Source organism: Carettochelys insculpta, chromosome 3 (assembly GCF_033958435.1).
Source record: "Carettochelys insculpta isolate YL-2023 chromosome 3, ASM3395843v1, whole genome shotgun sequence".
Classification (NCBI taxonomy): Eukaryota; Metazoa; Chordata; order Testudines; family Carettochelyidae; genus Carettochelys; species Carettochelys insculpta.
The window spans coordinates 78,613,201-78,757,379 of record NC_134139.1 but is presented as its reverse complement, the minus strand read 5'-3'; the positions used below and the strand labels follow the sequence as shown (position 1 = coordinate 78,757,379).

General features: G+C 42.8%; 3 protein-coding genes across 4 annotated transcripts; all 3 read left to right on the top strand.

Moving 5' to 3' along the window:
- Nucleotides 1-1,927: 1,927 nt before the first annotated feature.
- ABCB10 (ATP binding cassette subfamily B member 10) lies at nucleotides 1,928-31,378 on the top strand. Its single transcript, XM_074990188.1, has 13 exons — nucleotides 1,928-2,445; nucleotides 10,466-10,666; nucleotides 11,302-11,504; nucleotides 14,610-14,744; nucleotides 16,134-16,280; nucleotides 17,683-17,818; nucleotides 19,036-19,131; nucleotides 23,632-23,841; nucleotides 24,960-25,039; nucleotides 28,126-28,306; nucleotides 28,563-28,606; nucleotides 29,601-29,635; nucleotides 30,350-31,378. The coding sequence occupies exons 1-13, from the start codon at nucleotides 2,151-2,153 to the stop codon at nucleotides 30,603-30,605; spliced, it is 2,019 nt and encodes a 672-aa protein (XP_074846289.1). The 5' UTR covers nucleotides 1,928-2,150; the 3' UTR covers nucleotides 30,606-31,378.
- A 6,872-nt stretch (nucleotides 31,379-38,250) lies between these two features.
- On the top strand, nucleotides 38,251-98,173 carry NUP133 (nucleoporin 133). 2 transcript variants are annotated; one of them, XR_012644978.1, is made up of 27 exons: nucleotides 38,251-38,600; nucleotides 42,984-43,102; nucleotides 44,572-44,675; nucleotides 47,435-47,542; nucleotides 50,160-50,291; nucleotides 52,725-52,895; nucleotides 55,210-55,365; nucleotides 55,452-55,522; nucleotides 56,129-56,276; nucleotides 57,875-58,019; nucleotides 62,591-62,748; nucleotides 63,802-63,893; nucleotides 68,285-68,448; nucleotides 71,368-71,462; nucleotides 71,554-71,778; nucleotides 72,831-72,953; nucleotides 74,399-74,498; nucleotides 76,610-76,861; nucleotides 78,063-78,196; nucleotides 80,283-80,441; nucleotides 83,115-83,250; nucleotides 87,168-87,286; nucleotides 90,634-90,714; nucleotides 92,952-93,016; nucleotides 94,443-94,506; nucleotides 95,557-95,645; nucleotides 96,728-96,864. XR_012644978.1 is itself a non-coding variant. In XM_074990186.1 (26 exons), exons 1-26 carry the CDS (start codon nucleotides 38,425-38,427, stop codon nucleotides 96,862-96,864), a joined length of 3,459 nt encoding a protein of 1,152 aa, XP_074846287.1. In that variant the 5' UTR covers nucleotides 38,255-38,424; the 3' UTR covers nucleotides 96,865-98,173. The 2 variants fall into 2 exon arrangements, 1 of the variants encoding a protein (XP_074846287.1); XM_074990186.1 differs by lacking the exon at nucleotides 94,443-94,506 and having other exon boundaries at nucleotides 38,255-38,600; nucleotides 96,728-98,173.
- A 4,882-nt stretch (nucleotides 98,174-103,055) lies between these two features.
- On the top strand, nucleotides 103,056-107,753 carry ACTA1 (actin alpha 1, skeletal muscle). The gene is made up of 7 exons (XM_074990187.1): nucleotides 103,056-103,191; nucleotides 104,394-104,534; nucleotides 104,974-105,298; nucleotides 105,630-105,791; nucleotides 106,504-106,695; nucleotides 106,812-106,993; nucleotides 107,339-107,753. Exons 2-7 carry the CDS (start codon nucleotides 104,406-104,408, stop codon nucleotides 107,480-107,482), a joined length of 1,134 nt encoding a protein of 377 aa, XP_074846288.1. The 5' UTR covers nucleotides 103,056-103,191; nucleotides 104,394-104,405; the 3' UTR covers nucleotides 107,483-107,753.
- The last annotated feature ends 36,426 nt before the right edge of the window (nucleotides 107,754-144,179 follow it).

Below are 144,179 nucleotides of genomic sequence, written 5' to 3'. Positions count from 1 at the left end.
GAAGAAGGGGGACAGTTACATTGCATTTTTCAAGAGGTATAAATGAGATTCTCAGTTCCGTTCAACGCAACTGGATCAGAAGCACCATCTCAAGTTCTTCTCAGCTCCTGCCCAGGGATAGCTTGCTCTTCGTCTGAGGGTGATCAACAGGCTGAGTGATCACCTCTGGCAAGGAGGAAGCATGAGTAATATTTCAGTAACAGTCTCAATAAGAAAGTGAAGTGAAATTAGTCTCATATATTTCTAATGCACATGTGCCACTGAGGCCTTGTCTATACGAAGGGGGGCACGTCAACCCAAGTTATACAACTTCAGCTGCATACATTTACTGAGGTATTTTCACAGGAGTAAGTCAACAGCTGATGCTCTCCTGCTGACTCTGTTTATTCTCATTTTGATGGGGAACTGGAGTCAAGGGGAAGGAATTAGAAGTGGTCCATTTATCATCTCAATTGTAATGGGATAAATCGACCTAGCCTGGACCGAGCACTATCTGTCAATCTCACCTGTAGAGAAGACATGCCCTGAGTCATTGTCCTCTCTCACTTCCCACTCTCTGAAGGGTCACATAGCTTTTCCCATGTTCTGTCCTGGCATGAAAAGAAAACTGTCAAGTAGTTTAGACCCCAGACCTACCTTGCATGTGTTTTAAACAAACAAAATAACTTAATCCTAACATATATTTATGTATTTGGTTTTAGAGCCCATCAACCAGAAAACAAGGAAAGTGGGCTGAATCTTTCTTCCTCTCAGCCACAGGCACTACATCACCATCTGTGGTAGGAGTAAACATTTATACTATGGAAGTACCCAACAGCCTCATTTGTGATTGAGGACCCAGTGTGCTTGATGCTATACAAACACATAAGTGACAACTCCTGGATAGTTTATGGTGTAGAAGGGTATCAGAGAGAGAGAGACAGAGCCATTTTAATCAGTATCTTCAAAAACAAGAAGTCCTGTGGCAGAGAGATGACTGAGATGACTCATGCATCTGACAAAGCGGGTCTCTGCTCATGAAAGCTTATGCTCCAAAATATCTGTTAGTCTGTAGGGTGCCAGAGGACTTCTTGTTGTTTTAGTGTGGAAGAGAACCATAATGGTATGAATGTCTGAATTCAGTCATGGTCCCAGTCTAATTATTGTACTCATTTTTGTTACTTTAGCTATGTGTCACTTTGAAATAAGATGTGAAGCTTCTTCACAACAGTGAATTTGTTTTCTACTTGTTCTGTAAAATGTCTGTGACAGTTTTGGGTTCTAGGAAAATAATTGCGATCACAGGATTTTTTTTTCATCAGATGTAATATTTCCAAGCTGTTTTTGCAACCTAAACAATTCAGAATGGGTTTTACCCACCAAAGCTCATTACCTAATACATAACATTGTTAGTCTTAGAGGTGCTACAGGACTGCTTGCTTTTCTGTTTAGTTTTTGTGTAGCTCCAGACTAACACAGCTCCCCCGACACTCAAACCATGCCACTGATTTCAGTAGGGAATTTGACTTAAACACCCAAGCCTGTTTAGAGCCTTTACTGGTACCAGCAATCAGGGCTACTGGATGGAAGAATTAAGCAGCCATGTTTGGTACAATATATAACAATGGGTGTCCCCTGAGCTGCTGATTTTCTATGCAACGCCGGGGAACCTGATTTCCTTCCAAACCTGAGGGTGTGGCACCACCGCTTGGCTTCCGAGGGGGGCTGAGGGTGCCCAGGCTGGGCTCTGCCGCCCCAGGGGAAGAGGGGCGGTAACCTACGTCTCCGCCAGCAACGCCAGGACAACTCGCTCGTGCCGGCTGCTGCCGCGCGCCCCTCGCTCCCCTCCTCCCCCGGGAGCGGCTCGCTGCTACCGCCCCGTGCACGTGATGGGGGCAAAAGGCGGGGACCAGCCGCCCCAGCCCCACCTAGGGGGCTGCGCTGAGCCGCTGCACCTCCCCGCGCGGTGGCGAGCCGGGCAGGGGCAGCAGGGGGCGCTGGCGGGGGCCTCGCTCCCGGCCTGGGAGGGCGGCGAGGAGCAGGAGGCCGCAGCCCGGCCCTTATCAGCGGGCGGCAGGCTGGGGGGGGCAGTGGCTGCAGGCGCCTCCTTCTCCCGCGCCGCGCCGCTCGCCAGGGCCGGGAAGGAGCCGCCGCGCCGCCTCCCCTGCCCCATGGCGGGCTACGCTGCCCGCCTGCCCCTGCTGCTGCTGCCGCGCCGGCTGCCGCCGTCCTGGGCTCGGCCCGGCCGCCTGCCCCCGAGCGGCGCGCGGCTCCTGCTGCTCTCGGCCGCCAGGTGCGGGGCCGCAGCCCAGCCCGGCCCCCTCCGTCCCGCCGTCGCCCGGCCGGCCGGGTCGCTGGGCGCGGGCGGGGAGCCCGAGCGGCGGAGCGGGCCCCCGGGCCGCGGGGAGCAGTCGGAGGTGAAGAGGCTGGTGGCCCTGGCGCGGCCCGAGCGCTGGAGACTGACAGGTACCTGCCCCTGCCCCTGCGCCTGCCCAGCGCCCTGCTTCCCTCTGCACCCGGCACAGCGCCCCATGCGCTTCTCAGCCCCGGTCACCACGGAGCTGGCCCGGCAGGGGCCTACAGGGCTCTGATCCCCAGCCAGGAGCTGGGAGGCTGGTCACTTGCGCGCCTTATCATAACCTTCCTGCAGGGTGAGCGTTCGAGCAAGAGACCAGCAGGGCCTGGAGCACTTGAAAGACCGACAAAATAAATTTATTAGGTGATGAGCTTTCCTGGGACAGAGCCACTTCTTCAGACCTGTCCCACCAAAGCTCCTCACCTGATAAGTCATTTTGTTAGCCTTTCAAGGCTACCCCTGTTACTGTGTGAAAAAGAGGACACCCCCAAGAGGGATAGTAACAGAGAGAGAGCCCTGCTAGTCTATATACTATCAAAACAAAAAAGCAGTCCAGTAGCACTTTAAAGACAAACAAAATAATTTATTAGGTGGTGAGCTTTCGTGAGATAGACCCCACCCCCCCGTCTGTATCAGTATCTGCCAGCTCACCTTGTGTTATTGTGTATATCAGAGTTTCCCAAACTTCATATGGTTGGGCCTGGTTTTTTTCAGTTCCTTTTTTTGTGGCCCAAAAATATAAACGCATATAAAAAAAATGAAAAATGAATTACTTTTCACTGTTTAGTATCAGAGGGGTAGCCGTGTTAGTCTGGATCTGTAGCAGCAACGAAGGGTCCTGTGGCACCTTATAGACTAACAGAAAAGTTTAGATGTGTGCGGCAGACGTGTGCAACGAAGCCTCCTACTACAGGACAAGCCCAAGAGAGAAACCAACAGAACACCACTAGCCATCACCTACAGTTCTCAGCTAAAACCTCTAGAGCACATCATCAGGGATCTACAACCCATCCTGGACAATGATCCCACACTTTCACAGGCCTTGGGAGGCAGACCTATCATTGCTCACAGACAACCTGCCAACTTAAAACAAATCCTAACAAGCAACTATACACCGCACCACAGTCACTCTATCTCAGGGACCCATCCATGCAACAAACCTCGTTGCCAGCTCTGCCCACATATACACACCAGCAACATCATTACAGGACCTAACCGGATCAGCCACACCATTGTGGGCTCATTCAGCTGCACATCTACCAATGTAATTTGTGCCAGCAATGCCCCTCTGCCATATACATCGGACAAACTGGACAGTCTCTACGTAAAAGAATAAATGCACACAAATCAGACATCAGAAATGGCAATATACAAAAACCCATAGGAGAGCACTTCAATCTCCCAGGACACAGTAGCAGATTTAAAAGTAGCTATCCTGCAGCAAAGAAATTTCAAGAACAGACTCCAAAGAGAAATTGCTGAGCTACAATTCATCTGCAAATTCAATACCCTCAGCTCAGGATTAAACAGAGACTGTGAATGACTGGCTAAATACAAAAGCAGCTTCCCCTGTCTTGGAGTTCACACCTCCAGATCTACTGATGACAATACAACTCAGCCTGCCTGCCTGAGCTAACCTTGTTATCCCCAGCCTTGCTCTGGCCTATTTATACCTGGCCTTGCATATTTCCAGGACCAGCATCCGAAGAAGTGAGTTAACTCACGAAAGCTCATGCTCTAAACTTTTCTGTTAGTCTATAAGGTGCCACAGGACCCTTTGTTTTCACTGTTTGTAATTTATTCACAATAATAATAGTACATAGCCATAATTTGTATATTTTTCTAAGGACTGGTATTTTGTTTCCAAGGAGTGGCACAGGGCTGCGGACCACACTTTGGGAAACACTGGTGTATATAGTTCATTAATACTTGATAGATACTGACATGGATACACTTCTGCTCAGGGGGTGTTCTCTTTTTTGGAAGGTTAAATATGGTGATCCTACTTTTGGAGACGTGTGCCTGGGAACAGTGAAAGACTACTCTATTTACATTAAAAGTGTGCTTTTAAGGCTGTGTCTACACTGCAGGTTTTTTTTTTGCCGCAAGTAACTTATTTCTATGTTCTGACATTGAAGTGAGTTATTTTTGAAAAGAGCGTTCACACTGCAAATGCGTTTTGAAATTGAGCATTTGCACCAGAGAGCCCGGTTTGAAATATCAGCAATGATGGGATGCCTCCCCAGGGCCCAATTAAGTTGTAATTATCTCTTCTTAGTAAACTTCAAAATTTTCCAAATTGAAAGAGGGGCTTGGCGAAAGTTGTTGTTTGGAGTTACTGTTTCAAGTTAAATGCTCTGTTCCAGGATAACAGTCTTTGCAGTGAAGACACATGGTGTTTTTGGTTCCCCCCGCCCCCCCCCCCCCCCCCGGAAAAAAGTTGTTTTTTTTTTCTGGGGTTTCGGGGTGGGAGGGGCAAACAGTGTAGACAAGCCCTTAGTTAGAAGCTTGGAATAAAAATTAGTTACCAGGAGATAATATGTCTCAATGTTGATCCCTTCAGGGAAGAGGGATTTTCCAGCCTGCTTTGCCTGGCTGGTTGGTGGTGCAGTGCAAGGCACAATTGTTTAGCTTTGCACAATAGTAAGGTTTTGACTGGGAAATCATCAGAGGCAATGGCAAACAATGGGAACGCCTTAAGGGGAAAATAAAAATTGCAGTAAAATGTGGGGTTTCCCTGTCTGTAAATAGAAGCAAAAGGCTGTTTTCAGTGTAACACAGAGGAAGTGTATCCATTCACTGAGGAAACCCCTTGTGGAACAGGGCTTCCTTCATGAACTTTTGGATCATGGTGTTTGTGGCTGCATCTACACTATAAGATAAATTCAAATTTAAGGCAGTTAGCTCGATATTACCAGATGACTGTCTTCACGGAAACTACCATTAGCTCGATTTAGGGTGCACTAATCTCGAGATTACAAAATTGCAGTTACCTGATGGGTATAGTTAATTCAAGCTTGATTAAAGGCTAGGGGTAAGTGCCACGTCTTAAAGTAGAATTTATTAGCCTCCAGAGGTGTCCCCCTACCTATCTCACAAAGCTGTGTGTGCTGCACCTGGCTCCCATCTCCCTGCTACTAGTGGGAGCTGGGAAACTGACCAGGCTGCTGCACTTCTGTGGCAGGGGCCTGGCACCCCACAGCTGGGCTGCTGGAGCCACGCGTGGGGCGTGGTGCCCAGCGGCCACGGGCAGGCCCAGCACCCAGCGGCCCACAGGCAGGTGACCAGGTGCCCGCAGCTGGCAGGCTCCAGCCACTTTTCCACTGGAGCCGGTGAGTGGCAGAGGTTTGGTTTTTTAGAAGAGGGCTTTTTTGGGGGTTGGGGGGAGTTGGTTGGTTTGTGGCTTTTTTTTTTTTTTTTGTGAGGTTATTTTCTTGGGGAAAGTTGGGATGGAACTGGCGCTGGAGAGCCTGGTGGGTGCAGGGAGTAAACCCTCACATTTAAGGGACTATGGGGAAGAATGGACAGCCCTATTAGTCCATTAAATGGAGGCTTTACTGTACTAGCTGGAGCCAGGAAATTGACCAGGGCTGCTGCGCTGTCAGTTTCCTGGGTTCCCCAAACTGCTGGACCCGGGAAACTGACAGCGCTGCGTCTCCTGGCTGAGAACGTGGGGCTGAGAGAACTGTGGGATAGCAGTGCATTGTGCAAGCCTGCAACAATAGATGTTTGGTGATTGCAGTGTGGAAGCAATGTGTCAAATTTCTTGGAAGTCTGTGGGAAGTAAGGATGTTCAAAATTGAATTTAGAAAAACTGGCATTATAAAATTGATTTTAATAAACTCAAATTTATCTTGTGGTGTAGACGTAGTCTGGGAAGGAAACTAGCCAGCTCTGCAAACAGACTGAACTTTGCAGCGGGAGGGGGAATGTACGTTATGAGATAATAAAGATACCTTTTGAAAAGAGAATATCCAGGTTCAGGTTTTAAGATTTTGTTTTACATTGAACTCTTCTGTTTCCAACACTTCTTTTGTCTAGTCAAATCTTTATTCTTAAATAAACTTTCTTTCTTTTGTTTTATTATAAATTCTTACAAGTGTTGTGTGGTTTACCAGGACAACAGTTTAAGGCAAAACTTGTAAACTGGGGTATATTATACTTTTGGGTGCAGAAGACCTGGGATTTCTGCGAATGGACAGTGTGAGGCTGGATATTGCAGAGAAACAGTACAAAAGGGATTGGGGACACCTAATAGCCTTATGTTAGTTTTGCAGGTTGACAAAATCCAAAGCAGAGTGCTTGAGTGGCAAAAAGCTGGCAGTATACTGAGCTGGCACCCAGACCAGGAAGTCTTCCTCTCACTGGAGTTAGGGAATAACAATGACTTAGAGTCTTGGATACCTGTCTGACAAAGGGAAGATCTAGATGTTAGGACGATCCTAGATACACAATTACAGCTACAGCAATTGTGTAGCTGGAATCAATGTATCTACGATTGACTTACCTGGCCATCCTCGCTGAGGGAGATCAACTGGAGAAACTCTCCCATCAGCCTCTCTTATGGCTCATGATAATGAGGAGTAGAGGGGTCAACTGTTGACCCCGATAGTTCAATTTTCCTTGTCTCCAGTAGGCAGGCAAAATTGAACCCCAAGAGATTGACTCTTGAGTACAGTGTGCAGATGTGGTCTCCTCACCTCAAAAAAGATATATTGGCGTTAGAAAAGGTTCAGAAAAAGGCAACTAAAATGATTAAGGGTTTGGAACGGTCCCATATGGGGAGAGGCTAGAGAGACTGGGACTTTTCAGTCTAGAAAAGAGGAGACTGAGGGGCGATATGATAGAGGTATATAAAATCATGAAGGGTGTGGAGAAAGTGAATACAGAAAAATTATTTACTTGTTCCCATAATATAAGAACTAGAGGACACCGAATGAAATTAATGGGTAGCAAGTTCAAAACTAATAAAAGAAAGTTTTTGTTCACACAATGCACAGTCAACCTTGGAACTCCTTACCAGAGGACGCTGTGAAGGCCAGGACTCTAACAGAGTTTAAAAAAGAGCTTGATAAATATTTGGAGGTTAGGTCCATAGATGGCTATTAGCAAGGGGTAAGGTATGGTGCCTAGTCTTTTGTCAAAGGCGGGAGATGGATGGCAGGAGACAAATTGCTTGATCATTGTCTTCGGTTCACCTCCTCTGGGGCACCAGGCATTGGCTACTGTCAGCAGACAGGATACTGGGGTAGATGGACCTTTGGTCTGACCCAGTATGGCCGTTCTTGTGTTCTTATGACTCTGAAATAGTGGTGGTGTAGTGCAATGGTGAGCAAATTTGGGTGTGAAATTTTATAAGGGATTTGCAGTGCTATTGGTTGCTGAGTCTTGGGCTCATCCAGCTCATTATAAATGTGGAAATACATTGCTGTTTTTATTTGAGTGTATTCACATTTATACAACAGTGAATAAAGTTTTTACGTCTTACGTACTTGTTTTCTTATATATGCCAAAAGGGGGTGGGCTTTTTCCATATGAATGTAACTAACATTTCCATTGGTTTTGATTACATTAGATGGGTGGGAAGCCCTACTATTTGCAGGGATAAAAAGTGGGACCAGGTGTAAAAAGGTTGCTTACGCCGGTGTAGTGTATGCAGTTCTTTCCCTCCTTTCATCATCGTACATGTTGAACCTCTCTCATCCGGTACCCTTGGGCCCTGACATGCTGAACAAGAGAATTTTCTGGACCAAGGAAGGTCAATATTGTCTAGTAGACTTACCACCACTTCCACTTCTTAATGGGCTCTTAGAAGACATTTAGGGATAAAATACTGCTAAATGACAAGACAGAACACTGAGAGCATACACTACACCACCACTCTCATGTTCCCAAATTTTCCAGCATGGCTTCCTTTTACCTTTAAAGGTGGCTTGTACTAGTGGAATGACTTCATTTTATAAAGGTCAGATGAGTGCTTCAAATGTAGTTTTTATCTGGTAAATGATTTTGTAAATGGCATTGTTTGTAGTTCGTTTTTTAACATTGAGCGTGCAGTAAACCCTCGAGTTACATGGGGATTGCATTCCTGCAACCCCTGCAAAACTCTCTTTTTTTGTGCAAGTCGCCAGGGGAGACAGGAACCAGGCTGCTGCCTGGTTCCTGGCTCCCAGAGTGGTGGCATGGGGGAACCAGGGAGCAGCCTGGTTCCCATCTCCCTTCTGCTTGTGGGTCCTGGAAAACTGACCAGCTCATGGCTGGTCAGTTTCCCGGTTCCTGCCAGTCCAGGGCAGCCAGAAATCAGGCGGCCCCTTGGTTCCCAGATCCCTGCTGCTTGGGGGTGGAGGGACCCAGGAAACTGACCAGCCTTCTCCCTGTGGCATCGCTGTCAGTCTGACAGCCACAGGGCAGCTTCCATTTGTGCTTAACTTGTGTTAAAGTGAGTTATGTGCAACTTGAAGCCATGTATTTAAAGGGTTTACTGTATGTAGTTTTTAGATATGTTTTTTTTTTTGGTAGCTGTCAGCCCCACAGGCTCAGACTGGGTTCTAAAAATAAGACAATTGTTCAGCACCAGTAAGTCCAGCTCCAGTTCCTTTAGGCCAAATCCTGGCCTCAGTTACACTTGTGAAATCTTCATTGCCCTCATATACCATGCACAGTAGCACTTCCTTGTCACCAGGGTCATGCATGTGTTTTTGCAGATAGCTGTTACTTTTTCTCAATGTGTGAGTCACAAAGTCCCTAATAAATTCAGTTTGAGCTTTATTGTTTCTGTGGGTCTGGAAGCAGTAAAGGGTACTAAAATATATATTTTTGCCATCCAAGCAGATGCAACTGAATGCACACATTGCAAATTTGCTTCTTAAAAAGGATGCTACCTTTACAGTTGCTTTACACAATAGACCTGCATTTCAGTTCCTTGTCTATCCATACAGAAATGTTTGGAAAAAATAATACTGGAAGCCCTAGCGTAGATAGGCCGCTGGCTGTTTCCACCATTGTTATTTATCCTAACTTGTAGGAAGTCTAATCTGCCTTGTGCTAAAAAAGGTATCATTGGGCTGGCTAAAATAGAGTTGGCATTAGTGACTGAAACTTGTCCAGAGCTTCCTTAGTGTAGAGAGAGTGGTGAGGCAGTGAAAAACTTCACCTCACAATGAAACATTCTCCTCATAAACAGTCTAGAGCTATGACTACACTAGGCGTAGAATTCGACTGCCGATGAGTAATTTTAGCTATGCAATTTGCACAGCTAAAATCTATCTGCGGCTGACTTCCATGTCTGTCCACACAACGGAAGGTTGATGGGAGCATTTCTCCTTCCAACTTTCCTTATTCCTCACCTCTTATGAGGAGTACAGAGGTCAGTGCTGAGTGGGTCTATCTTCCACAGTAATGTGGCGGTAGCTTAGGTGTTCTTTCATACTGGGCAGTACAGATCTTTCAAGACCTAAAAAAGTTACTCCTGCACCACCTCCTCCCCTACCCTGCCCCCTCTTTATCTGGCAAAATGAGGTGCCATCCAACTGGAGCGGAAAGTTTGAGCCCAGAGACAAATTCTCTCAGGTGTTCATGAGAAAGAAGGGAGTATGTAACCACCAGACTGTTATAAAAGGCAGCTGATGTAGTAAGAGGGTGGCTGCTGATGCTGCTTTGTCAAGATCATTCTTCCACTCGTTGAGTGTTCTTTCAAGAATATGTATACTTTGTGTTCCACGTTCTGGGTTATGAATTCAGTGTGACTAAACAGCCAAGACACGAAAGCTTTGTTTGCAAGTGAGAGCCTTTTGTTATGCTTCCTGTTTGAAAATACATCTGGAGTTTTCTGTGTTAGACAAGATGCCTCTCCCTGCCACCCAGCCTCCTTTCCAAAGCTTTTTGCTTGTGAGAGAGATGTTTTTGAAATGGGCTGTGCCACACACACCTTCCTGTGTGCAATCTTGTTTAGGCTGGTGCATTCATTAAGCAGTATAAAACTGATTTTACAGCATTCTGTTCAAGACTGAGCCAAAATAGAGCCCTAACAATACAGTTCTGGAGAATTCAAATGTGAACGGAAAATAAGGACTGTTTACGTGCGCTATTAAAGTTTATACAAACTGAGTGACTGTTTTGGTTTGTTTCCAGCTGCCGTTGGCTTTCTGACAGTTTCCAGTGTCATCACCATGTCTGCCCCTTTCTTCCTGGGAAGAGTTATTGATGTAATTTATACAGATCCCACCGGAGAGGTCACGGACACCCTGACCAACCTCTGTGCCTTGCTAGGTGGAATTTTTGTGTGTGGTGCCGCTGCCAATGCTATTCGTGTCTACCTCATGCAGACTGCAGGTAACAACAAGGCGGGGGTCAGGAGGCTGTCTCCCTCTGCCGTAGAAACAGAGTATTGTATAATGATCTGAGAGAAGTTCCTGAAGCCAGTTGAGATCTTCTCTGAAAGAACTGTCAGTGTACTTTATCAGATGGAAGGGACAAAGCAATTCAAGAGAAGGCATCCTAGGAGGGTTGTTAATTCATTTTTATTTGATAAAATAAAATATCCCTATCTCATAGAGCTGGAAGGGACCTAGAGATGTCATTGAGTCCGGTCCTCTGCCTTCTCAGCAGGATCAAGCAGCTTCCCTGACTTTTTTTTTTTTTTTTTTTTTTTTTTTAAATTTTCAATCCGTTTGCCCCAGACCTCTAAATGGCTTCCTCAAGGACTGAGCTCACAACTGCGGGTTTAGCAGGCCAATGCACAAACCACTGAGCTAGCCCACCCCCAAATGTTCCAAGAGGTCTTAAAACTCCTTTTGTATGGATTCCGGGATTTTATAAAATGGCACCATGACGTCAGAGTTGCAGAACCCTGTATTATTCTTGTGTGGAACTAGTAACTGTGTGTGTTTCATGGGTATTTATTCTGTATGTAAAGTTTTGGTATGTCACAGTCTGGTTTAAATAGTCATCCTTTTTGCTCTTTATAGGACAAAGAATTGTGAAACGACTTAGAGCAACTATGTTTTCTTCTATTCTGAAGCAAGAAGTTGCATTTTTTGACAAAACCAGCACAGGGGAACTGATTAACCGCTTGTCTTCAGACACAGCCCTTTTGGGCCGTTCTGTGACTGAAAACCTTTCTGATGGACTAAGAGCAGGAGCTCAAGCATCAGTTGGGGTTGGAATGATGGTACGTCTATCATTTTCCTCCTCTCCCTCACTGCTCACAGCTTCGAGGCTGTATAACTTGCTTTCCAGTAACCGCTGTCTGTGTGAAGATTCTGTAGTCTGCTATTGAGCTGTTGTGCTTTGTAGAGGCGGATCTCTTCCCCCATTTTCTTAAAATCTACCATCCCCTTTATGAAGTCCTTTGTAAAAAATGATGCTGCAGCCAATTATGAGTGTGCCACTAAATGGACGCTCGCTTCTGTATGACAAGCCATGAAGAGACTGAGGAGGAACTCTTGTTGTGTTCTTTCCTTTTCTTTTCTGAAAGATCACAAGTGAACTGTTTGGCATATTTCTTAGGTTCCTTCATTGCTATATCACTGAGAATATAACTGTTGGGTAGCCTGTGCCTGCTGAAATCAAAAATGGAAACTTTGCTATTGAAGTAATAAGAGCAAGAAAGGGCACTCAGGGCTTGGTTACAAACTTGGTGAAGTCGTGCAGATTGGGCCAAAGCCTTGGTGAGTAAGGTTAGCCTCCAATATCAAATTACTGGTAAGAATTTCACAGTGGGAAATGGAGGCGATAGCTTGTGTGGGTAGAATATCAATACAAGTTTTCAGGATGGACAGAAAGCAGAATACTTTGCAAGTGTGGGTCAGCTTCTTAATTTTTAGCACATTAAAAAAGTAACACTTTCCTTACTGCTCCCTTTATCTTTCCTGAGTTTTGTTGCCTTAGAGAATCACAGCTTGGTAGCAATTCGTGAGTGAAAAGCATGGTGGTGTTCTGGTGTCCATTTAGGAAAATCAGACAGGCAGAAAAAGTCTCGTAAAAAAAGAGGCTTTCTAGTTTAGTAGTGCCAGTAAAAGTTGGCAACAGTTTCTACTATCTAAATATTTAAAGCACTCGTTAAGTCTTAAAATTTATCTCCGATATGATATGTGGCTTTCAGTTCTCTGTTCAAATAAATATTACGGGCTATATCCCATAATGTAAATTTCCTAGGGATAATTCCTTGTTGATTTCAGTCAGGAGTTCTGCTTAAAAACTGTTGGCATGATCTGGTCCTATTGAATTAACAAGAAAATAATACATTGAAGGAAAGGTTATTGTAAACATGTCTTCTAGCCATATTAGTAATATATCTGTAGGATCATTTTTTAAATTTATCTGGAAAATTTCTGTTCAGAACACCGAAAGGAAAACAACCAAATGAAATGACTTGCAATAATAAGTAGCACTTTTTAAAATAGCCTTCTTATGATGTTAGGCTAATTTTGCATACATGCTTTGTTGCTGCTTATTAATTGTGGATGATAATGTTATAGGACAATTAACTAAATCCATTCTTCTTACAGATAAGAAAAATAAATAGGAACTTTGTTTGCTGGTGATCTCTTCCATTCCTTAACCCCACTAAAATACCATGCAGTACTGTATATCTATTCTCTACATTCTCTTAAACCAAATTTTCCTTCAATGTTTCATTGTTGATGATGATACTTGGCCTTTTTTTAGCAGCTTCTGTTGAAATATATGAAGCTTGTTAAAAATACTAAAAAGATAAGCCCTTTAACACATTTGAGAGGGAACTAAATAGCGCTGCCATTTTATGGTCAGGTCAGAAATTGAATCCACACCTCTTGGTTTGCAGTCCCTTGTTCTAACCAGAAGATAATATTCCCTGCAATGCAGTTGAGGAATGGGCATTTTGTGGCTACATCTACACTAGACAAAAGTTGTGCAGCATCTATGCACAAAGGCTGTCTTTACACAAGAGGCTTTTCCTGGCAAAACTGGGCTTTTGTTGTAAAAAAGAGACTGAGGAGGAACCCTCATTGTGTTCTTTCCTTTTCTTTTCTGAAAGATCAAAAGTGAACTGTTTGGCATATTTCTTAGGTTCCTTCATTGGTATATCACTGAGAGTATAACTGTTGGGTAGCCTGTGCCTGCTGAAATCAAAAACGGAAACTTTGCTATTGAAGTAATAAGAGCAAGAAAGGGCACTCAGCGCTTGGATAAAAACTTGGTGAAGTCATGCAGATTGGGGCAAAGCCAAATTGGGCCAAAGTAAAATGTGCTTTGTTGACAGTTTGTCAACAACACTCGGCACATCTGCTGGCAGCATTATAACTCTCCCCGTTCAGGTATAATGCCTCTCTTGACAGTATTCTGTCAACAGAACAGCCGTGTAGATGCTGCAGACAGGGCTTCTGGTCTACCGGGCAGCCCTTTTTGCAGAGCTTCCAGTCAGCCACTCTGTCGAGAGAGGGCCAGGCAGTCTGGCTGCTCTCTGTTGACAGAGACTGCTCTTTCGATCTGCTTTTATGTGTAGATGCAGTCTGTGGACAGAAGTTTTGCTGGAAATCCCTTCTGACAGTGATTTCTGTCAACAGAGGCTTCTCATGTAGCCATAGCCCAGAAGTGTTTTGTCAACAGAAGTTCTTGACAAGCTATGTAGATGCTCCGAGGTGCTCTGTTGTCAACAGGACGGCTCAAAAGATGATCCTTTTTGATGTGTAGATGCATCTGTTGACAGAAGCTTTGTTGGAACATCTCTTCTGACAGTAACTTCTGTAGACCGATGCGTCTAGTGTAGACGTAGCTTTCTGGAGGAGAGAAAAGAAGGAGGAAATTGTAACCACAGTATCAGAGGGGTAGCTGAGTTAGTCTGTATCTTCAAAAACAACAAGAACTCCTGTGGCACCTTAGAGACTAACAGGTATTTTAGAGCATGAGATTTCATGGGCAAAGACCTGCTTCATCAGATGCATGAGTGTGGGGGTTTCAGGGGAGGGTTTAAAGAGGGAGTCTTAGTCAAAGGGAGGGCCAGAGTTGACAAGGTCTGTTCAGTCATGGAGGATATGGCACATTATCAGCAGCTAACTTGGAGCTGTGAATGTCAAGAGAGGAGAAGTCAAGTCAGTTCAGTCAGGGAAGATGTGGCCCATTATTGGTAATGTGGAGGTGTGAACATCAGGAACTTAGAAACTGCTTTTGTGACCACAGTGGTTTTACAAAAGGAGATTAAAAGCCACCACACTGCATTTAGTGTCTGTATTAGTATATTTTAGGAAGAGATTTTTGTTTGTCAAAGTATTAACCCTATGGACTCTTCTTCCAGTTTTTTGTCTCTCCAAAACTTGCTGCATTTGTTCTGAGCGTTGTGCCCCCTCTGGCTATCATAGCTGTGATTTATGGAAGATACCTGCGGAAACTTACTAGAATGACCCAGGATTCCCTTGCAGAGGCAACACAGGTAATCTTGTTAAGAATCTTGGAAGTTCATGTTAAATTAAACTAAGTAAATAAGTGTCGGGTTGCTGATATACTGAAGGTAAGAATACTTTTCATTGCCCAGAGCCAGGCTTTATCTCGGTACTAACATTAATTTTTTAAAAACTTTATCTACAACGTAGCACAAAATATCTAATATCATACAAGATTTAGGAATTCTGTTGAGAAAAAGTTAAGGGAATTGGGTGGTTTCTCAACATGCACGGGAGAATTGCTAACCTCTGAAATCTTACATGGTTTTTGGGCCTGGTTATTTGAGGGACTGCCTTGCTCCCTGGGCTAGAGCATTGCATTTAAGGTGACCTGGAATTGCTCCAGCTGAACTGCTTAGGCCATATCTACACTTCTGAGAAGATCGACGCTGCCACAGTCGACCTTCTGGAGTTTGATTTAGCATTCCTGGTAGGGACATGCTAAATCGAACTTACAGGGTGCCCGTGTTGACACTGGTACTCCTTCCCCTTTGTAGGAGTAAGGGAAGTCTACAGGAGTGAACGCTCCCATGGGCCACTGACTTCCCTGAATGGAGATGGTGCAGAAGCCAGAAATAAGATACATAGTTGGAATCGTGTGCCTTAATTCAACCTTCCCCTATAGCATTGACTTGGCCTAAGTCTCACTTGCCTATAATTACCAGGGTTTTTTCTAGAGCCTTTTTGAAAAATTGATATTGCACATGACACAGTAGTTTGGGACAATACTTCATTTATTGCCGAAAAATAATAATTCTGATGTGGGGTTTTTTTCCCCCACATCCTCTGTGGTAGACTTAGGCAAAGAATTCATTTAGCATTTCTGTTATGATTGTCTTCCTGTAGTGCTCCTTTAAAATATGTGACCTAGAGGGGCTGTACTGCCTTTGTAGTTGGTTTTCTGCTTCTGATACATTTGCAAAAACTAGTAGCTTATTTTTTATCTATGACAAGTTGCTTCTCTAATTCATTTTGATCTGCCTTTTACTTGCCAAAGTTTATGTTCCTTCTTAGAGGCTAGGATTTCACTTTCAAGTTTAAAGTATATCTTTTTACCACTAATGGCCTCCTTTATGCTGTGGTTTAGTCCATGGTGGCATTTTTTTGATCTGCCTGCTGTCTTTTTATTTGGGGGTATACATTTAATCTGAGCCTCTATGATATGTTGTTTTTAAGTAATTTCCATTCTGCCCTTAGACATTTTACATTTGTGACTGCTCTTTTTAATAGTTCATAGTATATATAATCATTTTTAATAGTGTAGTAGACCAGGATAGTTGTACTGGGTTCTTTTTTTTTTTTTTAAATTTTATTTTATTTCCAGGTATTCTAGAATGTGAGCCTACCAACAGTATGTCTTTTTTTTTGCTTTAATATAGTTAGCTGAAGAACGTATTGGAAACATAAGAACTGTTCGAGCTTTTGGGCAGGAGATGACTGAAATGGAGAAATATATAAGCAAAGTTGAACACGTGCTACAGTTAGCTAAAAGAGAGGCATTCGCTCGGGCGGTCTTCTTTGGTGCAGTAAGTATATTATGGTAGTGAAGAATTCGCACAGTATGACCAGGCCCTGGAAATCTCTGCCTCTTCTGACATGCAGGTGTTCTTTTAAACTCTTAGATAGATACACATACAGATCAGTTTACTGTAAAAGGGACTCCCATGAAGTTGTAAGAAGAATTAATTTTTCCAGTGGTTTTCCTTTTCACATCACTTGGTGAAGCAGGGAGCTGAATACCAAATTCTACTGCAGCTGCAAAGACACAAGGCATTAAATTCACGCTTGTAGCTTATACCTTCCTGCACCAGCAGAGATCTCTGTCTTACAGAAGATTTGCCTCTAGGGTTTTCCTTAGGGGTTCACAGTTCTAAATTGTGATCTGGGGCTCTATAGGTGTCCTGCCAGAGAGAATTGCCTTGGTGATGTCCTGAATTAGCTCATCCTAGAGTTGTCCCAACTATGTGCTGACCTCTAGGCTAGCAGCACCAGTTGTTGTCTACAAGCAGAGAGAAAGGTGCTTGTGTCCTATCAGACTGTGGATAAACTTCCTATTGCCATGAGCCCCATGTTTTATGTACAAAATGAAAATCCCATGATTCCCCAGGATTGAATTAGCCCATTGTATGGGGTTTTGTTGTTGTTGTTGTTGTTAACCAGAGGCGGGAGAGAGAGGAGGAGTGAGCCTTATTTTGGAGTTTCACGTGTGTTAGGCCTGTAGTGTCCAAAAGTAAGACACGCGATGACTACATGCCCACCTCCCCCCCCACCAGACACCACACCCATTCTGCAGCCAGGCACCCTACCCCCTGCTGCCATGTACCCTCCCCTGCAGCTAGGCACCCCTACCCCCTGTGACTCACTGGAGCCGTGCCACCGGAGCCACCCAGCCCCAAACCACGCAGCTCCAAGAGCCACACGGTGCAGCGCCTGAGCCAGCTGCACGGCGCCCGAGCCCCCAAGCTAGCCATGCAGGCCTGAGTGAGCAGAGAGCATGTTCGACACTGTGGCGTTAGGCCATCTTATATCTAATAATTGTTGAAGGTGGCGCACAATTCCTCTGAGAGCCAATCACGGATGTTCCTGAGTGGAGGAAGAGAGCAGCTGGTAATGATGCAAAGCTGTCCTTTGAGTGCCTACGTTCCAAACTCCTGCACATTAGCATTTTGCTTTGCTGTTGGATCACCTGACAAATCATGGGATTTTCATTTTAAGAAACCTAGAAAGGAAACTAAATTTGAGCAAAATTCTCTCCTGTAAAATCTTAAGGTTATATGGAGGTCCACTTACCATGGGGAATATTTTTTCCCCCAGCCCTTAACTTACAGCATTTTAGAAGATTAAATTGAATTTATAAAGGAAGATCCAGTTTTTCCTCACTCTCTCTCTTTTTTTGTTTTTGTTTTTGTTTTTGTTTTTGTTTCCCAGACTGGACTTTCTGGGAATATGATTGTCCTTTCTGTCCTGTACAAAGGAGGATTATTGATGGGTAGTGCCCATATGACTGTTGGTGAACTCTCTTCCTTCTTGATGTATGCATTCTGGGTTGGAATTAGCATTGGAGGTATGGAATGTGAAATATGCAATGTAAAACATAGACTAAAGGACTTACAAACAGACAAAGAATCTCTCACGTGTTCTGTAGTTCTTTAAATGCCTTTGTAGCTTACCAGTACAGAATGGTCTTTGTAAGATGATTCCTAAGTATTTTTTCAGTGAGCATGTGTCAGTCAGGCTTTGTCTAGGTTGCCGAGAACTGTCAACTGTCAGAATTGCTCGATTCATTTGTGTATCTTTTGCTGACGGTTCTGTTGGGAGAGGCTTTTCCGACATTTGGCCAGTCCACGTGGGGCCAAATGTTGGGGAAAAAAACCCTCTGTTGAGACATTCCTTCTTCCTCGTGGAGTGAAGAGCAGATGTCTTCCAAGAGATCCGCAGTCTGGATGTGCGCTCTTTTGACAAAACAGAAGTCTGCAGTCTAGACATAGCCTCAGTGTTAATGGCTTTTGACTCATTAAGACCAAATAGTTTAAAGCTTTCCCAAGAGAACATAACGGTTAAGTTTTTCAAGGTGCATTTATTCAGTGTATTGTTTATACTACTAGCTTTCCTTTATGTTGTTCTTTTGTGTAGCCTATAATGGGGTTTATCATTTTAACAAGTATATAAGGTTTTTTGTGGAATAAAATGTCATGGTCTATGTTCAGAGAAATTTTTTACAAAGGAGGACGTGTAGCAATTAGCTGTAATTCCCAACCGATAATTGTGTAAAGCTGCACTGGATTTTTAAGTGCTAGCAGAAGACTGTTGAAGAGGTCTGCCTTCTAGTGCAAAGGCAGAAAAGGCCATCTCTTCTCTTTCCTCCTTTGCTGCTCTTCCCCTATCAGTGACGATCAGAATCTGTAATCTGCTGACCCAGAGACTAACTGCTCTTCTTTAGGGAACAATCTTCCCTACAGCACAGAGGCAGAAATGAAGATAAGGTGTTTCATGTAGCCTGCCAATTACTTGGAAAAACTTTTCTTTTAAAGTGAGTCTTCTGCTCCTCATATATGAGTGTACCTTTTTAGTTTGAAAAGAGCCATTGACTCAGTGTTTCTGGAATGGCAGTGCGGTATAATTAAACACTTGTTTTTCACTGGGCATCTTTACTAAGCCTGTTTCCTCCTGTTTTCTGTGATACTCAGAATTTTGCTCACGAGTGCTAAAAAAACAGGTTATTTTTTTCTAATATGTCTTTCAGGTTCTTGGGTGATGCAAATCCTTGTTGTTTGGTTTTAGGTTTGAGCTCTTTCTATTCTGAGCTTATGAAAGGATTAGGAGCTGGAGGACGTCTGTGGGAACTTATCGAAAGGAAGCCAGAACTTCCATTTAATGGTGGGTTCTTCTTCCTTTACCATTTTTGCATTAGTGTTGTCTCTGGCTGGTTATCAGGAATTTGACAAGAAATTAGTATTACTTAAAACTAACGCTAGCTTTAAATTTCTCATGAGGAAGCTAGATTTAGTGAAAAACTTCCTTGGCTACTGTCAAATGATCTGTAGCAGCTTGGCAATATGGCAGACTGTTAAGCAGCAGGGCATGGATCTCAATTTGGTTGTGATTTCTATATTTGCATTTCATCAGCCAAGTATCTAGTGTGAACTCTGCACCACAACAGCCTTAAGATGGAGTCAGAAAGTTTACTTGGGTACTCTGATCTATCTAGCCACGAAAGTAATCTTGCCAGTGTGATAGACAGTCCCTTAACCTGAAAATCACATAATATTCAGATAACACTCTCTCTTGAAGGACCAGTGTAATTGCACTTTAGATCCTGCACCAAAGACCGTACTAAGCTAATCCTATAATAAATTACATTAAAGATTTATTAACTAAGAAAAAGAAGTGACTTCTTTACAAGATTAAAGCAAGTAAACCTATACCCACAAATTAGTCATAGTCTTAGGCTCCAAGAGGTAATAGATGCTGGGATCCCTTGTTTATGCTTTGCAATCTTGCCCTGTCCAAACAGCACAAAGACTCAAGATCTTTATTCCCTTGCCCCAGAGATAAAGATACTGTGGTGAGCCACCACTCAGGTCTCCCCTTCATGGGCATGGGGAGGGAGGGAACAATCAAAGATGTTTGTTTGTTATGTTGTTTTGTTGTCCTCTGATGTGTCACGCTTTTCATCTGTTGTCTATGGGTCTTCTTTTGTTGGGCAGAAGATAAAACCTTCCGTGGTAAACTAACATTTCATGCTTGGAAATGTTGTTTTCCTCCTGACTGTGGGGGGATTTACAGTTTCCGAGCAGATGCTTAAATCATAGAACACTAGAACTGCAAGGGACCTTGAGAGGTTATAGAGTCCAGTCCCCTGCCCTCATGGCAGGACCAAGCACCATGTAGACCATCCCTGATAGGTGTCTGTCTAACCTGCTCTTAAATATCTCCAGTGATGGAGATTCCACAACCTCCCTAGGTAATTTATTCCAGTGTTTAACCACCCTGACAGCTAGGAAGCTTTTCCTAATATCCAACCTAACTCTCTCTTGTTGCAGTTTAAGCCCATTGCTCCTTGTCCTATCCTCAGAGGCCAACCAGAACAATATTTCCCCCTCCTTCTTGTAACCCTCTAAGTCTTTTTTTTTTTCCCCTCCCTAATCTAAACTAGCCCAGTTCTTTCAGTCTTCTCTCATAGCTCATGTTTTCTGGACCTTTAATCATTCTTGTTTCTCCTCTTTGGACCTTCTCCAGTTTCTCCACATCTTTCTTGAAATGTGGTGGCCAGAATTGGACACAATACTCCAAGGTTGTGACCACACTAGCCCCTCCTTTTGGAGAGGCTATGGTAATATAGCACCTCAGAATATGCTAATGAGGTGCCACTATGAATATGCAATGCCTCGTTAGCATAATGGCAGCCACACACATTTTAAAAGCACCACTTTTGAACTGCATACCACACGTGTAGCTGAGGGTTTTTGAAATGCCCCCCCCCAGACTTCAAAAGCCCCTTTTTCATAAAACCAGACAGGAAGAAGGGGCTTTCGAAGTCTGGGGGTCCTTTCCAAAGGCCCCCGTCTACACAGGCAGCACACGATTTGAAAGTGGCGCTTTTGAATCGTGCACAGCCACCATTAAGCTAATGATGCACTGCATATTCATGGCAGTGGCTCATTAGCATCTTCCCAACTCGCTCATTACCGTGCCCCTTCCATAAGGGAAGGGGCTTGTGTAGACGTAGCCAGTGTTTATTCTGTTTCTGTTTTCTTGGCTAGAAAAGCTAGCAGTTCTAATCCTGGCTCTGATGCTAATTCACTTTGTGGCCTTCATTTAACCTCTTTGCATCTGTTTCCAAATCTATAATATGGGGATGACTCTTACGTATTTGAAAACAGTGTTATGAAAATTTGGTCTTATGATTTTGAAGATATTAATTCTCTTTTTATATAGGTGGAAATGAGTACCTGTAGTAAATCTGACAAGCTGGGGTTAAGATTTGGAGCAGTAAATGTTTGCCTCATAGGTAACCAAAAGTTGACTAATGTAACCTTTTCCCTCAGTCATGGACTTCAGCATACTATTACAAAGTAGAGGAAACTTTTCCATATTAAACTAGCTAGAGGTTTCTAATTTCCTTTAAACATGAAACAAATTCACAGAGAAGAGTATAGGTCTCTGTCTCAAGGGATAAATATGGAGGTGTGGACAGTAAAGGCCAAAAAAACTTTGTGGCCCAAATGCTCACAAAACATCTGGTCTCTCTTTTGCGTGGATCTGACCTTCACTTAATGCAAATTTTTTTTCCTGACAATACAGAGTTCCATATCCTAGTTACAGTGTTTTTCTATGTGTTTCTAGAACTCAGAGGGAGAAAATTAAATTCTGTTTATAGCTTTGATATTTTTAAATGATAGTAGTATGTGGTGAAATATAAAGGAAGTGCTTGTTGCAACAGACTTCCTGAACAATTGAAGCACTATAGTGCAGTTTATGGCAAGCATTCCTGAATAACTGTAAATCAAGGACAGAGTTTTTACTGATACAGTAACAATTGCATTAAATTTGCTGCTAAATTACTAGTGAACAAATGCATCTTTAAATGGACTCTTAATGAATTTATACATTTATCATTCAACGTAATATCAGTACCTCCCTGGTTTAATGTTGGAGAATAAGTTTGAATCCATGTGCAGCTGCTATTTACAGAGGAACTACAGTTTAACTAAATGAAGATAAGTGACTGGGACATTTGAGGAGTATAAAAAATGAAACAAAGAAGCTCTGCAAATGCAGTTAAACTTGCTAAAGATGATCACTTATTAGTATACTTACCCCGACTATTGTCTGTCTATCTGTTTATTGGGTTTATAAAGTGAATAAATTAAATTAATACCCTGATTGCACTAAATTACCTTTTTCCTGCTACAATTACCTGACAGTTTGGTGAGTTTGATTATTAGCCAATCTTGGTCAATTTCACTGTTACAGGATATTTCAAAAATTGTAAATTTCATTTCAGGTATTTAAATCTGAAATTTCATGGTGGTGTAGTTGTAGGAATCCTGAGCCAAAGAGGAGTAGGGTGTGAGAGTCCCACAGGATTATTTTAGTCTCAAATGGGTAGCAGTTGCAGTGCCATTAACCTTGCTTCTGGGCTGCTGCTGGTGGCAGAGGTGCCTTGTAAGCTGGACAGCTCGAGAATGGTAGCTGCTGGTTGGAAGCCCAACTCTGAAGGCAGAGCCATTGCCAGCAGTAGTGCAGAAGTAAGGATCACATGACTTGGTATGGTACTTCCACTCCTACTTCTGTGTTGCTGTCTTCAGAGTGTGTTCCTCTTTGGCCACTCAGCACTGAAGGCAGCACAGACGTGAGGGTGGCAATACTATAACACCCTAAAATAATCCTGCAACCCTCCCACAACTCTTTTTCGGTTTAGGATCCCAAATGAGAGAAATGTTGGTCTCCCTTAAGAAGTCCATGTAATATAGGCTAATAGAATGTAAAAGTCTGCATTTCATGGAGGGGAGAGGAGATTTCTCAGTCTGTAATGCATTTTTCATACTTGAATTTGGTAGGGTCCTAGTTATACTTATTAATATTAATGACTCTACTAAATTACTTTCACTGCATCTATTGGAGGCTCCTTCGTGATTTCCTGTCCTCAAACAGTGAACTCAAATAACAGAATGGTTTCATGGTTTTTTTTCCTAAAGTTGGTGTACTCTATACATACTTCGTAGGATTTACTGGGGCCTGAACAGCTTGTGATCCTTTAAACTGCAGATATTTACAAGCTTTCTGTGCTATTTTCTTTAAAACATTTGTTCAAGTTAAATGCTGTTTCCAGAAAAAAAGGAAAAAGTGAATTTTTTTTCTTGTTCTAGTATTTCACAAACTGAAGACTTCCAGTTTTTAGTGACCTGTTGCCAGAGGATGCTATATTGATTAGTCTGTGTTGAACAAGCTTCTGCCTTGGCATTCAGTTAATTCCATCAACCATTCTTTTTTGTTTTCAAAATCTGAAAAATGACCATAAATGATTTGTTTGAATTCAGTCTGGAAGCACATTTGTTCCAGTGACAGCTTGTTTGAGAAGCTTAGTACAGAATAGCTAATGGAGATTAAACTCTTGTTGGTAAAGGTGCAGTCTTGTACACTGGAGGATTTAGTTTCCCTGGATTACATGTTAAAAATTATGGGGGACCTTGAATTCAGTTTTGCATAACAGATACAGCACTCAAGCTTCTGGTGAATTGCTAATCTGTGGTTGGGCGAATTTTGGCTGTCCCTGTTGTTGTCAGCAGGTATTATGGGAGTGTATACTGCCATTGTAGAGGTTTTGGTATATTTTTGTCCTTCAGCTCCCTCTATTTTAATTCTTCTTCTTAGATGGAATTGTGTTAAACAAAGACCTGTTCAGAGGTGCTTTGGAATTCAAAAAAATCCACTTTGCATATCCAACACGTCCAGAAATTTCAGTTTTCCAAGACTTCAGTCTTTCCATTCCAGCTGGCTGTATTATGGCACTGGTTGGCTCAAGCGGTTCAGGCAAATCGACCATCATATCTCTTCTGTTGAGGATGTATGATCCCATCTCAGGTATGTTTGTGTTTTACTGTGACTGGCTTTGGAGATGGTAAATATTCTGCATCTAACGAAACAATTTTATGAAGAGGCAGGGGGGTTCAGAATTGAGGTCCCAGCCTGAATTCTAGGCCGAAGCAGCCCTCTGCCTTTTAAAGGAGAGAGAGCTTTGCATTTTTTAGGGCTTGTTTACACTTCCCCCCAACTTCAAACGGGGCATGGTAATCAGGGCCATGGGAGATTACTAATGAAGTGCTGCGGTGAATACTCAGCACTTCATTAGGCTAATTTTCCCCCATGGCAGCTTTGAAGCATCAAACTTAGAAATGCCAGCATGCGGGTAGCCGTGGGCACTTCAAAGTGCCTGCGCTGCTTCAAAGTCCCTTTAGTCCTCAAAATTTTGACCTCGGAGCGCCCGCAGCTACAGGCATGCCGACACTTCAAAGCCTAAAGAGGTACTGCGTATTCACTGCAGCACTTGATTAGTAATCTCCTGTGGCCCTGATTATTATGCCCCCTTCAAAGTTGGGGGCAAGTGTAGACCCAGCCTTAGCATGTCAGTTCTGTAGAGACTTGTCTGTTCTGTGTAGGCACGGTCATTGTGACATGGGGCTAAACAGATATGATACTATTAAAAACCAGTCTGTGGAATAACCTGAGCTAGTCATTGCCTCAGAGAGGGGGAAAAATGGGCCATAGCATATTTAATAAGGAAAGCTCTGTGTGTGGTATGGCCCTTCTCTCTCCCCTCCTACTTTAAGAAGCTAATATTGCCAAGAGTACTTGCCTGCATTAACCTGTGCACTTGGGAGTGCAAAGAGAACCACTGTACATGGTTCGTGTACCTCTTCTTCTCCACCCCACCGACATCCTTACTTTTTTGCACCTGGCATGGTGAGGGGCAGTTTTGCCTTGGATATTTAAAAGACTACTGTACAGTGCCTGAAAAACGACAGGATAAGTGTCCCTTGAAATGCACCACCTTTGTAGGATGGGGGAGCAGGAGTGGCGGGGAGAGAACGAGAGAGCACACCTCTTGTGAACACCTGAAAACTTGCGTATTTTCCTCCACTGCTTTTCTGCCTTTTGCCAGTATCTTATATCCTGTATAACTTAATGTTTCTCTATTTAAGGTACTATCACTGTTGATGGCTTTGATATCCGTGAACTGAATCCACTCTGGTTCAGGACTAAAATTGGAACAGTGAGTCAGGTAAGGAAGTGGGGAATTTCTACATGAAGGAAGGAATCTCTAATCAGGAACTACTGTCTTTGTAATTTTATACAGTTAAATCCTTATTTATGTGGAATTTTAGTTGTGGCAAACTGGGGTGAGAGACAGAGCACGCCATGCAATAACTAGCCACGTGGCACCTGCTACCACATTTTAAAATTTTGTACTGCACTGTAGATTCACACCCTGGCTTGCTGCACTCTACAGGCACTTAAAATGCTGTATTAGTGCAGCTGCGGTGCTTTAATGAAGACGTTCTATGCCAGTATATTTATTGTACTTCTCTGGCTGTCAGTAGCCATGTTTGATGGAAGAAGCTCTCTCATTGACACTGTGCGATGTGTAGAAGAACTCACAACACCTGGTTTACAAGGCCAGTGGTCTAAGTACTGAGCTATGCCGGGAGTTAGGTCAGGTCAGTACAACTGCATCATTCGGGGGCCTTCATTTTTTCACATCTGTCAGCAATATAGTTATACTTGTAATGAGTTGGGTCATAGAAATCCCCTTGGGGTTGTCACCCAGTGTGCTGATCAAGCCACTGAGGCCCACCTTCCTATCGCTTGGGGGTTACCACTGTGCTGTCTTGCTGGGCCAGAAGCTCTGATCTCCCCCACACAAGGCACAGAGTTGAGGTTATCACCTTCCCCTGCAGAGCAACAAAGACACTGAACCAGCTCAGCTCTGGGAGGACTCAACTATAAAGCTGCTGATAGCACCCAGGAAACCAACCACCAAAAGAGATGAAAACCCCAAATAAATCTGACTTTCTGCCAGGGTGGGAACCCTTTGTTCAGTCTCCCCATCTATGTGAAAAGTTCTAGATTCCAGATGGATTCCAGGACTAGGTGGCATGGTCACAGCCCTTTCTAGGACCAACTGCAATTTTGGCTTTCAGGGAAACTCATTCACAGGTCATTGGTTTGAGTACTGAGTCATTAAGTTCCTACAGAATCATTAGTGGTGCTCATTAGCACATGTAGAATTTAAAGCTAGATTCAAACTTCATATTTCTAACTTCACATACAATAATGATACATATACAAAAATAGGATAGGCAGATTCAACAAATTGTAACTTTAAAAATGTTATATTACCTGTTTTGTATAAAGCATCTTTGAGTTATGCATGTTCATCTTCATAAGTTAATGTTTATAAAGCATGGGAGGGTGACCCATAACACTACTGGTAAAATTTGTAATGTAGACCAGACTTACATCTCCCTGGAGACAAGTCCTTGAAATTTCTTGCCCTCATAAGCATTAGTCACTGTCAAGTTATACTGTATTTTAAAACAGTACATTTTCAGTTAGTCCCAAATTGCTTGTTCTGTGATTTGTACATGTATGATTATATAGGTTGGATAAGTAGTTCTTGAAAGATAGTGATCACTGGTAAAATACCTCTTGTGCAGAGCTGTATTTCTCAACTGTTTTTTGTTATTAAGGACTGGCTTGCTGCCTTTCTAAAGTGCATCAGGGAGATCTTGGACCACAGGTTGCAACTGAGAAACATTGGTGTAAAGGATTCAAAAGTACATGGTTAAGAAGCTTAGAACATGCGTTACTTCATTTTCTTGAGACACTGTTATGGATGGAGCGAAGGAGGACCTCCAGAGGTTAATGTTGCAGATACACATGACTACTTAGCTCCATCAGTTATAATATCCTATGCTTACAAGCTGCTTTCAAAACGTACCTTCTGTTATCTAATCCATTTTGTTGCTTACCTGGTTATTTACATTCTGAAGGCATGGTAATATGACACTGTTGGAGCTTACTTTTGTCTTGTCCCCCACTCTACAGGTGCAGAAAGCACACATTCAGTTATCCCTCAAAGAGGAGTCACCTAACCAGCTTGAAAGTAGTGCAGACTTTTTTGTTTTGTTTTTTTTTTACAGAAAGTCTTCATAATGTGACTGACCAGCAAGCTAACTAGGATATTGCACCCTGGTTATTTCTCTAATCAAAACTCACTTCACATTCCAAAACTCTATATTGCAGGACAATGCCATGGAACATTCTTGACGCAGGGAATAATCTTCCTTTTAGACATGTCAGCCACATCTACACTGCCCCTCCCTTTTGAAAGGGGAATGCAAACATGGCTAATCGAACATGCAAATGAGTCAGTGATTTGCATATTCAGTGCATTACTTGCATAATTGCAGCCACTTGCCATTCCGGAAGTGCTGTTTTTGAAAGCCAAAACAGCCATATAGATGGGGTTCCTTTGAAAGGAAGCACCCCTTTCAAAAGCACCCCCTTCCTAATTTTTTCAGGAAGGTTGCTTTTGAAAGAGGGGCTTACTTTTGAAGGAATCCCACCTACACAGCGGTTTTGCCTTTCGACAACAGCGCTTCCAGAATGGCGAGTGGCTGTCATTATGCAAATGAGGCACTGAATATGAAAATAACCATCCTTTTGGTATTTGTGATGGGATGTGTTTCCATCCCCCTTTTCAAAGGGAGGGGCATTGTAGATGCGGCCCTCAACATTTATCCTTTCTTGATTTGAAAAATCTCACTTTGTCCATTTTTTTTTGTTGCCAATAATAAAAGTTACAATACAGAACCTTTCTTTGTTCTGCAGAGAACATTCTTATCCCGAATCTCCTCTAATTATATGCCATTTGACTTTCTGGCTGTTTCCTCTGCCTTGTTAAATTTCTGTTAAACTTCCTTGCTGTTTCAGTACACAAAATACAAAATGTAGGTAGGTTTAATAAAATGACCTATAGATACAAAGCATGATATAAGTGGTATCCTAGAAAGCTGAGTTTTCTGAATGAACAGTGTGTTGAGATCCTTCTGGAACATTGGGGGTCAGTTGTCATATAAGCTGTGTCATTTGAAAAGGTTTCCTCAAATTGTATAATACAGATTTAGCTTTGTTTTCAATGCTACAATAATTGGGGCATTCATTAACCTGAAAACATTAGTACAATAAATCTTAAAACTCTGTCATCTGTCTGATTCTATAAAAAAAGACTTACTTTACTTGAGATTTACTTGGAAAACGTGTACTGTAGATAGCTCATATGAGCTGTGTTTTTGCATTTATTAGGAACCAATTCTATTCTCTTGTTCTATTGCTGAAAATATTGCCTATGGTGCCGAGAACCCTTCTATGGTAACTGCTGAAGAAATCCAGAAAGTTGCTGAAATTGCTAATGCTGCCAATTTTATCAGAGACTTTCCAGAAGGATTCCGCACATTAGTTGGAGAAAAAGGTGTTCTCCTTTCAGGTATAACTCTGACATTTTTAAAAAAAGTTGAGACACTAGAACCAAAATAAAAAACATTCAGCCTACTTTATCAGTCAAGCTTTGGTTGGAGTACTGTTGTCCTAAGCATTTAACCTCTTCTTTCTCCCAACATAAAATGTTTCAATAATTAGCAGAGATCAGTTCATGTCTAGTTAGTCAGTTTAGCTCTTCGGTTACAATCAGAACTTCTTCTATTTTACCTGTCAGCTTAATAATATAGTAACTTTTTCTTTAGGTGGGCAGAAGCAACGGATTGCAATTGCTCGAGCGCTGCTGAAGGTAAGCTTTAAAAACCAGGTAGCTAGTCTTTTTATTTAATTATGTCAAGATGGAAAAGGAGAGGATGAGTCTTTCATTAGGCTTGTGGGGGAGCGTGAATAGCTCTTGAAATATTCAGAATTCAGTATGTTGATGAGGGAGTTGGAAAGAGCTTTTGAGTAGGTTATTAAATTTGTTCTTGCGTGTGTGTGTTTGTCTGTGTTTTGGTATCATTTTTGGGCATAGGTTATGGCAATTCATTATGGTTCTTTACATTTCCTGTGTGTGTCATTGGCCTCTAAAGAGATGTCTACACTGCAAAGATAAACCAGATAAGCCATCTGACTCAGGCAGTTGAAGTGTTTCATTGCTGTGCAGACTTCCAGAGCCCAGGCTCTAGGACCCTATGTGGTGTCTGGGTTCCAGAGTTCAGGCTCCAGCATCAGCTTGGTTGCTTGCCCAGCCATGAAACAGCCCCACACAACCCAGCCTGGCCAGATACAGGTTTTTTTGTCTTGTTCTTTGCTGTGTAGACACATCCTCTGGCCTGGAGCATTCCAGTCACCTAGGAAGTTGCTATCTCCCAAGTGCAAGATGAATGTTTGTGCTCCTGTATAGCAGGAGGGAGACTGCTTATAAATAACAGCTAGATGAACCATCATGAAAGACTCTCACAATCAGGGGAAACAGTCATATTGACCCATAAGGGTTACCAAATGCAAGAAGTAACAAAAATGAGATTTTTTTTTTTGTATAATCTCTGTTATAGTCATCTTAGATGGTAAAGTAAGAGGTAAAAAAAAATTAAGAATTACTTGATTTTATTTGTATTCTGTTCTTTTACAGTCTAAACTTATTATCTACTGACTCTAATGTTATATTCAAGTCTCCTGATGAAGCAAATAAATTTACTTGTTTTAGCCCTGTTTGTGAATTTTTTGTATATAAATAGAATTTGTATTCTTCGAGTCTTGTATAACTTTGATTTTAATTATAGTTTTTATTTGTTCTTCAGAATCCTAAAATCCTTCTTCTAGATGAAGCAACAAGGTAAGGAAATGATAAAGTGAAGCTAGCAAATGTTGTCCTACAATTAGAAATGGACACTTGGAGTCCAGATATCTAAGTTCTAGTCCTCTCAGTGTGTGATCTTGGGCAAGTTGTTTTAACATTTTTTCTGTCAATTAAATAGGTATACTTCCAACTTTTCTAAAATACTGAATGCTTATGATATTTCTTTTTAAAGCTGCGTGGATAGGTACAAATACACTACATCCACTAGTTTCTGAAAATTCGTGTCAAATTTCAGGGGTTCATATGTGTGAGATAGGTGATATGTATACGCAGGAATGTCTCCATTAAACTTTTTCATTAAAAATTTCTCACCATTGCTACCACTGGCTCAGCTTCATTAATGGTAGCAAATGTAAGCACTCTAGTGTGAAATCCTTGCCCCACTGAAGACAGTGAGAGCTTTGCTGAATTCACTGGAGTCAGGATTTAACCCCTAATGCACAGGGCTCTCCAGCTAGCTGCCAATACTGAAAGCCCCTAGACAACTAGTTCTGCTCACAGTGAGTTTACTTGAGTTGGTGCTTCAAATGCTGGGAACTGCCTGCACTTTTTCACTAGGTTCGAAATCATTTTTACCTGGTTGGAAATGTAGTGATGGGAGAGTTTAAAGAAGGAAGCCTAAAGTAGACCAGGCTATATTTGTGTTAGAGAACAGTAACACTTATATAATTTTCTTTTCTTCTGAATTAGTGCTTTGGATGCAGAAAGTGAGTGTCTAGTGCAAGAAGCTCTAGATCGGCTTATGGAAGGGAGGACAGTCCTAATTATTGCTCATCGTCTGTCTACCATTCAAAATGCTGATTCCGTTGCAGTTCTTGATCAAGGCAGAATTATTGAATGTGGAAAACAAGAGGAACTTCTTGCAAATCCAAATGGACTTTTCAGGAAACTAATGAAGAAACAAGCTTTTCTTCAGAGTAGTGAAGCTTTTGCATTGAGTGCGTAAATGCAGAGGAAATAAAACCTTAAAAGAAAATATATTAAAGAAAGTATAAGGAATGGAAACTTAAACTACAAAGAGTATAACTTGTTTCTAGTTCTGTGAAGTAAATGTTATTTTTTTCCAGAGTGTACAAAGTATCATTCTGAAACTTAGATATGTTAAACTTTTTATTCAGAGATTTTAATAATTATTGTAACTTTTTAAATGTCCACAGCGGTGAAATTGTTTTTGAAGTGTATAGATTCTTATGCTTTGTGATAACTTAATTGATTCAGTCTGGCATTTTCTTTACTTTATTGCACTGGGTAGAAATGAACTCCATTCTCAAGTAAGTTTCTAGTTTTAGAGAAATTTAGAATCTGGTAGTTTCACTACCACCATCTCTTGTGTATCAGGGACCTTTTACTTTCCGGGCATGTTACTGTACTTTGGCTTTAAAAGAGTGACATTCAGAATTGTGTGACATTAGTGACACGGGAAAAACTCTTCAGTTTCCTTTTTCGTATGCTGCTTTTTTCTCTTCCCCTTCAAAATAAAACTGGAAGTTGAGGGTATAATCACCATCTGCAGTGCTGTAGATAATTATTTATAAACAGAAGTTAATTTAAATTATTTGGAAGCTTGGATGTAGAGTAGTACTCCTGAGAGCTTCATGTTTTACAGCTAGGCCAAAGGGAGCAGAATCACTGGTAAATATTATCAAAACAAAAAGCAGTCAAGTAGCACTTTAAAGACTAGCAAAATAGTTTATTAGGTGAGCTTTCGTGGGACAGACCCTCTTCTTCAGATCATATCCAGACCAGAACAGACTCAATATTTAAGAGACAGAGAACCAAAAACAGTAAGCAAGGAGGACAAATCAAAAAAAGATAATCAAGGTGAGCAAATCAGAGAGTGGAGGGTTGGGGGGGAAGATCAAGAATTAGATTGAGTTAAGTATGCAGACAAGCCCCTATAGTGACTCAGAAAGTTCACATCACGATTTAAACCATGTGTTAATGTTCCCACCAGGAGAAGTGAAAAAAACAAATCGACAGGGCCAGACGCATACCCAGAAACCAGCTACTCCAAGATCAGCCCAAAAAAGCCAAGAACAGAACACCACTGGTCATCACTTACAGCCCCCAACTCAGACCACTGCAACGAATTATTAAAGACCTACAACCTATTCTTAATCAGGATGCTACACTCCAGAAGGCCCTGGGTGACATGCCTGTTCTCTCCTACAGACAACCTCCCAACCTCATGAGGATCCTTACTAACAGCCACAGTCTATACCCCAGGAACACCAGTCCTGGAACCTTTCCCTGCAACAAAGCCCGCTGCCAGCTTTGTCCACATATCTTCTCTGGTAATACCATCACTGGACCTAACCAGGTTACTCACAGAATCACGGGCACTTTCTCATGCTCCTCTACTAACATCATATATGCCATCATGTGCCAACAATGCCCAGGTGCTTTGTATATTGAACAGACTTCTAACTCCCTTAGACAAAGGGTCAACGGGCACAAAACAGACATCAAAACACTCCAGATCCACAAACCAGTTAGTCAACATTTTAATGGAATGGGGCATTCTGTCAATGACCTCAAGGTATGTGTGTTACTGAAGAGAAATTATCGGTCCTTGGTAGAAAGGGAAGTGGACGAATTGACATTTATATTCAAATTCGGAACATTAACACATGGTTTAAATCGGGATGTGAACTTTCTGAGTCACTATAGGGGCTCATTTGCATACTTAACTCAATCTAATTCTTGATCTTCCCCCCCCCCCCCAACCCTCCACTCTCTGATTTGCTCACCTTGATTATCTTTTTCTGATTTGTCCTCCTTGCTTACTGTTTTTGGTTCTCTGTGTCTTAAATATTGAGTCTGTTCTGGTCTGGCTATGGTCTGAAGAAGTGGGTCTGTCCCACGAAAGCTCACCTAATAAACTATTTTGCTAGTCTTTAAAGTGCTACTTGACTACTTTTTGTTTTGATAGTGTATAGACTAGCACGGCTTACCCTCTGTTACTGGTAAATATTAGTTTATAGTAGAAAATTCTAATATTTGCACGTCTCTCCTCATTTCCGTATTCTTCCAGGCTTTACTTCATTATGTGCTGAAAGTGACCTTCAAAGACACAAGGGGCTTCTGTCCTTTTTGACCCCTTGTAAAGGATATAAATAATGCTAAAAGCTTTATTTCCAACTTATTTCTCGACTGTTAGAAATTCAAGTCTTGTTTAGCTATGAAAACTCTGGGGCAACCAGCCAACTAGTGAAATTACAGCATCACAAAAAGAAGACCAAATGCTGAGCACGTAAGATGGGAAGGAATATTTAGGCAGTATTTTTACTCCCATGACTAACTGAATGATTGGGTGAAAAGATATCTTATTAAATGTGCAAAACTCTTCCAGTGAGAAGAACACACAAGTGTTGGCGTATCACCAAAACCAAAGAGAGACGAAGTTTGACATTCCTAAAACTTAAGTTTAAAAAACCAAACAAAACCAAACAAAAAAAAACTGCTATTTTATTCATCACGAATAAACAAAAATCCAAAACCACTTTTGAATCAAAAAAAAGCCCCATTATTTTACAACTCACTTATAGATTGGTCTGTGCTTCTGTAAGCTTAGGCATTGTGGAAGCAGTTGTAAGTATCCGGTGAATTTCTTAGGACAGAGTAAGGTATCAGTAAAATGTTTGCTTGAGTATGGCATACTGCAGCCGCTTGCAGTTACACATTTCAGAAACAGCTTGGGGTAAATGAGAGAGAGCAGATAGGAGGGGGAAGAGGGGAATGCTCCAGACAATGAGCTTTTGAGTATTGACTATTCAGCATCCCTGTTCTTAGCAGGAAAAGCTTAGGTTTTTCCTAAATATGCAAACAGGAATGCTTCAACTTCAGTACATCCTATCCATTATTTCTCTCTATGTATCATTTCAAATGATGATGGTCTTGTTCCTAAAAAACATTACTCATGTATAATCATGCCTCAGATAAGGCGCAAAATGAGCTTATAAGCTGCGTACTAGGTGTGTGTGTGGACCCAGTTGTCACATTGTAAGAGTTCCAAAGTGCACTTAACTCTTCTATTTCAAAACAGTGAAGAATAAAGCACACCATGGATCTCTCACAATTGATTCTGTTTTGAAATAGGAGTCAACTGAAGTGCACTGTGGAATTTATCTCGTGTGTGGCAGCATAGTTCAGGTTGACACATGCTAAATGGCAAGCTCAGGTGAGTAGACTTGCACCCCAGCCTGACACAAAGGAAGTATTCCTATAAACAAGCCCTCAGTGTCATTGGGATTTGGGCTAAGTTACTTTAGGCATTATTTAAAAAAAATTAGCCAGTTTGAAAAGATACATACCATAGCCACTAAGCATGTGCTGCAGGGAGCTGTGATTTGTATTCTGGGTAGGAGTCCAAGCCCCAGATCCTGCAGTGCATGCCAGAAGTGTTATATGGGGATATGGTATGCAGTAAGTGGCCAAAACAGGCTAACCAGTGAAGTTCTGCCCAGTTACATCTTACATCACTGCAATCAGCAGTTCAGACATCAACAATGCACTTCTTTGAGGCTTTGTAGGGAAATCTTTCTGCTACGAAAACCAGTGTATTTTATAAAAGGCTCATAGTACTGCTATTTTGGGCCATGAAGGGAACCATCTGTGGTTGCTTGTATATGCTAAACCCAGCAAACTGTTAGTGTGCATCTGAGACAATATTAACAGATTTGCTTTGCCAAGGACAATTTTATTTCCTGCAGTCTGCTAAAAATGGGCCATGCTTAATTGAAGCAGCTAAATAAAATACCTTTATAAAATTATTTGTATACTCACTGATTCTATTTTCCCTCATCAGTTGTTTTTTTTGTAATTTTTTGTATAATTAGCTAAAGTGAATAAAATGTATCGTATTTGTCATCTCGTGGAAAGATTTACTGTTTCATAATGAAGTAACAAGAACATTGATCGTTTCAAAGAATGATTAAACAGTAACTCTCCCAAAGACTTAAAAGTTTAGAACACTAACAGGAATATTGTACTGAAAGAGTACATAGAACGCCCATGTAATGTAATGAAAATCTTGTTCAAAGCTTAGAAAGTGGAATGTGGTTACTCCCTCTGTTTTTTTCTGTACTTGACACATTTCTTGGATTGTACACAAAGAGCGGGCTGTCCAGGTTCTTAGAGGTGAGTGACTACTCTACACATTTTGATTTGTAAGCACTCAACAAGTGCTCAGCGTCTCTCTGGATTTGACCCAAAGAAAATAAAAAAAAAACCCTTTTCTGTAGTGTATACTATTATTGTAACTAGTATTGGGTGCTTTCTGCCATGGGGGCAAGCTGGCATTGACTTAGTTGTTCACTGGGTTTCTAATTTGTAAGCCTTCATACCAGGACCACTGAAAATAAAATCATTATCTTGCAAGAATTATTTGATTAGCTATGTTTTGTAGGTAGTCCATCGTGTCCAATGATGACGTCTTGGGCTTGCACAGGCTTATCGGTTGTGGACTCACATGTGGCTGAGGAGTCCAAGCTTCGAACGGCATGGGCGTTCAGAGTGGGGGCAAGGGAATTGTCCTGGCTCTGTTGGTGTGGCTGCTGCTGTTGCTTTCCTCTCATGAGCATCAATGAGGCGTACACATCTCACTAAATGAGGAATAAAGTAGTCATCAATTACTGGCATGTGTTTGAAACAGAGAAAATTCTTTAAGTTGCCAACTTGCTGTCAGACTATATCTTGATATTTTATTCAAAGACTGCCTATTGATTGTCTACTTCTCGTGCACTATAAGAGATTAGCAGTCTGCGGAATTATTAAACAGTACTGCCTTTCACCACTTCCACGCTGCTGAGGTTGGGGTAACCGTTGTTCACCTATCTCAAGAACATTTAGTAGCTGTATTAAATCACTTAACAAAAAATCTTCCAGTGCCTTAAAATGGAAACTGCAAATAGCTGGAAAAAGGAACCACGTCAACAGTTAACTATCCTAGACTTTTAGAATGAATCTTTTGTATTCTGTGTGATACAAAAGCAGCTTTAAAAAAAATCTGTCCATTATGAACCTTCACTTGAGCCTCTGCACTGTTTGCCAAGGCATCTGTGTATTCAAATAAATAAGCTTCATATGAACCCAGCTGCAATAATAGTTTTGGAAGTAGTGTACTAGCTCTGCAGATACACCTGTTTGTATCACTTAAAAACAAATTGATGAGCAGTTCCTTAGTTTTCTGTAATAGCCTTTTTTTTTTAAATCTATTTTCTGTTTTACTTTCCTCGCATTTCAAGATAAGCTTGATTTTTTTAAAGAGGTATCTGAGCCTTAATATCTCGGTAAACGTCAAGGTGATGGGTGTGGGCAGCTCTGCAGCAGGTACAGTAACCCCTCAAAATTCACAGCTTCAAGTTGCATATAACTCACTTTAATGCGAGTTAAGCACAACTTCAAGCTACTCTGCGGCTGTCACCCTGCCTAGCTGGCTGGTCAGTTTCCTGGGTCCCACAAGCAGTGGGAAGAAGGGAACCAGGTTGCACCCTGGCTCCTAGATGCCTGCCACTCTGGGAGCCAGGAAACTGACCAGCTCTGGTGGGCTGGTCAGTTTCCGAGCTCCTGCAAGTCCCAGGAAGTCAGGATCCAGGCTACAGCCGGATTTCCATCTCCCCCCTGACTTAAGTGAAAATGTGAGTTATGCAGGGGTTTCAGGAACACATCCCCCATGTAACTGGAGAGTTTACTGTACTATCTTTTTTGTCTGTACAGAAGCTAACTCCAGGGTTCTGGACCATGACAGACTCCTGGGTGCTATGATCATACAAATAAAAAACAAGTATCCAAGTTGCTAGTTCAAATCCAGATCCGGCTGGCATAGTCTTTTATTCAATACCATATGTGAAGGAAGATGATTGTCCAAATTCATTTCCTAGGTGCAAAGTGGCTAATAGGTACAATCACAGTAGCACTAGCTGATGTTCTCTCTACTGTACCAAGAAATTTGAATTGCCTCCTTTTACCAGAAGATGGTGCGCAAGAACAGTTAAGACATATTGACAAGGCAGCAAGGGGAAGCTTCACTGCTGCTGTAGCTGCTTTGCCAATTAATACAGACCATTTAAGAAAAAAACTGTTGTAAATGTTTATTCTTTTAAATAACACAAGTTATGTGATAAGGAGTTAAATATGACATTTTTAAATCTGTTGGACGGATGTTGAGAGCAGCAGATTGCAGTCCCAATTCCTTTTTTAATTCCCCTGCTTTTGCTTCCTTACATTGTTTGCATTGATTTTTGTAGTTTTGTTTCATAAGAACAGCCATAGCATGTTAGTTCCTTACTATTACAGTGTGGTTAAATACCATAACAAGGAAGGGCTGCAGGATAGCATAAAATGGTATAGTGAAGTCCTCTCGGACATTGATCTATACCCTTCTATAAAGCAAGAACCAGAAGACACCAGGCTATCTTTTGCCTTTTTTCTTTCCCTCAAAATGAAAAGAGATTGGTCAAACCCTGTGCTTGACACCAGGATCAGCCCTAGACCAAATGGTGCCCCAGGCAGAGAGCATCTTCAGTCCCCCTCCACCCATTTGTTAACTTTTAAAATAACTTGTTTATTACACTGGTAGTTCATTCTATGATTCTGATGCATGATTTATCTTTGTCATGTAAAATGATAAATTTGCACAGGAGATACTATAAATACAGTTTTCAGAAAGTCCACAAGCTTCTGCCAGATTCTACAAAGGTCCAAAATGTTCCAGGATGTAAGTGAGAAATGAAACCAAGTATGGAATACCTGAAACAGGTCACTTCAAACAGGCTACTTTCCCCCTTTGTTGCTAACAAGAAAAATAGCCCCCACACCACTCACCTGTTCCTAAACCCAGCCCCACCTGACACCAGGGTTGAACCCAAACCTCCACACTAGCATGCCCATGAGCTGAGCTAGCAAGAGAGAAGATCCCCCAAGGCTTGGGGACCAAGCTGCACATGCCCCAGCCCATCTACCAGAGGTGGAAAAAGTGCCCAAAAGTTACTTGAGTAAAAATACCGCTCTTGGGGGGGAGAGGAGGGAATAGCTACTAAAGTACAAACCACCAGTGGCCCCCTGGAAAACCACCTGAGTAAAAGCACACACTTTACATTGATTATACTTCAGTATTCAGAAGTGAAAGCAGCTGCACTTTTTCTCAGGTAATATCTGGGGTACTTTTTGCACCCCAGCAGCTCTTTTCTTGTTTAAGAGTCTACCAATAGAGCTGGAAAAGACCCTGAGAGGTCATGGAGTCCAGCAGGACCTAGCACGATCCTCCTTAAGGATTGTTTTTAATCTAGCCAGCCCCAGACCCTCGCAAAGCCTGAGCGCACACCGATCTCTCCCTCCCCTCAGCCACGGCCACAGCTCTCCTTTCTGCTGCCAGGTGCCCCGCTGGCCACGCCGCAGGACCAGGCGGATGGGGCCGTCCCGGCGAGATCTCGTTCCGCTCCCCGGCTCTAGAGGCACCGGCCCGGTCAGGCTGTGCCTGCACCGCTCAGAGGCCGGGGGCCGGCAGGCAGCGGAGCCCTGGCCCAGGCACCTAGCGACAGCTCGGTCGCGCGGGGCTCCTGGCACGTGGAGACCAGCCCCAGCTTCATCGCGCGGCACCTGGAGCAGCCGGGCCGCCGCAGGAGGCGTGTACCTGCGCCCCCGATGAGCGGCGCTGGGCCTGTGACGTAAGCAGCTGCGACGGCCGGAGCTCGGCGCGCGCCAGGCCCGGCGGTTAGGGGCCTTCGGGGCTGCTGAGCTCGCGCCTCCCTCTCCCCGCCCGTACCATGTTCCCGGCCGCCCCCGGCTCCCCGCGCACCCCGGGCGGATCGGCCCGCAGGACCCTGGCGGCCGCCGCCGTCTCCGTGCCCCGGCCGGGCAGCAGGAAGAGCCTGGTGCCGGCGGCTGGCTCCCCGGCGCTGTTCTCCCCGGCGGGCAGGCGGAGCGGCTCCCTGTCAGCGCGGTGAGTACGGGGCCCGGCGGGGGCGGGGGCGGGGCATTCCCCCCCCCCAGCGCAGCCGGAAGGAGCCGCGCTCGCCCCTACCGGCTGGGTTGCCGCGGCGTTAAAGCGGGGGCTGCTGCTTGTCGCCGCGGGAAGCCCCGTCCCGGCCAGCAAAGGGCTGGGAGCTTAGGCCGGGGGTGGGGGGTAATTAACGCTTCCGCAGCGCTGCCCTCCCCCGTTCGCCCCGGCGGCGAGTGTTATCCCCGTGCGGTGGCGGCGGCGGTATCTTCCCTCCCGTTTGGTTCTGTTGCGTCTTCTCGAAGTTGTTTTAAACAGGCCGTGCCCTTGCCACGCTTATGTGGGCCTACCCCGGGCGTGGGCTGGGAGGGCAAATGGTCGTGGACAGGGTGTGGGGTATGGGCAGGAGGGTGGGTGCAGAAGGGAGCTCGTGGAAGGGCTGGGGGGCAGGAGGGGGTGTGGGGACTGGGAGGCAGTTTTGATGGAGGGTACTGACCAGGGGCAGGGAGTGTGTTATGGGGTGGTGTGCTAGGTGCAGGTGTAATGCACACGCCTAGGTGGGGTTCACTGTGATTTGTACAACAAGAAGTCCTGTGGCACCTAATAGACTAACAGATATTTTGGAGCATAAGCTTTCATGGGCCGAGATCCGCTTCGATAGATGGAGCATCTGGCAAAGCGGGTCTTTGCCCAAGAAAGCTTATGCTCCAAAATATCTGTTAGTTTATGAGGTGCCAGAGGACTCTTGTTTTTGAAGATACAAACTAACTTGGCTACGCGTCTGATACTTGTGACATGTAGTGGCACCTACATCACTTACACAGAGGCTGTGTCTGTGCTGCAAGCTAAAATTGATCTTATTATCATCAACTTATTAATGCTGGGTTTTATCAACTTGATTTTCAGCATCCCCACCTTCCCACATGCACTGCACAAAATCCTCTTATTGCTGCCACATGCAAGTAGTTTAAATCAACTGCTGCAGCAGTGTATTGTGGGAACCTATTCCACAGTTCCCTGAACACTGTAGCATTCTGGCTATTTTGCACTGGTGCCGCATGGGGAAGAACCTGCCCTACAAGTGGCAGAATGAGGTTGCCTGCCACTGCAGCATGGAGGAAGTCCAAATGAAACATAGAATCATAGAACACTAGGACTGAAAGGGATCTTGAGAGGCCATCGAGTCGAGCCCCTTGCCCCAATGGCAGGACCAAATACTGTCTACACCATCCCTGATAGACATCTATCTAACCTGTTCTTAAATATCTCCAGCAATGGAGATTCCACAACCTCCCTTGACAATTTATTCCAGTGTTTGACCACCCTGACAGTTAGGAACTTTTTCCTAATGTCCAACCTAAACCTCCCCTGCTGCAGTTTAAGTCCATTGCCTCTTGTTCTACCCTCAGAGGCTAAGAAGAACAAGTTTTCTCCCTCCTCCTTATGACAACCTTTTAGATACGTGAAAACCTCTATCATGTCTCCCCTCAGTCTTCTCTTTTCCAAACTAAACAATCTCAATTCTTTCAGTCTTTCTTCATAGGTCACATTCTCTAGACCTTTAATCATTCTTGTCGCTCTTTTCTGGATCCTCTCTAATTTCTCCACATCTTTCTTGAACTGCGGTGCCCAGAACTGGACACAATACTCCAGCTGAGGTCTAACCAGCGCAGAATAGAGTGGAAGAATGACTTCTCGTGTCTTGTTTACAACACACCTGTTAATGCATCCCAGAATCATGTTTGATCTTTTTGCAACAGCATCACACTGTTGACTCATATTTAGCTTGTGGTCCACTATAACCCCTAGATCCCTTTCTGCTGTAGTCATTCCTACACAGTCTCTCCCCATTCTGTATGTGTGAAACTGATTGTTCCTTCCCAAGTGGAACACTTTGCATTTGTCCGTATTAAACTTCATCCTGTTTACCTCAGACCATTTCTCCAATTTATCCAGATAATTTTGAATTATGACCCTATCCTCCAAACTGAAGGAGGTCCAGGAATGCTACATCCATGCCCAGGATGCTGGCCAACATTCCAAGGCAGGACCCACCAACTGCCTCTGGATTTAGAACTCCTGGCAGAGAAGACCCATGTGTTTAAGTAGACACGGGTACTACACTGAAACTGCAATGACTCATTGAAACAGTTACATCTTGGGGCAGCTAAAAGACCCCCAACTATAGCCAGCCCCGAAAATCATGACCACCCAGGGAGACTCCCCCTGGGCAGCTAAAGGACCCCCAGCTACAGCTAGACCCCTGGCCTCAGGGCAGGGCCCACCATCTGCATCTGGATTTAGACCTCTTAGAACAAGAACAGGAATTCAGGTAGATGGGTGCTACGTTGAAACAGTTATGGCTTGGAGCATCTAAAAACCCCCAACTATAGCCAGCCCCAAAAATCGTGTCCACGGAGGGTGACTCACCCCGGGTGGCTAAAAAGCCCCAGACTATAGCCAGGTTTGGACCTGAGAAAGATGAGTCTAAGAACAAGAATATTCCTTACTGCAAGCCTTACTTCAAGAACCATGATTACTGTATAGCTACTACATTGCCTTTATTGAAACAGTTACAGCTCAGAAAGACCCCTGGCTACAGCCAGCACCTGAAAATCATGACCACCGAGTGAGACTTACCCCGGGTGGCTAAAAGACCCCTGACTATAGCCAACCCAGGTCACTCCTGGCCTGCAGCTCAGCAGGACCCTGAGGTGGGCTCCCTTCCTGCCATGCCCCTGCATGTTGCTCATACTGGTCCTTAAAAGAGAGACTTTGGGGGAAAAATACAGAGCAAAGGTCTAACTGAGGCAACAGGAGTGAGCTTCATCGTAACTGTCACTCCCATCTTCTCCTGTGACCACGGGCAGTAGTCCCGCTTTTCCCATCTTTGAGGAGAATGAATTTTGTTATGTGTACCAATAGGAGTGTGATATGCTACACCCACCTCTGAGAGTTTGGGAGAGGGAAGCTGCCCTGGAATCAGCATGATGTTGCTGTGGCTGGGGGACCTCCCCCAGCCCAGAGCAGCTGTGGCTGGGCACGGGAAGGTGCCCCCTTCCAGACCGAAGCACTGAGCAGCTAGGGGAGAAGGGGGAGACTCCCATCTCCTGGCCCCAGCATGAAGTAGCTGGGTAGGGGGAGCTTCAGGCCCCAGGGCAGAATGTTGGAGTGCAGGAGTGTGATGGCTCTGGCTTTGGGTGTGAGTTTTGAAGTAGGGCTGGAGATAAGAGGCTCAGGGTTGGGACAGAGGGTTGGGCTCTGGTTTGGGCTGGGTATGAGGGGTTGGGTGTGCGGGCTCCCCTGCCAAGAGAGGACTACCCCAGCATGCTCTCACTGCAGCAGCTTGGAGTCAAGTGAGAGGTACTTCTCCAAAGCTCCTGCAGCTCAAGAAGGCACAAACAAGTGAGGGATGCCTGTTCTCCAGTAAGCTAGCTGGGGACCATGGAGGGAGCACCTGTCTCCTGGCAACTGTGGATTGGGTGCCATGGGCAAGGGAGTTATGGCCCTCTCATCTGGATCCAGTATGGAACTATTATAGAAATGGTGGGTGTCCCCTCCTGAGGCCCCAGCACAGAGGGTACTTAGACCCCAAGGTTTCCTTGTCCAAATTCTGTGGGACGTCCTGAACAGATGGGGTCAGAGGGAATGATCCAGATGATAATGCTACCTTCTTCCAGCTACAACCCAGACACCACCAGAGATAAAATGAGATCTGACTTTAACAGCAGTAAGAAGAAAATCAGTTCCAGCCCATCTAACAACTAACTTGTTTTCTTTTCCCCAAAAGGAGTTTTAAACTACTAGCAGCAGCAACAGCTGCAGCTGGTACCAACCAACTTCTCTGTTACCCAAAGGAAGAGATTACTATCTTTATTACTGTCTAACAGACTAATAAACAAAGGTTTTTTGCCTTCTAAAACTCTTGCCAGCCAAAGGAAAGGGGACAAAGAATGTTGAGATGAAAGTCTTATTAAAGCATTCAAAATGTAAAATATTCAACTGTTTTTTTCCTTCTCTGTGTCTTTAGTTTAAAAAAAAAAAAAAGAAAAGTTAAAATTACTTTTCAGTGGTGAGTTTACTGTGGTCTAAGCAGCCAAAAAGCTTTGTATGCCAAACTGTAGACTTAGCTTCACATTTTATTGCTGGATTGTGACTGGCTTATGTTAACACCTTTGGCCCATTTATTTGATCTAAATTAATATCAGAAGGGAAACCCCATATACTGAGTTGCCTTGAATGTTAGCTACCAAAGATATGGGCTTTTCCCACAAACCTGGTCATTTAGTCAAATCTGTCTTCTAAATAATTAAAATGAAATAAATATATTAAAACTGCGGGAGACATAATGGAAAAACTGTCACAGCTGATGTGTATTTTTTTTAGAGCAACGCCTACTAGGGTCATACAGCATCCTTCAGCAAGTGAAACTATCAACTATGATGTTAAGACTTTTGGATCCTCTCTCCCAGTTAAGGTTATGGAGGCCCTAAGAATGGCTGAAGGTAAGGGTTGCAATTTTCTTTTCTCCATACGAGAGTTAGCTCAGATAAAGGAAATAGATCTCTTTTGAGGAAGGAAAACAAAATAGTATCTTTTTTTAATTGTAAGTCAATCACTTGTTTGAGGATTTATAAGCTTCAAAACATGTAAAGCTGTAAATGTTTATGATAAGAATAACTCAATTACTTTATTCAAATGTCAGTCATGAATATCAGTTAATTCAGTAATAGACTTCTTGTAATAAAGCAAAACTAGTTTGAGAGCACCATACAGACCATGCAAAATAGGTAGTCAAAATTAAGGTTGCTGATCCCTCTATTCAGCTGTACCTTTCATAGTCTTATGTAAGCTCAAGAAGTATGAAGACCACTGGTAATAGCCATGTACAAAGCCATAAGTTTAAAAGGACAGCCATAATTGATTTTCTTGTTTTGCACTTGTTTGATGTCATCAGTTGTGCTGAAAAGGTGCATTGCATGTGTGCGTAGTACTGTATCTTTACGCATAATTAGGAGGTATCATTTGATCTTTTACCTTCAAAACAATGAAAAATAAATGTGGCTTGTAAAATTCAAGACACGGGAGCCATAGTAGTGGAAATTACTGTAATGAGCTAAAACCAGTCTGATTTGAGAGTGAAATGCATACCTTTATGGGGAAAAAAGTTTTCTTTCTATAACAAAGCCTGAACTAATATTTAAAAAATCCCTTCCCAATATAAATAGCTGAATCTAGAAAAGATGAAGAAGCTGGATCCTTTGTAGACAAAGTTACTGAGAGTCCTATTTCTGAATTTGGAACCTAGCTAATATGGCTAGCAGAATATTACAAATGTGAAATGTTTGAAAAATGAATTGTGTGTCAAATCCAAAGGACTGAGTAAAGAAATTAAGTTGTATATACATCTGTCTTTTTATCTTTTTCATTTATTGTGTACGTCTCAAACTTTAGGAGCTCTAATAGTGCTTTAAGAACACACAATCCACATTGTTAAAACATGTATCTCTGCTGTATGCAACCCAACTCCACCTAGTGGTATATAAAACCAGCAGATAAATAGAAAAAGGTACTCATTTTCTTACCATTCTCCAAAAACCCAGGAAAATGGGCTTTGCCTTGAAACTGAGACTCTTGAGAGGTTTTTCTCTACATTTCTGTTTCTTTTTAAAAGGGTTCGCTATTTTACATTTATGTCTACAATAACTTTAATTAATTCCCTCAGTGATTGTGTTGCTCTCAGTTTTTGTGTAATGAGATGTGAATGGGTTATTTTCTTGGAGTGATTTACATTTCTGTTTCAGAAGTTGAGAGCATATTGCATTGAGATATATTTTAAATAATATTAGGTAAATATCTGTTAGAAAAAATCATTTTCCTACCAAAATGAGGATTTGATAGTTTAAAGACTATTCTACAGAGTTTTAGAAATCTTACTATTTCTTGGAATTTTATGTGGTCTTTTTGGATGTAGCTGATGACCAGTTAAGTGTGCAGGTGGATGAAAGTGGATGGGCCTGGCTTGTCTACAAAGAGAGGCTGATTATTTGGAAGATTGGTCAATCTCCAGTTGCTAAGGTACATAGACATCAAGATTATGATGGAAAAAGTGGATGGGTATGTGATTATGCTAATCAAATAAGTGTTTTAATTGTGTAGTTTGACCCAAGGGACAAACTGACACTCATAACTCACATGAAAAAGATGAATAATGGGTGATAGCGACTTCATAAGTAACGTGAAAGTTTGCTGTTGGGTTTAATTATTGTAGTTTTCTCTCAGTGCAACCTTAATATTACATTTTTAAATTTCAGAAGTATCTTTCAATGCTGATAAACTCTGATTTAAATAACATTTTTAGGAACTAGCTGATATATTAAGGCTGGTTTTGATAATTCTGTGCCTGCTCTTCAACCTGTTCCTTGAAAAATGAATTTGTAAATGCCTCTTGTATTATGGATAGATGTTTTGAATATTTTTTGTCAAGAAAATATTTTCACCTGTGCACCAAAAACATGGAAGCAGAAATAACTCCACCTCTGTACATAGCAGTTAACATCTGTAGAAGCTTGTAGTTGTTGTAACAAGGACCAGAGCAGTGGTTCCCAACCTGTTCCAGACAGGGACCCATTTTGGCAATTCAGGAAGATTTGGTGACCCAAGGCAATTCAAAAAGAGGGGGTTAGGAGGCAGTGCCATAACTAACTAATTTTGCGCCTGAGGCAAGAACGTAAAATTGTGCCCTTTTTGTTTCTATATTCATAATAGTTATTTCATAGAAAAGGGGAAATATATTAACACTACATTTGCTATAGTTAATCAGAGCTGTGGTGGTGGAAAGACACTCATACCCAAACTGCTCCCCCATAAAAACTGCTCCCAGCATAAATCCCACAATCAGGAGTTAGGGGAGTCACACTCTGGGGCTGGGGGAGTCCCACTCGGGCTGCAGGGGGCTAGGGAAGTCGCACTCAGGGGTTAGAGGGGGCTAGGAGTCACTTGGGCTGCAGGGGGCTGGAAGAGTCATGCTCGGGGCTGGAGGGGTTTAGGGGAGTCACACGCAGGCTAGGAGTTGCTCACAGGCTGGAGGGAGCATGGGGAGGTACAGGGAGCTCTGCAGCTGGAAGCCGGCTGGGGCATGGAGCTCCAGCCAGCAGCGCCAGCCTCCCGGATGCAGCGGGGAAACCCAACACCTGAGGCTTAAAGCCAGCTGAGGCACAGAACCCTAGCTGGCAGTGCCAGCTGTGGGAACCCTGGTTGGTATGTGTGAGAATGCCCATTCCCGCAGCTGGAAGCCGGCTGGGGCAGAGCCCTGGCCTGCAGAGCCAGCCGCAGGAACCTTGGCTGGTGCTGGGGGGCGGGCGGGGGATGAACTCCAACCCCCCTGGCTGGAAGCCAGCTGGGGCAGAGCCCCAACCAGCAGTGCTGTCTGGGAGGAGCCCACCTCATGGAGAGGCTGCAAGCCAGGGAGCTGATCAGCTCTGTCCTCGGACTCCAGCCCCCACCTCAGGTATGCAGTTCTCTGCCCTCTGTCTGAAATTGTTCTCAGTTTAATCGATTGGTTTAACTGCCTGGTGACTGTTAATCCAATTGAGAAGTTGAGACCCATTTCAGGAGTGTGAATGGCTTCTTAATAGCCACCTGTGGAGCCTCTCAGCTCAGTCAGTGACTCTTTTGAAATGTAATCATGACCCCATGTTTGGGTCCCAACCCATAGGTTGGGAAACCCTGGACTAGAGAGTCATTCTCCAGTGTCTCTTGCTGGTACAAAATGTCTCTCCTCCTCAGTCAACTATAGTGTATATTGTTTGTACATCTCCCACCATACAGTGTCCACAATATCAAAGTGACAGGTGCAACTGTCCTGATTGCACTGATATTCTCCCTCTCTGTTCAACCTTCATTACAATCATGGTATTCTGAATCACATTTCCTTGGATGATTTTAGCGTCTTGTTTGAAAATGTTCTGACTAAAAGGTGCTTCAAAGAAACATGCTTTGCCCATGGTAGTGTGGAAAAGCACTCTTGCGTTATACATTGCATTTGAAAGTAATGTGTAAATGTTTCTGAGCTACCAGCTAATTGTGGCAGTCTTGCTAAAAACGCCATTTGTGACAGTCTGTATTTGGGAAACTAATGTAAGCATAAGGTAGCTTAAAAATCAGAGCTTACATTTTTTAAAGAAAGTGCTCGATATGCTAACAGTATAGCTCAATTATTGACAAATATTTTTTTATTTCAGTAACACCCAATTCCCCACCTAAGCAAGATTAGGGCTCCAGACAGTGACACAAAAAGATAGTGAGGTAGTTTATGTTCTAGAGCTGGTTGGGGACATGGTAAGGACGTACATGCATGGAAACCCAGTAATTGACACAAATGGTTAGTTGTGTTTTTCTTTAATTGGGGGTAGAAGTGAGGTGAATTTATATTCTTTAACAATATGTTATCTGAGAAGCCTCACACTACTGCCAAAATGGGGCTGTTGTCTTTTCTCCAGCCTTCATCTTTTGAAGAATTTCTCCAGGTGCTGAGGGAGCATCGTCTGTAAAATGATTGGTATTATAAACCACATTTAAGACATTTGAATAAAGAAATAAGTTCAGTGTAACAATTGCCTGCCTGTTGGCAGACACAAATTATCTATTAACAAAAGAGTGAAGTCTAGAAAGGGTGTCTCAAACCTTTTGCACTAGTTTTATGTAATTTGAGTAATTATTTCCTTTTTACCTCAGTACCTAATGTCTGAACGAATATTAGTAGAATGTGTAAAATGAATATGCGAATGATTGTCTGAGGTGTGTTTATGATCATGTCTCTATGTTCCTTGTTGTAGTTATCTGTATGCAAGGAACTACAGCTACCATCCAGTGATTTCCAATGGAGTTCTAGCTTGGCAGCTGTATCCTGCTTCAATACCTCAGGTGAAGTGCCTTCTTTACAGGTGAGCAAATGAACAATTAAAAAAAATCTGTGAATATCATTTTCTTTATCATGCATTCATTTGTAAACTGTATTCTCTGTGTTATAATTAGACTTGAAAGGATACAGTTTTAATTGGTAATTGTCATTAAACATCAATTTCTGTTGACACACCAAAATTAACAAAAAAAATCAGTAGGTAACTGTTGGTGTACCTCCAGGGATTTTTGGGTGCACAAAGTTTAATTCTGGCAAGTTACATTTGAATAATGTTTCCTGAAAAAGTTGTGTAACATCCATGTTTTAATACTGTGTGGACTGACTGTAAACAAAAACTGTTTTTTGCCTAAGTTTCCTTCTGAATGCCATCCAGCAATGGAAGAAATAGGGCATTTTTCTGCCTGGGCCTCCTACATTACTATGTATCTCTTGTACTGTGTGAGGATGAGAGCCCAGGATCAGCTAGGTATACACTATATTGTACTATTGTGCACTATATTGTGTGTAACTACATTTCATAAAGAACGTGAGATAGCAGCCATTTTTCAGCTTCAGGTATCCTTTAACAATTGAAGGTCAGAACTTAGTGAGGAAAATGGAGAAGAGCAGGCAAGTTGTAGTGCAAAAGTGTAACGAGGCAGGCCAAAAAGGAATTTGAAGAGAACTAGCAAAAGACACCAAAACTAACAGCAAAAATGTTTGCAAGCATATGAGAAACAGGAAGCCTGCCAAATAATCAGTGGGGCACTGGATGATCAAGGTGGTAAAGGAATACTCAAGGAAGACAAGACTGTTGTGGAAATCAGTTGTTTGCATTCATCTTTGCTGCAGAGGGTGATTCCTATACCTGACCCCGTCTTTTAGATGACGGATCTGAGGAAATGCCCAAGATTGACATGTTAGAAAAGGAGGTTTTGGAACAAATATTCACCCAAGGGTTCTGAAGGAACTCAGATATGAAATTGCAGAACTACTAACTGTGGAATTTAGCATGTTGCTGAAATTGATCCTTGTGCCAAATGGCTGGAAGTTAGTGAATGTAACAATCATTTTTAAAAAAAGGCTCCAGAGGCAACCTGGCAATTACAGGCCAGTGAGCCTAACTTCAGTACCTGTTTTCCTCACTGTGATCTGACTTCTATTTTTCCAAAGGATACCATTTTGCCTCTAAATGCTTTTTACCTCTTGTTTAGGTATGGTTGTATTTTTCCTGTTTCTTGCATGCTTACAAACATTTTTGCTTATTGTTTTTGTTTTACTTTGTAGTATACGTTTTAAGTGCCTATTATAATGTTTTCCTGCAGCTTGAAGGTGATGGTTCCTTTTAATTTCCACTTAAGTGGCTTCCTCATTTTTGTGAAGTGTCGGAGGGGTAGCCGTGTTAGTCTGGATCTGTAACAGCAACGAAGGGTCCTGTGGCACCTTATAGACTAACAGAAAAGTTTTGAGCATGAGGTTTCGTGTGCACAGACTCACTTCATCAGATACTGGTCTTGGAAATCTGCAGGGCCAGGTATAAATAAGCCAGAGCAAGGCTGGGGATAACAAGGTTAGCTCATTCAGGAAGGGTGAGGCTTACTACCAGCAGTTGATCTGGAGGTGTGAACACCAAGGGAGGGGAAGATGCTTTTGTATTTAGCCAGCCATTCACAGTCTTTGTTTAAGCCTGAGCTGAGGGTGTCGAATTGCAGATGAATTGTAGCTCAGCAATTTCTCTTTGGAGTCTGGTCCATGCAACAAACCTCGTTGCCACCTCTGCCCACATATCTACACCAGCAACACCATTACAGGACCTAACCAGATCAGCCACACCATCGTGGGTTCATTCAGGTGCACATCTACTAATATAATTTATGCCATCATGTGCCAGCAATGCCCCTCTGCTATATACATCGGACAAACTGGACAGTCTCTACGTAAAAGAATAAATGCACACATCAGATATCAGAAATGGCAATATACAAAAACCCATAGGAGAGCACTTCAATCTCCCAGGCCACACAGCAGCAGACTTAAAAGTAGCTATCCTACAGCAAAAAAATTTCAGGACCAGACTCCAAAGAGAAATTGCTGAGCTACAATTCATCTGCAATTCGACACCCTCAGCTCAGGCTTAAACAAAGACTGTGAATGGCTGGCTAAATACATAAGCAGCTTCCCCTCCCTTGGTGTTCACACCTGCAGATCAACTGCTGGTAGTAAGCCTCACGCTTCCTGAATGAGCTAACCTGATTATCCCCAGCCTTGCTCTGGCTTATTTATACCTGGCCCTGCAGATTTCCATGACCAGCATCTGATGAAGTGAGTCTGTGCTCACGAAACCTCATGCTCAAAACTTTTCTGTTAGTCTATAAGGTGCCACAGGACCCTTCGTTGCTCATTTTTGTGGTTACCCCCTTTTTTTTTAAGATAAATGCTACTGTGCTGGGTTTCTTTGGCATTTTTCCCCTATAAAGAGGCTAAATTTAATTACATTATGGTCATTATTGCCAGGAAATTCAATTATATTTAATAATTTAACAATTTATAATTTTGTAGTTTAAGAAACTCGTAAGAGATTAATATTATTCAAGTAAAAATTTGCATCTGTATTGTAGTTCACTGACATCTTATGTTCACTATTCTTCTGCAATTCCAAGTCCCTGTCAGTAATGGTTGCCACCAGTGAAGGGACAGTACGTTATTGGCCCAGCCTTGTGCATGAAGGTTCCTATACGGAGACATATACAGACTTTGGAGGCTCTCTGTGCAGTTTTCTAACAGCTGTAAAGGTATAGTACAAATTTTGTTTGCATCAAAAATATTGATTGCTAACTTAGAAACAGGAAAGAGTTTTTGGCGTTATGGAGTCTTAAACCCTTAGGAAATTAATATACTGAATGGTTGCAGAGTAAACTATGTAACTTAATTATGGATAATTTCACAAAACTGACAGAAATGGTACCACTGTGAGTGAGAGAGAGATTCCTTTACTGCAAAAGTTTCAGAATGTGTCTGATTGGTAAGGTGATAGGGAACAGCCAGCATAGATTTGTAAAGAACAAATCATGTCAGACCAATCCAATAGCTTTCTTTGATAGGATAACGAGCCTTGTGGATAAGGGAGAAGCAGAAGATGTGGTATACCTAGATTTTAGTAAAGCATTTGATACAGTCTCGCATGATATTCTTATTAAAAAAAACTAGGCAAATACAACTTAGATGAGGCTATACTAAGGTGGGTGCATAACTGGCTGGATAACTGTACTCGGAGAGTAGTTCTTAATGGTTCTCAATCCTGCTGGAAAAGTATAACAAGTGGGGTTCTGCAGGGGTCTGTGTTAGGATCAGTTCTGTTCAATATCTTCATCAACGATTTAGATATTGTCATAGAAAGTACGCTTATTATGTTTGCAGATGATACCAAGCTAGGAGGGGTTGCAGCTGCTTTGGAGGATAGGGTCATAATTCAAAATGATCTGGATAAATTGGAGAAATGGTCTGAGGTAAACAGGATGAAGTTTACTAAGGACAAATGCAAAGTGCTCCACTTGGGAAGGAACAATCAGTTTCACACATACAGAATGGGGAGAGACTGTCTAGGAATGACTACAGCAGAAAGGGATGTAGGGGTTATAATGGACCACAAGCTAAATATGAGTCAACAGTGTGATGCTGTTGCAAATAAAGCAAACATGATTTTGGGATGCATTAACAGGTGTGTTGTGAACAAGATGCTCCAGGGCACCTTCTGCCTACAGAAGGGGCTTCTGGGAAATGGGGCAACCTTGTTTGCTGAGCTTCCGTTTGGTTGTTTTGTCACGAGAGCAGCGGTGCAGTCCGGCCACCATCTGTTGACAGAAGTTATGTCGGAAGGTATTGTCTCACAGTAACTTCTGTTGCCTGATCACACTCTAATGTAGACATAACCTTGAGAGTATGGGCTATAATCACCTCCCATGTAACACCGTTGAAGTAAATGACTTTGTACAACAGGTGTGCCAGTATCTGTCTTCTCCACTATTGTTGGGAAATATTGTCGCATTTACTTTTACCAACAATCTGGCATTTATTACAAATGTTCCATTTCTTCATCATCATCAACAACCATGCGCTCAGAGCCCATTGGTGTCTGATGCCTCTCTCACGGTTTCCTTCCATCTTTCCCTGTCCAGTGGGGAGTGGCTTAGTTTCTTTTGACTAGCTTTGCACCGATCTAATATATCATCTACCCATTCTCTGTGGGATATGCCTCTCCTATTCAAACCACCCATTCTGCCAAATACCAGGGTCTTGATTTTTCATATGTCGTTCATTCTGCCGATATGCCCAAATAGCTGTAACTTGCGTTGTATAACTTTCTGCAGTAGAACAAAGCAGCAGAAATGTAACACTTTAAAGGCTAACAAAGTGATTTTTTCAGTGATGAGCTTTCATGGGACGGACCCACTTCTTCAGATCAATTTCATTTCCAGTACAGACTGAGGTATATAATTGCAGAGGACCAGAAAGAAAAAAATTGCAATAAAAACTGACAAACAAATGGGATAGAAGGAAGGGGGTGAGAGGTGCAGGGATGTTAATTGTCCTGTCTGGGATAATTACATAGGTCTCACGACGTAGCCTGAGGGGTATTTTCTCATGCAGTTAGTTGTGATGTGTCACAGGGCACGTGTGTAAAAATAGCAAGCTACCCTTGGAAAGAGTTTTTTGTTACAGAGCGCAGCAGTTCTTAAGTAAGAAGAATATGAAAATGATCAGTAAGTTCATAAATAATAGATGGTAAAATTGTTCATTAGGGGTATATAATTCAAACAGTTTTTCAAAAGATGTGGTAAAATAATAATTTATGGATTATCCTCACATTTTGTGTGCTATATTTAATTATTCAAGTATCAGCATAACTTTAGGTAGTTGATAAAATGTGCTACATCTGATTGGATTTCAGTTTTTTCTGTAATGTCTTAAAATTTCCAAACCAAGATTCTGGCCTATTGAAAAAACTGACATTTTTAACCAAGGAAATCAGAGCTTTAAATTAATTTGCTGGAAAAGATATTTCGTGGCCTATCTCTGCTAGCCGTTGGGTTCTTTGTATGGCAGTAAGGGCGCCCGTGTTTTACTTTTGACCTGGTACAAGTAATCCTTATTTGACAGTAATTGTTGATGAAAATTGATGGTGTGACTTTCATGTGTCTAATGTACACTTTTGTACCTTTTGTCAGGGAGGAAGTTTTATTTTATCATCGTCAAGGGGCCAGCTAGTTCGATTGGTGCCAGACAGTTCTGGCAAGATCAATCAACATGCCCTGCCACAGGGACAGGGCATGTTTTCTGGAATTGGCCGAAGGGTCTCCTCTCTCTTGGGGATTTCATCTCCCAGTAATGATGCCCTGGTAAGTTTAAGCAGTAGATTATTATAAATAGAATATTTTTTTTAAATAAAATTACGTTTTCCAACTTGTCTCAGTCCTTCCTTCCCCTTTTGATCACCACTGCTTAAGGACATACTGTGTCAGGATGCAGAACATCTGAATCCTGCTCCATACCATATTCAGTAAAGTTCAAAAGAGAAATACTTTACCACAGCCGTTTTCAATGTGTTTTCATTCGTGGACCCCAAAAATTTCAGGTGGATGTGAAGACTCATTTGGAAATCTTAAACAGAGTTTGTGGATACCCGGTTGAAAACCCCTGTTCTTTAGTAACAAAGCCTTTTGCATACCTCTTTGACATAGTCTGTGGACCTGTAAAGAAAACCACTGCTTTACAGCACTGTTGCAAACAGGAAAGAATAATTATCTTGCAGCTGTTTTTCAATTTCCTTAGAAATCATAATATTTGTGTGCTCATTAAATTAATTAATCCCTGCATCCCATATGATTACTGGGACTTAAATCTGCAACCAGGTTTATGGTTCAGAACTGGTATTTCATTTGCTTCCTGGATGATTCCCTCCATTGCATTTGTCAAACTCTATGTGGCTTAAAACCTAGAAAGCGGAGAGTGTACTGTGATCCCTCTTACTCATTTGTAATAGATTATCACTGTGGTAATTGAATGTAAGAAGCAAATTATAGTAGATATCCTATCCCAATGTGGTCTTTCTCAGCAGGGGGAAGCATAGCTCATTGTTTTGAGCATTGGCCTGCTAAATCCAGGGTTGTGAGTTCGACCCATGAGGCGGGGCCATTTAGGGATCTGGGACAAACAGATTTAAAAAAAGAAAAGAAAAAAAAAAAGGGCGGGGAGGCCAGGGGGATGGTGCTTGGTCCTGCCAAGAGGGCAGGGGGCTGGACTTGATGACCTCCGGAGGTCCCTTCCAGTTCCATGAGATATGTATCTCGATATATATTGTATTGTATTACTCCCTCTTTGTCATGATGGAGTGGTGTTTGTCTTGTACAGCATGTTCTTCTTTCTGATCCATACTAGATCGAAACTATCAGCTTAATTGCTGAGTGCTTGTGTGCATTTTTGAAGGTTTTTGCCATAGGAAGACTAATTGATGTTAAAAGAAATTTTGTGCATGTTTTTCTCTGCAGTATTATCATTCAAGTCAGGAAATGCCTAAGTTAAGGCTATATACAGTATATTGGCACTTGTGTATTCTAAGACTATGGCTATACTGCTCCCTAAACTTGAAATAAGGTACGCAATTTGTGCTGTTTCAAGGCATCATTTACTCTTCCTGCAATGAGGTGTAGAGGGATGCCAACGTAGTGCACCTGTTGTTCAAAAAAATATTTTGAAATGCCATTCGCATTTCATAGATACAGAGTAGCTATTTTGGGCTACCTGTCTGCGGCCTCTCCAGCTTCTGCCGCCCCCCATTTATCGGTTAACTGGTTAAACTTAATGTTTAAGTGATTAAGTAAACAGGATTTCACGTTCCTAGTGTACACTTGAGATTTGCAGAGAGAATGACTCAGAGCAAATTGAATGACAAAGGAGAAACTATCAGTATCTCATATGTTCCCCAGAGATAAAGGCATTCCAGTGGTTGTGGATCAACACAGATTTTCTTTGTGAATTTCACAAAATCTGGAGAAGAATACAAGATGTTTTCTGTTTTCTTTTTATTCATTAAATAAGACTTCTGTTTGGAGTTATTTTGGTACTTGTATCATTGTTAAAGCAGAGATTATAAATTCTTTGAGGCATGGACTTTTTTTTTTTTTTTTTTTTTTTTTTTATATATATATTCTATGGTTACACAGCTTCTTGCACAATGGGGTTTTGGTCTATAAACAGAACTCCTAGGCACTGCAGTAATCTATACTGCTACAAAAGTAGAGGCATCCATCTGTCCCACTGTAGTCATGAACATCCCCACACTGCCCCCCAACTGTGGCCCCCAGCAGCCCCTTTCCCCTCTTCCTACTACACCTCTGCGCTCCCTCCCACTGCCCCCCTCTCCCTGCTGGCTTATGCAGCCCATCTCCATGTACACCCCCCCCCCCACCCGACTGTAGCCAGAGGCCCCCAGGGCTGCGAGGCTTCCCCCAGCCATCTCCCTGGGGCTGCAGCTGTCAGCAAGCTCCTATCTTGGTAACTGCCACAAAGGGGTGGGCCCTGCTAGTACATGAAATTGTCAAATTGAGCATCCATATGTCTTAACAGATGAACAGTGGAGTGGCAGAATATATCAGAATAATAAGAACATAATTTAGCTGATGGGGGATTTTGATGTGTTTTTGGTTAATGCAGCTTTCTAGTGTTCTTTGGGACAAAGAGAGAGCGAGCTTTTATGCCCTGACCAGTTCAAATCTAAACAAATGGGAGATAGAGGATTCTACTGAACGTCATGTTCTTAACTGGGATATCAACAGGATCCTTAAAGAACACATCACAGATGCGATTTGGGTAAGAGGCAGTAAACTTGACAAAATAAAATAAAATAGGTAGTTGGCTGCTTTATTTCTGTCACTATAAATTCGCATCTTTTGCAGGGCTCAGAAGGTAACTATGAAGATATTAAAGGAGGAGTCAATGTTCAGTATTTGGATCTGCAGCAAAACCGGTAGGCACAAGCATTCTGTCTAGCAAGAGAGGAGCCATTTGCTCATTTGAGAAGTGTTTTCTGTTTTCTTGCATTTTTTTATATATAATTATTGGGATTTTAATTACGCTGAATACGGTTGGTGACAAAACAGGCATTTCAGTGCAAAAAATTTGATTGTACTAGGTGTAATGGCATTAGTAAGTTAGTGGCTTTAAAAATTTTTCACCCAGAGTAATCCTATAAAGTTTGTCATTTCATGAGTATTTTCTTCGCAACGTTTTTTTTTTTCCAGGAGGCTAGGAAAGCCAGTATAACTTCTGTGCTAGCAAACTAAATTAACTAGTCTGTGGGCATTGGTATTAAACAGCTAGATGGGAGTTAGTTTTTCAGATTTGAAATTACTAGAAACAATTCTTATTGCATCTAAAGGATTAAACTAGAATACTACATGTAACCTCACTATTTACATCTGAGACTAAAATTCTTGTTTAATATAAAGACATGTTTCTAATATTATATATGTATGTCCCTATGTATATTCCAGTTTTCTGAACCGTGATGTATGTGGTTAGAAGAATAGTTTACCATCCTCTTGTAAATGTGTGTTGCTTTTCCAATTTCTAGTGATGGACTGGTGATTTTGGCTGCAGCCTGGCATCTTGGAGACAGTCCATGCCTCACTTACTACACTCTTATAACTGTGGAAGATAAAGGTTATCACATGTCGGATGATGTTGTTGTGGAGGTTACCCAATATAATCCACCGTTTCAGGTATGAAGTCCTTTGGCCTTTGCTCTAAAGTGAATTTGGAACTGGTCTGGGAAATAACGTATACAGACAACATTCCGTGTTATATTTTCATCAGAATTACGATATAAAAAGCTTTAGATAAGAGCAGTATCTAAAGTTGAATGTAAAATATGTAAAGTAAAAATCCTCAGAACTCTCCTTTTTCCCAAGTGTTATTTCTTACTGTTTAGCTTTTGTGTCTTGCCCTCCACCTACCTCTGGTAAGCAGCTTTATTATAATATCAGTTTTGAATTAATTATAAGTAATTCATCCGCATTGTCTTGAAACTGAGGAAGAAGGCTGAAGGAACTTGGCTGAAAATGGACAGCAAATAGAGAAAAGTTAAGAATAATACTTAAAACCCCAGTTATCGACTGCGGTCTTTGGTGCCCTGGTGTCTGAGCTATTTCAAGGAAGCTGTGCAGGGCCTGTGGCCAAAATCCCAAACACCAGCACACACAAAAAGCTCCAAGTCCACAGGCAGTTGTGTGAGTGTGGGGGTGTGGCGCCGCCCCCCCCCTCCCCCCCCGCAAACTGCAATGTCTTAACCAGAGGAGGGAGGTCCAACCCCATTTGCTTTGTTGTCTGATCCATCAGTGTGCTTTACAGGTTGTACTTCCCTGGTCCAGCACCCTTTGGACCTGAGTGGTCCCAGAGCAGGGATTTTGCTGGACCTGCTTCCTCGCTGCCCTCTGTAGCTCCCTGGCTTCTGGTGCCCAAGCTGTCTCGCTTTCTGCCCTGGCTGCTTCCCAACCACATGCTGCCGCTTCCCAGTCCAACCTGATGCTTCTTGGCCATTTGTTCCCAGCTGTGAGCTGCTGGCATCCTGGCTCTGGACCACCAGGCCTCTGGCTGCTGCTGGTCCTTCTGTCACCATCCCAGCTGTGGTTGCCACACAATAGACTCTCAGCCAATTCCTGCTCCCAACTGCTAGGGCTCTCTGGTCCAGCAAGCACCACGTATGTTGCTGGACCAGAGCATCTCAGGTTTCAGAGGTGTAATCTTTGCCAGCCTCTCTCTTACTAATTATCTTGAATATATCTGATAATTAAGGTAATCTATACGTAGTTTTCAGCAATCAAATCTTTAACTACAGATTGTACTGCAGATTTCTAACAGAAATCTATAAAGTGTGCTTAAAGTATATTTACTTACACAACTGATACTTTATGTATATTTTGTGTAGTGTCACTGATCTTTAAGCTTTTATATTCATGAATATAAACTGTGACCTAACTTTGTATGTCTGATTTTTTTTTTTTCTACAGTGTTGATTTTCAAATTGCTTCATACAGTAGAAGTGTCCAAAAGCTGTTGAATTACTGATTTGTTCACCTTTTGTCTAGCCTGGTGAAAATACACCTCCCTTTCTTTTGGAGTTATCAAGTAGATAAAATAAACCTTAAATATTCAGAGCAAATTAGAGCTAAAAATTGGATCCTCTTAAAATAAATTTGTGGTAAATTTGTCATATGAAAACTAAGAAAAGGAAATGTTCATGTTTGTACAACTTTTTGAAGATATTAAAGTCTATATTAAGCATTTATTATTTATTTGTATATTCTCTTGACACTTATAGTCTGAAGAATTGATGTGCTGTTTCATGGTCCCAGATTTCTTTAACCATGCTGCTTTCCTGTACACTGAAGATGAGGTTTTTGCTTGTTCAACTGGAACTGGAAGAATTTCTTTAGCACAAGAGAAAATTATATTTGGTGCACAAGGTAATAGCAATAGGAAGCTTAATTTGTATTAACTCACTTAGTTAATAATACAGTAAAAGCCTGGTTATCCAGCACCCAGATAACTGTCACATTCTTTTAGTGGGTATGCTGCGGGATCAGCTGGGGATGGGTTAGAGCGGGGCTGGGGGGGTGGGGCAGAGGTGGGCCAGATGCTGGCCCTAGCTCAAGTATCTGGCTTTTTTTTTTTTTTTTTTTTTTTTAAATCTGGCACAGATGATAAAGCTTGTACTGTCATAGAATCATAGAACCATAGAACACGAGAACTGGAAAGGACCTCAGGAGATCTTCAAGTCCAGTTTCCTACCCTCTTGGCTGGATCACACACTATCTAGACCATCCCCAGTAGGTGTCTGTTTAACTGGCTCTTAAATTATCTCCAGTGATGGAGATTCCACAACCTCCCTACGTAACTTATTTCAGTGTTTAACCACCCTGATAATTAGGAAGTTTTTCCTAATGTCTAATCTAAACTTCCCTTGCTGCAGTTTAAGCCCATGGCTCCTTGTCCTCTCCTCAGAGACTAGTAGGAACAATTTTTCTCCCTCCTCCTTGTAACCCTCTTGGAGGTACCTGAAAACCGCTATCGTGTGCCCTCTAAGGCTTTTTTTTTCTAAACTAAAGAAGCCCAGTTCTTTCAGTCTTCCCTCATAGCTCATGTTTTCTAGACCTTTAATCATTCTTGTTTCTCCTCCCTGGGCCTTCTCTAGTTTCTTCACATCTGTCTTGAAATGTGGTGCCCAGAACTGGACGCAATACTCCAATTGAGGCCTAATGAGCGCTAAGTAGAGCGGAAGAATGACTTCTCGTGTCTTGCTCTTAACATCACTGATAAAGAAGCCCGGAATCATGTTTGCTTTTTTTGCAATAGTATCACAGTGTTGAGTCACATTTAGCTTGTTATCCACTATGATCCCTAAATTCCTTTCCACAGTACTCCTTCCTAGACAGTCGCTTCCCATTCTAGATGTATTTGAAGCTGATTGTTCCTTCCTAAGGGGAGTACTTTGCCTTTGTCCTCATTAAACTTCATCCTGTTTACATTAGACCATTTCTCCAGTTTGTTCAGATCATTTTGAATTATGAGCCTATCCTTCAAAGCAGTTGCAACCCCTCCCAGCTGCGAATCATCTGCAAATTTAATAAGCGTACTCTCTGTCCCAATATGTTGGTGAAGATATTGAATAGAACTGGTCCCAGAACAGATCCCTGTAGAACCCCACTTGTTATGCCCTTCCAGCATGACTGCAAACCATTAATACCTACTCTCTGAGAATGGTTATCCAGCCAGTTATGCACCCAATTTACAGTGGCCCCATCTAAGTTGTATTTGCTTTGTTTGTTGATAAGAAGGTCATGCGAGACCATGTCAAATGCCTTAGTAAAGTTTCGGTATACTACATCCACTGCTTCTCCCTTATCCACAAGACTTGTTATTCTGTCAAAAAAAAGCTATCAGATTGGTCTGGCATGATTTGTTTTTTACAAAGCTATGCTGGCTGTTACCTATCACCTTCTTTTCTTCCAGATGTTTGCAGGTGAACTCTCTAATTATTTGCTCCATCATCTTTTCTGTGACCGAAGTTAAACTGACTGGTCTGTAGTTTCCTAGGTTGTTCTTTTTTCCTTCTTTATAGATGGGCACTGTGCCCTTTCCCAGTCTTCTGGAATCTCTCCCGACCTCTAGGACTTTTCAAAGATAATAGTTAAAGGCTCAGACACCTCCTTTATCAGCTCCTTAAGTATTCTAGGATGCATTTTGTCAGGCCCTGGTGACTTGCAGGCATCTAATTTTTCTAAGTAATTTTTAACTTGTCCTTTGTTTGTTTTATCCTCAAAACGTACCCCCTTCCCACTAGCATGCAGTATGTTAAGCATGTCTGCACTGGCCCTCTTGGGCCGCAGCTACACTAGCCCCCACCTTTTGAAAGGGGGGGTTCTAATGAGCCACTTTGACAGATGCTAATAAGCCGCTGCCATGAATATGTAGTGCATCATTAGCATAATGGCAGCCGTGCACATTTTGAAAGTGCTGCTATCGAAACGCATGCTGCTCATGTAGACAGGCCTTTCAAAAGGATGCTCTGGATTTTGAAAGCCCCTTCTTCCCATTTGGTTTTGGGAAGAACAGGGTTTTGAAATCCGGGGGGGGCGGGGGGGGTCCTTTCGAAAGGCCCTTGTCTACACAAGCAGCGTGCATTTCGAAAGCGGCACTTTGGAAACATGCGCGGCTGCCATTACGCTAATGAGGTGCTCCATATTCATAGCATCACCTCATTAGTATGTGTCGACATGGCTCATTAGCATCCCCCTTTCGAAAGGCAGGAGCTAGTGTAGCCACAGCTTTGGTGAAGACTGAAACAAAGACATCATTAAGCACCTCGGCCATTTCCAAGTTTCCGGATACTGTTTCTCCCTCCTCACTGAGCAGTGGGTCTACCCAGGGCTTGGTCGTCTTCTTGCTTCAAATATATTTATAGAATGACTTCTTGTTACCTTTTATGTCTCTAGCTAGTTTGAGCTTGTTTTGTGCCTTGGCCTTTCTAATCTTGCCCCTGCATACATGTATTATTTGCTTATATTCACCTTTTGTAACTTTTCCTAATTTCCACTTTTTATATGACTCCTTTTTGAGTTTGAGATCGTACAAGATCTCCTGGCTAAGCCAAGGCAGTCTTTCACCATACTTTCTATCTTTCCTATGCAGTGGTATATCAGGCCTTTAATACTGTCCCTTTAAAAAACTGTCAGCTCTCTTGAGTTGTTTGTTCTCTCACTCTTGCTTCCCATGGGACATTGCCTACAGCTCTCTAAGTTGACCAAAATTTGCTTTCCTGAAATCCATTGTCTCTATTTTGCTGTCCTCCCTTTCACTATTTCCTAGAATCATGAGAAAATAGAGAGAATTGAGAGAATTATTCTTTGTCAATTTTAATTATTTCTGCAGTGCATTTAGTTTTGAGTTTTGGCATTCTGTTGTTTCATTCAGTGGTCTCCCGTTACTGCAAAACTCAACATTGATGTAGTGTGGACTGGTGCAATGAACAAAGGTTTGGCAGTCAAAGGCCTGAGTTCTAATACCTATTGTTGCCACTAGATCTTTCTGTGACCTGTAGCCAGACAGTTTACTACTTTGCTTCAGCTTCCCTGTCAGTGAAATGTATAGGGATAAGTTATTTGTTCAGACAATTTTGAATATACACAGTAGACCCCCCCCCCCCCGAATTTACATGATTTCAACATATGCATTTCTTGCAATAACATGAATCGAAATCATGAGTGGCGGCAGCTTGGTTCCCAGCTCCACTCTGCTTGTGGTTACTGGCTCTTGAAACCTCTGGTCAGTTTTCTGCCTCCTGCAAGCGGAGGGGATCTGGGAGCCAGGTGCAGTCAGGACCAGGGGACTAGAGGTGGCAAGCCCCTCCTACATCTGATCCCAACTTGCACAAAAAATGACTTACGTGTGGATGTCCAGGAATGCAACCTACTCACAAATTGGGGATATACCCTGTGTGTGCGTGCATGCGCACGCAGAGTATTTTTTTTATTCATATATTGCTTGCAAAAAGTCTGGAATTTTACCCTAAAATGGGATTGAAATTCACTTGACAGGAGACAGAAAATGAAAATAAGATAATATTGTCTAACTGCACAAAGGAGCCTTATTTTTAAATCCTGCTTACTCCTGCTTGTTCAGATACATTTGTTGACTTTAAGTATTGAATGATCTAATAAATTGCAGGCCATAAAACCTCTATCAACTCTTGTAATAGACACCCTAACTTCTGGCTCCATTATTGAAGTCTTCCCATTATGATTTAAGGACTTGATGTTGCAGAGAATCTGCTAGATACACATGTTTAAACTTTCAAAACCAAAAAGCAGTCAATCAGCACTTTAGACAAACAAAATAATTTATTAGGTGAGCTTTTGTGGGACAGACGGGTCTGTCCCACAAAAGCTCACCTAATAAATAATTTTGTGAGTCTTTAAAGTGCTGATTGACTGCTTTTTTGTTTTCATAGTATATAGACTAGCATGTCTTTCTCTCTGTTACTGCATTTAAATTTGCAAGTGACTCATGCTGAAAACCGCTTAAGTTTCTCTCTCCTTTGTTTTGTTAGAATACAGACAAACACTGCTACTCCTCTGTTACCTCTCTCCTCCTAGAAATCTTATTCCACTTCTCCTACTCAAATATTTGAGTAGGGTACTGTATTGAGTTCTGCAATTACTGTTTTACAGTACAATTCTCTTACTTAGAATAGTGTGGTATATAACAACAAAGCTGGACTTATTTTAAAATGTTAGAATATTTTATGGCTCTTATGCTTTGAATTTTTTCTAAAATTAGGTTTGTTTGCTTAGTCATTGCCTCATAGCATTTGGTACTCTGCAGTGTTTCTTGACATTTGTTTGAATGATCAAGACTTTTGTGAAGTACTGCTGTTTCCTTGTTCGTGGAAAACCTTAGAAAATTCAACTTAAAGATCAAGCTATAAAGCAGCATTGTATGATAATTTTATTTAATAATTTTTTTCCCTTCCCCTTAGGAGATTGCATCTTGGGAGCAGGTTCTTACACTGGAGTTCCCATTTTCTTCACCAGAAAAAGTGGGCTTGTGGCTATCTTTTCTAGGGAAAATGTTTCTGTGCTTCCTGAAGATCTTGAAGATTCCCTGTCATCTTCTGTAGCTGGACCAAACAGTGAGGTAATATTTAGTATGAGAATTCAGATCCTCATAACACAAAAAGAAAGTATGCCTCAAATTTACTCACTCTTTGCATTTTCATTCACAGAATATTTCAATTTTGATATAGAGCTAACTGAACATAAAATTTCAAAACCCAAAACATGTTTACGGTATTTTGACATTCACAGTAAAATTGACATTTGTCAGACATCACTATACATTTGAATGATTTTACTATTTTAATTGTACTTTTTTGAGTCAAATAACCAATTCTTTACAGTAGGGAAAAAAGTTTCATGCCTCCATGTTTAACTGTCATACAGTATGAATTTACTAAATTTCAGAAGTTAACTTGTCAAAATATTTTTCTAAAGTGGAATCTTTTGCCCAAAGTTTGCATGGAGGGGGGTGGAAACAGGGCTTTTAGTATGGGGCTGACCAATTATTTCCTTGGCTAATAATGAAAAATGTATTGGTGGTTGTTCTGTTTATCTTACACTCTTGGATCAACTGCAGTATTACTGCATAATATCAGAGGGGTACCTGTGTTAGTCTGTATCTGCAAAAACAACAAGAAGTCTTGGGGTACCTTATAGGCTAACAGATATTTTTGAGCATAAGCTTTCATGGGTAAAGACCCGCTTCATCAGATATCTGTTAGTCTATAAGGTGCCACAGGACTGCTCCTTTTTTTGACTTCATAATGACGAGCTTCTGACTGTTAATTTGTCTAGATCAACCTATACAACTTCTGAACTGTGATCCCGTTACGTTTGCCATAACACCCTCCTTTTTTATGATGAACAAGAATTATTTCTTCTGTGCTAATCTGAAAAAATGAAAGTTGGAATAAATATTGTTGTAGAGTAATAAAAATTGCCTATAGTTTGCAAAGTGCTTTGAAGTCAAAGTAGTTTGCATCTCCTTATTTCCTTTTCAGCTTTAGGTGTTGGCATGTCTGTTGTGATCTTTATTACCATTATTATGGTGGAAAGATTAATGTCCTTGCATGATCGGATTTGTATTTGCCTATCTCTGTCCTTCGGTCTAAATTTTTACTTTACATTTCAGGGTTCTGCATTTGGTGCTACCACCAGAATGGAGATAATAGCACAAGAAGATAAAACTAAATTATTGAAAGCTGCTTTTCTACAGTACTGCAGGTAGGGGGAGTCACTCACTACATGCATATATTAGAGCAGTGGTTCCCAAAGATTTTGGCATCATGCCCCCCTTTTGATTTTTGAGAAATCCTCATGCCCCCCCCCACCTCTTCTTTACCATCATCCAGCCTCCTTTAACAAAAAATTCAATTTGTAATTTAAAATAAACACAAAAGTTTGATATAAAAATGTTATTTAAAATTTAAAATATGCACAAATAATTTTTCTTGGACCCTTCTGGTTGCCCGGTGCAGCCTGAGCTGGTCAGCTGCCTGAGCCCTGTGCCAGCTTCCAGAGCTGCCCACTCCAGATGCCTGCCCACCTGAGCCCTGTGCTGCCAGAGCCACCCGCCCAAGCCCCACGCTGCTGGGGCCAGCCATCTGCCAGCTGCCCAAGCCCCTTGCTGCCAGAGCCAGCTGTCCGCCAGCAGCCCAAGCCCTACACTGCAGGGACCAGCCGCCCGCCCGCCCAAGCCCCACGCTGTCTGGGCCAGCCACCCACCGACCATCCCGAACCACCCGAGCCCCATGCTGCTGGGGCCAGCCCCCTGCCCACCAGCCCGAGCCACCCAAGCCCCACACTGCCAGGGCCAGCCACCTGAGCCCCACAAGTCCTGCAAGCCTCCCACCCAAGCCCCTCCCCTGCCCTCCTACAAAGCCAGGCAGCACCAGACCCCCATCTAACCCCATCCTCCTCCCCAACAACCCACACTCACTCTCATTTGCCGAAGGCAGCCAGCTCCATGTGAGTCTGTGCTGGCTGCATGCTTTTTATAGTGGCTGCACCAGGTTACCCATGTAAAATGGCAGGGGCTGAGAGCCGGAAGCAAAGGCTGGCTCTTCTTCAGGTGGGGGGAATGATGGGGGAGGCTGGGTCACCTTGCCCCCCCCCCCCACCGGAATTTCTTCATGCCTCCGCAGTGGGGCATGCCCCCTAGTTTGGGAAATCATGTACTAGAGAGGGCAGGTTTGTTTTTAATTAAGCGTGCATTTTGATAAAATGAAGTTAATGCTGGTTAATATAATACTTTTCTAGAAAAGTTTGTACAGTCCTAGGACACTTTTGTTGTAGACTTTTCATTTGGCTACCTATTTTATTTTTCCTGTAATGCTTTTTATATTAGCAGAATTTTCCCTGTGGAATTGATTTGTAGCAACAAGTTGAGCAAGGGCATTAATAAGAGAAGAAGAGTCAGTGAAGCTAATCATCATGGAGGCTGAAATTGAAGGATGATGGTGTGGAATTAGGAAGAGAGTCAGGAGTTAGATGGAGAAGTAGAAGGGTGGGAGAGTAAGATGGAATACCAACTAACAATAGTGGCAAGAGGGGATTGGGTGTATAGTTAGCTTTGTACTTCAGAGAGGAAGTGGAAAGTGAGGAATTATTGCTCTTCTGACAGTTCTTACCAACACAGCTGCCATCTGTCCAGGTGGGAGGAGAGGTAACTGCCTGAAGATGGTGACAGAGAGTCAGTGGTAGAGTGAGAGATACATTGTAGACTGAGACATGTTTTTTGAGGATGATGCAGGAAAACAGAAGGTGGGGAAAGGATGTGAGGTATGGAATTGATCACTGGGTAAGTAATGTTTTTTTGGAGGAAGGAGAGTAGGAAGCAGCTGTGGAAAAACTGAAGGAAGGAGAGAAGGGGAATCAGGCAGTTAAGAGATTGAAGATGAGGAAGTAAACTTTGAGACTTGAAATGACAGGGTGAAGAAATAGGGGTGCAAACTGGAAGTGCTAAATTAAAGCTGTGATGAGGGAAATGGTCTGAAAGTGACCTGTTGTTGGATAAAATGGTACCAGATATGGGAAAGAATGGATAATCTGAGCCAGGTTAGGTGACACCTAAACAAAGACTTTGCTTCAATTTTTGGTAAAGGATCTGGGGTAGTGGCAGGATGGCTAATGGTGGTAAAGATATGAAAGCAGAAACTATGGCTAAAATGGAAATTAAATTCAAGCATCTTAATCAGGGGTCTTCCATAATCTCCATCCAAGAATAGTAAATGAACTGGCAAATGAAATTATTAGCCATTTGGCAAGGATTTTTAATGTATCCTTAAATTTTGAGATTGTACCCTATGACTGGATAATTGGCGAAACCCTAAAGTCTCCCGTGTTCGGCATTTTATCATCCAGAATGCTCAGATAACTCATATTTTAACCGTAAGTAAATTTACCTTTTCCATAAGTACAGTGTAGTGAAAGTAAATACAGCAACTGAAGTATAAGTTGACAGTGTACAATGCTACTACAGTTGGTGAATAAAGTACTCTGCACAGATTTTTGTTTCTTGTTTTTCTTTAGTGTTACTCATTGCTAGGTATACCTCGCTACTCTCCAGAATATTTGAATATCCGGCAACTTCCCGGTCCCGGGCTGCCGGATACGAAAGAGTTTACTGAATAATGCTTATTTTTAAGAAGGGAGAGAATTATTCTGGGAAGCTTCAGGTTTGTTAGTTCTACTTCAGTTGTATTTAAAATCTTTGAACAAACATTGAGAGAGAAAATAGTTCGTTCTATGGAGTTGCATGGTATTTGGGATAAAATATGGCAGTGGTGGTCATCCAGTTAGATTAAGAGCCAAAATAGCTGTGGTTAGAGTGTAAAGGGACACATATCGTATATTTATTTTTGTCTCTCTCTCTCTCTGTGTCTCTCTCTCTATGTTTCTATCTATCGAGAGAGAGAAAGAAATATATTATATGTGGCTCAATGCCCTCCCCATCCCCCAGAGCCTGACACCCCTAGCAACCTCTCCATTCTAACCTCACTGGAGCCACCGCCAATATGCGTCTCTCCCTCCAGGCACTGGGGCACATGCACAGACCAGCAATAAGCAGTCCTGGTGCACGGCTCCCAGCTGGAGCCATATTTCATTGATGAAAGAGTTGCATTTGGCCACCCCTGAAATAGAGCATGGCTTTACAAAAGGTGGATCACTCCATAACAGCCTGATTTCATTCTTTGAGATGTGGATAACAGTAAGACATTTGATACAGTTCCACATACAAAGTTATTAAAAATTGAGAAGGTGGGCTGAATGAGATATGGAAGTTGGAAGAGGAACTGGTTAAAGGGGAAACCACAGTGGGTCATATTGAAAGGTGAACTGTTAGGCTGGAGGGAGGATATTAGTGGAATTCCTCAGGGACTGGTCTTGGGATCAATCTTATTTAACAGTGCCCCAGGCACAAAAAGTGGGAGTGTGCTAATAAAATTTGTGGAAGATGCAAAGTTGTGAAGTACTGCCAACATGAAGGAGGACTGGAATATCATACAAGAAGATCCAGAGGACCTTGAAAATAGAGTAATAGAAATGGAATGACATTTAATAGTGCAAAGTACAAATTCATGCACTTAGGAGCTAACAAGAATTTGTGCTATAAAGGGGAACATGTCATTTGGAAGCAACAGAGGAGGGGAAAGACTTGGACATATTGTCTGAATACATGATGACCATGAGCTGCCGGTGTGATGCAGTCATATAAAAGGCTAATGCAGTTCCATTATATGAGGTTTCCAGTAGAAATAGAAATGGGGATATATGGGGCATTCATGAGACTTGAAATACTGTATGCAGTTCTGGTATCCCATGAATAAGAATGACAAAACTGACCTGGAACAGATACAGGGAAGGGCCTCTGGAATGATAAGAGGAATAGAAAATCTACTTTGTGTGAGGAGACTTTAGGAGCTTGGCTTGTTTAGCCAGACCAAAAGAAGGCTAAGGGGAGATATGATTGGTCCCTCTAAATACACCACAGGAGTAAATGCCAGGGAGAGAGACAAGTTATTAAAGTTGAGTGTTGCTGTTGGCACAAGAACAAATGGATATAAACAGACCCTCAATATGTTTAGGCTTGAAATTGGACAAAGGTTTCTAACCACCAGAAGTGTGGAGTTCTGGAATAGGCTTACAAGAGTGAAAAAGCAGTGAGGGAATAAAACCTGATTGATTTCAGGAGTAGACTTCATAAATGCATGGAGGAAATGCTATGATGTCACCTGGACCAGCTGCAACTTCTTGTAGCCTCCAATAGCAAGCTTAAAAGGAACATTCAGCTTTTTTAATTAAAAATTGTCAACGGGACCTGTGAGATTTATTGCTGAATGCCTTTCCAATAACGAATAGCTAAACTTCAGGATATTTTAGTCAAAAATGACTGCAAATTACTTGGTCATTAGTAAAATAGACCGGATAATGACCTATTTTATAGGGGATACTGAGATGCTTCTGAAAAAGTCATGTTAAAGGTGCTCAGTGCAAACAGTATTAGTAATTATAACCTACAAATTTCATAAAAAGGGTAGTTGAAAACTGCTGGTTGTGGGAATTTTTAACACTGATAACACTTTGTTTTATGCAGCCTTTCTCCTTTATTTCAGAAAAGATGTAATTGGTGCACAGAGTATGGTGGTTGAGCTCTTTCCACCAAATGCAGACCTGGGCTCTGATACTGAACTAAATAGAGCAGTAATTCAGATCAGTGTAGACTTAGTGGATGACTACCCGGCGTCTGACCCACGATGGGCTGAATCTGTACCAGAGGGTAAGGCTTAATGTTACTTTAGATTTATTGTGTGGGAAATTGCACAGTTTTTGGTTAAAAATTAAGTCACAAGGTAAGCTCTATGTCAAGAAGTGGAGGCATTTTTTGGGACTTATGGATTGTGATGGGGTAAGGTCACAGAAGACCCCTTGGGATGTTCCCTGGTATATTGATTATGCCACTGACACCACCTTCTTGCTCTCGGGTTCCCTGTCACTGTGTCCTGCAAAGCCAGATCCTCTGGTTTCTCCTAGCCAAGGTACAGAGTTGGCGTTACCATCCTTCCTTCCCCGCGTCCCCCGTAAAGCCCAATCCTAGGGCACAGCAGCCAGGAAACCAACCACCCAAAAGGATCAAAACCCCAAACAAATCAGATTTGCATGGAGAAGGCCCTTCAGGTAAGCCCCCTTTATCAAGGAAGGCGGCAGATGCACTATAGTTGCCTTCCCCAGGTGATAATTACTTACCCTGTGCTTGATTATAGGCAAGATATTTTATTTAAAAAGTAGAATTTAAGTGGTTAGAAGTTAAAATAGACAAATCAAAGTGGGTCGACAAATTAAAATAAAAGGAAAATGCATGTGTAGTTATAAATTCCCTAAGAGACTTACTGCATACAGATACTTACCCTGAAGAGTAGTTCTTTTGTCAGGTGAAATCTTCAAACAAGACCAGTTCTTTTTCTGATTTGGGTCAACAGCCTTTCATCATTCTTTGTTTCTTCTTAGGGTGTGTCAGGGAGATTCCAAAATAGGCAGAAGACAAGCACTGGTAATTTCCCATTGCTTAAATAGAGTCCCCAACAGGGCAGGAAGACTTTGTTCTACCTCTCCCCACCCCCAGTGGCAGAACACTGGATTAAAGTGGCTTATAGTTCCAGTTGATATGGTCGCATGTCTTTCTAACACCAATAACCTTTTAGACTTATGGGACAAACAAGGCTGTTTACGAGTTGTTAAGCTTTAGGGTTCCAGGAGCTCCAATAATGGCTGTCATTAGCACATCTAAAACTATAAGCATACATGCACAAAATAGGATATTCAGATTATCATATTAAAAATGTTATATTACATGAGACATTTAGTCCAAAGCATCTCAGAGTTATGCATATTTATATTCATAACCCAATTTTCATAAAGCATGGGGGGTTCAGCATGTGGATTTTCATAAAGTATTCAACACATTACATTGATTGTACCGTTTTACCTTTCTCTACCAGTTAATAACACTCACTCCATCTCCACTAGCTAATCACCAACAATCTCTCCAAGTTTTCCTATGCATTTGCATTTGTACTTCCATGGAGGCTCTTGCTTTTGACCACTGTGTTTCTGTTTGGCAACATCTAAATAGAACCTTTTCACTCCTTTTAGTGATTCTGTTTCTCTAGTGATGCTAAGAAGAGAGGAGGGTTAACAATTGCTGCTGGGGGAAGTTACATGCACAGGCTAAGTGTGTCTTTCTTATTTCTGTAGCCTCTGTGATAGGAATCTGTTGTAGGTGAAGCAGTAAAGCAGACCACCTTCTGATCAAACACACCTTCTTCAGCAATGACCCATGAGATGAGACCCTCCTATTTATCTCTAGGGAGCAGTTGCCCACAGCTGAGCAGGGACATGGTTGGAAGTATTGGACAAGTGATGCTTTTTTTTTTTCCTGTCATTTCTACCTAGCAATCTATAAAATATAAAAAAAGTAAAATATCAAATTGTGTGACTGCGTCTACACTAGCAAGTCCTTTTGGAAAATCAAGCCCTCTTCTGAAAGAACAAGCAGACCGTCCACACACAGAATGCTCTCTTTCGAATTCCTTTTGAAAGAAAGTGGCATTTGTTCCAGAGGCGCTCTTCCTCTCCCAAGTGAGGAAGAGCACCGTTTTCCAAAAGATTATTTCAGAAAAAAGCATGTCTAACTGCTCTGGGGGCCCTTTGTTCGGCAGAGTGCTCCTCATGGTGCTGGATTTTTTGATCCCTGTCCCGTTCTTTCAAAAGAGCAGGGGTTGTGTGGATGCTCTCTTACGAAAGAGCAGACACCTCTTTTGATCCTCTTTTTTGTGTGTGGACATGCGCTTTCAAAAGATCTTCCAGAAGATCATCTTTCGAAAGATCGCTGTAGTGTAGACACGGCCTGTATGTTTGAAGATGCACATTCTGAAAAATAGCCATTATATTATGAATACATAGCTGCATTGATTTTTCTGCTAGTACAAGACCTGGAATCGATTAATCAATAAATACATGAAAATAAAAACAAAATCCTGCTGGGCCTACACATGCTGGAGACTGCAGATTCATCTTTTCTGATAGAGTATGTAGAAGTGAGAATTCTGAAGTTGTGAAAAGGTTGCTGGGGAGCTCTACTGGGATGTCAAGCACACAGATGTATTTGAAGAAGCTTCCCATTCACTAACTGGTTCCTTAAATTCTTGTTCTCTTTGTATAGAGATAGTATCAGGATCCTCAGTGTTAAACCCTGCGGAGACTGAACAATTTCTTTTAGCTTTGCTATACCCGTCTGTGGAGAGAGCACCCAGTCTGTTCAGGGTGGAGGTGCATTAGGTCATTAATAAACCCTGTAACCAGGATTCACATGCTTACTTTCATTTAATGCTGTCTCTTCCATATTTACGTATGTTTTATTTATATTACAAAAATGTTGTGTTTTACATTGTGTTTTCAGTCTCCTAAGAACAAAATGAGGTGATGTTTCCAAAAAAAAAAAGTCCAATCTTTATGCATCAGTTTTTTTTAGTACCAAGTAAATTCCTTTTCAGGAGTTTACTCTTGTTAGGTTTTTGTAATAGTTGAAAACAAAAGGCTGCAAGATGTAAGAGAGCTCGAATTCCAGCTACAATACTATAGACATTTGAAAAAACGTTCTTAGCTAACAATCTTGTTTTCAAATGCACGTTCTTTTCAGAGGCAGCTGGTTTCAGCAATACATCCCTTATTCTCCTTCATCAACTGGAGGATAAGGCAAAAGCCCATTCCTTCTTCATTGACTTTCTTCATCAGGTAAGGTCCTAAAATTCAGCTGGCATGAATACTAATATTTTTATATTAATCGTTTTTTGCACATTGCTTAATTTTTTTTTTCTAATAAAAGGTTGGATTATTTGAGCGTCTGGGCAGTTTTCCAGTAAGAGGGATGCCAATGGCCACTCGATTGTTGCTCTGTGAACATGCAGAAAAGTTGTCAGCAGCCATTGTCCTCAAGAATCACCACTCCAGACTGCCAGACTTGGTGAACGCTGCTATATTGATTGCTTTAAACAAGAGAGACTGTGATATTCCACAAAGTCTTACCCCTGCAGATGTTTTTTTTAGAGAGGTAACGAATGCTTGATTAATGGGAACTCTTTATGATGTTGTAAAAACTTAATTACATTAACGTGTAAAATAAGATTTTGTTCTTGTGAAACAAATTTAACTTTCCAGAATTCTTCTTCAGATTTTATGGGTATCAACTTCTCCCCTTTTCTTTGCATGCATCTTCAACTAAAATATGAATACTGACTAGCATCGTATAGCTAGAGTAAAATTAATCTGATTTCCAACCACTTCAGCTATAGGAAAGATGAAAAGACTGTGATATTTTCCATTCTTATCAGAGAATTTTGTCCTAGGATTTCCATGTTACAGGAGAGCATTGAAGGACACAAATGCTTTCTAGGTAGGTCTGTTTCTCATAAAGTTAGCAAAACATGTCCTTATCCCCTTCCTGGAATGAGTCAGAACCACTCAGTGCCTTTCGCTGTTAATATATTGCTCTCTCTGATGCTGCGTGTTTAATACGATTAATTATATTTTAAAAGGCAGACATTCCTGTTGTACCATGTTCCATCCTGTGCAATTTACACTGATTTCCTCTTAACAATGTACAATAAAATGCTTTGGTTTATTTTTAGATGAATTTTGTACAGAGTATTATTAAGTAGTGACTGATTTCTCCTAGGACAGAGGAGAACTGGTGTCAGCAGTCAAATAAGTAATGGGAATTGAGAAATCTGATTGAAACAGTTGATTACGTAATCCCTTTTTACCAATAGAAGTCATACAATGTTTCAGAAGAATACATAAAGGAAAATTGTAGAAAAATCTGTGCATGGAGGCTGTTCCTTCCTAATGCAATTAGTTTGTGTACAGGAATGAGAGGGTTTATAGCCCTTAGAACAAACAGCCAAAAACCAAAAGTCAACTGAAACAACAGGATGTTTTCAGTATCGGTATAAATGTTTTATTTTTTTCGTATTCCAGTAGGCCATTTAATCAGGATCCTGGTAATACTTCAGTGTTTTTATAGATGGTATTTATTTGGCTGTCATTCATTATTTGATAATGGGTACGCTTGTGTTCAGTACAAATATTCTATATGTTTTATAGGTATCCCAGATAGATATGATCTTTGAATGCTTATTGGATCATGAGGAGCAAGTCTTGAAGGATACACCAATTGAATCCATTGAGTGGGCCCAGACAGTTGTCGATGTGAATAATATAATAAAGGTATCAAATTCTGTTAATTAAGGGAAATGCTTAAGATAAAAACAAGATCACTATCTGTCAAGTTGAGTCCAATTGTGTGTTCTGCTTGACCAAGAGGGGCAAGATTAACTCTCTTCACGGAGCTGGGTAGTACCAAAATTAGTGTGAAATAGTGACAAGGGCCCTTCCCTTTCCTGGAGGAGCCCTTAATATTCTCTGGGAGCCAGCATGGAGGTGGGAGCCTTGAGAGAAGATTGTCACCTTTACTACTTATCTTTCCATCAAAAAGGTGATGATGAAGCACTGGACATGGGCTGCAGCAATGCACAGGACCAGGTTTCTGGGTGAAAGACCAGTATTAGTGTGGATAGTTTCGCAAATACTCTGAGCTCAGGGGGCAGCAGAAGTACTGAAAATGGGATTGAGAGCATGTGGTGCTTGTCCATCTTGAACTACTTTTCATAGGAACCTTTAAAGTAACAATATGACTAACATGCATCATTAAAAAAAGGGACAGGTAATAAGAGAGAATATACTATTGCCTCTACATAAATCCATGGTATGACCACATCTTGAATATTGCATATTGATTTGGTTGTCTCCTCTCAAAAAAAGATATTGCCACTAGAAGAAGTTCAGAAAAGGGCAACAAAATGATTTGCAGCTTGGAACAGCTACCTTATAAGCAGACATTAAAAAGACTGGGACTTTTCATTTTAGAAAAGGGGAGACAAAGTGGGGATATGATAGAGGTCTACAAAATCATGTCTGGGATTGAGAAAGTAAATAAAGAAAAGTTAATTACTTGTTTCCATAAATCAAGAACTAGGGGGTCACCAAATGAAATTAATAGGTAGCAGATTTAAAGCAAATGAGAGGAAGTATTTTTTTCATGTAACACTCAGTCAGTCTGTAGAACTCCTTTCCAGAGGTGATTGTGAAGACCAGGACTTTAACAAGGTTCGAAAAATAAATTCATGGAAGATAGGTATACCAATGGCTATTAGCCAAGATGGGTAGAAATGGTGTCCTTATCTTCTGTTTGTCAGAAGCTGGAAATGGGTGACAGTGGAGGGATAACTTGATGATTACCTGTCTGTTTATTCCTCTGGGATACCTGGGCAGTGGCTACTGTCATAAGACAGGATACTGGGCTAGATGAACCTTTGGTCTGACCTACTATGGCTGTTGTTATGACTAGACGCCTGGGGGAGACTATTGATAAAATATGTGCATAGTACAGAACTTACAGTTCTTTGTCCTGTGCATTAATGCCCCTTGCTGGGCTCTGCATGTTCCCTTGTTGTTTGTGAATTGCATGCAGCAGCAAAGGGTTAAAAAAAAAGATGTAGAAGAGATGATTGAAAGAGAAAATGTGCAGGAGTGCTTAATCAAGTATACTTTTCAAGAATGCTGAAGTTTGTGGTATTGGCGAAATTTTAAGGTGTCTGTTTAATGTTGTGCAGGATATGCTACAAGCTGCCAGCCAGCATCGCCAGTCTAGAGCCTCTTTATATAGAACAGGAGAGCTCCCAGAAAGAGAACCTGAATATGTTCCATGGACAGGTAAGACTAATGAAAATGCTAGATAAATTAATATCGGTTTTAAAACATTGGTAGATTGAGTCCATCTGTCGAGCTCTCGCATGGAACTGTCAAGGAAAACGCAAAAGAGGAAAACCTCAGACAATGTGGAGGAAGTCCACTGAGGTTGAAGGACAAAAACTGGGGTACTGCTGGAGCTAGCGAGAAGTTTTGTACCAAGACAAAGTGAAGTGGAGACTTGTAGTTGACCTGTGCTCCACGTGGTGTACAAGGGAGAAGTTGTAGTAGTAGTAGTAGATTCTGTTCATATGTTTCAGAAGATGTGGGGGAGAGAGCTCAGTAGTTTGAGCACTGGCCTACCAAACCCCAGGATTGTGAGCTCAATCCTTGAAGAGGCCATTTAGAGATCTGGGGCAAAAAGATGCATTCTAAGAGAAGAAGAAAAAAAAATCTGCCAGGAGTGGTGGTTGGTCCTGCCAAGAGGGCAGGGGACTGGACTCTATGACCTTCCAAAGTCCTTTCCAGTTCTATGAGATGTATATCTCCATAACATTAGATTCCAGAGAATATATACTAATATAGATTTTTCTTTCTTTTCTTTTTTTAATTGATTAGGAAAAAAGATTTTTCATTCCCCTCATCAAATTTCTTGTAATCAGTTATTATTTTAGTGTATCCATGTCAGCATGTTAGTCTATATTTATGACATATACATTACTTGATTATTTAGCAGCAAAAGTGGTTAGTTAGGCTTAGATTTTATATGTATCTATAGAGAGAGAGAGCATGAATTACAGGCTCAGAGTTAAATAGCGGATAAAATGGGAAGGCTAAAATTAATGGTCATTATTAGTTTGAAAGAAAAATTGGAACATTTTAAAGAAATAGCTAATTTAATTGCAACTTTTTTCTGAATCACTGCACAGTTAAAATCTGCATATGTCAAGGCTGCGCATTGTATGCTGAGTGTTTCAGATGTATCTTTTTACCCATATTTTCTGTTTTCCCACCGGTATTTGAGTCCCACCAGCAGCAGTGTACATAGTCATCACAGCTCCAAATAAGCCCGTTCCAGTTCCAGGGTGCTTCTCCATGCTCACACAGGTTTTTAGGTACTTCTCACAAAGGCTTGTGCAGGCTGTCTTCCATCTGTTCTGACCTCCCCAGTATATGCCTGCTTTGTTTGAAGATCTGAAAGGCAGAAGATTTCCCCATTCACTGTCCTTCTGGATCTGTGGAAGTACTGTCCCTGCCATTTGTTGAACTTTGGATAGTTCTTGAGAGGGCCTTGGCCAGATCCTGTTGTATTCCCCAGCTCTGTAGAACTGTCCCACCAAAAAAGCTGCTTCCCTGGCTCATTCATTACAGGTTTCAGTACTTCCCTACTGCTTAGTTCTGTCTAGGTATCCTAGTGAGGAGAGGAGTACCTCTGGTACTGCTCTCTTACTTTCTTTTGCTCCTGTGGGATCTTAACACCGTGCACAGTTTTGACATAGAACTTCTATCTATTATGCCAGTGAAAAATAGCGAAAAGCAGCAGCCATAAACTAAGATACCAATAGCTCCGCTTTTGTTATGTTCCCTTTAAATGCCATTGGGGAATTTCTGTATCAGTGTGATAACTTTTCATGCTTGTCTAGTGCATGTGCAGGCACTGACAGAAGCACAGAGTAAATGCTGAAAATATGAGTGACACTGCAGTCCTTTAGCTACTGTAAATTAAGGTGCTATTGATAACTGTAGTAAATGTTTAAAAACATCACACATGTATTCAAGTAGACTGTCCCTTTCATCTTGAAATGAAAAGAAAATTCCCAAGTCTGTGTTTTGTGTTTGGTTTTGTATCTCTCTCTTTAATATCAGAGAGGTTGCCAAGTTTGTATCTTCAACAACAGCAAGAAGTCCTGCGGCACCTTATAGACTAACAGATATTTTGGAGCATAAGCTTTTGTGGGCAAAAAGCTTATGCCCATCAATGCTTATGCTCCAAAATATCTGTCAGTCTATAAGGTGCCACAGGACTTCTTGTTTCTCTCTTAATGTCTGATGTCTCTTCTTACTGTCATGTGAAGGCACAAGCTAATTATAGAATCTCATTTTTAAAATGTTAACTCTTTTTTTGTTTTTCTAAGCATCTAGCGGTCCAGCTGGCATACGAACAGCAATAATACGTCAGCATGGCATTATTCTGAAGGTTGTTTATCCTCAAGTGGACAGTAACCTCCGTAGCATTGTGGCTGAACAGTTGGTGGCGCTACTAGATTGCTTTCTAGATAGCTTTGTTTCTCAGCTTAAATCTGTCGACAGGCCTGCTGATCAGGATAGATACAATAATTTGGAAATGGAATATGTTCAGAAAAGATCGGAACTTTTATCTCCTCTTCGTAAGTGCTGGTATCTTTTTGCTTTGTGTAAGGATTAACCATCCATCTAGGAAACTGCGTGGAATGTTTAGAGCCAAGCAAATACAAAAAGTTTAAAAGAAAAAAAAAAGTTTCCAATCAAGAGTAAAAGGGCATCTGTGTACATGCACAATTCTGTACAGTTTATTAATTGTTGGTTTGTATTATCTAATGGGAAATTGAGCTATAGATAAATAGATTGAAGGTAATGGAATTTTTATTTTAATAATCCAGATCAAACCTATGTAGCAGACAAAACTGCTTTCTGAATTGTAAATTCAGAGCATTCTTCCAGTTATTTATTGCATAGCCTGATTCCAGGAACTTAATGTGATTTGACAACGTCAGATGAAAGTAGGTTTAAAATATATTTCTAAGTAGAACTGTATTGTGGCCACTTAGCTTTAGATCCTATCTCTTTGACTATTTATCAAACGGTACATTCATCTAATATAAATATTAATTTTGTATTTTGCATGTGGTTGTGTATCTTTCTTTAATTCTTATTATGATTGTGCTCCCTTTATACTTTCATAAGGTCACAAGATAATTATATAATCTGTAATTAGATTATATATATGATTTTATAATAATAGCTTAACTTGTCACTGATATAGCCAAAACGTTTTGAGTTGAATAATGTAATCTAGTAACAGTGTTCCCTTATAATATGTAATACAAAGCAAGCATAATAGTTGACAAGTTTAGGAACCCTGTGTTTTTTGAAGTTTAAAATTAATTAAATAGAATGATTTGATTATTAAATCCTTATATTTGTTTTGCACATTGGCAAAATGGCTGTCCTTGTTATTTTCTCACTTATGCGATGCCTAATTTTTAATTATAAACATTTATGTAAGCAAAAAAAATTCAAAGGTGTTTATAGGAGTGGTGTGTACTGTTTCAGAGGTAGCTGGGTGCCTAACATTACTGTGTGACTCTGAAAATAGCCCCAGATTTATTGTGCTGCTTACTCTATATATTATACACGTACGCATATTCACATAAGCATGCACATCTGTTGTGCTTTGGAAATTCAGCTGAATGCATAGTTTATGTACAAAAACTTTCTATTTGAAGGATTTTGAATTATTTTTATTATTGTGCTCCAAAACAGCATGCATCCTCTTTCAGGCAAGGACAAGTGTGTTTCATTGACTTGTTTCTCTTTTGGGTTCCCTAGTTTCCCTAGGACAGTACCAGCTGGCAGCTGCGTTAGCAGAGAAGTATTGTGACTTTGATATCTTGGTACAATTGTGTGAGCAGACTGATAATCAGACCAGACTGCAACATTACATGACACAGTTTGCAGATCAGGTAACTTTTTTTCCCTCATTCTTTAGACATTCTTCTGTAAGAGGGGATCTAAATTAGTGCCAGCAGAACACTGATAGTAACTTCAGGGTTTCAAAGTCTGGTTAGTAGACTTTGATATATTAGGTCATTTTTATATTTTTAAAAAAAGAAATCTTTTCCTGTTCTTTTGATTCTCCATACTAAGTGGCACAAAATTCATTTTAATTTTGCTGAATGAAAAGCTTGTATCTAGAAATGGGATTTTAACCTATTTGTTGGGTGGTAGAATACCTCTTGTGATATTCTGTTAGGGTATGTGTATACAACAGCCTTATTTCAAAATAAACTGTTCTGGAAGAGCTTATTTTGAAATAACACTGCTACACACAAAATGCGTTTTGAAATAGAGCCATCTGACGCACTATGGCTTATTTCGAAATAGGCTCGATTGCCGGTCTTAACAGCCCCTATTTTGAAATAGCAACGAAGGGTCCTGTGGCACCTTATAGACTAACAGAAAAGTTTTGAGCATGAGCTTTCGTGAGCACAGACTCAGTTCATCAGATGCTCGTGAAATGCATGAGTCTGTGCTCATGAAAGCTCATGCTCAAAACTTTCTATAAGGTGCCACAGGACCCTTCGTTGCTGTTACAGATCCAGACTAACACGGCTACCCCTCCGATATTTTGAAATAGGTGCTATTCCTCATGGGCCGTGTCTATACTAGCCCCCTTCTTTGAAGGGGGCATGGAAATAACATGGACTGGGGAATATCAGTGAGGTGCTGCCACGTATATGCAGCACCTCATTAGCCATAAAGGTGGCCATGTGAATTTTGAAGCTACTAACTTTGAAGTACTGATAGGCAAGACAGTTTGTTTTGGGAGTAAGGGAGTTTCGAAGTTGAGCACATATTTTGAAGCACCTGCATCTAGACTACCTGCCAGCACTTTGAAGTTAGCAGCTTTGAAATTTGCATGACTGCTGTTAGACTAATGAAGCACTGCATGTGCATGGTAGTACCTCATTGATAGTTCCCGGTCTGTGTTATTTCCATGCCCCCTTCTTGGAAGGGGGCTAGTGTAGACATGGCCATGTAGTGAGGTTTACCAGTTTTGAAATAGCAGTTTTGTTGTATAGATGCTAGGTTAGTTATTTCAAAATAACTGTTGTTTCAAAATAATTTTGCTGTGTAGATCTACCCTTAGCTTAAGGATATGCATTTAAGCAGGAGATTCAGTAGTCAGTTTAGTTACTGGTAACATCTTTATCTGTTTTCTCTAGCTTCTTCAGTAATTTTCTTCTGAGTCACTTTGGCAATAAAGTAAACTTTTGTAACTTCTTTAACTCGCCTCTAGTACGTAATGTATGTTCAGTCTAATCTGTTTCTAAGTCATGCAAGTACATACACAAGTTAAAGTTGCTTGTTGTGTTGTGGAATCTTCTGTCTTTGAAAGTGGGTGTGGTAATTCCATGATTGTGCATCTAGTTTAAAACCATGGAGAAAAGTGACCCTGAAAAGGTACAAACAAAAGAATCATTTTGTTTTTATTATAATTTTTGTCTTAAAATAATTTTGTTAGCGTAGTAAAACTCTGTGAAAATCATAAGCAATATGTACACAGTTTGTTGAAATTTGAGAATTAATATATCATCTTGAATGCTTTTTATGGACATTGATTCTGCATATGAGAATAATTATTAACAAGGGACATAATTCTTCATTCAGATCCCTGTGTCTCAGTTCCAAACTTTCCATGCCTACTCAAATTGTTTCTGATAGCAGCGAACTATCCAAGAGTAAAGAAAATATCATCTGTACAAACTAAATTTCATGCTAAGGGTGTTCCAGTTGAGACAGAATTATTGAGTTGCTTATATAATCTAAAATATGTAGAGAATGGTATAGATCCTTTTCAATAGACACTTGTAATTTTGATCAAAGCACTAACTTTTTCCCTGCCATTTTGTTGAACTCTTTTTCGTGTGGTTTGTTTGGGCAGGTAAATCCATGTTCTAACAACCTGTAGTATATATAGTATGTGTGGTGAAACTAAATTAGACCCTTAAAAACTGACATCATATGTTCATACTCTGTCATCTTCAGAATTTTTCAGATTTCCTGTTTCGTTGGTACTTAGAAAAAGGAAAGCGCGGAAAGCTGTTATCTCAACCTGTTGCTCAGCATGGACAGCTGGCCAATTTCTTGCAAGCTCATGAACATCTCAGCTGGTTACATGAAATCAATAGTCAAGATTTGGAAAAGGTAGGATTTCTTCATATAAAATAACTGAAATGTTTGTTGTAAAACTAACCATTCATTGAATACACATGCACGTGTAAAAGGTGTTCAAATTACAACTCTATAATGTCACTGACCAATATTTTGGATCAAAGAAGGCTTTTTTATTAGAATAACACCCTGCACACCATCATTTTAAGGTAAAGCATTCACAATGATCAGAGAAGTAGCCGTGTTAGTCTGTAGCTTCGAGAACAAGAAGTCTTGTGGCACCTTATAGACCAACAGATATTTTGGAGCATAAGCTTTGGTGGGCAAAGACCCCCTTCATCAGATGCATGAGTGGGGCTGTGATTTCAGAGGAGTATTTAAAGAGTGGGGTCCCAGTAAGTGGGGGCGGGGGGCAGAGCTGACAAGGTCTATTCAACAAGCTAGAAATGGCCCAGTATCAACTGTACTTATTGAAAGAGGAAAAAACAAGTCAGATCAGACAGGGGGATGTGAGCCTTTGTCAGAGTCTAATGGGGAGACATTAGCACCCAGAGCAGAGAAACTGCCTTTGTAAGCTGCGAGCCACCCCCAGTCTCTGTTTAATCCATGGTTAATGGAATCAAATTTGCAAATAAATTGCAGCTCATAGATTTCTCTCTCCATTTGACTTTTGAAATTGTTTTGTTTCAGAACTGTCACCCTTAAATCTGCCACTGAGTGTCCAGGGAGATTTAAGTGTTCCCTCACAGGCTTTTGTACATTATCATTCATTACACACCTCTCCAGCGCATCATCAGTGATCTGCAACCCATCCTGAACAATGATCTTTCACTCTCCCAGACCTTGGGAGGCAGGCCTGTCCTCGGCTACAGACAGCCTGGGCCAACCTTAAACAAATCCTCACCAGCCACTACAAATCACAAACCAGTGATTCTAGGCCTGGAACCAGCCCCTGCAACAGTCCTCGCTCCCAACTCTGCTCACATATCTACAGCAGTGACATCATCACAGGACCTAACACCAACGATACCATCAAGGGCTCCTTTACCTGCACATCCACTAATATAATATATGCCATCATGTGCCAGAAATGCCCCACTGCAATTTACATTCGCCAAACTGTGCAATCTCTTCATAAAAGAATAAATGGACATAAGTCAGACATCAGGAGTGGTAATGTACAGAAGGCTGTGGGGGAACACTTCCATCTCCCTGGACACTCAGTGGCAGATTTAAGGGTGACAGTTCTGAAACAAAACAATTTCAGAAATCAAATGGAGAGAGAAATCTACAACTAGTTCTCATCTTCCCCCTCCTCTCTCCTCCAACTGTCATTTTGATAAAGGTCTGAGACCAGGTTACAAAAAACCTAAAACTCTTGCTTATAGTGCACTTAGTTTGGAGTGAACCCCACTGAAAACAAGTATAGGATGGGGTTCCTTTGGGAAAGTTAAGTTATACTGAAATAAAACAGGGAATAGACTTGTGACATCATTATGGTCTGTGACCATGATATTCCAAAGTAAAGGGCATGTAGTGTATGTAATATAAGAAAATGACAGTTGCAAGTGGCAACTCTAGATTTCTCTTACTGCAGCTTTCTAAATCTAAATTCTAAATCTTGTTAACTAATTAAACCATCAATAAGGATTAGTTAAACTTAACTTTTTTCCCCTAGCAACATCCAACGTAGCGAACAGCTTGAGAATTTACTTGTTGAATCACACTTATGCTAAAAGGCATAGAGAAAGTCTTAAAGAATGATGCACTGCAAAATTGATCCACGTCATTCTTCAGAGATAACCACACTTCATTCACATCTTTTTCTCTCAAAAAGCTGTTTTCCTTATGTTTCATTCTTGCAACTAGTCTCTGCATCTTCTTGTATGGCTTACACTTGACACATTTTCCTTTTGTATCAAAATATTTCCAGATAGGGTCTCTCTTATACCCAGAAGCCATGACAGTTTTTTCCTGTGGCAAAAGTAGAAGGGAATGTAGGAAGCTCTGTGCTGAATAATATCTTCCCTTTTCTTTTAAAGTCCACTCCAATGTTCCCTTTTGTGCTGCCTCCGTCCTTTCCCATATATTGTGTGTCTGTCTTTAGACAATATCTTAACTGACTCCATCATGCTTGGCCCAGGTCCTCCACCGCATAAGCAGAACAAAAGCAATCCTCATCCAGCCTGTGTCTGTTTTTGCATGTGTTAGTCTGCTGCAGAGATTGAAATTGAAAGCCCAGAATATTCAAGAAGCAAGAGCTGGTAGTTAGGCTGGACAAGACTAGAGCCTTTAATTCATTTGTATGAGACTATAAGTGTAGGAGTGGCATGTTTGTGATAAGATTTAATTGTAATGGTTATTTTTAAATGAGAAGTTTTAGTATTTTATTGATGACTTTAAAAAAAATCAAACTAATCCAATTTAAATAAAAATGTCTGACTTCTTCAAATTGACTTTTATCCTCCCTGAATTTAAAAGATATGGACAAGTTTGCAACAACTTAAAAAAATTGAGATCACTTTTGCATCAGCTCTTCTCACCACATGTCCTCACCTTCAGTTCCAAGTTGTGTGACTTTATTTCAGTGTTTAAAATCTTGTTTGTTTGTTTTTAATTAGCTTACAAGGGGTTAGTTCAAAAGGATTCAATGTGTTCTTTTTGTCCATAAACCTTCAGTGTTACTTCTGATGTCTTTAACTTCAGGCTCACAGAACGCTGCAGGCTTTGGCAAATGTGGAGACCAGATATTTTGCAAAGAAGAAAACTCTTCTTGGCCTGTGTAAACTAGCTGCATTGGCATCTGACTTTTCAGAGGATATACTTCAAGAAAAAGTAGAAGGTAAGAACAGAGCAAAAAGGATACCAAGATGAGGGGTTTGTTAGTCATAATTTTGTTAGTGTTACCCACGGTAATGTATGTTACACTTCAAAAACTGGGGCAAGGTGGCCAGACCCATGTAGCCACTTGGAGAGGGACAGGTGTTCTTATCCTTAATGGAATTTGAATTAAAGTGGTATGAAACCACATCCCTACCAAAAAACAAATTCAAGTGCCCCATTTTAAAAAAATGACAACCCAAATTAACAGTACACCTGCTTAGACTTTCACATTTAAAATATACTAATAAAGGAAAACTGAAAGGATTTTAAAGCTGTCAGAGCTTTTCCTTACAACTACAAGAAGGCATGCAGTATCATGCAACCTCAGCTTCAAAGTCAGTCAGCACCATGCAACATCAGGTGCCAAGAAATGATCAAAAGTTTCATGGACCTATTTACCAGAGCAGCTGATAGTGCTTTTTAACATAACTGCAAACCTTAAAACTAGGCCCCCAATTGTCCAGTGACACTAGACAACAGTAATGGTGAAAATATCCAAAGCAACAGTATTAAGGATTTAACTTTACCTATGATGGAAACTATTGCTGCATCATTAAAAATATAAGAGCAGCCATACTGGGTCAGACCATAGGTCCATCAAGCCCAGTACCCTGTCTTCTGACAGTGGCCAATGCCAGGTGCCCCAGAGGGAATGAACAGAACAGATAATCATCAAGTAATCAGTTTCCTGTTGCCCGTTTCCAGCCTTTTGCAAACAGAGGCTAGGGACACCTCCATGCCCATCCTGGCTAGTAGCCATTGATGGACCTATCCCCCATGAATCTATCTAGTTCTTTTTTAAACTCTACTATAGTCTTAGTCTTCACAACATTCTCCAGCAAGGAGTTCCAAAAGTTAACTGTGCGTTGTGAGAAAAAATATTTCCTATTGTTTGTTTTAAACCTGCTGTTTATTAATGTCATTTGGTGACCCCTAGTTCTTGTGTTGTGAGAAGGAGTAAATAACAATTCCTTATTTATTTTCTCCACACCAGTCATGATTTTATATACCTCTATCATATCCCCCCTTAATCGTCTTTTTTCCAAGCTAAAAAGTCCAGTGTTATTAATCTCTCCTCATAAGGCAGACCGTCCATTTACTTAATATTTTTTGTTGCCCTTTTCTGAACCTTTTCCAATTCCAGTATATCTTTCTTGAGATGGGACGACCACATCTGTATACAGTATTCCAGATGTGGATGTACCATGGATTTATATAAAGGCAATATGACATTTTCTGTCTTACTATCTATTCCTTTCTTAATAATTGCCAACATTTTGTTAGCTTTTTTGACTGCCGCTGCAAACTGAGTGGATATTTTCAGAGAACTATCCACGATGACTCCAAGATCTCTCTCTTGAGTAGTAACAGCTAAGTCAGATCCCATCATTTTAAATGTATAGTTGGGATTATATTTTCCAAAGTGCATTACTTCGTATTTTTCAACATTGAATTTCATCTGCCGCTTTGTTGCCCTATCACCCAATTTATTAAGATCCTTTTGTAGCTCTTCACAGTCTACTTGGGATTTAACTATTTGGAATAGTTTTGTGTCATCTGCAAATTTTGCCACCTCACTGTTTATCCCTTTTTCCAGATCATTTATAAATATGTTGAATAAGACTGGTCCCAGTACAGACCCCTGGGGGGACACCACTATTTACCTCTCTCCATTCTGAAAACTGACCATTTATTCCTACCCTTTGTTTCTGATATTTTAACCAGTTACCAGTCCAAGAGAGGACCTTCCCTCTTATTCCATGACTGTTAACTTGCTTAAGAGCCTTTGGTGAGGGGTCTTGTCAAAGGCTTTCTGAAAATCTAAGTACACTATATCCACAGGATACCTCTTGTCCACATGCTTGTTGACCTTTTCAAAAAATTCTAATAGATTGGTGAGGTACGACTTCCCTTTACAAAAGCTGTGTTGGCTCTTCCCCAACAAATTATGTTCATCAACATGTCTGATAGTTCTGTTCTTTACTAGAGTTTCAACCAGTTTGCCCAGTACTGAAGTCAAACTGACTGGCCAGGGGTTGCCATGATCATCTCTGGAGCCCTTTTTAAAGGTTGCCATCACATTAGCTGTCCCCCAGTCACCTGGAACAGAATCTGATTTAAATGACAGGTTACAAATTAAAGTTAGTAGTTCTGCAGTTTCACTTTTGAGTTCCTTCATAATTCTTGGGTGAATACCATCTGGTCCTGGTGACTTATTACTGTTTAGTTTATCAATTTGTTCCAAAACCTCTTCTAATGACACCTCAGTTTGAGACAGTTCATCATATTTGTTACCTGAAAAGAATTGCTCAGGTGTGGAAATGTCCCTCACATCCTCAGCCATGAAGACTGATGCAAAGAAATCATCTAGTTTCTCTGCAATGGCCTTTATCATCCTTGAGTGCTCCTTTAGCATCTCAATCATCCAGTGGCCGTACTGCTTGTTTAGTAGGTTTCCTGCTTCTGATGTGCTTAAAAATGTTTTTGCTATTACTTTTTGACTCTCTGACTAGCTGTTCTTCAAATTCTTTTTTGGCTTTCCTAATTATATTTTTACATTGCACTTGGAAAGCTTGTGGAAGGATTAATGAAAAATTCTTCAGGGATAGCTGCTGTAATGTTGCTCACAGCACACAATCAATGCAATCACTAATACAATAGTTTCTTGTCTGTTTTAGTGCCTCTTTATGGCTGGTTTTGAATCATCCCTTTCCTTTTAGTATTTTTTTTAATGTTAGAGGACAATTTCACTGCATTATCAGCACTATTGTCATCTTAACTTCCATTTTTAATTAAAATATTCTGACTTGGGCTGTATGATGCTCCTCGTTCAGTTTTGTAGGGAAGTAAAAAGTAATCTATAAAACCCAAAGTGAAATACTACTGAAAATTACAAAGGGTCTTAATGGTAACTAAGCTGACTTTTTTCAGCTGTGTGCTTCAGCTTTAACAAGTTTAATCTCCCACATGAATTTCTTAAATAAAATAAAATGGGCAGCTTCAAATTTTGAAGCTAACAAGTCAGGTGTTGCACATAGAGGGAGAAGCCACTCTGGAAACATATGGCCATGCTGATGTGAAGAAATGCCTGAGAATAGTCTTGTAGGTTCAGTTTCCAGTTCTGCCACAGACTGCCTGCGTGGTTATAGGCTAGCCGCACTATCTCTGTGTAGCATACGGGTAATTGGAGTTCTGCATATCCATGGATATGTGCTTTATATCCATTGATAGTGAAGTGGATTGGGGGGGGTTGGGGCACCAGGGCAGGCACCTGCAATGCTGGCAGGGAAAGGATGCAAGGCGCTGTCTCCTAAAATCTCTCTGCAGGAGGGGCTGAGAGCCAGTCCTGCCCATCCCTCCCTCCTTCCAACTATGGAGCCCTGGCCCTGGGTCCCAGCTTTGTCTCTCCCCCTAGTCCGTGCTTTCCTACTGCCTGCCTCTTTCCTGCATAGTTACTGCCCCCTCCTTGCTGATCTCTTCTCCCTCCCTCGGCCCCTTCTGCAGTTGTTGTGTGGATGGAAGTAAAATCCAGACTGCGGATCAGATGAGTTGAGCCTGGCAGATGCAGATCCACCTTTTTGTATCTGCTCAGTGCTCTGTGGATAATCCGTGCTTTCCTCCCAGCTTTTGTCTTGCCTGTACAGGCTTTACCCCCTTCAGAAGAGAACTCTCTCTGCACAGCCCCTAATCTCATTTAGGGTGTCTGTGTGCTTCTTTAATACAAATTATTAAAAGAAACCTAAATAAAAATGCTCTTTCATACAAATAACTTTGTAAACTTGTATAGTTTTGTGATTTGTAAGAATTTTCTGTTTGTATGCTTAATAATCACAGTATAAATAATCATGTGAAATATTCTCCCCAACCAAATACAAGAAATAGCAGAACAAGAGCGTTTTCTGTTGCATCAGGATACCTTACCTGAACAGCTGCTGGCAGATAAACAGTTGAACCTCAGTATCATGCCTGTGTTGACTGCACCTCAGCTCATTGACGTATGTATTTCAAATTTTATGTGCTGCTGTTTTCCACAAAATTGGTGAGACTATCTGAACTGACTTTTTGTTATTTAAAGGATGCTTGTCCACACTACCCTCAGTTATAAAATATGAATTGGTTATTTGTACTTAAGCCTCTATTACAGATTATGATTAAAAGAAAAACATCAAGGTATTCAAACAAAAAAGCAGTCCAGTAGCACCTTAAAGACTAACAAAATAATTTATTCGGTGATGAGCTCTCGTGGGACAGACCCACTTCTTCAGACCATAGCCAGACCAGAACAGACTCAATATTTAAGGCACAGAGAACCAAAAATAGTAATCAAGGTTGACAAATGGAGAAAAATATTATCAAGGTGAGCAAATCAGAGAGCAGAGGGGCAGAAGGAGGGTGGGGGAGTCAAGAATTAGATAAAGCCAAGTATGCAAAAGAGCCCCTATAATGAGCGAAAAAATTCCCATCCCTGTTCAACCCACGTGTTAATGTGTCGAATTTGAATATAAAAGAGAATTCAGCAGCCTCTCTTTTCAAACTGTTGTGAAAATTCCTCTTCAGTAAAATGCAGCACTTTCAGGTCATTAACAGAAGGTATTGCTTTCAGTTCCTGATTTGGATTCCTGGGTTGAATATATGCCTTTGTGCACTGCGATGGTGCATGGAAAAAATCAGAACAGCCTCAAGAGCTGAGCTCTTGGATTGGGGTATTGTGTGGATACATGACACCTTGGAGTCTGACTAAGGAGGTAGAAGTGACCCAGAACTTGCCACCCTTTGGGATACAGAGAGGGATGTTGCAGTGGAGTCTTGGCAACCCTGGATGTGGGCAACAATAAACAAAATGTTTTGCAGGCTCCCTGACAGGTAGCAAGTTGCCCACGACGGCTGTACAGCCTGTACAAAAGAAGCAGTAAGTGGCGCATTCTGTCATTACTGTCTCTGTCTTTTTGGACTTGCCCTAGTAATCAGCAAGTTCTGAGCCCTCTATCCACACTTAAAACTTGACTAGTTTAGGGGAAAATGGAAAGGAGAGTAAGATAGGTTCCCCCCGAGAGTGCCACCTCGAACTGTAGTACCACTGAGCCCTCTGACACAACCAACCCGGTGTCCCTTTCACAGTCTACTGTTGCGACAAGTTGCAAAACCCTCCAGCCTGCACTTTCATCAGCATTCACGCAGGTACGGACACACCCAGCTGTAGCTACACGCAAGCTTTCGAACCGCCAATTTAGGACCCCAGAGTTGTATAATCTTGGCCCGGTCAAATCTGCTCAGTGTATGGTTAAGCACCCAGTGCACATTTACCTCAGTGTGAAGCGTACATACTTGTGGTAACCGAGCAGAGATTCTCCCCAGGCATTGCATTCAAAGCTTACTGGTTTAGATTAAAACATAAAATAAGCTTATTAATTACAAAAGAGAGAGTTTAACTGATAGCAAACACATCAAAGCAGATTACTTAGCAAATAAACAAAAACACAAGCTAATGCTAATATACTAGGTAGGTTGTATCTGAACTTAAGGAATATTCTTAAGGGATGAACTGCACTTGCTTTACAGCTTGGAATCCCACAGGTGTTTCATATACAGGCTAAAATGGGGGGCTTTTAGCCTGGGTCCAGTACTTCCCCCAGTTCAGTCTTTGTTCCAGGAGTCTTGTTGTGTAGAGAGTGAAGAAACTCAGATGATCTCAATCCCTGCCTTTACAGAGCTTGTGCATATTGCAGTAATCCTTTCTTTCAAAGTTTGGATCCAGACTAGTTTGTGGAAAAATACTGATATCCCAAGATGGAGTCCAGCATCATGTGGGATGGTCACATGTCCTTGTAAATTCATAGCAGCCATTACCTACACACTATACATAGCATTCTTAGGAAGGCTCAATGGGTGGGTAATAATCTTATCCTAAGGCCTCTTGGTTTTGCCTAATGGCCTGTTATCCACCCAACACCTAGACAGAAGCATCTTGTGTAGTAAATATTACCCAGGTGTAGGTACATTTGAAATTCAGATACGCAATGTTTGTATGCATTTTTTGTATCTGAAGTTATAAATAGGATAATCCATATTCAGTAAATCATAATCTTTATAAAGATACCTTAACAGCCCATCTTCTATAAATACATAATTATGCTTAATAATGTCACTATGAAGAATAGGGAGTGCGGTGTCACAAGGAGATACCACATAATCCGTTTTCAAGCAGTTGGGACACCGTCAACTGTCCAGTTTTCCTGTCAGATCATAAGAATGGCCACAGACTTAAGGTCCATCTAGCCCAGTATCCTGCCTTCTGACACTGGCTAATGCCAGGTGCTCCAGAGGGCGTGAACAGAACAGGTCATCACCACGTGATTCATCTTCTGACATTCATGTCCAGCCTCTGACAGAGGCTAGGGACACCATTCATACCCATCCTAGCTAATAAGTATTGGTGGACCTATCCTCCATGAATTTATCTGGTTCTTTCTTTTTTGAACCCTGTTAAAGTCCTGGTTTTCAACATTCTCTGGCAAGGAGTTCTACAGGTTGACCGTGTGCTTCATGAAGAAAAAACTTTGTTTTATTTGTTTGAAACCTGCTACCTATTAATTTCGTTTATTGACCCCCTAGTTCTTGTGTCATGGGAGCAAGTAAATAACTTTTTTCCATATTCACTTTCTCCATACCTTTCATGATTTTATATACCTCTGTCATATTCTCTCACCTCCCCCACACCCTCAGCTCCTTTTTTTGAAGCTGAAAAGTCCCGGTCTTTAGTCACAGGGAGTGAGAATCAGGGGCTGAGAACAATGTATGATATTAGTCTTAATCTTAAATTTCAATTTAAAATCCTGATTGAGGGCATGGAAATTCTTTATTAAAGAGTGAGTTGACAAAATGTGTCTGCAGTTTTAAATGTACAAGGCCGGTTTTGAATTTTAATAAGAAGCATATATGTTTTCAGGAGGTGAAAGATAATACAAGATTTTTTTCATTGCTGTGAGCTTAATTATTGAAATAATTCTGAGAGCTCATTTCATTTGTGGAGCTGAGCTCTGGCTACAGTGGGCTGAGAATGCTGCAGCCTTAAATGGCATTTAAATTTGAAACCTATACTATACCAGCCTTATATCCAGTATAGTCTTTCCACAGGCTATTGTCATGTGGGTGGAATGCTGGTCTAAAACCTTGACTATATTCCTTACCATAAAAATACTTGCAGATGAATCAATACATATTTCAGTGAAAGGTCGCATAACTGGAAAATACATAGGGGTCTTCCCGGAGAGTTCTTCACAATATCAGTTTACATCAGTTTGCAAGCTCAAAATAATTCTGTACTTAATATTTCATACCATAGCTGTACATATGTGATGAGAACAGAAGAGCTAATGAGTATGACTTCAAGAAAGCACTGGACCTGCTGGAGTATATTGATGAGGTAGGAAGTTGGTTGGATGACCTCAGAATCAAAGAAGATATATTTTTAACTTCTCTGAACTATAACTAGAGGTATATTTTAACTTCTTATTATAATTTGAGGATTACATACTGGCCTTTTAGGTCCACCAATGAAAGTGACCTTTTCTAGTTTTTCATTCTTGGAGATTTGCTATCCACTGTGGCATAAATCAAAGTCACTGTGGTTTAGATCGGAAGTGAAGTGACACCTGTCCTTATAAACGTCAACAGGGTAGTCCCTCTGTTACATTGGGAAACCTGTCAGTTTAGAGTTGCCCCCATACAAGAAAAGGGGAAGTGGAGGAGTCCCTTTAGTTTTCAGGAAACAGTACTTGTCCACTATTTATCTATGTGCCAATAAATAATTCAGAATGAATCTGTCATGCCTCCATAAAATGACCCAACTTCAAGGCACAGGCTTGCTGACATTGTATTGCCTTGGTAGACCCAGAATTAGTTTTCTGCCACTTTAGACAAAAGTTGCTTAACACGTGTTTGACTGCTATCTAAACGTAAGTGTAAATACTTGGGAGAGATACTTGCTCCAAAATATCTGTTAGTCTATAAGGTGCCACAGGACTTCTTGTTGTTTTTGAAGATACAGAGTAACATGGCTCCCTCTCTGATACTTGGGAGAGAATAGCATTAAATGGGGTTACTGAACTTCATTGCTTCTCTCCTTTAATTCGTCATGTCCTTTTTCCAAGTTCCCATGATCTTCTGTGAAAATAGTGTCATTTTAAGAAAATTACATTTAAAAACAACAAGAAGGCCTGTGGCACCTTATAGACTAGCAGATATTTTGGAAAATAAGCTTTCGTGGGCAAAGACCCGCTTCGTCAGATTTAAAGTAATCTTTCATTTATATCCGAGTAAGCATACACACTACAAGTGGAAAAGCATCAGTTCAGCTAAAATTTGAGTGGATGTGATTAGCCTGATTTAAGATTTCATTTTGTGTTGGGCAAGCATGATTGACAAGAGGAACTGCAGAATTTTGAGGCTAGACATAGGTTGTCTAATTGCTCTTGTTAGCTGTCCAAGGCATGCTCTGATAGCACAAGGACTTAACTCACGCTCTTGCTTCCAGAATTCCTTCAGCCTAGATTTCTCAGTTTCTCAGATGAGGGGTATTTAAAATAGCTGAGATGCCCAAGAAGGCTAAGGGAGAAACAAATGTTCATTTGTGGTTACAGAATTATTATCTGATCTGGAAAGTCTCATTGCTCGGCCTCTTTGGCCGTCTACATGTGCCCCTCCCGTTCAGAAGGGGCATTTAAATGACACGGATCAGAACTGGTTAATGAGGCGCTGATATGACTGTTCAGCACCTCATTAGCACAGATGGTTGCTCTGCTCAAGAAGTTTGAAAACAACAATTAATGATCCTTTTCTGTTAGTACTTAAGTGGGGCTGATAGGACTTTCAGAAGGTTTCTTTTACATTTCTATCAGGAGTTTTTAAGACTTATTAGCTATTCCTTCTATCTTCATTAGGTTTAAATACATGACGCTAACCTTACCTGTCTGGCATATGAGAAGTAGATTCTTACATGTTTTCATCTGCAATAAACTCTGTTTTAACCGGTATCCAGACAACTGGAATTGTCAGTTAACCGGCATTCCATCCCACCCCAGCCATTGACACCACTTGCTCTTCTGTGGTGGCTTCTTGTGCATCGCCTTCCCCTCATGGGCTGGCCTGCTTGGTGCCCACCCTATGTTCCTCTGTGCCGTGTGTGTATGTGGCCAACTCCTCTGCTATCCTGCCCAGTGCTCAGTTCTGGCCACCCAGAGGGGCTCCCCATGTGGTGCAGCATTGTGTGAGAGCCACAAGCAGCTCCATGCCATCCCCACCAAGAAAGTAATGGGGCAGTGGTTGAGTGGAGGCTGGTGCTGGGTGGGGAGGGAGATGAGGGAGCGGAACTTTGTCTGGCAAATTTAAACATCCAGCAACCTCCCAGTCTGGGGGCTGAAGGAGTTTACTGCAGTAACTGTACCTCACCCAAACCACATCTTTCCTACAAATGGGTGGACAAACAGATTCCTGTATACTAGTTACCACTGTCAGTTATTCTTCTGTAAATAACAGTAATGAGAGCATTGAAGCCAACTTTCAGATCTGAATATGATTTGCTGGTTGGGAAAAAACAGCTATTTGTCTTTTTTAAATAAAAACACAATGGTTAATCTTAATTTTCCCTTTTTTAAATTGAAGGAGGAGGAAGTGGATGTAAATGACCTTAAACTTAAAATTCTGTGTAAAGCTCTCCAAAGAGACAGGTAGGTCCTAACTGAATATACATTGTGTACAATTTTCTCTATTTATAGCATTATTTTTTTCTTAATTATAAGGGTTTTTGGTACTATTCTCCAGCTTCTGATATTTGAATGAATGTTCAAACGATACGTATGTATATTTAATATAGATTGTGAAAAATGTGTTCGAGGACAGTGTATATTTTTTAGAGGGGGGTGAGAGAGTGGCTGTGAAACTGGATTTTCTTCTTTGAGGCAAACAGCATATATCCACTTGTGGAATAAGCAGATCCAAACCTTGGGCTCTTCCAGTGCAGTGTTTCTCAATGACTAGGCAGGATTTGGGAAGGCAGCAAACTGGCCCTTGGTATAAAAATGGTAGCGAAACACTGTTCTTAGAGGATTGCAGCTACTGCTGCTGGAGACACTCATGTCACTTATGCTGGGTACGGAACTATTTTGACGAATTATTCTCCAGTGCTAGCAGTGCTGGATGTTCAGCACTGGATTTGATTTGACTTGGACAGCTCTAAGGACTTTTGCTCTGCTTATATTGGACACATACACTTCGGTAACTTGTTTATCACTGGGAGTCAAACAGAAGAGGATTGTTGGCACTGGAAGGGACCAGGGACCTTCATGTTGTTTTAACCAGTTGTAGAGCCTCTCACTGACAGATCTCCAAAGTTATTAGTGCTAGACTTAATTCACTGGGTACGAAGATCTTTGCTTCTCACCAATGTTTGAGGCAACCCTTTTGCACTTTGTAGATCTCTAAATCAGTAGCCCTCAACCAGGAGTACTTACACTCCTGGCAGGTATTTAGAGGTCTTCTACTCATCTGCATATTTGCCTAGTTTTACAGCAGGCTATATAAGAAGTACTAGTGAAGTCAATACAAACCAGATTTTCATGCAGTGACTTGCAGGGCTGTCCCTAGGGGGCACGGGACTCAGGGCAACCCCACTACTCCACCTCTTTCTGACCCTGCTATACTCCCACCCCCACTCTGCCTATTCCTGCCCTTGCTCCAATCCTTCCTCCAAATTCTTCCCACAAGAGAGGTGACTCAAGGAATTACAGAGGAGTCTGGTACAGGGTAGCAGCAGAGGTCAGGCTCCCCCACATTCAGTGTTACGACACCTACTTTAATGGGTGGAGCTAGTTACTCCCTTCATTACTGTGTATGGGGACTGGATTCTTTGGTTCAACACAGACACCCTCTTGGGCTTAGTAACATCCTAACCGTGCTGGACTTAATTTCTCTCATTCTCTTCACAACATCAATCTCTGTAGAAGAAATGAAGATGGGAAAAAGGAGATTAACGTGGAACTTTGTCATTTTTCCCCCAATAAAACCACGGGAGAAATCCTTACAATGTTAGTCAGTGAAAGTTTTGTCATTGATGTTATTTCTCCCCCGATACTACTTTTTGTTGTTGTAATTTAGTGTACCTATTTGGAGATCAGGCCCAGAACTGACCAAGTCATCCACTTGCCAGTGGACACACAAGGTAATTCTGTCAGTTTTAGGACTGAAATAACGAGTACATCTAAACTTGCAGCTGGCCTGTGCCAGCTGTCTCAGATTAAAGGGGCACCGACGAAGGTGCTGTTTCATTGCAGTGTAGATGTTCATGCTTGGGTTGGAGCCTGAGCTTTAGAGCCCTGTGAGATGGCAGTGTCCTAGATCTTGGGCAGCAGCCTAATCCCACACATCTACATCACAACTGAACAGCCCTTTAGCTGAACTACCCGGTGCAGGCCAGCTTTGCCTATCCAATTTTAGCCATAACCAGTTTAACTCCTGAGTGCATGGCATTTGACACTGGGGATAAGAAACCCCAGAAACCAGAGCGGGGGGAAAATCCAGTGACAACAAGGAGAAGTTATTTTAAATTAGACTTCCCCCCTTTTCTGCCAAGCATTTTCGAGTGGTTGGAATTTGGGGTTCAACAACTGCCTGACCTTTCCCCTGAATGACTCAGCACATGCCATCACATATTAAGACTTGCAAAGCTCCAAAACTGGTATTTTATGCTATGTTTGGGATCTTGTGATTTTAAACCTTTCACTCAACATTTTGTTCTTTTGCTTTCTTTGTTTAAAAATATGTTAGCAGGTTGCCTATACCTCAGTGTTCTGAAGACTATGCCTTTTTACTTGAAATCTTGAGAATGGTGATCCTGTGTAGTAATTGTTTAGACAAGTTCGCTTAGCTGCCCCCGCCCCCTTGTAAATGATTGAGTTCTCTAATTGGAAGCAAATAACTTTTTTCCACTCCTTCGGTGTTGTCAGTTGGGGAGGCATTCCCATTATCTTCCATATTAGATTGTCTTGTAATGCCACAATTTTAATAAAATTGCCTCTAGAATTTTAAAAGGACAATCCGGTCAGGATGAAAAGAACGTTAGCTTTCAACTATAGAAGAAATGCACACCAGAACACAAATTTACTCCAAGAAAACTGATTAATCTGTTTTAAAATCAGGTTTTTAATCATCCAGTTTCCATATCTGATTTCATTTTAATGACCTTTACAACTGATGTACTTTTTACTTCCAGTTGGTCCAGTTCAGAAGGTAAAGATGATCCAATCGAAACATCTAAAGACAGTATATTTGTGAAAATATTACAGAAGCTGTTGAAAGAAGGTAAATTTTTTTTGTTTCATGTAAAAAATATTTTCTCAAATTACTGTATGTTAGCCTTATTTTAAAATATACATAACAAAATAAACAGCTGTCATCTGAAAGAAATGGTACAAAAAAAATTTAAAAGAGATTGCATCCGATTGCATCTAATTCATTAGATAAAAATGTGACTTTGTGGCACCCAACAGTTTTTTCTCATTTGTTGTCTTGGAGCCTCCAAATTACATCTGTTTTTACAGGAAGACCAGTGGATTTTTTTTCCTTTTCCTTTTCTTTTTTTTAATTATCTCGTTATACAACAGAACTCAGCTTCTAGAACCCTGTGGGACAAGAGTTGTCTTAAGATGCCAAGAGCGTAACTTAGAATGGCTTAAGTGGTTTAATTCAAACTTTTAAAAAAAGTACCAAAAAGCCTCGAGTTCAGTTCCGAGCAGTATCACAACTCAAAAAGAATTTTGGGAGAAGGGGATTTTAGAAGACACTAAAAGAGATCAGAAGCTCAACCTTCACTATGATGTTCACTACTTTAAAAAACTATATTGTCAAATATGAGAAGCTTGCAAGTTATACATATGGAAGTACATTTCTTCAAAAGTTTTAACTATTTTGCATTTTTAAACTCATCTGATTCTTGCCCCTAAGTGCTGCAGCATCCAGTGCATTTTAATTGAGCAAAAGTATGATTCATCTGAATTTTGGATTTGTTAAACAAACACTTTGTAGAATTTACAAAACTATTTCAAATTAATGTGATTTTTGTACTATAAGAGACTTGGTATGGGAGAAGCAGAGAATTAAAACAGAGAATATGAAAATGGTCAAATTGTGGAGGGGGCTCTAATCTTATTCTTTCAACAACAGATTCATAGTTTGGAAGCACACTTTATAGAAAATGGTTGCACTGCATGACACGGTAGAATAGAATTAAGAATCTTTACAATGCCAGACAAATAACTCAGGGACGGAAATGCAGGTAGAGATATTTCCATTGGCAGCAAGCATTCTAATTTGTATTAAATTACAATTATATATGCAGTTAAACAAATTACACTTTCTATAATGCAAGTTTATTTTTGTTGTAGGAGTTCAACTCAGTGAATATTTACCAGAGGTGAAGGACTTGCTGCAAGCAGAAGAGCTTGGCAGCTTGAAATCTAATCCTTATTTTGAATTTGTACTAAAAGCAAATTATGAATACTTTGTTCAAGGACAAGCATGAAGAATTTTTAACATTTTTGAACACAGAAGTTTCTAAAGAACTGAATTAAGACATTGCATACCTTTTTTACATTTTGCATGTACTTTGTTAAACCTTTTGTAATAAAGTTTATACAGTAATGTGTTTAGTTTTGGAAATGAGCAGTCTTTACAATGTAGTTAAGTGTCTTCATTTTCCCTGTGGCACTTACCTTCTCTCCCAATGGCTGAATATGTGTCGTTGATTTTTCATTTTCTGTGCCCCCTTTGGTTTCACATTTGTCTTATACTTTTTATCTGGTGTGCAAGAAGTCTCAACACTAGAGGCACATACATGAGGGATGACATCCTGGCCCCACTGAAGTACATGGGAGTTTTGGCATGGACTTCACTGGGGCCAGGATTTCACCCTGCAATTATATATTGGAAAAAATACAATAAATATTAAATGATGACTAAATACATAGCTTTTTGGATTTAAAAACAAAAACTATGCTAGTGTAACACACTGTTTAGAAATTCGGTGTTTGATATAAAATTTTGCATTAATACAGCACCTTAAATCTGAAGAGATCCATGCAATATGTGGAGAGGCAAATAGCCCTCTGTACAGAAAAGCAAACTGGCACAGAAAGGATAAGTCACTTGCACAAGGTCACTCCCTATCTCAGTAGTAGACAGGAACAGAATGCAGATTTCTCAACTCAAAGTCCCCTGGCCTAGCATACCTGTAAGGGAAAATGTTTTCACATAAATTTTCAACAAATCCAAAGTCATTTTTAAAAGAAGATGACAAATACAAAAGTTATCAATAGTTTTTTCCATTTTTAAAAAAAAAGAAATTGAAGTGCACAACGTACACTAATACGCCCACCGGAAACCTAGAAAGCAGTTACCAACGTGAGAATCCAGGAAGATCTTCTTTACTCGAAGACTCATTCTTTACTCGTAGATGCCAACTTACCCAGTTCACTTACCTCTAACGAGATTTTTTAAAAAGTCCATGTAACTCTTAAAAGTTGTAATGGTTTTCTTACTGAAATAACGGGTTTAAATTAAAATCACATGAAAATTGCTTTAGTCAGACAAATCGCAGGAGGCACCTTTCTTTTACAAATAGTTTAATGTCCAGGGATCAAATGCAGAGCAACTTGCACATCCTTATGCTCTACTTGCCCTGGCTAGGTGCCTGCTAAAACAACTTGATCCAACAGCTGAGAAGGTCATAAGTTAAATCAGTTGAAGAGAATCCAATTTCTAGTTTAAAATGCACAGCTATCGTGCCGTTGCTTCCCCTCCTCCATGTGCTAATACAGTACAAGGGCTGAAAATCTGAACATGTTTGGAAGAATAGACTTATCTACAGCCGTTCTAACTAATATGGAAAAGACGCTCATTAGCAACCTTGTAAAAAGTCAACACTGAATTAAACCTCACCTGTTTCTACAGTATTACATGGCTGTGGGTATAATTTACTGCTTTGATCTTACAAAAATAATTCAAAGTATTAGAATATTAGTTACTGGTGTAAAACTATTTTAAATGTAAATTGAATTTCAAATTATTTAAAAATACAAAATAAAACTAAACATTTAGCAGAAGGGAAACGGTGTATCAAATGACTGGCACTCTTTGTAGGGAAATCCTATTCCTGGTCTTTGGCTTTGTTAAAATTAGCGTGAAGTGTCTAGTAATGAGGACATTTCTGGTAAAGCTTTGGACGGGATTTCTCACTCTCCTCCCCTCCAACGCATCTCTCCACATCTAACCACCTATACCCAGTCATAATGCACAGAGCATGCCAAGGGAAACTTCTCAATACCTGTTATATATAAACTTTAGCAAATCTTGACTAAATGTAACTATAGATTTCTGTTAGTACTTGATCTACTCCAAAGAAAGGGTTTTTGACTGTTTTGCAGGAAGTCAGTGTATATATCAGTAAGTTGTAGGCTCCTGCAGTCAGATTGATTGTCCTGTAAAGTTTTTGGCATACCTTATGTCCTCAGTAAAACCATCACGGCAATTTTCACAACTAAGGCTCTTTGTTCTAGGACTGGCATAGAGTTATTTTTCATTGATACAATACTGTTCATCTGAGGATCTCTAACTCACTATGCTGTAGGCAGATTTAAATAAATCTTCCATACTCAAATATTCTGATATTAGGAATGTAAATGTGCTCACTTCAGTATAAAATCCGGAAAGGTCAAGATCACTGGGTTATTGTCCCTTTCCAACGTGCTTGTTCATTCTATGCAATCAGAACCCCCACCGATTCCCGTTTGAGATCCGCTTCCATTAGGGCAGATGGGGCCAATGTGCATATTACAAGAGTTACACATTTAAGACTTGTATTTGTATTCTCCCATTAACAAGCTTTACTGACAATCTATCCCTTAAAACAAAATAACAAAGCTTTATGGCGGACACTTCTCTTATAGACTAGAGCTCTCTCAAACAGTGGCACAGAGAAGATGTCTTCATTTAGCAGAGCATACGAATGTCACAGGTATACTATTTTGCTCCATAAAAGATCAAAAAATTGCAACAAAAAGGAACAGTTACCATAAGTATAGATTATCTGTTCCTGGAAGGTTTTCGCTTCGCAGTGTGGTTAAGTTAAATAGGGGAGAAAATATTCTCCGGGGCGCAAGAGAGTGTTACATAAATTTTATAATTAAATATTTTTTTCCTTTAATAGGGTAGAAATCATTAAGTATAATTATCAAGCAGGAAAAAAATTGTACAGTTCAGTTTTATTCTCACTCTGCTCTTATTGCTGGAATTTGAACTGACTTGTCACTGTGGTTGACTGAGCATTTTAAAATAAATATTGGTTTAGCCCTTTGTGCCTATCCTATTTTTATATATTTCCACAGGCATTTGTATTGAACTGCTGTTTATTATACTTAGCTATAGTGTCACTGTGAGATACTGAGATTTGTTGTAGAAGTTAAATGGTCACTGACAAGGCTTCTGTTAATATTTTAAGCAGGATTTGTACTATTAAATATGGATAACTGGAGTACAAATACACCTCTGAAATAACTAATCTGTATTTTGATTTGCTGCTGAGCATCTTTTTTAGTACTTGATCACTGTGATTCCTTAAAATCCTCAGGAAAGATGGTTTCTCTTTATAATGATTTATGTAAGTTCAGCTTTAGGCAATGGTGTTTGGGAAGCATGAAAAGGAGAAAAATTCTTTCTCCAGAGCCTACTTTAAGACGATAGCATGGCAGGAAGTGAAAATGGAAAACACCAGCAAAAAGACAGAGGTGAATGGGAGAGCTTGCCAGATTCAGCAATGCAGAGATTGAACGTTAGGCTATGTCTAAACTAGAGTAAAGTGACAGAACACAGCACTTTTGTCAATAATCTTATTCCACCCTGCAAGAGGCAGAATACCTCTGTCAACAGAAAGCCAGTCTGGACATTCCCGGGGGGGGGCTCTGTTGATAGACAGGGCTTCTGGGACACTGGGCAGCCCTGTCTGCTCTGCTTCCAGTTGGTTGTTTTGTCGAGAGAGTGGCCGGGATCTTGCAATCCACTTGGCAGTTTGGCTGTGATCTGTCCACTGAAGTTTTGTCAGAAGATATCTTCTCACAAAACCTGTCGAAAAATTGCTATAATCAAGGCATAGCTTTAGAGAAGAGGAAAAAAGTCACCAATCCCATGATAAGCCTTGCTGCTCTGTCCGGTAGCTGGGGAAATCCAACTGCAGAAAGTGACTTTTTGTTCTTAATGGTTCCTGGTAAGCACAGAAACTTCCTCCTTGCAGCAGTACTTTTTCTAGCCCACGTTCTAGTTGTCTTTTCTTCAGAAAGATTTTCCTTTGGCTATTCCTATCCTAACTTCATCACAATCAGTTGCTAAAAATCAGACAAGCTTTCTTCATCTCTTTTACCTGATTTTTTGCTTCTAATTGTAACACCCCTAAAGAGAGTCTTTCACCTATGCCAAATGGAGTCTCTGCTTAGTCAGAGCATGGCTAGGTGAACAGTTAATTCCCCTTTATTTAACGATGGAGTAGTTTCATCCACTCAGAGACAGCTTATTGGTAGGACTAATATACCTTTTTAAAACTCTTATGGATGAGCTATTCTGAGTCACACATCAAGTCTGTGTTCTCAGCCAATCAGAATTCAGCAGGTCAATAATGGGAATAGTTCATAACAGCAGTTGGAGTGTCCCGGGATCCAACAGCTAGTGGTAAAATCTACATCAGACTTCTTCTGGTATTAGAAATAATCACTGGAATAAGTTTTTCCAGGACCAGTATTTTTGAAGAGTTTCTTTAAAGGATTCACCATTGCCCTCTACATTTTTCCATATCTTTAAATCACATCTAATTAAATTAGTGTGCTTTAAAGAGCTTACTAATATGAAACTGGCTTTTAAATTTAAGGTCAGTTCATACAGGTTAAATGAAAGCATGAAAGGGGCAGTCAGTATAAATAAATCATAATCTGTTTCATTGTTAGCTTTAAAATCTCCTCTCTATTTCCTCTTCTTACCTGCACATAACATTTAAAAAAATTAACAAAACAAAAAGCAGTCAAGTAGCACTTTAAAGACTAGCAAAATAGTTTATTACGTGAGCTTTCGTGTGACAGACCCACTTCTGACTGCTTTTTGTTTTGATAGTGTATAGACTAGCATGGCTTCCTCTCGGTTACTAAAAAAATTAACAGGTTGTTTTCCTCTTAAAGGCTATTTGTTGTGATCAATACAATTCCTGTTTATGGAAGAACTGACACTTCTCTAATTTGGCAAGAACTGAATGAGTATTGAAAGAATACTGTGCTGTGAACCTTACTTGGCTGAAAAAAATTGCTTGTAATTAAATTTCAAAGTTACTAACCTCTCCTTTTCAATAACCTGTGGTGGATGCTAGAGGCTTTTGTTAATTACATACTTACACTATCTTGGGGGTTGCTGAAACTATCCCTGTGAAATGTAGGAGCAGTTTCCGCTGTTCCTCAGTTTACAGAGAAATAGCCTATGCCCTTCATCTAACTAACAGAACACATCTACCATAGTCTTCCCTAGAGCAAACACCTGTTTTGAACATACTAATTCCTTCTATCATCTGTGTATGTTGTGTACTTAGAAAAGCAGATGTGGGTTACCATTGTTCCAAGTGAGGCTGCTTTTCTCTTCCATTAACTTTTGGCACCACATCTGTCCCTCCTATCTTGCTAAGCTGTCCATTTATTCCAGTTTTTTCCCTAAGCAGCTGCTGTGCTTCCTATCATACCAGAAGCTGGCCAACTACCAACCGTACTTCCAGCTTTCCCCAACCCAAAATGACTATTAAACCTCTACATGACCATAAGCAGATCCAAGTCACTTGAGAATTTATTGAAAAAAAATATATGTGGGAATATCAGTGGTATAAATAGCATAAACTACAGCAGACCCACTAAGCATGGGAGCTGTCCAACCTCTTCTGGCAGCTAGCCAGAATTTGGATCTTTATCATCCTCCATATATAAAACTGATTTTGCACAGCATTTTTCATGACTATAAGCTGCTGCGGCGCAATGTTGAATTGTTCTACCCCAAAAGCCTGCAGTGATTAAAACAAAAACACCTTCGCCCCCGACCCTTTACACAGTCCTCTCCCCTTTGATGGAGACTGGCGGGAGGCAAAAGCCATTGGGCTGCGTGCGGCTCTCCCCTGCAGCGACCCTGCACAAACGCACCTGGCTTGCCCGGCTGCTGCGCCTTAGGCGGCCCGCAGGAGCGGAAGAGCTGCCCAAGGCAGGGCCCCGCAGCGCTGTCCGGCTCCCGCCGCCAGAGCCCCTTGCTCCTGTACGGCACAAGGCCGATCGCCCCCTGGCCCTGCCCTCCGCGCGCTCCGGGCTCCCCAGCCCCTCCTCTTGGGGCCGAGCCGGGCTTCCCCCTCGGGGCCCTGAACCTGTGGCCGGGCCGGGGCTCCCACCTGGCAGCCGCGCGGCTTCCTCAGTTATGGGCATGGAGGGGCCGGGATTATTTCGGCCACGAGCCCTCCCGGCCCCGGCCGCTGGCCCGCGGCGGGGGCCCGGCAGACACTCCTTATACGGCCCGGCCTCTGGTGCCTGGGACCGGGCCATGCGCTCCTTCTTTGGGCAGCCCCGCGGCGGCGCAGGGCCCGGGGGCTCCGGCCGGGCCGGCCGCGCTCGCTCCCTGCCCGACACCCAAATATGGAGACGGCCGGGGAGAGAGACATTCCTGCGGCCGGCGGGGGAGGGGGCGGCGGCGGCTCTATAAAGACCTGCCGGGGCCGGGCAGCCCACCGAGCTGGAGAGCTGCGAGCAGCAGAGGGGCCTGCACCGGAGCTGACAGCCAGGAGCCACCCGAGGTGAGCCCGGGGAGCCCTCCCGCAGGCCGGGCCCTGCCCAGCGCGCCATGGCCACGTGCTTGGGGGCGGCGGGGGGCGGCGTTCGCACGGCGGGAGCCTTGGCGCGCCCTGCCTGGACTGCGGCCGATCTGCTGCCGGGCCGGCTCGGCGTGGGGAGAGGGACTGAGGAGCGCAGGCCCGCCTGGCCTCCAGGATCTCTCCTCCGTCGCTGGGAGCGCCCGAGGCCGCTTGAGTGGCTCCCGCTGAGCCAGGCCCCCTTGTAGAGCGGAGGGAGGGAAAAGAAAGCCCGACTGGAAATCCAGGCACAGTAGAGCTCTATTGATGGAGCTTGGATTACTCTGCTTTTACATGGGGTCTTCTAAATCCTGCCCCGCTGAGAGCAGCACCCTTCCGCACACACCTCATAGGACTGGAAGGGACCTCAGGCGGTCATCAAGTCCAGTCCCGTTCACCGCTTTAAACTTCTAAACTCCTTCAGTAACTCCCCAAAGTAATTAATTTTCTAGTTTTTGCCACACTATTGCATCAAAGTGCTAATCTTTATTTGCAGTCTGTGTCTCAGAATGACCTTCAGAATTATTTCTTCTAGATGCTTTGGGGAGCTATGACCTACTTCAGTTTGAGGTTGAGGAGATTTTTTTTTTAAATCATTTCATTGTTAAAGCCATCCGATTGTGGGATTACAGTTTTACCCTCCTCCCTCCATATATAATTTCTGCAGGTATTTTAAATGTATATATTAAAACTACTGGGATTACATGAAGAGTTTCTGTACATGATAAAATGAGGATCAACTAACAGAGAACGCAGTTTTCTGAGGGTGTGGTGGATTAATTTTTTGAGCTAATTAACTTTTCATGTAAACCATACGGAGGGAAATTAAGATGTTAAATAGAGTTCTAAATTTGGGAGAAGTGGAGAGGCTGGATTTCCTTTGGGATTAAAGTGTGTGTGTGGTTTGTTTGTTTTTTTTAACCACTTTAAAGTAGCATTGAAGGTGTTTTAAATCAAAACCTTTGCGATGTCCGTTGGCTCGGGCGGTCCCTCTACGAAGTTATGTTCCCATTCACTCCTCACCATCTGTGGGAGAGGGGAGAGCCCCGCTCCTGTGAGACAGTGACTCGTGGGTGGCAAGTCAGCTTCTGCATGCCATTGTCTCTTGTGGGCTTAAACGGTGGCTTGCTTTCCTTGCTGTTCCCCAGAAAGCTGACACCATGTGTGATGAGGATGAGACCACCGCGCTCGTATGCGACAATGGCTCCGGCCTGGTGAAGGCTGGCTTTGCGGGGGATGACGCTCCCAGGGCTGTGTTCCCCTCCATCGTGGGCCGCCCTCGCCATCAGGTATGATACCCTGTCCTCCAGCCCCGGCAGGACTGCAGCTGCGTGCAAGTGGCACTTAAAAACCACCTCCTGGTGGATCCCCTTCTTTCTCAGGAGAGTCTCTAAACAGCCCCACCTCTGTAATAGGACTGAGTGATTTAAATGCCAGCTTTGCTACAGCTGCCTGCTGGCACACCAGCTGCATCCCAGTCACCCTTCCTCCCATAATTTAACCGGCGTATAAGCCATCTGTGCCCATGAGTGCGCTGTGCTCCAGGCAGACGCACCTGGACTGTGACAGCTGCTCTCACAGTGGGCTGGATTTGCCCTAGCTGTGCCCTATGACTTGGGAGCTTACATCTCTTCTGTCCCTCCCCAGCATGAACAGCATGCGAGGCTCTCTCCTTCCTGCCTCCGAGAAACGTTAAGCCTCCCTCCCCTCCCTTTTGTTCCTCTCTAGGGCGTCATGGTGGGTATGGGTCAGAAAGACTCATATGTGGGGGATGAAGCTCAGAGCAAGAGAGGTATCCTGACTCTGAAGTACCCCATTGAACACGGCATCATCACCAACTGGGATGACATGGAGAAGATCTGGCACCACACCTTCTACAACGAGCTGCGTGTGGCCCCTGAGGAGCACCCCACCCTGCTCACTGAGGCACCCCTCAATCCTAAGGCCAACCGTGAAAAGATGACCCAGATCATGTTTGAGACCTTCAACGTGCCTGCCATGTATGTGGCCATCCAGGCTGTGCTGTCACTGTACGCCTCTGGCCGTACCACTGGTGAGTTAGGGTAATGGGGCCCCTCAGGGTCTGTAGCAGCACCCATCCACACCTGGGGCCAATGCCCACCCCCTTGGCCAGCAGCCACCCATTGGCCAACACCCCCTCCCCCAGGGAGGGCACTCAGTCCCCCTTCCCCTGCCTGCCCTCAGGAGGCCCCCATTCTGCTGTAGATTGAAGTTGCCGCTATTAAAGCCAAATGCTGCCTGACCCCTCTGCATGAGATCCTACACGAAGGAGTTGCTCCTTCCCTTGTGACCACGTTCGCAGCTGTGCTTTGTGTCAGCCTAGCCAGGCATTCAGTCTCATTCGCTGTCCCACTTCCTGGCAGGTATTGTGCTGGACTCTGGTGATGGTGTCACACACAACGTGCCCATCTATGAGGGGTACGCTCTGCCACATGCCATCATGCGCTTGGACCTGGCTGGTCGGGACCTCACTGACTACCTGATGAAGATCCTGACAGAGCGTGGCTACTCTTTCGTCACCACTGGTAAGTGGAGCTGCCCAGCCAGCTTCTCCTCTGATTAGCTGCATGCAGCAGTCACACTCCAGGCTGACTTTTGAACCTCCGTGGGTGGCGGGAGGCACCAAATCCTGCAGACATGCACTCCTTCGTGTGACTAGGAAGACCTGCTCACCAGTGTTCCTTCTACTCTGTGCACTTGTGTGGCCACTCAGGAGAGATTCAAATGCCGCCCAGCTGATTGGCAAAGCACCCAGAGCGGGGTTTTTGTTTCCATTGGTGGTGCACATGCCTTGGTGCTCATAAAAATTCATTCTGTGCATGGATGGAAAAGATTAAAGGAAACATTGCTTGCCACCTCCCAGTACAATGGGCACTTGCACTTAGGTACTTGCCAGTGAACTGGGATGGGTTTGCACTTTAATAGACCCTACCAGAGCCTGGCAGACGTGAGGTGTGTTTGCGCAGGGTGGTCCTGTTTGACAGACTGAATATAAACCACAGAGATTGGTAGCTGTTGTTCCATGTTGAAATTCAGGGACTGTAGTTTGATTTCTTCCCCTTCCAATCAGATCGTTGACTGGCTCCACATGCTGTTCCCCCCAGGGCCAGACAACAACATGCAGGCATGCTCTGCTCTTCTGCAGTTCCTGCCCCTTTCCCTGAACCTCTGGCTGTGCTGCAGTGCTCCTCGTTCTCCCCTTTCGGTCTTCTAAACTCTTGTTTTGCCTCATGGCAGCTGAGCGTGAGATTGTGCGTGACATCAAGGAGAAACTGTGCTACGTGGCTCTGGACTTTGAGAATGAGATGGCGACTGCAGCTTCTTCCTCCTCCCTGGAAAAGAGCTATGAACTGCCTGATGGGCAAGTCATCACTATTGGCAATGAACGTTTCCGTTGCCCAGAGACCCTCTTCCAGCCATCCTTCATTGGTATATAAACCCCCTCTCGCCAGAGAAATCCTCCCCTTGAGTGTGAATTCCCCTGTGAAACAAAAGGATCAGTATGTGCACTTACCCCTGCATGCCTTATCTCTGCGTGTCACCAGGTATGGAATCTGCTGGTATTCATGAGACGACTTACAACAGCATCATGAAGTGCGACATTGACATCCGAAAGGACCTGTATGCTAACAATGTCATGTCTGGCGGCACCACCATGTATCCTGGCATTGCTGACCGCATGCAGAAGGAGATCACAGCTCTGGCTCCGAGCACCATGAAGATCAAGGTACATTTGACTATATGGATTATTGACTCATATATTCAAACTAAGACACTAGTTTTCAGACAAGTGCAGTAGAATGATACATAATCTTTTTGCAAAGTGCTTAGAAGATGAGCAGTGCTAACTATCAGCTTGAGTAACAAGCAGTCCTGTAGCACGTTAGAGACTAACAAACGTATTACCTCATGAGCTTTCTGGGGTAAGACCCACTTGTGGGTGCACCTGGCTGTCCCTCTTTGCAAATAAAGTCCACTTCACTTACCATACTGAAAGTACAGTAATTCATAGAAGGTTTTCTGTGCTCGTGTGTGGTTTGTTTACTGACCAGAGCTCTGCTTACTCTTTTAGATCATTGCACCACCTGAGCGTAAGTACTCTGTCTGGATTGGTGGCTCCATCCTGGCTTCCCTGTCTACCTTCCAACAGATGTGGATCACAAAACAGGAATACGATGAAGCTGGCCCATCCATTGTCCACCGTAAATGCTTCTAAGCATGTTTACATGATCACTATGCTAATCACTCTCAGGATGACACTGTTGTAAGTTGTAGGTTGTTGAATACCTGCAACAGCCATGTAACTTTCTATTTTGTAACAATTTCTGTTACTGTTGTTGCAAGCTCCACGTGACACAGAGTGTATGTAAAGTGTACATAAATTAATTTATTTTACCTCGTTTTGTTTATTTTTAAAACCATGCCCTGTGGAAGGAAACCAAAAACTTCAAGAAGCATTAAATCATCAGTCATTCTGTCACGCCCCATTGGAGTTGTTTGTCATGATTTATTTCCAAACGCTCTATGCACCGTCATATTGTTCTTTACAGCTAGTCTCAATTTAAGGAGGAAAAAGGTTTACAGCACTTTAAATAATTGACATAACGATCCAAAGTTATTTCACATAGTAGCAGAGCTACATTACACACACTGGACTATGGGTTTCCAGAGCACTTGACAGTTAGTTTTCAAAATGTATTAAAAAGGTTTTAGTTCCTCTGTTTCAGTTGAAATACAAACCTGAAACTGTTTTCTTGGTCCTGAGAAATACTACTTTTTTATTGTTGTTTTTTAAAGAATTTACATTTCCCTTGCTTTTACACATGACCATCCTATTCTGTGCAGGCATAACGTACTTCTCTATCCTCCAGTTCCAGTTAATATTTTCTTTGTTTGTTTGTTTTTTCCCTAAGGGATTGCAGCCTGGCTAGGAAACCCACAGTGCAATGTATCATATCTCAGCTTGAAAGCTTTTGCAATTTTTGAAACTTTTCAAAAGGCGACTGGGTTATACAAATTTCTTAAAGTCAGAAAAACAAAACTGCTTTTGAATGAGATGCAGTATTAATCTGGCCCAGCCCCGAAGATACATCCCACTAGTTAAATGGTTCTATGCAACACATGTATTTCCAAGATCTCAGTGGAGCAAAATGTAAATACTAACTTTTGTCTAGCACGTTTTTAAGTGGAACCAAGAAGAGAGAATTCAGTAGAATTACTAGTTAAATTGCTTGACTAAAATCTATAAAACTTAGCTATTAGAGGGGTAGCTGTGTTAGTCTGTATCCCCAAAAACAGTGAGAACTCCTATGGCACCTTACAGACCAACAGATTTATTGGAGCATAAGCTTTCCTGTGCAAACACCTGCTTTGCCAGACTTCATCAAACTTAGCTGAGCCCCTCACTCTTACAGGGCCATTCTGCGGCTGACTTAAAACTCTGCATGAAGTAAGTGCCCAGTGGCAGATAGTGCATGTGCCTTAAATATGGATAATTTCATGCTGTTATGCAACGCAAATATAATTATTCTCCCCTGGGGCAGACTATAGTTGGAGTCAGCACACAACTGTGCCTGGGGAATTTCCTCACAAGCTAGGCAAGGGACTGTGCTGCCTGAGGAGACCCCTGACTGGGATTAGACACTATTGTGGTTCATGTTTAAAGGTTACAGACTCTAAGTGAATCTGGCTACCCTCATTTAGCTCTCAGTAAACAATGCAGACTAAACCATATCATCCAATCCCAGCTACAGATACAATTAAGAGGCATAGGCATAAGCCAGAGCTAGAGGTTCAAGCTCCCTTTTTTAGCCATAGCATTTCTTCCCTGAGAGGAAGCCAGACCTTTTAGCTCTTGATTTGGGGGTGGGACTCAGATGCCCTTTATTAATTCAACTGCAGCAGAAGTCCCAGCTGTTTCCCCTCCGCTCAGGAACTCCTGACTACTTCTTCTTCAGGTGTCCCTGTCACATGGACCCAGTGATGTCAGGGGATTAGAAATGTAATTTAGAGTGGTGAAGTCCCTCAGTCCAATTATGGCTCAAACCTGTGCTAGTTCCCAATTTGCTGTTTTGGTGGGAAAACTGAGGTGAGTGCTGACAAGTGAGGATCCCCCCTAGGGGCCATACTGCAGCTTCTTAACCTGGAATTGGTAGGGTGGAAAATGGTGACAGAACAGCCTGTTTTACCAGAGTGTCACACTAATGGAGGTAAATAGATTTGCAAGCCAGCCGGTTACCCTGTGCCATGTATGTGCCTCCTTCATGCACTGGAATGACTGAAATATGTTCCTTTGCACACTGGCAAGATTCCTTTAGACAGGAATGATTTTCTAAGAGCCTTCTTTGATATGATTTCTTGGTCATGAGCCAACTGAGATAAAGATAACACAAAGATCCCCAAATTTTGCCTGTGTTTAGATAAGGGTTTTTAGCGACATAAGGTACATGCATGTGTCAAGAGTTAAGAACCTAACTTTGGGCACTTGTGTGAATGTTACCATTGTAATTTCCCGGGATTTGTGTGTGCTTATCTGTGGGCAGAATTTGACTCACTGGCCTTCTTATTGCTGTCAGTGAATTACAGCTGCTGCATGTCATGGTGGAAGTTTAATAATTGTATTGACATCTCAGTCTTTACACTGAGTTTTGTTGTTAGGTGCAGTATTATACATGTAGGCATTGCCCTGAAGTAGCCATGACAATATAGCATGTGCTGTTCTTAGATTGTCACCTTTTGTAGCTCAGTGCTATGGTCCTAGTCCTGTTCCTACTGAAGCTCATGGGAAGAATTGAGTTCACCCTCGATCACAGATTTAAATGTTGATTGAACTCTTGTGGGCACCATCATGATTCCTTACTGATCCAATTGATTTAGATGGAAGCAGGATTGTTCAGTAAGCTATCGTAGTACCTTCATTTTCAGGAAGCCAGGTTGTGCAGCTTCATTTATGCCTTTGGGGGAGCTTAGTTTATCTAGAAATTATTACAAAATTCAAATGCCTGTTTCCTTATATGGCCAGAGAGTTAAGTCCAGGGGCCAAATTGCAATGGTGTGTAAGTGGATATAGCAGCACAGTTTTCTGTGATGTTTCACTTGCTTTCACCAGGTGGGACTTTTAGTACTTGGTTTGCATTTCACTTGAGTGCTGATTCTGCTTCTGTGGAGAAAGCCATTAACAAAGCAGGGCTGGGAACTTTTACAAACCACTCCATAGACAGTTTGAATATACCAAGGGTTCAGTTGAAATGGTCAGATTTCACTGGGGAAAGCCCTCAGTCCATGCATATTTTATTCTTTTGTCAAAACTGACACTTCACTGTGTATTCAAAGTAATGTTTGAAGCCTGTGTGTTTAAGGTGCCTGTGTCATGCAGCAGATCAGACTAAATGATCATAACGGTTTCCTGTGATCGTAAACAATATACGTCTACCTCACTGGACAATCCCTGAAATCTCTCCTCTAATCCTTCAAGCGAGCCTCTGGCAGTCTCACTTGTTAATCACCCTTTTTGGTGATTGCATATTGCTAGTATTGATTGGCTGCTGAATATATCCTTGTCACTGAATCCCCACTGCCATGCTCTTTGAGACCAGCCATTGTACACTGCATAATCTGCTCTGGTTTGTTAGTACACAGCAGCATGTATGAATGTGGCTGAGGGCTCAGGTTCCAGATTCATGCTTCTGCCCAATAAGGCTGGTGTTAAGCCTACGTCCATGCCCTGTCTATGTATCATTAATACAGAGCTGTCAACTCACCTGCCTTTGGAGGCTGCGTAATAGGACACGGTTTCTGGGCACAGCTAGAGAAATCAATCCAGGGTACTTTTGGTTAAAGTCTGGGCCACTTACAGCCCCAGGCTGGGATTTCCTTCTCACTAAGGTGAATCCAACCAGCCACAACAGAACTTCTGCCAGCCCCCTGGCCAGCCAGAAGCCACACAAACAAACCCACAAACCTGTTTCAGCCAACACTGGACAGATTCTTCCGGACCCCAAAGAGTCCAGCCCCAGACCCTGATCAATATACACTTGAATCTTATCCAAAATAACACACTCACTACTCCTTTAGATCTAAATATCTAAAGATTTATTAATAATAATAAATTAATTAATAAAAAATAAAAAAAGAAAGAACAGGAGTAGAGAGAAGGATTGTTAAAGCAATACTTAACATACATCAATCTTAACTACTGATGCAGGCCAGCAGTGTTATTTGCTGATTCTCGAAAGTCGGTCTGGACATTCCGGGGCTGGGGGCTGCTCTGCTGATAGAAGAGATCTTCCAGAAAGACGTCTTTCAGAAGATCTATGTAGCGTAGATGTAATTTCTGAGTGGATGTAGATGTGAGCTTCCCCATCCCCGGTAGTGTAGCCATAGCTGACAGTGACAAAAAGGGTATTTCCATTGCGGGAGGCGCACCCATCCTGCTGAACAACAGAAGCTAGATCAATGGAAACATCTTCCTTTTGACCTAGCAGCATCTGTGCCAGAGGGAGATCAGAATAGCTATGTAGTTCAGGAATTTGGATTATTCACACCCTGAAAGCTGTAGCTATGTTGACGTAAATCGTAAGCTTAAACCCAACAGCACTGTGAATCCCAGAGCTCTACCACAGTTCTTTTCCCTGCTGTGGTTGTTATACTTCCTTTATTTAATCTTTTACATAATGCTTTGCACAGATATCAAGGAACTGGACCAAATGCTTCTCTCAGTGATGCTGTAACTCCTGGGTGACTCCAGTGAAGTAAAAACGTACAGTACACTAACAGCAGAATCTGGTTCAACATGTCTCTCCCTCCCCTGAGAGGTGGACTTTCTGCCAGGAATGCCACTTCCCTTTTCACGTTCTGAACTGTGAATTTGCATCCAGTTTTTCTCTCTCTCCCAAGGTGTGCTGAACATTTAACTCATACTACTTGTTAGTATTGACCTACGCTCCAAGGAGAGGAATCTGCACTCTCACAGGTTTCACATCAGTGTGTCTCCAGCTGTCATGCCTAAATTTACACCACGGAAAGGTCAGCATTAGGAAGAAGTGGGTCTGGCCCACGAAAGCTCATCACCTATTAAACTATTTTGTTTGTCTTTAAAGTGCTACAGGACTGCTGTTTTGTTTTGTTTTGTTAGGATACAGACTAACACAGCTACCTCTCTGTTATTATTATCCAAAGCAGCTTATTATTTATTACACATTCAAAATCAAAATAGTAGAGTAGGGTGAAATTTGCTGATTATCTTTTTCACAAAAAACACTGGAAACATTTTTAAACAGATTTCCAGTGAAAACTTATTTTTCTAAATGAAAATTTAAAAAAAAACTCCAAAATTTTGTTTCTTGAAATCTGGATAATGTTGATTTTACTTTACTGGAAAAAATCATTTTCAAATAGTTTTGTTCCAGAGGAAAAGTGAAAACATTCTCCCCAAATGAACATTCTCTGTGAAAAATTTTATTTTGTTTAAGAAGCAATTTTGGGGCACAGTTTTGATTATAATTTAGCCAAATCTGCAAAAAATAGCTTCCAGAAAGCATTTATTGCAGATGTGGAAACAGGCAATCGAGTTCCCATAGGGTGGTGTTGCAAATCTACATGATGCTCTTAATTGGCACTTGTTGTTGCAAGGGTGGGTGAGGGATAGAGCATTCCCCCAAGGAAAGGCTCACTTTGAACAGGAGCCCTGCCAGGGATGATTGATTGGCAGGTGGTTTAATTTAGAGTGTCTCCTGGCCAAATCCTACCCCAGAATAGTAACCCAGCAACCCTGACTAGATTTGATTACCTGTGGAAAGGGATGTTGATGTAGCGTCTCTCTGAGTGGACTCTGCACTATGTCCTGGGTGAAGAGTGAAGAATTTGGAATAACCCAAGCCCTCAAATGCTGCAGTTTGCATTTGGACAGGGGTTGGTTAACTAAACTCCCATGTAGTCAGACGGCTCCTTTTTGCTAAGCAGCTGAGAAGAACATGTCCATTGTATGGCACTGACAAGCAAACTTTTGAGACGTGTTTGTGCAAAAAGGGGACCAGCTAGCAAGTATGAAAAATGGGGTATGGGAGCAATGGCTGCGTATATGACATAGAGACCTGATTATTGGGACTGTGCCTATAAAATTGGGACAGCCAGTCACCCTAGCAGTGTGAGGTTCTTTAATTTTTAAGGGGGAAAAAAAGTGTCACGTTAACTGTAACAATACACAATAAATGCCACTCAGTGTAGGCTTTGGGGCAGGCGATGGAACAGCTATTAGTGCAGACAGCTGAGCTCCACTCTCCCAGTCAGAATCACAATCAGACATAGGAAGTGCACACCCAGTTTCACATAACTGTGCCCCAAAAAAGCATATGGTCAGATTCTGCTCTAAGTTACACCAGGGTCAATCGAGTAACCCCACTGAAGTTACTTGGGCTTCACACAATCTAACTGGGATGAGAATCCAGCTCTTTAGCATCTTGGGAGTGTTCTAGGCAGCTGTGGAATGAGCCAGCCCTTCAACCAAAAATCTCCTTAGATATAGAAAGCTGTACCCAGCCCAGCCCTCCCCTCTCTCTGAGCTATGGAGAGATTTGCAAAACCCCTCCAGCTCTAGCAGCTTATGTATTATTTGCTTCAGAGCAAATGAATCTTTAAAGCTGAGAAATCCCTCTGGTGAGGGGAAAAAAGGACGGACAGATTGTTGTGCAATGGAAAGAGACTGACAGACCTGTACCTACAGAAACATGCATTTATTTTGTGTCTAATGGGCTGGTTCTGGCTCAAGCATTCATAGGAGTTTTATCATTAAATTCAGTGGGATGGAGATGATATTCTTCCATACAGGGTAGCTCTACACTGCAGTAAAATACCAGCAGCTGGCCTGTGTCAGCTAGGGTGACCAGATAGCCATGTAAAACACTGTGATAGGAGCTGGAGGTTAATACGTAGAGCCCTGAGTGGATACAAAATTAGTATCTGCATCTGCATATGTAAAAAAGATTTGCGGACATCTGTATCCATATCTCTGGGTATGGATACTCCTGGATATAAAGTGGATAACCACAATTTTTGTGTCCGAATCCGCATCCATACCTATAAATTGAGCTGGGGCTAACTGAACCCACATCTGCTCTTGTAACAGGGCCTATATAAAACAAAGCTTCGAATATCAGGGCTGTCCCTATAAAACTGGGCCCTCTAATCACCCTAATGTCATTTGACTCAGGCTTGCAGGGCTCAGGCAGCAGAGCTTTCAAACAGCAGTGTAGACATTCAGGCTCTGATTGGCCAGGTTTTGAGGCCCAAGCCCAATGTCTCCAGTTTCAGCTCCCCACAAACTCAAGTCAGCTGATGTGGGCCAGGCAGGGGTGTTTTACTGCAGTGTAGCAATGCTCTGAGACTCTGGTTGCGGTTCTCAAAGGCACCCACGACCTGGTCTCCACAAAGGTTTTAAACCATTTTAACTGGTTCAGTTGGGTATGTAGTGTTTGGGGATTTTGTTTAAAAAAATGCACAATGCTCAAACCAAACAAGACACAGTTCTACCAATACAGCCTCTAGTATGGCCACTTATACCAACATAAAAGTGCCTTTCACTGGTACAACTGAGCAGACTGTTCCAGAAGAAGATTAATAAGAAGTGGATTACGCAGGAGAGGCAGACCCACAGAGAACGGGTAGATGATAGAGTAGATTGGTGTGGAGCTAGTCTACAGAAACTAAAGCCACTGCGCACTGGACAGGGAAAGATGGAAGGAAATAGTGAGAGAGGCATCAGACACCAATGGGTGCTGACCCTATGGTTGTTGGTGATGATGATGACTGTATCATATGTTCATCCTGCTTGGCATGACAGAGGTTACATAGCAGTCTTCTGACAAGTACCATGCTAAAACTGAACTATCTCCTAGGCACAGAATAAGTGCTTTTGTGTATGTCACAAATTATATGGGGGGGGGCGGTTCTTTAAGAATTCTAAGGAATAGAAAATTGTTTTAATTTCTTTCAGAAATTCTTTTAATAATTAATAAGAATAAATATGCTTTTCTTCCATAGCTTTCTGTTTAAGAATGTCAAAGCATTCTGAAGGAATGAAAATACTACCATCAAATCCAAGAGGGATTCTGCAGTTGAAATGTGGCATTTTTGTGAGCACAGTATTGAGCTCCTTAGCCAGGAACAATAAAGGTGCCCACGTGGGAATCCTGGGAACTGTTTGCAATCCTGCTTTTATCACAGAGTTCCTTTGACAACAAAGAAGTCGGGGAAGTGGCTTTCTGCGCCTCAGTGTTCCCATATACGGGGCTAATGCCTATCACACAGCAGGATTATGAGATTGAATTAACATTTGTGAAAGGTTTTGAGATCTTGGCAGTGATGTAGCTCTAGTCATGCAAAGTATTAAGATATATCTGCAGTAGAGAGAGGATATTGGCAGAACTGTCCTGGGGTAAGGCGGGGGTTGGTGGCAGTGTTCCTGGTTATATTTCATGCCCATGCGCGGAATGACTTCCATTGTGTTCACCAGTATGGAGGTGATCTGTCACATAGCAAAAGTCATTCTGCACATAGACAGTTAGGTGGTGGGGTGGCACGTAGAAGTCGAGGTGCAGGAGGAATATTGGGGTATATTTGTATGTTTATTTGCATGACTTGTGCTTTAAAATGGGGTTCAGGTAATTCAAAATGGAGTCTTAGGTGATCTAAAATAGATTCTGTCAATTTGGTAGGCTTTTACATCAGACTGATGGTTGGGTAACTGAACCTAACTGGTTTTTCCCGCCTCAGGTCCCTCAGAAGTCCATTTACCTCAGAATCTTCCCACCAAAAAAGACCTCGTGGTCTCAGGCTTTTCGTACCTTAGAGCCTTTATAAGGGCTCCACCAACATCAGCTAGTTGCTGTCCGCCCTAGTGGCAGTGTGCGTGCGGGTTCCTTCCATTCTCCATCTAAGGAACAACTCAGCAGTACCTGGGAGGAAGAGGGACACCATCTACTACTATCCAGACAAGTTCCTGTCCAGCTGGGGCTCCTCTTCCCTGGAGTTCCAGTGACATCACTGGACGTCTCAGTGATCCTCCACATGGTTTTTCAATTAAGCCCAGGGGTGCAGATTCTGGGCAATGCTGCCATTGCTGCCAGATCCTGCAAACAATGAGAAAGGGTCATGTATTCAGGGTATACTTACCATTAGTTTCCACCTTGTGAAGAAGTGGGTTGTGCGAGGATTTTCTTTTCTTCCCCCACCCTGGTTAGGTTGCATGCGTTTCCTGATACCCTGTAGTAACACCAGGTGGGTGCTTCAGTTGCCCTAAGCACAGCATCAGTGCATAGTGATAATAGGCATTTTGGTGTGACAACTTCTCACACATAGACAAGGGGGGCTCCTGCTCTTTGTAACAGAGGCCACCAGGTGACACCTTTCTTCCTTGGGAAAGAGGACAAAGGAGAGAGGAGGGGCCTGGCTAGTTTGAATTGGAACTGGGCGGTCTCGTCCAGGAGAGGGAGCGGAGGGAGGAAGAAGGGCCAGGACCTGGCTTGGGGATCCCTTCTGGACGCCCCCCCCAATGGATTGTACTCACTGCTTCTATTTCTGCGCTGACAAGTCTGTGCAATGCTGTGTCCCTGTCAACTAATCAACCTGTTCCACCTGCTGTATGAGAGTGACATCTGACTGCAGATGGGGGGTGCAGGGCCTGGTGACCTGCACACTCTGTGACCCACCTAACCAAGGGATTGTTTTATTCTGTTTGCTTCCACTGCTTGTTACTGGGGTTGACTAGTTGTGTTGGGTTTCCCCATCCCTACTCTGTAAATTACCCTTCAATAACACCAACTTATTTCTTGTCTGTGTTTTCTTACCATCACACAGAAGCATGGGAAGGGAATTTTCATCACTGGTGATAGACATGGATAGAGGGGCCAGATCGGGTTTTGACAGAGGGTAGTACTGATACTGTGATACCGAGCGGCCACGTTAACAGCATTTGTCTGTCCAAACCCCTTGGGCATTAGGGGGCTCAAGGCTGGAACAGAGTGCTGGAGTGAGGGCTCTGAATGGGGGTACAGTCTCTGGGGTACTGCCAGGAATGGGGGGTTCAGGGTGCAGGCTGCTTTGGGAAGGGAGGACCACACTCCCATACATCCTCTCTCACCGCAGTAGCTGGAAGCCAGGTGAGAGATGCCTCTCCATGGTCTGCACAGCTCCTGCAGGTACATTCGGGGGGGGGGCATCCGTCCCCCAGCTGGAGCAGGTCCAGGATCAGCTGCAGGGGGGCCAGGGAAGGGGCATCTATCCCATGGCAGATCTGGAGTAGCACCATGGCTGGGGGAGAGACATTCTCCTCCCAACCCAGCTTGGAGCCCTGCAAGTCCACAGATACCTGCTGGTAGCCAAATCTGTGAATGGATGCAGATATCCGGGCCTCATTTTTGCAGCTACACCTGTGGATGTGGATACACATTGTGTATCTAAAGCCCTGAAAACTTGCACATATCTGCTTTATGTCCATGGGGGTTGATGTAAAGTTCTGTAGGTCATTTCTGTGGATGCAGATGCTGATACAAATTTTGTATCCACACAGGGCTCTAGTAAGCTGTGGCTACTCTGAGCCTCTGTAGAGCTTGATAGGCCTCTGTGTGGCCATGGGGTCAGGGTTAGGGTCCCAGGTGCTGGCATGTTGTAGGTGAAGCAGGGCTGGATGATGGGGGTTCTCCAGGGAACTTGGCTTTTAGCACATCACCACTTTGGATGAAGCTTCTTGTGCCAGCTTCAATTATCCAACTTGCGCATTTTTTTCTGGTTGGTTTTACAATTTCTGATTCAGATGAATTTGTGCCACCCCTCCCTTCTCAGAGGCAGAGGGGGATTATTCATCATTCCCTGTTCATGTATCTTTACTTACACCTTCTAACACAATTTCTTACCTTGTCAGCCATGGCATTTTAAGCAGATTAGCAATTCTGTAGAAAAGAATTGGCAAAACCATGCTTATGTCAGCTGGGACTTGGTCTTACCTGTACTTCAAATCACTAAAATACTTTGAGAGAACTTCTATCATTAACCATTCATTATATTTCAATGCTATAAGTCAGTCTGTTATTCTATGCCACCCTCTATCTGCTAGAAAGGAGAGGAACAGTTAAGGAAAATGCAATGACTCAACACATCATCTTTAAAGATGGATTTTTAATTCAAAGTCCGCTTTTCTTTCTGAATCATTACAAAGAAACTTCACTCGCAATTTTTCTGTGAATATATTTTCAGGGGTGTCTCAATTTAGTGGCTGTTAATGGTACTCCAGCAAAGCTAAGGGCAAAAAGGGAAGAGTATGTATCATGAGTTATACTGCCAGGTAATAGGCACAACCTGAGTATGTGAAATGGTTGGTGTGGGAAAAAAAAGAGTTGTGATTTTAACCTAGATTTTAAACTTCTGCCTCTTTTCCTACTTTTTAGAAATTAAGTTTCAGATTTGTCTCTTTCTCTCTATTTTATACCACAGAAATGAAGTCTCAGCTAAGGCATCGTGCCAGTGCAAAAGAGGATGTAATGCAATGAAAAAGGAATAACCTACACATGAGGCTACAATATTTCCTAGAAGAGCTTGGTGTAAAATACTTTGAAGAAGAACTTAGGAGAGAAGAAACTGGAGTACAAGCATAAGCAGAAAGCCTCCTTCTTCTTTCAGTTACATCCCTTTTACACGTGCATGCTGTTGCATAGAGGCTTCCTGCATTGATGGGTGGTTTTTTTTTCCCCATTCAGATAGTTAATCTACCCTTCTAAAAGGCAGTGAGTTGATGGACAGAATTCTTATATTGACCTAGCCTTGATTGCATCAAGAGTTAGGCTGATCTTACTACAGCACATGGGGTGCAAAATTCCTCAGAGCCCTCAGCAACTTAGCCAGATGGATATAATTTTTAAGCATAGACCAGACTTTATGCTGGTAGATGTGAGAGCAGGATCAGGCACTGAGGTTGGCTTTTGTTTGAGGTTTTTTCACATCATGGCTTATATCTCAACAGCAGGATGGTAAATCCGTTCAGACTAATTTTGGAGAAATCACCCAATCTGAAATGGCGTTAACACGTGCATGGTGCTTATATGGCTTGTGTAATGACAAGCCATTGCTTGGAATTGCTAGCTGAATGTTTAAAGTGAACATCTGATAAGTTGCTCCCTGGCAGTTTGATTTGTGAGTCACATTGCATAGTCCCCAAACCATGCCCCTCTCTATTTATAAATTCATGCCTTGCTATATCTGACCTGTTAAATAAGCATTCCAAATTGTGGCTGGGATCCTGTAGTATATTATAGGAGCTAGGGAATAATTTAGAAGCTTAAGCATAATTCTAAAAGAAAACAGCAAATTTGTGCAAAGATTCCTCCCTCCAAGCTGTGTTTTGTTAATGTCAGAGTGCAAATTGCTGGTGTTTTAGGAGAATGAGGGTGAAATTGAGGATAATCTAGAAAAGTTTATAAACTTATAAAGTCAATGGGACTTGAAGCAAAGTTGCCCCTACACCGTACCCCTGAGGGGCTATGTATGCCTTTGCAACTGGTGTGCTTCAGTTTCCTGTGCTCTGTGGTCTGTTTCAGTTATTGGCATGACCTGCCCCTTCAGCCAAGTCACGTCACAGAATCCAGCCCTCTGCATGGCCTCACCGCCCCTCACTTTAAGTCTGACAGAAAGAGCAAAACAAATTTTCAGCCCCACTGGTAGCCCCCTTGTTTGCAGGCTAGTCCCAGCTTCAGGCTGTTCCAGTACAAGTCTCAAATCCTGGGGCTGTCACGCTCTTGTTCTCTTCCTCAGGTCCTGATCAGCCCCTCTTTACAGTCAGGCTTCAGCTCTGCGCTCGGTCTCCCAAGTTTCTCTCAGTCTCCAGCTCAGGCAGAGGTGAGGGTGAGGATGGGCCTGGGCCATGTCGCCTCCTCTAGAAGCCCTTTGTGCCTTCACTCCCTAGCTGGATTTGATCTCCACTATGCCTAAGACCTATACAGATGCAGTTTGGTAGGTCAGCTGGCTTCTTAGGCCACTTAATCCCTTTGTCTTTTGTATGGCAGAGTTACACACCTCATCCCAGGACCTCCGTCCATGCGGCAAGTTAAGGGTCTGAAGCTCTAAAAAGCTGGCTGGTGCAGAGGAGCACCGTCTCCAAGGGAGCTCTCCAGCTTTGTCGGAAAAAAGGGACATTCTCTCCTTTGCTACCATCTGTTGAGCTGATCTGAATTCCATGTGGGGACTTGTCTGAGATTGGACATGGGCCAGGTCTACACTGCATACCAGCCCCATCAACCTAATCTATGCAGCTTCATCTAGCTGAAGTTGACGTACTTACCGCGGTGTCTTCCACATGGAGACGGCAGCATGGGCAGCTTTCCGATAGGCTCCAGATACTCTTCTTGTCCTGGTGGAGTATCAGAGTTGATGGGAGAGTGTTCAGCCATCGATTTATTGGGTCTAAGCAAATGCAATAAATTGACCGTTGGTGAATCAATCACTGCAGCTTTAATCCACTGTCTAGTGTAGGCAAGCCCTTGGAATGAAAAGTACCTGTTCCATTTCCACCCACTAAAATTAGATAGGTTAGACAATGCACTTCTACCTCAATTTCCCCTTTACTGCTAGGGGAACATCTGCCTTTTGATAGACTATTCTCCACAAACTCATTTGGCTGCTCCTTCTCATTTCTACAGGGATAGTAGATGTTTTCCTTTTAATCCCATCCTGACAATCTTAGTCCACCTGCAGAATTCCATTTTGGTGCAGTCCTGTTCTATATGACCTGGTGTTCTGTATCGATAGCACACTGTTCCCTGCTCCCCTGAGAGAGTTCCTTTCATCTCCTCCCTTTGTTTGTAGGACAGTGGCTTTCAAAGTTTTGGTATTGGTGACCCTTTCATACAGCAGGTGTTTGGGGCAAATCTTGGACAAGACCCCTCTTGTGATGGGACACATGCCCCCCGTCCTTGGTTTCCCCACACACAGTTCACACTCTCATTTAGTGTTCAGATGCTGTATAATTTTATTAAATACCCTACAGCCACATCTGTACAGAGCAACACAACAGTCTTAATCCCTTTGACCTGCAGTCACTAGTCATCATGGCTCTGGGATGCAAAGATACTGTCTTCCTTGGAATCTCCTCCCCTCTAATCTAATCTAATCTAATCTAGATCATCTTTCCCCCAGCACTTCCTTTCTACCTCTCATGCAGCTTGTCAGCTGGTGGGCCACTTTATTTCTTAATTTACCCAGCCTCCTTGTCAGCAGAAAATTCTTCCCATTTTCTCAGTCAACTATTGCTGGGGAAACTAATTGAGGCAATAGCAATCAGCATGCCAACCAAGCCACCAGACCTCAGCACCTTGTCACACTTCTGCACCCCCTCCCTTCCTTTATCTTCTTGTTGGTCAAACGTCACCCCCCACAACAAAACCTTACCCAATAAATCATGGCATTAATACATGCTTCTTTTCAACCTCTCATTCCTTCTCCTCTACTGACGTGTTCTGTCCCTGTCCTCTACCTTGTATCCACCTTATCTATTTAGACTGTAAGTTCGGTGGGCCAAGGACCAGCTGCAATTCTGTATTTATACAATTCATAGCACAATGGTCCTCCAATTATATTGTAAAGAAGCCTTATTAAGGGCACTGGAAAACCCCATCCCAAAGTGAAGAAAGAAGACCAAATATGTCAGGTGAGTAGGCTGGTTACAGAGAACTCTTTGGTGAGCTTCCAGGAAGTGGAAACTTGGACAGATGACTTATATATAAAACCATTGCTTGAGCATGGAGGGGTGTAATCAGGGAGGCCAAGACACAATTGGAGTTGCAGTTAGCAAGGGATGTGAAGGCTAATAAGAAGGATTTCTACAAGTATGTTTGCAACAAGAAGAAGGTCAGAGAAAGTGTGGGAGCCTTATTGAATGGTGAAGGCAATGTAATGACAGAAGGAGGAGGCTGTGAAGGCCAGGACTCTATTAGGGTTTAAAAAAGAGCTTGATACATTTTTGCAGGTTAGGTCCATAAATGGCTATTAGCCAGGGGTAAAGTATGGTGCCCTAGCCTTCAGTACAAGGGCAGGAGATGGATGACAGGAGATAAATCACTTGATCATTGTCTTCTGTTCTCCTTCTCTGGGGCACCTGGCATTGGCCACTGTCGGCAGACGGGATACTGGACTGGATGGACCTTTGGTCTGACCCAGTATGGCCATTCTTATGTTCTTATGTTCTTAAGTTGTGGAAAAAGCTGAAGTACTCAATGTTTTTTATTGCCTTTGTCTTCACTTCTGGGTCAAGAACCAGTGCTTTTTTTTGTGCTGGTACTGAGTACCCACATCTCCGCAGTCCCAGGTGTGGAATTGGCTGGGGAGGGAGGGTGAGGAGCCAGCTGAGTATGAGTACCCATTCCTCTTGTGGGTTTTTTTTTAAACAAAAAAGGACAGTCAAAATCATAAGGGCATAATTTTAGTATAGTTATTCTTTAACTGTGACTTGTACACACCTCTCACTGACTATGATTGTTGATAAATTACAAGCTGTCAGCAGAGCCTGTGCACAGCTTCTCATGTATAAATACCATGAGAAAGGTGTGTTGGGTGTAATGAGCTTTTCAGGTCTGAGACAGGAGTTGCTTCCACTTGCTTGTGAAGTTCAGTGAAACATTTGCCAGTTGGCACCAATGGTTGTGTTACACGTAGGTCCTGCTGTAATTTAAAATGATCAACAATATTCTGGATAGGTGCTCTCTGTTTTAGTTTCTGTAAAAATAAAACTGGCTGAAAAATGCCAACAATTTTTACAAGAAATTATATATATTCCCCAAGATTTCCTGTCATTTTTGTGGGAATTCCCATGAAACTCCCCAAACTACACATTAAAATATTTTCATTTTCCCTCTTCTATGACCCTGCCTTTCCAAAGTCCATAGGGGGAAAAAGGAGGAAAAATGATGAGAAATGAAGAGTGAAAATGAGATTTTTTTTAGATTTTGAAAACAAAAGTGGTTGAAGGGAAATCTTTTTTTTTTAACATTAAAAATAAATGTGGAGGGAATTACATTTAAAGTAAAAGAGCATTTTTCTGTTAAAATATTTGATGGATGTTTTGATCTTCTATATTAAATTTAACTATGCAACTGATAAATATTGTACTGGTAGCCTTCCATATGGGAAGGGTTTCAAACTTTATCATTTCATGAGATCTGGCTCAATCCAAATGCAAAAATATCTCTTGAGAGGTCTTTTATCTGAGCAGGGAATAATACCATTCTTTGGCAAGAACAGTTTTGCAGTGCCAAGGGAGAGGGATAAACTATTTATCTGTGACATTTATAAAGCACCCATCATTACAGTATCTGCACCAGAGGCAGGCAAACTCACCCCCATCAGCTGGAATGGTGTATATAATTACTACAGTAAAACATTCCATGCATTTTTACCAGTCATTCTACGTATGAGCTTTCTTGGAGACGTGAAAGAGGAGATTAGCTGCTCAGGAGTAGAGAATACATGAGCTAAACTGGTTGCTTTATTTAAAAGCCACACTTTATCTTTCTTGCATTCATGTTAAACTTAATAAATAAGCTACCCTTTATTCTCATGAAAGGAAGAAGGTATAATAGTAATAAAAATAACATGCGGGCAGCATAATGACAATGTCATGAGTGCAATAGGAACAATTCTTGAGCTGTTTTATGCTGGCTGCTCTCCAGGCTGAAAAGGCCAAGAGCGTGAAAGTGACATTCAATAACTTTATGAAGATGTAGCTGAACATTAGCCTCTCCTTTCTCAGCTGTGGTCTTTTCGCTTTATCTGGGCTTTAGGGGTGACTGGAGCCAAAATGCTGACAGCACCTGACGGGATGGAACCCTTGGTCAACTCTTGGTCTCACTGAATCCATTAGAGCTACAGTGGAAAAAAAATCAGACTAAAAGGCTTATTTTTCAAGACCCTAATTAGATCCCTCCAGGTGGTTAAATTCCATTTCTCTCTAATGTACACAATGTGTTCCAGCCTCTCTGACCAGCAAGTCTGGCTTCGGGCGTCCCTTTATGCTGCTGGCCTGTTTATATCCTCTGGGGACCTTGAAGCAGGCAGGTATGATGTCCCTGTGCCATTATTAGCCATGGAGCCCTGTGTTGTACTCACACAGCAAAAATGTTTGCACAGGTGTCAGAGCTTGGAGCTGAAATTACCCATTGTTTACTACACTTAATTAAAGCCTCTTCACTTTCTTGGGGCCAAAGTAGTCCCTGGTGGAGTGTCAATGGTGTTACATCCAGGATTCAGCTGTCCTTTTCTCACTCTTCACTAGGGACTGGAACTAAACAACACTAAAAGAGAACCCCAGCCTAGTGAGACGGGTGCTTTGGCGGCTTCTGGGATTGGAGAGGACAGAAGGACTTGACAGGCTGAGTCCTGCAAGATATCCCCTCGAATTTCCGGTGTAGGCTGAAGGTCTTGTGGGATGTGGCTCATGATTTGAACCCATAAGACCTAAAAGGCTTCTTGGCATGAGATCTAAATCCATGATAAGAGTTGTATGCTCAGATCTAGCAGTATTTGCAGCAGTCAGCCCATCCTCCCTCCTCTGCTTGCCTGGGCAGCATTTCTGGGCTCTGCAAGTGGGCCAGCAACAATGAAGAGTGGTGGGAACATGGATGGATGCTTTAGCTCAGAACAACTTTCTTATCTAATGCCCCATGTAGAGCTGCTCCGGGAGCAGGTCATGGAGCAAAGGAAGGACAGCCTCCCATGGGCACTGAGGGCAGATAAGTGAGGTTTAGGTGCTCTTCAGGAAGACAGCCCAGAGCTCCATGGCCCAGGTCTAGCCTTGAGCTACAAGTCATGCCTATGAGGGCTGTTCAGTGCCCTGTGTGGTCTGAATGTGCAATGGCAGCAGCTGTTGGATGTGTACTTGGCTGGCTTCACCCCAGCCAAACATGCCTCTGAAAGTGAGCCCAGGCTGTCCTCCTCCACCACACACACAAACACCTTTGGATGGAATTAAACCAGCCACTTAGAGATGAAAGGTTTTGTAATACAAGCTCCCAAAGCCATCCAGTTCCTTCTCCTGGGTAAATACCTCACAATAAATGATCTAACTGATAAATGTCAAATTAGTCTCAACACTAATTGTCCATAAAGGCAGCACAATTTCCTCAAATATTCATTACTCAAATCATTCTTCTCAGAATCTCTTGTGAACACTTCTCCTTCATCCCTTGGATCCCTTGGGGGAGTTCAACATCTAAAATACAAGTGGTTTTAACTGGATGTGCAAGTTACATGTTACATATCTCTTCTTCCCTGTGTGGAAAAGTTTATCTTTCAGAATCAAATTTCTGGAACCCATATGTGTGACCACAAATTTCAAATTTGCTTTCCACAAAGATATTGCAAGCTCTGGCAAGTGTCACTTATGATGCACTGTTTTTGTCGTCATGCTTGTTCGGAGACTAGATTATTTGTTCACAGAGAACACCAAAGGGGCACAAACAGATGAAGTGAATAGATTAAAATGTGAATTGATAGTCACAGAAAACGTATTCCAGTGGTTGATCAGTCCTATTTGTAATTATCCTTATCTTTTTATGAGCAATTACGCTGCCTGTGTTAGCTTTTCATCACTAAGAAGGCAAGAATGTCTTTCAACAAGATATAGATGCCTTCACATGAATGTATTAGTGCAGAGGGTAACTTGTAGCAGTTTATGTGAGCCCTCTCTGCTTCACCTAAACCTAGGTCTCCTGTTTAATTATAGCACTAGAGCTGGAAAAGAATTATTAGGTCAACTAGTCCACTCCTTTGCTCTGGCTGGAACAGTAACAGTACATCCTCATAGTATTCTGAGTAATGCTATGAAATAGGCCAAAAAAGCCAATGTGAAGTAATGCTAACTTCACAGCAATGCTGATAGACATCAGAAGCCTCTACAATAGCCCTGTCCTGACTGAAACAGCAACCAGCAAGCCACAAACATATGCTTCACCCTTTTTGGGGCTCCCTGGCGTCACACAGCTGTTGTCTCTGTCACACAGAGGCTGTCAGGCTGTACACGTAGGTTAGGACCTCTGGCTAAACAGAACCTTTGGAAGGCAAAACTGCAAAGTAGTTGTGCAGTCGGAGGCAGGAGTGCTTAGCACGGGAAGGCAGCTAGCCAGCTGGGATCTTGGTAAACCCAAAAGAAGAAACACCCTAAGACTTTAATCCCCTGGTCTAGTGAAAGACTAAGATAACCCTGAGGACACTGGCATTTTTCAGACAGTTAGCCAAACGAGTGATTAAGTGCCGCTCTGTAGCAACAGATGTATATACATACACCTGCAGACTCCAAAGAGTTAAAAATAAAGCCCACCCCTTTGTAGCTCCTTTCATGCCCATTTAAAGGGGTGACATGCTGTTCCTGCACCCTGGTGTATTTCCATTCTAACACTCCTCTCACGGCTAGATCTGAGGCAGTGTATTGGCAGTGGCATTTGGCTCAAGACAGTTTTGTGATTTGTTTTTAACCTGGTGCAGCTAGGATAGCGCCCCCTCCTAAATGTTGTTTCTCCATTTGTCTTGTTTTAAACTGGTAAATAAATGGTGCTTGCCAGCACGTTTCTGGTTTGCTCTGCTGCTATGGGCGTGGTGACAGTATGCAATAGATTAGACACTGGCACATGTTCAGGAGATAATTATTTTGTGTGTCTCAGCTGAGGCAATAGTAAAACAGCATCTTTTTGCTGTTTAATACAACAATGTGATCTTCTTCCATTGTAGATGGTGCCCTTTTCCACACCCTTTTCCAGTCACTGAGCACCTCCTCATTCCTTTCAGAGCTTTAGCACAGCAAATTTTCATTTAGGCTATGTCTACACTAGGCAAAGTACGTTGACCACAGATACGTAATTCTAGCTATGGCAATTGCTTAGCTAAAATCAATGTATCTGCACTTGGCTAACTTGGCTGTCTGTCTTGGGGAAGGCTGATCTCCTGTCGACCTCCCTTAGTCCTCGCATCTTGTGAAGAGTACAAGGGTTGACTGTGACCCCTGACAGGTTGATTTTGCATCTCCATGCTAGATGCATGAAATCAAACCCTGGAAGATCAACCCTCAGTGGGCTGATCTTCCAGGGTAGCGTAGGCTTAGCCTCAGATAATTGTGGCTAGTTCCTGCAGTCAGTTATGTCTTCCTCAGGCCATGTAGTGGTAAATAATCCTGTGTATAACCAACAGGAACACACAATACACCTGTATTTTGTAAAGAATCTTTCAAACAACACATCTTGTGGGAAGGACTATAAAGTAAGCAGAAGAAACTCGGTTTCACTTCACTGCAGAGTTAACTCTGATGATTGGCACCTGATATATCCCAGCCTGGGTGAGAAGGATGGCATTGCAGTGGGCCCAGAGTTACTGTGTCCTTATTGCTGCTGTGCTCTCTTGTGTGTATCCATTACTCCAAGCACCCCTGTATTCACACTATTGTAGTACTTTTTGTACAAAATATGCCTTGTGAGGTATCACTGGAAAATAACTCACCACCCATTAATATTCTTGTATGTTGTATGTGACGTGCATGAAGAGTTATGGATATATGCCCCAATGATGACTTAAAAACTAAAATGTGTTTAGTACAGGTGCATCGGGGGAGCTGGTAAACACACAGGCGTTTGTTTTTCTGGCCAGTGGGTCAGGAGGCAAAGACAATGAAGGTACATTTTCAAATTGGGTCAACAAAGCCATCCAGCTAATAATTGCGGTGGGGGATCAGTGGGGTGGCGGGGTGTGAGACAGCAGGGTGCCTACATTGAGTAGGAGAAGAAGCTTGGTCTGGGTTTTACTTTTCAGAGCATATATTCCGAAGGTGCATTGGTCTATAAAGAGGTGGCTGAACTTCAAGTGATATGAAATTAAATCAGGTGATTGTATACAAAAGAGAGAAACAGGTCTGCCCAGATGTGGGGGCAAGTAGCTATTTAGCTGTCTCCACTGACAATAAGGAAGGTGTGAACAGAAGTAATGAAAGACCAATTTACTTGCCAGGGGAAGGAAAGCCCACAGGAAGGTTGATAGAAACCCTCTTTTGGAATCCTCACTAGACAGACACAAGGGGCCAGAGCTCTTGCATGTGGAGAAAGATGGACCTTTCACCCAACGGGGGTGGGAGTGATGTCTCTGGAAACTGAAAGTAGGCAAGAACCCTGCTGAGGCAAAAATCTTTCATTGAGGTAGACTGAGGAAGCCAGCCCCCTGTGCTTTTGTGGGAGGTGCTGGCTGAGTGGAATTAGCATTGGCTGGGCAAAATGAATGGTGAGAGAAATCATCTTGAACAAAGCCTGCACCTCGCTGGATTACCTATTAGACTTTTAAACGCATGTTTTCACTTTTATTTGCTTGTAATTCCTTCTAAGTTTTTTCCTTTCACTTGGTATTGCTTAACCTATGTCCCACTGTAAATATATTTGTTTTATTTTTACTATAAGCCAACTCTGCTGTGTTTGAAGGGAAGTTAATGAGTTGTAATGTGCTTCTGTCTCTTTTTGCTCTGAGTAGTCCAGGAGAGAGATGGATACTTCAGGGCACATTGTTTTGGGGAAATTCAGGATGAGGAGTGTAATAGGGTCATCTTGCTGGTTATAACCAAGGCTGGTAGAAAGCAGGGTGGGATTGTGGGGCTCTAGACAGGCTGTTGAGGTCAGAGCAGTTGAACCAGGAATGGCTGCACAATACACAAACACCAGTGTGTAACCTTCATTATTTCGGCTGACTGTGATTGTCCCAGGTTGGGAGCTGCAGCAGCAAAGCACTGTGAGGTACCTAAGGTTGCAGAAGTGGTGACCAGCCCATCCCTGGTCTGGCTTGTACCCCTGGAACTCTGTTACAGAGTCACTAAGCCTTCTGGGGCACATCCCATGGTTCTCTGTGCTGCACTAAGCTGAGCCCCTTTGATTCTTTCCCAGTGAATTGTGGGAGAACTCATCTGTTGTGAACTCCTTGAGGGAACTGTGGATGGCATGGAAGGACACTCAACCCTTGAGTAATTTTAGCATGTGTCCTCACTTCCAAGTGGGTGGGTCATCACGAACAAGCCTATACCTCCAGCTGTGCCAGCAAACCTGGGTTACAAGCACCACCAACCTTGGGTGACAAGTGTGTGTGTGTGATTGGAAGTGGGGTGACAGGAAAAACCCCAAGTTAGAGCTCAGCAACGAAGGGTCCTGTGGCACCTTATAAACTAACAGAAAAGTTGTGAGCATGAGCTTTCGTGAGCACAGACTCACTTCTTCAGATGCTGGTCAGAGCTCCTGCTACTTCTGCAGTGAAGACACATTCTTTTAGAGGTTTAGTCAAAGGAGGACAGATGTGGGAATGAGATGACGTGTCAGTGAATGGAAGGACACAGGCAGGCTGTTCTAAATGGCATAGTCTGCAAAGCGGAAGGTTCTTACACCAGCGGGGGTCCAGGGTGGGGGGACGACAGTGTGTTGGGACAGAGGAGGTGACCAACACTACATGAGGAAGCCAAGGAACAAAAAAGAGATAAGGTCTGTCAGCTCAGGAGCAAGTCCATGGAGCATTTAACAAAAGAAACAAAGGCCAGTTGGATCTGGATCCTGCAATGTACGGGTTGCCAGTGGAGCTGCTGGAGCCCATGGGGACATACTATATTTTGTACATTTGAGAAGACAGCTAGCAGCATTATGTATAGATGGAAGCTGGGAGAGTTGGACTTGGGAAGAGCACAGAGAAGTGGGTGTCAGTAGTGAACAGGTGGATTATATACACCTGGGAACTGTGAAAAGAGCATGGGGCCAGAGAACCCGTCTTCACTGCTGCACTCTGGGGAGGCCAATGGAAAGCCAAAGGAAAGAGAAACCAAGTTTGAGAATACTCTTCTGCTCCTCCCAAAGGAAGCTCTTCTCAGCCCATTAACTGAAGGAGGGGGAGACAAAGCCACAACTAGCAGAGAACACACAAGGCAGAATAACAATTACAGTATCAGCAAAATGGTGGCAGTTAAACTTTTAACAGGGAGGGCCAGTACATCCTTCTCTAAGGCTACGGCCACCCTGCAGAACATACAGCAGTGTGCAACTGTGAGCTCTCTAGCACACCCAGGATCAAATTCTCCTCTTCATATGATTAATGCACCCTCAAGGGGCAGCAGTAGTTATGTGGGCAGAAGAAGCTCTGCACATCAGTACTTCGGGTGTTGTGACCAGTTATTCAAGGGGTGGCTTATTTACACCCTGAAGGACATGAGTATGCTGATTAACCTGTAGTGTGTACACAGCTTCATGGGGGCAGTGACTGTTTTTTGTTCTGCTTGTACAGTGCTTAGCACAATGGAGTTCTCCTGGTCCGTGCCTAGGGCTCCAAGGCACTAGGATAAAAGACAAATACTACAAGACAGGCAGTCCTACACCACCGCTTATGTCCATACAACTGATGTGCTGGGGTATGAATAAATCACGCTCTGAGCAACGTGAATCACACTGAGCTAAGCGCCAGTGCAGACAGCATTATGTGGGTGGGAGAGCATCTCCCGCCAACATTGCTACTGCGGCTCCCTGGGAGTGGATTAATTATGTAGACAGGAGAGCTCTAGCAGTGGTTTCCAACCCGGGTCCACGAACCCTTGAGGGTCCACGAGGGTACTGCAGCGAGTCCATGAAAAAAATAAAATACTAATAAAAATGATCATAGAAAATAAGTTTTAACTAAAGTGCAACATTACAATCAATTATTACTTTAAAATTAAATATCTTCCAATAATTTTATTAATTACTGTCTGAAAAACTATCCTTTTCCATTTAATGAAGCATACAGAGCAGCTAGAATTGGCTTTGAGGGAGGTGCATGAACGGTTTGGCAGGGATATTGGGGGTCCGCACTCATGAAAAGGTGGGGAACCCCTGGCTTAGAGTGAGTACACAAGAGTGCTTACAGTGCTACAACTGCACTAATATCCTTATAGTGCAGTGCCCTGCTGTGTAGCCACAGCCTCACTTAACTAGTTTAGTTTAACTTGCCAGTATGTTACCAAATTAAGCTAAACTGATTTCAGCCCATGTTAAACCAGTTTGAGGGTTAACCTACATTACGGGGTTGCGTCTGTTTCACTGGTTTAATTTTAAAGCTATTCATTAAACCAGTGCCACTTTTTATCATATAGATAAGGCATAAGCCCACTTATAAGGGCGTAAATCCAGAGAAACTCTGCTAAGATGAATGGGTTTATTTGGATTTATACAGGCAAGGCGGTGTTCAAAATAAAGCCTAGTGATTTCATAGCCACAATTATTACTTTACAAGTAGATGTTCTGTCAGGGTGACTTACTGTGGTAAAAGAGACATGCGGTCAGAAGTGAAGCATTACTTGGAAAAGGGATACAAGGGCTTTCTTTGCTGAAGTCTGTCAAATTCTGGTCAATATCATACGCTATACATAGTCCTGACAACCACTTACTGCTGTGCTGAAACTCAAGAAAGCCTGGATAATATCCAAGAGGAACACTTGGTTCACATATTAAGCCAGCCTCACCCTATCTGTGCTAAAACCCAGACAGGTTTGCATTCATGTGAGGACCTGGATACTTTTATAAGGGACTACATTCTACCCCAAGCATCTACCACCAATCACAGAAGCTACTACCATATATGGAATTCCATTCACCAAATCCCAGCCTTAAGTCTATTAGCACTGGTTTCCCGCAGTATGACCCCCAGTCTGCAGCAAACCACTGAGGTTCCTCCTACTCTGATTAAAGAGGCAGTGAAAGAAGCAGACCTCCCTAAATGACCTAAAAGCTTGTACTGAGCTTTTATGATGTAATAAGTAACTACCCTCCTCCAGTGGCCCCTATAGGTTCGGCAGAATGTCGGATGTCACCAGAGCCATCCCAGCCACTGGATGGTTCGGGGGGTCACCCTGAGCCCTGTGCTTCTGGGGTGCACAGCATGGATGGCACTGGGGTGGCAGCAGCTTGAATGGCCCCGCTCCACTCTGACTTGCCTCTCTGGCTTCTGGAGGTGCTCAGGAGAGGAAGGTTTGGGGCGGGAAGCGGTGGAGGGTGGAGCAAGTGTAGGAAGAGGTGGGGGCAGAGAAGGAGTGGGGGAAGGTTTGGGGGAAAGGGTGGAGTGGGGACAGGGGCAGGAAGAGGTAAGGTGGGGGTGGGGCCTGTAGGGATGGTGGGGTTGTCCTGGGCCCCTAGAGATGACCCTGGATGTCACATAAATTAAGATAACTGTCTGGTCTTCAAAAACAAGTAGAAGTCCTGTTGCATCTGATGCATCTGATGAAGCGGGTCTTTGCCCACGAAAGCTTATGCACCAAAAAATCTGTTAGCCTAGAAGGTGCCAGAGGACTTCTTGTTGGTTTTGCACATACAGACTAATATGGCTACCTCTCTGATATTTATCTAGCTTTCATGGATCTGAATGTGCTCAGCCAGTGAGCCTGAAAGAACAGTTCTGAATGGTGGAACCGCTCCCATTCAGTTCAACACATTGCTAACCCTGAAGTCCAGTGATGATCAATTTACATAGCAGCCTTGTTAAATATTTGACTGCACACAATTGTAGCAGAGACATCTGGCGCTTGAGTAACTCTTTCCTTCACCCGGCTTTTGGTGAAGAATTTTTTTGTTGCTAAACTAGGGCTGCCTGGAATCTGTTCCTGTTCCCCACTGAGAAGAGATGAGAAGGCTTCACATTGCTGAACACATGGGAACATTTCTTGGAACAGTGCTCCACTCCACGTTCTGCCCTGCCCATTAGGCAGCGTGGGGAGAGCACAGATTACTGGCGTGAGGAGGGGAGACAAGGTGAAGTGGCTCCATTGTCCTTACGTCCAGGGTGGGGGAGGAGGAAGATGGGTAGGACCAGACACAAGTCCAGTTTCTGCCCTCCCCCTCAGTGGCGCACTGTGTGTCCGAATTACATTGGCTGCTTCGTTTGGGCCAGATTCTGCTGCTCTTGCGCACGGTGAGTCTTATTCCTTGGGCAACTTCTTGATACTGCTGGGGCTAGCTGGGGAGCAAGGTGGTGTTTTCTGTGAGGAACAGTGGCAGAATGGGGCCCAGAATCACAAGCTCTTTGGGGCTGGCACTGCCAAGCCTCTGTGTCTCTTTACAGCACCAATGAGAGCAGGGTAAATGTGTGGGAGCAGGGGAAGCCAAAATGGGACCCAGGGGTTGGTGGAATCACCTTCTTGCACCAAGCAAATCGCTTACTTTTGGCTGGAACATGGCAGCTCTGCTTGTGGTAGCACAATCCAGCATGCCTGTTGTTCCCTCCAGGGTGGAGGCAGTGAGCACTCGCTCTCTCAGATGCCCTAGTGCCCAGCTGGCCTGGCAGATTCTGGCAGTGATTTCTTTGTCAAGGGAGCCATCATTGGCTATCACACTGCCAAGGTACTTGAACTCTTCTACCGTTTTTAACTCTGTTCCTTCAATAAAGATTGAAGCGGGGAGAGCAGCAGATCCTGGAGCAGGTTGAAACAGTCCCTCGGTCCTTCCTAGGCTGATGGTCAAACCAAAGAGGCGAGTAGAATCCGCAACCTTGTTGACAATGAGCTGGAGATCAGACTCCTCGTGTGCCATAAGTGCCCTGTCGTCAGCAAAAAGGGCTTCAAGGATGAGCCTCTCAAGCATCTTGGTTTTAGCATTCAGACGATGAGGGTCGAAAAGTGACCCATCAAGTCTGTATTTTATGTAGACTCCACGGTCCAGGTCCCTAACTGCGTGGCTGAGGGCGCACATGAAAAAGAAGTTGAATAACACGGGGGCCAGCACGCACCCTTGCTTCACACCACTGGATGTCTCAAATGGATCTGAGGACTTGCCATTTGAAAGAACAAAGCCAGTCATGTCATCATGGAACAGGCATATGAGGTTAACGAGTGTTGAATCAGCACAATATCCGACAGTCCACTAAACTGAAAGTGTACAAGGCTGTAGTCCTGACCAATCTCCTGTATGGCTGTGAAACCTGGACCTTGTACAGAAAACATATAAAACTGCTGGAGCGCTTCCACACGTGCAGCCTGAGGTCAATGCTGCACATTTGATGGCAGGACAGAGTTATGGACCTGGAAGTCCTGGACAGAGCAGGAACCACGAGCATCGAAGCCATGATTCTGAAAGCCGCGCAGGGCACGTCATACGAATGGAGGAGTCGAGAAGCCCTAAGCAACTCCTCTATGGTGAACTCTGCCAGGGCAAAAGGAATCAAGGTAGGCCTCGCAAGAGATAGAAATACTGTGTGAAGGCCAAAATTGCTCATGCTGGTTTTAAACCAGATCAGCTAGAGCAGCACGCGAAAGGCTGAACAGGCTGGCGTGTTCTCGTACGACGCGCGTATGATAACTTTGAAGAACAGCGACACGTACGCCTCATTGATGCTCGTGACAGGAAGGAAGCAACCGCAGCAGCCGCTCCAACAGAGCCAGGGCAGTTCCCTTGCCCCCACTGTGAATGCCCAGGCCGTTCAAAGCTTGTGAGCCCACAACCGATGAGCCTGTGCAAGCTCAAGACGTCATCGTTGGACACGACAGACTACCTACTACGAAGGCAGTGAGCAGGAGACAGCCATGCTGGGACAGTCCTAGAGCCTCAGCTGGTGTCAATCAGATAAGCTGCATTGATTGCTGTGAGGATCGGCTGATTTCTACTAGCTGCGTGGCCCACACGTGTTCAGGTGGAGGCAGGCTTGAAAAAGAGAACAGGAGCACAGGCCAGAAGGACCAGGGAGCCAGACAGCGAGGGTATCAGTTCAGTGATTGCTTGTGGATGGTTTTTCTAGAGAGTGACAATTGTGACCAGAGGTGAGAAATCCAGCAGTGATAACAGCTGCTCAGTCTGCCCATGATATTTTAGCTGGGGTGACCAATTTAGCAAGTGTGTTTCACTCAACAGGAGATACCAGAGGCAGGGAGTCAGCAACACATCACAAGCCAGGGGAAAATAGGCAAAACTGGCAGCAAGGATTAGCCTGCTAGGAGCAGAAGGAGGGTGGAGGAAAGCCCAGAGGATCCAGGTAGGTCAGAATACCCGACTGTCAGTTAAGTAATGTCACAGAAGAATGAACTGAGGGTTTAACAAGACACCTGGTTAGGAGAGAGAAAAGGAGTGTGTTTGGGTTTGCTGTGATCAGCTGGAACATAATTGTTAGGGCTAAGTCATGGGCCACAGGCAAAGGAGCAAGCCAGCAGCTCAGTATGGGTGCCAGATGATTCTGGGCAATAGTGTTATCAAAATCTATGCAGGCTGAATCTTCACAGCAGATTCCTGCCTGTAAATAAGGAGACATAGGCCTACAGCTATACTATATCTTATTTCAAAATAACACAGCTACTCACAAAACACGTTTTGAAATAGCACCCACCTATTTCCACACACATAACGCTATTCCGAAATAGTGCCATTGGGCGCCATTATGGCTTATTTCGAAATAGTGCTATTCTGTGTCTTAACAGAGCCTATTTCAAACCAGCATTTCAGAAATAGGTGTTATTCCTCCTGCAGCGAGGGTTACTGATTTCAGAATAACGCACCCACTATTTCAAATTTATTTTGAAATCACGCGTGTGTAGACGCTAGCAAAGTTATTTTGAAATAACGGTTGTTCTCTCGAAATAACTCTGTAGGGCAGACATAGCCATTCTACGCTGGTGGTTATATTGATATAAATCTCGAGACCCCCTGCAGGTGTTTGTGCACATTTAGCTCAGTGTGAGCCCAATCAGGGTCACATCAAATGATTGTTACAGCTGCTAAACAAGCTGCTTTACGTGCACTTTGTTTAAACGAACAGTTTACTGAAAAACTTGGGGCAAAATCAGCTGCACTTCCCTAAACCTGGAGCATTTGTGCTGTGTGGGGGGGTAGGTCTGGGGGAATGGAGGGATTGGGGAGGGAGTATCCATCCCTTAAGACCAAGATGGGCGAGTGTGGCTGCTGTGTAGGCACTCCCCCATGGTTGCTATTCTCCCACCTCTGATGTAGTAGCCTCTGCTCCTCTGCGCCAATGGTGTGAGCAGGCCCGCCAACAGGGGTGGTGGGGGAAAGAAAGGGACAAAAGGGGCAAATGCACAAGGGCCTGGCATTTCAAAGGGACCCACAGCTCCTGGCTGCTGCCATTGCTGCTGGGGCGGGGGCGGCAGTTGGAAATATGGGCCCCTTTGTAACATGGAAGGGTCGTGCCGCACGGGTCTGAGGGCTGTGGGGGAGGGCCTTGCGCCATGCTAAGGGGTGACTGCATTCAGCCCTACCCCCTCCACCTGAGGCTCCGCCCCTTCCAGGCACATGGAATGGGGGCCCCCTCGCACATTGTCCCTGGGCCTGTGGTGGCCATCAGCCCTGCTGGGTGTGAGTTACTAAGGCTAGAGCACTGCGTAACGGCCCTCTGGCTTGACTCCAGCACGTCCCATCATAATGTTCCAGGTCAGCCTATGAGGAGCTGGCATGGAGACCTTCCCATGGCACATTGGAAGTTCAGAGGCCCTCTGTACAACTGCTCCAGTTGTGGTCCCATTTAGGTGCTTTTACAGAGGGTGGTGTGGTGTGAAGGCCTTCCTGCTGGGCTGCTGATTTCAGCCTGGATTCTTAGGAAGGATATCAGATTGATAGGCCTGGCTTATGTCAACTCTTTGTGCTGCCTTAGTGGTATTGATGGAGAAGAACAGGGAAGAGAATCCATCCAATGTTTACTACGTGTCAGAGTCTCCCAGACCATGTGATGACAGATCAATCTAGGAGAGGACAGGACAGGTGCAGAAGTGGGGTGCAGTGTGGATGTGGATAACTTCATGGCCTCGGATACATTTTAGTTTCCCACCAATAACCATAGTTTGGCTTCTTTATTTGGGTGAGGTGCAGCCCCAGTTAGGCCAGTGGGGCTGAGCATGTAGAGTGTGGGGCAAGTTCTCCAGGTGCCTGAGGCTAGCAGTTGCAGGAGAAAGCTCATGCAGGAGAAAGCTCACGAAAGCTCATGCTCTAAACTTTTCTGTTAGTCTATAAGGTGCCACAGGACCCTTCGTTGCTCTACAGATCCAGACTAACACGGCTACCCCTCTGATACAGTTGCAGGAGAGTAACACTTCCCATCCCTCCACAGACTATGCCCATGGTCTCACCCCCTTCCCCCCAAAAAGTGCTGCTGTGGGGAAAGCAGCAGGGCACCCTTTGAAATGCATCTTCTCTCCACAGGCTGCCCCCAGGAACTGCTCCTGCCTACAGAGAACCTGCTTAGGGAGCAGCTCAGCTTGCCAGACTGTCTCTGCTGTGAGAGCCCCTGTGCCAACCCCACAGAGTCGCTAGTCGCAGCGGGTAGCCCGTTACTGACGGAACGCTGCCTTGCCTGTGTAAATCCAAATAAACCCATTCATCTTCATTGAGATTCTCTGCATTTACAGCTGGTAGCCTGTTAGTGACTGAGGAAACCAGCGGCTGAGAGGAGCAAATAAGCAGAATGAACAGGGGGAAAAAGAGTCTCAGAGGGGTAGCCATGTTAGTCTGTACCTTCACCAAAACCAGGTAGTCCTGCAGCACCTTCCAGACTGACAATCAGAGAGACAGGACCATTTGTGGTGCAGGGAGATCTGAAGTGGGGGTAAAGGAGATGTCTCCTCAATTGAAACTTTAAAGGGCGTGATCCATAGTCTATGCAGACTGAAGGATGCCTACCTACCTATCCACCACGTAATGGCAAAGAGGGCTGTAATCAAGAAATCAAACTACTGTCTTAGCTGCTAATCATTCTGTTATAGTTAATAGTACAATGTCCTGATGTGAGACATGGCTGTGGAAGTTGCTGTAGAAACTCAGGCTGCTTCAAAGGTTACAGTTTGGAAACCACATCCCAGATCCTTATCGGTCTTGCGGTTGTATCCACTGTGCAAGCCAATTGAGCTAATACACCTCCCACAGGGTAGCACAATGGTGGGAGACATCCGCAAGACGTCTACTGTAGATACAGGCCTGGGGTCTCTCATGGTTCCCATCTTTCAAAAAATGCAATACAGAAAAGTCAGCGCTTACCAACAAGTCTTGGGGGATCAAAGGCTGGCTAGGCTGCTGTAAACTAGATCAGTGGGACAACACTACAATTCCCTTAATCCCATAATACCAGTGCTAATAATTTTCGAGACAAATAAAGAGATTTTCAGAACGAACACTCTCACCCTGGACCAGATGAAGCAAAAACAAACAAAAAAAAAGCTGGCCAATTACGAGCAGCACACAAAAGGTAGCATGGCCTCACAGCAGTTTACTAACCCTTGGAACCTGGCCACACACAAAAGTTGCCAACCCACCAGGATTGTCCTGGAGTTACGTCATGTGGTAAAACCTCCAGGAGAAAACAAAACTGGAAACCCTAAGGACCACGCTGCTCACTCACCTTCAGAGCCAGCCTTGTCTCTGGTACTTCTTGCAGCAAAATACATCGCTTTCTGCTAAATGGCTTCGGCTCTGTGCGGCATCTGCACCAGCTCCTTTGATCTTTCCCTCAGGACAGCATTACTTTTTGCACAGTTGGTGCACGCCTAAAGGGATAAACAGCCCATGAAATAACAAACCCAGTAATTGCTGGATTAACTGGCCTTCTGTTACCGGCGTGATCACCTAGGATTGAGAAAGCTTGCTCTAGCTTTTGGCAGAGTTTAATTGTTGGACGCAGGTTCAGGCAGCTTATCTATCCACTGGCCTTATTTTGCTAGATTTTCCTGCTGATTTGTTTGCTTGGTGAACCAGGCAGGCACTAAAGAATCAGTCTCTCACTAAGAAATGACTTGCTTTTCTCCCTCTCTGCCTCACCCTCTCACCCAGCCATTATCTGAAAGGCTTGGTCAGCAGTTCCATTGCAGATCACCATCACTCCCATTTTGGCCTAGGGCCAGCCTGCAGCTTGACAAGCAACGTTGACACATAATATTCTACCTCTATGTCATATGTGCAGCTGCTATCCTCTTTTATCACTTTGGACTGCAAATAGGCAGTTGGGCATATAGTAGATGTGATTATAATTACTCTTCCTAGAAGTTTCATGGTGAGAAAAGAGATCTGTGTTCACTGTTCTGTTATCGCCTCTTTTCTGACAATAATTATTTTATATCTTCTTTGCATCTGATTTGCTGATCTGCTAGTGACCATTCCAAATGCAAATAATTACTGTTTCCAGCCCATGTTGCTTTCTTGTTGCTCTTTCTTTTGTAATGGGGAAACAGTATCCTGATTGGAGCCGGATTAAATGGGAATGGGAGTTGTGGCTCCTTGATTCTATTCCCAGCTCTGCTGCTGGCTTGGTGTACAGACCTCATAAGGTACTTAACTTACCTGGGTTTTTTTTCCTTAAGTAAAATAGGGTAGAAAGGTTGTGAAGCTTAATTAGTCTCTATAAAGTGAATTAGAATCTTCAAATGAAGGGTGCTCTTAAATTGCTGAATACTATTAGAATTCTAAGATTTTAATTCTAATATCTTGTTATTTATTAAAATGCACCATGAAGATTTCAGAGACATCTTAAGAGTAGCTTTTGGAGTATCATCATTTCTTATCCGGGAAACTATATAACCGGAGGGTCCTGCAGCACCTTATAGACTAACAGAAAAGTTGCGAGCATGAGCTTTCGTGAGCAAAGACTCACTTCATCAGAGCCTTTGCTCACGAAAGCTCATGCTCATAACTTTTCCGTTAGTCTATAAGGTGCCACAGGACCCTTCGTTGCTGTTACAGATCCAGACTAACATGGCTACCCCTCTGATATATAACAGGAGTTACTTCAGAGTTTGGTACAATTAGCCTCTGGAACTTGCTGCCTCAAGATATTGTTGAGTTTAGCAAGATTAAAAATACTGGATAGTTGCATGGATAAATGAGAACAGCCAGAATGGCAGCAGTAAGGATGAGAAAACAAATATGGGAAGGGATTTGGACACTCATTGAAGCATCACCTCTAACTGAGCGGGTTCCAAATCAAACTTCCTTTTGTGCATGGTGTTTCATAAGTGCCGATGGGTGAGGTTTCTTGACCCTTTATTTGAAGTAACTGGTACTGGCCACTATCAGACAGGACACCGAATTAGACGGGTGGTGGGCTGGCAATTCCTATCTTCCTAAAACAGATGACTATTGAAATTAGGGTAACAAAAGTGGGTGAGGCAATGTTTCTGTTGGATTGTTTTTTCTGTTTGTGACAGACACAAGCTTTCAAGCTACACAGAGCTCTTCATCAGTCTGTGCACCTCAAAAGCAAATCTCTTTCACTAACAGAAATAAAAAAGTTTACCTCACCCAACCTTTCTGAGTCTTCAATATATGGGGTGTGACAACAGCACAAGAAATGTAGAAATTTAAGGGGTGTTCCCAATGCAGTGGGCAGGGAAGCAAAAACACTTTAGGTCATTAAACGCACAGGCCATGCCTACATGGCATTCTTCTTGTGAGATTGGAATGCAAATGAGGGAACCTGACATTGCAAATGAAGCGCTGATTTACAAATCTCATGCTTCGTTTGCATAATCTCACGCAATCATGTTGTCGGGAGAGATTTTGGGGAAAACAAACAACCCTGTAGACTGGGTTCTGTCGGCGAAAATCCCCTTTTGTGACAGAACCCTCATGCCTCATTCTTTCCAGCGATAAGGGGGTTTTTGCCAACAGAATCACATCCACAGGGCTGTTTGTTTTTCGCCAGAATCTCTCCCGACACCGCAAGCATGAGAGAGTTTGTAAATGAAGCATGAAATTTGTAAAACAGCATTTCATTTGCAATGTCAGGTTCCCTCATTTGCATTCCTTGCCCGTGAGAAGAATGCTGTGTAGACGTGGGCACACTGTCTATCTCAAGAAGCTGACCCAACATCCCAAAGATTAGTACCTGATAGCTCCTCTACCTTGCATGTATAAGGTCAACATTTACCAAATCCCCTAACATCATTCTTCTTTCACTTGAAACTTCTTGGGAGTTGTAGGGACAAGCACAGTGGGTGATGTATCTGGGTTATTGCTGTCAAGTCACATATGAACATATGTTTCTGTAGGGTGCACAAGAAGCCATTAAAATAGAACATTCAAGTAAAATCTCCTTTTTTGCGCTGATCAAGTACTATACTAAGGCCTGCCATGGACTAGATGACCTCTCTAGGTCCCTCCAACCTTATGATAGATGCTACAATTTGTATAATGGATAATATACTGTAATGTGTGTGACGGTTTGTGTATTATTTACGGATTAGGGCAAATAGATGTTAGGGAAGGTGCTTGGTCCTGCCAAGAGGGCAGGGGACTGGACCAGATGACCACTTGAGGTCCCTTCCAGTTCAAGGAGATGTGTATCTCCAATCATATCTAAAATATATCTAATGATTACTGCTGCCATCTACTGGGTGCAATATATATTAGACTTACTTGCTGATATCTCTGAGGGGTAGCCATCACTCCATACCTGTAAAAAAGAACGAGGAGTCCTGTGGCAGCTTAAAGACTAGCAGGTGTATTTGGGCATACGCTTTCATGGGTCAAAACTACTTCATCACTGACAAAATGGTTTTGAACCATGAAAGTTTATGCCCAGATAAATCTGTTCATCTTTAAGGTATCACAGGACTGTTCATTGCTTGCTCATGTGTATCTTGGGTCTCTGTCCAAGCTGAGCTAAAAAAAAATACTCTTTTAGTTCACCCAAATACAGCTGTTTATATTTCCAGTGTCAAGAATTTTGTGTTCTCTTCTGAAAGTGGCATGTAAGCTGATAATGATCCAGACTAGGTTTGTCTAAGAAAACAGCATGGTACGTACTTGCAAAGTGTAGATTTGGAAAGCCTTGGGTGTATAGGTAAAGTGAAGACAGTTTGGTCTTCAGGTGAAACCACAGCTTTTTACAGTGCACAGTGGGACACGAATCCTGATTTTCATACTACCAAGGAAAAACAACTCTTGTAAAATGCAGTTAGTATTGTGGTGGAAACAGATTCATGAAAGTAGCTAGCAAAAGCTCTGCAACATATAGTTAAAGGATAGAAAATGAGAAGCAATGCATTGGAACTGACAGAACTGTGATTTTTAGTGCACGCTTGTTGTTCCTTTCCTTTTTGGTCCAAGGACTTGTTTTATATCATTAATTTTTGTAAATGACTTAAGCCGCGTCTACACGTGCACGCTACTTCGAAGTAGCAGCATTAACTTCGAAATAGCGCCCGTCACGGCTACACGCGTCGGGCGCTATTTTGAAGTTAACTTCGACGTTAGGCGGCGAGATGTCGAAGTCGCTAACCCCATGAGGGGATAGGAATAGCGCCCTACTTCGACGTTCAACGTCGAAGTAGGGACCGTGTAGTCGTTGCGCGTCCCACAACGTCGAAATTGCCGGGTCTTCCATGGCAGCCATCAGCTGAGGGGTTGAGAGACGCTCTCTCCAGCCCCTCAGCTCACTGGTGGCCGCATGAAGCGGCCCCTTAAAGGTCCCCTCCCCCTCCCTTCCTGTGCAGGAAGCTGAGGGATCGTGCAGGCGGCAGCCTACACACACGGCCAGCCTGCACCTCCCTCAGCCCCCCACCCAGCTGCGATGGCTGCCCGGAAGCCCCCCCAGCGCCCCCAGGGGACCCCCCCCAAGGGGAGCCAGGGCTCACAGCCCAGCCAGAAGGGCAGCCAGGCTGGGAAGCGGCAGCGGGGCCCCTCCTGGACGGAGGCTGAGCTGCGGGACCTGCTGGGGCTCTGGAGCGAGGAGGAGGTGCTCCAGGTAATGGGGAGCAAGAGGCGGAACGCGGATGCGTTTGCTCGGCTGGCCGACGGCCTGGCTGCCCGGGGTCACCCTGCCTGCACTCCTGACCATGTCAGGAGTAAGGTGAAGGAGCTGCGGCAGGGTTACTCCCGGGCCCGGGATGCGGCCGGCCGATCTGGGGCCGCCCCCGTCACTTGCCCCTTTTACAGGGAGCTCAGGGACATCCTGGGCCCCCGGCACACCTCCACCCCTCCGGCCACCCTTGACACCTCGGCCGACGAGCCCCAGCAGGCCCTGCAGACAGAGTCCGCCCTGGAGGCAAGCCCCGCACCCCGGGGGCCCCCCCCGGAGCCCACCCCCGGGACATCGCGGCAGGAGGAGGAGGAGGAGGAGGAGGGGGGCTCCTCCTCTGCAGAATCCGGGCTGCAGATCCTCCTCCTGCCATCCCGGAGCAGCAGCAGGGCCTCCGCCCCCCGGGGATCTCCAGACCGTGGGAGCGGACCGACAGGTAGGTACCCGCCTCTGGGGTACACCCCTGGCCTTGAGGGGCGGGGGTAATAGATATGTGTCCAGGGCCCCCCACATGCTCACATGGCCATGGCCCCAAGGACAGCAGGGCCATGTCCCTCACAGCAGTGCATCAACCCCTGCCCCCCCCTACCCCGCACGACAGTGCCATGCCCCATCCCCGGGGCAGAGGGGGAGCGGAACCTCAAGGGGCCCCCGGGAGGAGGGGGTGGGACACCCCGCAGCAGCAGCATGTGATGGAGTGGGGGGAGTGCAAAAGGGAGACTCAGGCTACATATGGAGCAACAAGAGCCGAATAGCTCCCAGGGGCAAAGGATGATCGTGGGGCTACAGCTGGCAGGTGACACCTCTGCCCTGAACAAAGAGGAGGGAGGAGCTGAGCTGGCTTGGACTTGGGGGGCGAGGGCGGGGGCCACAGGTAGAGGCTAGGGGAAGGGAGAGCTGGAAGGCAGCCAGCCTGAGGAGGGGGAACGCTGCATCCCAGAGGGGCACCCCTTGGGGTCTTCTCCCTACGACGGGTTGGAAGGACTGTCTCTTCCGACAGCTGGTGCTGTCACTCCTGGCAGAAACTGGGCATCTGTGGCCTAAGAAACCTCTCTTGCTGTCAGACCCTGCGGGGTGAAGTGAGAGTCGCTCCCACCAGGGGACGGGGTGCAGGGCAGGGGGACCCCTGAACCCCATCC

Coding starts and splice junctions, on each gene's coding strand:
- NUP133 (XM_074990186.1), top strand. CDS start 38,425: ATGTTCCCGGCCGCCCCCGGCTCCCCGCGCACCCCGGGCGGATCGGCC. Junction 43,103..44,571: donor GGCCCTAAGAATGGCTGAAG/GTAAGGGTTGCA, acceptor TTTTGGATGTAG/CTGATGACCAGTTAAGTGTG. Junction 72,954..74,398: donor ATGTGAATAATATAATAAAG/GTATCAAATTCT, acceptor AATGTTGTGCAG/GATATGCTACAAGCTGCCAG.
- ABCB10 (XM_074990188.1), top strand. CDS start 2,151: ATGGCGGGCTACGCTGCCCGCCTGCCCCTGCTGCTGCTGCCGCGCCGG. Junction 19,132..23,631: donor GCCAGAACTTCCATTTAATG/GTGGGTTCTTCT, acceptor TCTTCTTCTTAG/ATGGAATTGTGTTAAACAAA. Junction 28,307..28,562: donor AAAAGGTGTTCTCCTTTCAG/GTATAACTCTGA, acceptor CTTTTTCTTTAG/GTGGGCAGAAGCAACGGATT.
- ACTA1 (XM_074990187.1), top strand. CDS start 104,406: ATGTGTGATGAGGATGAGACCACCGCGCTCGTATGCGACAATGGCTCC. Junction 104,535..104,973: donor TGGGCCGCCCTCGCCATCAG/GTATGATACCCT, acceptor GTTCCTCTCTAG/GGCGTCATGGTGGGTATGGG. Junction 106,696..106,811: donor CTTCCAGCCATCCTTCATTG/GTATATAAACCC, acceptor GCGTGTCACCAG/GTATGGAATCTGCTGGTATT.